Consider the following 121,251-nt stretch of genomic DNA (forward strand, 5'->3'; position numbering starts at 1 on the left):
CCTCAAACAACATGTTTTTGTCAGCCTAAGTCACCAACATCTTGGTTCTGGAAGGGAGTGTCACAGTTATTAGCAAAGTGATAAAGGAGTATAGTGTTCAGATGGGTAATAAATATATAAATGTTTGTAGACTTGAGTTGTGAAATAGTGAGCTGCTTGGCAGTGACCATTTCTCAGGAATGCTCCAGAGATGATTCCTCTATGGGAGTGGGATTTGGATAAGATATCATCCAAGGGGTGGCTAGGTGGCGCAGTGGATAAAGCACCAGCCCTGGAGTCAGGAGGACCTGGGTTCAAATCCGACCTCAGACACTTAATAATTACCTAGCTGTGTGACCTTGGGCAAGCCGCTTAACTCCATTTGCCCTGAAAAAACCTAAAAAAAAAAAAGGATAAAAATCCAAGTGGCAAAAAAGGTGAATCACTTTAATTTTTGCCTGCCTCAGTTTCCCAATCTGTAAAATGGGAATGCTAATAATGGCATCTATTTGCCTGGTTTGCTTTCAGGATAAAATGAAATAAAAATTATAGTGTTTTGTTAAATCTTAAAGTACTATATGAAGGCTAGCTATTATTTTTATTATTGTTATTAATTTGCTGGTATAATCATGGCCAATTACCTAATTGGAAGACTTTGGCTAACCTTGAGCTTAACTTAATAGTTTATGTTTTCCAGTTGAGAAGACATAAAAGGGGAAATCTTGTGAACTTTTTACCTTTTGAATCTCCCTTTCTAGTCTCAGCATCCCTGGAGCTCTGCCACAGCTGCCAAAAGGGTTGTTTAACCTTTGTCAGATCTTTCCTTTCCCCTGACTTAGTTTTTCCCTTTTGTGAAATGAAGATGTATTAAATATTTCCTAAAGCACCTTCCAACTCTAACATCTTGGATTCTGTCTTTTGTTCCAACCCTGATTTTCTCTGTTCCAAAATGCTTTCCCACTGTATTAGTCTAAGGTGCTTTTGGCTTTAATGCTCTCTAGGCTGAGATCTTACCAGTCCTAATATTTCATACTCTTTTTCCTTTTTTTGAGAATTAAAATGATGTTATTATAGGTATGACAATTTAGCAACATATTTGATAAGCTGATCACTGACAGTCATCCTGTGTTCTTCATTTAAGGTTGCTCTCAGGTCTTTCTTTTTTGAAAACATTTTTAAAATTTATTTAAGGCAATAGGGTTAAGTGACTTGCCCAGGGTCACACAGCCAGGCAATTAAGCGTCTGAGCTCAAATTTGAACTCAGATCCTCCTGAATCCAGGGCCAGTGTTCTATCCACTGCACCACCTAGCTGCCTGCCCCCAGGTCTTACCTTCTATGAGATTTCATTTCTAGATCTTTTATCTCCTGATTGGCAACTTCTGATATAATCAGTGCCCAAGTAGTTTCTGTTATGATTAGTATTTTTGTTTTGTCTTACTCTTCATGACCCCAGTTGAGATTTTCTTGACAAAGATACTGAAGCGGTTTGCCATTTCCTTCTCCAGCTCATTTTATAGATGAAGGAAACTGAGGCAGAGTGGAGTGACTTGCCCAGGGACACATAGTTAGAAAGTGTCTGAGGCTGGATTTGAACTCAGGAAGATGAGTCTTGTTGATTCCAAGTCACTTAGTGGTGCTCTTCTGCTATGATTGGAGAACCAAGAAAGAAAGTGAGAAGGGAAGGTGGGATATATACGTGTGTATGTATGTCCATTGATGGATTTTGTCTGGTTTGTTTCTGGCTCTTTCGCACCACCTCGTGACAATGTTAGGAACGGCTTTTAAACATTTTGCAATTAAACCACAAGAGGCAAACTTTTTTATTAGAATCATTGATTTTAAGTCTTAAAAATTACCTAGTCCAATAAAAGAATATTAGGTTTTGGGAGGGTTCTTCATATAGAGAATGGCAAAGTTATAAGGGATCTTAGAGCTGATCTAATCCAACCTCCTTAATTTTCAAAAAAAGAAGAGTTTCAGAATGGGAAAATGATTTATTTCCTCCTCTAGGAAATTGGGATTATATTAATATCTGTATTACCCAATTCACAGGTTGTTGAGAGTTACAAGGTGGGAGGTGTAAGTAAAAGCTTTGTAATGTCAAAAAAAAATCTTACTATTATAATTGGGATCGTTCTCTTTGGTTTTTTTAAGGAAGTGGAGTTAAGTGACTTGCCCAAGGTCACACAGGTAGATAATTATTAAGTGTCTGAAGCCAGTTTTGAACTGAGGTCCTCTTGACTCCAGGGTCGGTGTTCTATCCACTGTGTCATCTACCTGGCCCCATTTAATGGCGTTGTTAATGGATTATAATGATCTCTTGACTTGTTCTGATGCTATTTTAAATGTTTAGTCTAACCCTTATCAGAGAAGCTTCTAATGATTCTTCAATTATTGTCAATCATTTTCTAAATTTTTAAACATTTCCCTTTGAATCCCTTTTGTTTTTATGTCAAGATTTCCTACCTCCCCTCCACTTTCAGACTGAACATTTCCTCTGGCAAAGAAAAGCAATATAACAAAAACATTGATACTTAATCCCTATTGGAATAATTTATATCTTATTATGGTCTAGCGGACCCCACTTCTCTGTCATGAAGGAAGAGAGACATTTTTATTCCTTCTTCTCTAGACCTTCACTGGTTTTTTCCCCTTCACATTACTAAGTTCAATTTCCTTTTGACAAATCCCTTGTTTGTACAGTCTTTGTTATTGTTGTGTGTAGTTTGTTTTTTGGACCATTCTTGGCTTCATTTCTCTCTTACCTAGTCGAGATCACTGAATCTGCATTGCCTCAGGCAAACTGAGGTGTGTTAAAGACCTTAGCTTAAAAAAGTCTTAGTTTAAAAAGGTCACTGCATCCTGGACCACCTCCAGTTGTTCTAATCCCTATCTGGCCAGTAGACTTAAATGGCACCTGAGAAGAAAACGAGGCAGATGATTTAGCACAGCACACCTTCACTCAAATCCAGTTCATGTGCATATTATGGCATCACCTCCCTGATGTCATGGCCTTCTTTGAGGATGAAGGAAAAAGGAACAACAATAAAAACAACATTTCCTTGGTTCTGCTTACTTTACTTTTCATCAGTTCTAAGAAATTACATTTTTTCTTTTTCTTTTCTTTCTCTCTCTCTTTTTTAAAACTGTGCTACACCATTCCATTCTATTAAAGTAAGCATCTTTTTTTTGTCAGCCATTCCCCAGTTAATGACACCCACTCTGTGGTACCACAGTGATTACTGCTATGAATATTTTGGTACATACTAGACTTCTGTGTCTGAATTCCTTAGGATTATATATCTTATAATGGGACTGCATGGTCAAAGGGTATGGACACTTTAGTCCCTTTTCTTGCATAATTCCAAATTGAAATCCAGACAGATGAACTGCTGACCTAGTTACCCCAAGAATATATCAGCATCCAGTCTTTCCATAGTCCCTTCAGCTTTTCTAGTCCCATCCTTTTGCCAATCTGCATAGAATGAAGTGAAACTTTGCAGCTTATTTAATTTGCATTCTTCTCACTATTACTGATTTAGAGCAATTTTTCATATGGCCTTTTATGAGTCACAAAATTTTAAAAACTGTTTATATCCTTTGATCACTTATCGATTGAAGATGATGTAAATTCTTAACTGATGGTTGATTGGCAAGAGAAAGGTTAGTCAGAAGACCTGTGTTCCTGTCCTAGTTCTGATGTGTAAAATTCATTTGTGATATTGAAGAAAATAACTTAGCCTTTAAAAATTCAATTTCCTCATCTGTAACATGGGAATAATAATCATAATAATAATCATAATAATCCCTGTCTAGCTTCTCTCACTTGGAAATGATAAAAAATTTCATGAGGTAATTGAAGGACACAAGAATTTAAGTATCCACAATGAGGTTAGACACTATGTTAAATGCTTACAAATAATAAACATAATCATCTAGATAGTGCCTACTATGTGCTGCTAGAAATCAAAGTTAGCCTTCAGATCCTGGAGAAAACTAGTATCAACCAGGTGGACCCAATTATAATGGTAAAACTGTCATTACCTACCAGGTAGAGCTTGTCTCTATTGCTGGGGCTGCCCTGACTGGGGAGAACAGCAGTGTGCTAATAAACATTTAACAATCAACTCTTGGAGTGGTGGTGGAAGGAAGGTATCCATCCCACACTTTTGAATTTGATTGGTATTATTAACATTTCCTTCATCATTGTCTAGACCGCAAAAAAGACAATAAATCAAATCCTGATCTATAGCATTTGCAAATTTCTGAGTGTAAGAACTCATTTTGAAAATTTAACTCCCAGCTCTCCCAAGTCACTTTTGTGCTGACTCTAGCAGACTCTAGCTCCACATAGGCTATGCTTTGAGAAACTTAGTCCTCTGTGGTTTGGGGTCTGCAGAGTCTTTTGGGGAGAGTGCCTCAGAGTAGGGACACTAAATCCTAGAAGCAAAAGATATATATTTTCAGAACCATCCTTTGATATTTTCCCCCTCTTGTAGGCAATGCTGACTTCTCCCTATGGAACCTTGGAGACCTTATCATTTGACCTCCTGGCAAGCTCTGTTTCATCTCACTGGTAACCCTGGGGGTTGTGGCGGGGGGGGGGTTGGTCTTGGTGAGTTCTGATGTGTTTCCTTGCCTCCAGTATCTTGATTCTACTCACTTCTGTTGACTACCATTGAGTTCCATTGGCCTTTCTTTTGGGAATCAGGGCATTTTGGTGAGCTGAAAAAATCAGGGTTCTGTCTTGTGATGAGGTTGAATGGAGTGACCTTTGGGGTTCATTCTAGCTCAAAATCTCCAGTGGCACTGGGAATATCATCCTTTATACTCCCATTTTTACTGGAATACAAAATTGTTGAGGAACTCAATTTGTGATTTGAGGGGGTCATATTCTCATGATGACATCAGTCAGCCAATTCTGTTTATTAAGCACCTACTATGGGTATGGCTTATTGCTAAGCCCTAGAGACATGAAGAAAGACATAAGACAAACCCTGTACTTGAGGAGCTCCCAGTCTATCGTCGGGACATCACATAAACCATTATGGAAGACAATATGCTAATAGCTAACATTTATATAATGTTTGCTTGTGCTGGTCATTGGCTAAGCACCTTATAACTATAACTATGATCTTGTTTGGTCCTCATAATACCCAGTGTTATTATCTGCCTCTTACAGATGAGGAAACAGAGGCAGACAGAAGTCAAGTGACTTGCTCAGGTTCACAGAGCTAGTGTCTAAGGCTGGATTTGAACTCAGGTCTTCTGACTCCAGGTCCTGTGGGCCGCCTTCCTCCTCCTCCAGTCCTAACTATACAGTGTCTTTGAGCTGGAGTGACTTAAACAGTCACACAGAGCCTGAGATTCCACGTTCAGTCCTCTCTCCATTGCCCCAGGAGTCTCTGCTCTGCTTCTGTGACCTCGGGTGACTCCCCCATCCTTCATCTGTAAAATGGGGTTAACAAGCCTGCCTGGCCTTGTTCCTGGGGCGACTTTGAGTCTCCCATGAGATGATGGAAAGTGCTTTATAATCTTAGGGCAAACACCAGTGGAAACTATGATGATCATTAAGCCCTTCTTATGTATTTAGGCCTCTGGAGGAGTCAGCCTCCAAAGCCAGTTTTCCTTCCTTGTAGGATCACAGGCTTCAGAGAAGACTTGAAAGAGATTCTAGTCCAGTCCTATGTCTGACCTGATTCCCTCCTGCTTCACATGAAGTCCTCTCAGGGACAGCACTTCCCCAGGGTCCTGGGGAAGGGGAAGCCTATGTTCCACATCCTCTCTTTCCCAAGCCTGGGGTGGAGAGAACTAGAGGCATCTGGAAAAGTCCAGAAATGGGGCTGCCCTGGGTGGGAACCAGCTCAACAGAGGTTAGTAAGAGATCTTCAAAGAGAGACTGGGAATGTTCAAATGGGGGTCCTCTTATTGCCTGGCTTAGACTAGAAGGCGCGGAAGTTCCTTCCACCTCTTGCATTCTCTGATGTAATTCTGTTGGGTCTAGGACTCTATCCCTAGAACCACTGTCTTTCAGCTGTAGCTCCTTTACTTATAAAATGGGCACAAGATCAGCAACTCAAATGAGATCATGAATAGGAGATCCAATCATGTATTTGAGTTCTCATTATACTGCCCTTAATCAAGGTAGGGAAGGGAAGAGGCTGAAGAAACTTGAGAGGAAAGTAAGAATAGCTCCTTTAGCAAGTAAAACTTTTATTAAATAAATTTAGGTTCTTTAGACCAGAGAGGAATTTTGGACATTAAGACGATGGTTGTTCTTACCTGTAACATTTGACAGTCACATAGTTCACTCTGGTAGAAGAAACTTGGTCTTTGACACAGAATTCAAATCAGATTAACCGAAAATTTCCCAAAGTCTTTTTTTTGTTCGTTTGTTTGTTTGTTTAAAATTAGATAAGTTCAAACTTCATGAAATTACTTGTAGCAGAAATAAGGTACAAATCACGTACGTAATAGATGTTAGGTATAAAAATGGTATTTACAACCAGTAAACATGGACTATAGAAACACGCGACTTCCACTCCTGCAGCCTCACACGCACGCTCACTCGTGCAGGCCACACGGTCAGTGGCCGGGGAGCCACACCGCCACACCACCACACTCTTGACAAGGAGCATGGAGGAGGCGGCCTGTGGAGGGCAGAGCATGATGTGGCACCTTGAGGTCCAAGAGAAGCCCGGCAACAGCCCCTGTCTTCCCCCTCGAAGAAGCGACTTCTCCCGCCCTCATTTTGCTCTTTTTCTCCCACTGATGCGCTACCTACAAACACTTACACACTTACTCAGTCACACACACACACGCGCACACAGACACACACAGACACACGCACACCAATAGGAATGTTCTTGGTACATTATCAAACTCTGGAATCTCGAAACAAGTTGTTCAGAAGATGGGTGGGTTTTTTCTTTTTTTTTTTCTTTTAGGGTCTTTTGGTAGAAATGTAAGGGGCTGTTTTCAAGTGGTCCAATTGTTATGCATCTTAGCCGGATCATTCCCTAGTTTGGGAATGAGACTAACCAAGCTTTGAACTTGGTTCTGTGCTTAAAGTATGGGAATCTATATGGAGATAGAGACATATCTGGAGAGATACATGGGGACTGCCTTCTGTATCCTTGGGAAAATCTGTTTTGCCCTGTTCTTCCTGGTACCAGCTCAGAGGAGGACCAAATTAGTGATAAAAGACAGTTTGCTTCCCTGCTAAATATCCTTGGAGAAAACATCATCCCAAGGCTGGCTTGGTCAATAAAAGTTTTGACCAAGTGAATGCCAGTGAGGCTAGTTCTCTTCCTTCTTGAGCCTCCTAAGTAAGAGGGAGGGGGGGTTGGTTTCCAGGCTGGTATATTCAGAGGCAGGAGGCAGCATAGCTGCTAGGGGCTGGGAGGTGGGTGGAATGTGGTTCCCTGATTCCCTCCCCACAGAAGAAAGATGGAACCCAAGGACTGAACAGGATAAGGCTATGAATACGAAGATGGTGGGGAAGACAAGGGCATGAGTAGGGGGAGGGAGGGAGTCAAAGGTAATTTTTGTGCCTAAATCCAGGTGCAAGGGGATTCCTATGGGGATGGGACTGAGCCAGAGTCTCAAATCCATGGGCCTGCTGGCCCTCCAAGGACTCAAGCTTGCCTAACCAAGCTGGCCTGAAGGCCATCCAAAGATTCTTCAGTGGTTCATCCAGTTGCCGCCATGGTAACAAGATCCTGGAGGTATATAGTGTTGGAGCACTTTCCATCCTTGCTTCTCCAAAAGCCCGAACCTAATACTGAGCAGAGAGAGAGCGAGAGGGAGCTTTGATTGTTGCCACCCTTCCCTTTTCCTCTCTGATAATGTTCAGGGCTTGTTAAGTTCCTGTTGAGATGACATAATCCTTCTCCCACAGGCAGAAGTCTCTGCAAAGTTTGGTCCTGTGATTTACTTAAAAAAAAATATATACTGTATATATATATATATATATATATATATGTATATATATATGAAAGGGTGAGTTTCAAAGTTCTGAGAGTTGTCATGGTGACCTAAAGACACAACAATGAACTTTCTGGTCCACAATGCTTCACTCTTTCCCTGTGTCCACTCAGGGTGGAGAATCCTTGGTCCCCAAGGGGCCATGTTCTGGTCCCCAGGACATTGCTGGAGCCCCCCATGGGAAGGATCTCCTTGCCGTCGCCTTCCAAAGCTGCGTTCCTCTCCAATGTTTCACATTTTTGGGGGTGGGGTGTTGCAGGGGGATAGGAAGGGGAGGGCTGGTGTCAAAAACAGTTTGTAATTTACTGGAATCTCCTGGATCTATTTGAAGCTGCAAACCATCCTCTGGATTTGCCCCTCACCTGATGGAGAAGGAAGGTAAATTATGAGGCAAGTCAGCCTCAGTGGAGCTTGTGTACCCAAAGAGACCTGTAAGAGCTCCCGGATCTGGAACAGAATCAAGATGTCCTTTAATTCTCTTGTTTTGGCCTCCTTCCCACCCATGGCTCTCATTGTTTTAGCCAGAGTCAACCAGAAGCCCACAGTGAAACCTCCTGTTGGTGTCTTGGATCAAGGGCCATGAAGATGGAAATCTCTAATGGGGGGATTTTTTGCCAGGCTGTTTTGTCAAGTAAAACAACCCAGTTTTGGGTAAACCAAGTCTTCCAAAGGCAATCAACCAGAAAGAGATGACTTGCCCTTCATGATGCTAGTCTCTGCCCTAAGCAAGTCTCACTTCTGAAGAACTTGGATCTCTATTTCCATGGGAGAACAGTAGTACTCTTAAGCTAAGAAGAGATTGGCTCTACCCCAAGAGTTGGTAGCAACTTTTTTTGAGAACTTAAGGAAGGTTCTGAGAGTACTGGAGGAAGCTGGGTATAAGCCCTTGCACCTTCTCCTAGCCTTCCTTGTCAGAGATGGGCATCTGAAATCAAAACCTATGGAAGTCTTTCCCCTCTTCCCCCACCGCCATCTTGTCTTTATAATGGTCATGCCAGGACTAACTGTTGCGTTCTAGGCTGAAACAAGGAAAGCAAAATTGCCCCCATGTGGTCAGAAAAGGGAGATGGCCTCTTTACCTGTGCTGCAGGTCCTGTCAGTAAGGGTGGCTGGCATCCTTGGGCCTCTTCAACTGGACCTTCAATCTCTTCATGCCAATCTGAAAGCCATTCATGGCCTGGATGGCTGTTTGGGCACTGGATGGGTTGTCAAAGCTCACAAAACCTGGAGGCCAGAGCAGAGGGGGAAGGGTTGCTAAGTTAGGGGGGCTTGTCCAGAAGAGGGGAGCTCTTCCTTTGACTGTCTCTTGAGAGCATTTAGTAAGGCCAATAACTTTTGATTGACTTTATTATCTATCCTTTAAACAAACTGATCCAAAAGTTTTGGTCCTCCCTGGGGAAAAAATGGTGTACAACTCTTTGTACTTTTAGAAAAACAAGGCCTAGAAAGGTAAAAGGCTAGAAAACCTGAGGCCAATGGTGATAGCAAGTGGCCTACAAACTCCCAAGAATGCTCTGAACCACACTAAGATGGAATTAGGAAATACTAAACAAAATTTAAAAATATAGTAAGACGTAGAAAATCATCACATTCTAAAATCAAGTCAATACGAGGCCTGCAGACATCCTAAGGTACCGCTTAGCAGTCTCCAGTTCTATTTGAGTTTGATACCACTAATATAGAGAAATATAGACATAGAACTAGAATACCCATGTTCCTATTCCAGCTCAACCCTTAATATAAGATTGATAAAGAAGACTATTACCTCTCTGAGCCTTGGTTTTCTTATTTAGAGAATACTTTGTATAAGCCACCTTACAGGGTAATGCTCAAAAGTCTGCATTGGAGGGAATTTCCTATCATTGGGGGTGTCCAAGAGTCAATTGTAAAGATTTATGCATTGAGTAAGAGGGGAGGTTAGCTGACTTTTGAAAAATCAGTTCTCCTTTTGCTATGAGATCATGTACCTTTTACCTGATGTCCTCCCTCTTTTTCAGTCCTAGACCCATCTTTAGCCCTCACCTTCGTCTCCGTTCAACATCCTTCCTTCCTTGCTCTACCAGCCCGTGCTCTGCCTTCAGTTTCCTCCCTTCTCATTTTTAATCCTGTAGTCGACCAACTCACTTGTAGCCTGTCTCTTGTCCTGCAACCCATAATCCCTTGCCTCCTTGTCCAAATGTTGCACCTGCTTCACTAAATCTCAACCTTGGATCATGTTCTCCTCTCCTGCCTTAGTTTTATTAGTTCCTTTTAATGTACTGCTGGAAAAAAAAGATGCTTTCATTTCCTAAAACCATTCCGACTGCAGCCTTGGCCAGATTTTATCATACAATTTCAACTGGGTCTTTACTGCTGCACTGAAATCTTTTTATTCTTCTCTGACTGATTACACTCTGCACAGTGGCTATTCTCAGGTCCTTTCAATCCTCTATCACCCCCTCTGACCTCTCTAGCAGAGGCCTTTGCTTCTTCTTTGACTGAAAAAATAAAGGTTGGCCCCAGTGGTCTCTGCTTCCCTCTACCATATCTCTTCATTGTTCCCCATTCTCTCCTTGGCTCCAATTTCTCACAAAGAGATGATGTTCTCAGTAAGGTTAACCTTTCTTATATGCCGGATCATTCCCTTTGAGTTTGCTAACATAGATATTTCCTATCTCTTCTCTTAAAGTTCTCCTTATCCACAGACTCTTTCTCTGCTACCTAAACAAATGTTCAAGTCTCCCCACCCATTAAAAATATCTACGTTAACTCTGGCACTTTCTCAGGTTACTATTTTATATCTCTCTCTTCCCTTTAGGCAGTTTATTTGGTGAAACAGAGGCAGAAAGTCCTGTGTTCAGTGCTGTGTGCTCAGACATTTAACTAGTTGTATGACCCTGGACAAGTCACTTTATCTTTTTATGTCTCAACTTCTTCATCTGCAAAATAGGGCTAATATCCCAGGGTTATTTTGAGAGTTAAGTGAGATGTTTGTAAAATGTTTTACAAACCTTAAAGAACTATCTATCTAAAAAATGCTAGTTATTATTCATATCTCACTCTTAGAAAGACTGCACGTGTTGCTTACCTCTCCTTAACTCCCTTTGTTCTACCTTTCAATCCCTACTACTCATTTGGAAATATTATCTTTAGGGTGTCAGTATTAAAGCTGATAGCCCTTCCCCAGTTTTTCTCCTTGACCCTTCTTAACTTTCTGATACAGTTAATAACCCTCTCCTCTTGGATATACTCCTTGCCTGGCTGCCTTCATGATCTCCTGCGTACTCTTCAGGGTCTTTTGCCTAATTCAACTGAACAAACATCTCCTAAGTCACTACCTTGTGTCCCAGAAACTAGAGATATAGATAAAAAAGAAACAGTCCCTTCCCTCAAGGAGTTTACATGCTACTGGGAGATATAACCTCAAGTAAATATAAATGTAATGTCAAAATATTTTGGAGATATCCTGTTTCCCAGAGCCAAGGCCTCACTCTCTGGAAAAATGTATTGCTTGGACCAACACCAGATATTCACTGAGGGATTTAGCTCCCCCTATTTCCCAAGGTCATCCATCAAATGTTTACAGTTCTTGTTCCTTGTGATCACCAAGTACTGTACTCTTGTTCCCCTCACAGAACTCTGGTTCAGTATCCCACAGAGCAATCACTACCCCCGGACTTGAGACAATGACTGTTCCCACAGGAACCAAGATGCCTATATTGTACCAAGAAATTCCATCCATGAGAATTGTCTCAAGACTTAAGAATGATTGTGTTGTGAATCAATCTCCTTTCCTGTATATAAATGGCCCTAGACTCAACAGCATAAGTCCTTCTTCTTAGGAGGTGGGGATTATGCTTTTAGGCATAATTTTTTTTTCACTCTGAAATTAAACTTCCGTTTGTATCTTGACTCTCCTGTTTTTAGCCTGCTCTTTTTTTATTCCAGTCACCCACAAATGAGAGGCCAGTTGACATTAAGTACCAAGTAATAGTAATTTCAAAGATGGAAGTGTACTAGGGAATTCAGAAAAGGTGATGACCCCCAAATTGGTAGGAATTATATAAGGTGGAGGTGAGGAATGAATATATTCTAGATTTGGGGGACTACTCGTACACCAGAATTGAGGTAGAAGATGGAGCAATGTCATATCTAAGACATGTCTAACAAACCAATATGACTGTAGTAGAGCACACAAGGGGAGAAATAGGACAAATTGGACAAGTAAGTGGCCACCATCTAGTGGAGAGCTTTCCATGCCAGAGAGGAGTTTGTATTTTTATCCTAAAGGAAATAAGAAACTACTGATAATTTTTTAAAGAAAGGGGGAGTTCTTTGTTCAGAATAGTATTTTAGGAATGGCAATATTGCAGCTGTTGTGGAGGCTGGGTTGAAGAGAGATGGAAAGTAGGGAAACCAGTTAGGAGACATTGTAATAATCCAGGCCAGATTTGATAAGGGTTCAAACTAGGTTAAGGGATAGGAATGGATAGGAATGCAGGAGATGTTGGAGAGAGAGGTTTCAAAGGACTTCCCAACTGATTGTATTTGAGTGTTGAAAGAACTGGAAGCACTGGATCCAAGGACCTGGGTTCAAATACCACTTCTAATGCTTCCTACCTATGTGATCTTAGACAAGTAAATTAACTTCCCTGGGTCACTGCAAGGTGAAGAAATTGGCCTCGTTGTCTTCAGTCCTTTCCAGTGCTGTAATCTTATGATATAGGTAGAACAAGTGATAACTAAAAAGCTGGGTTTCCCCCGCTAGAATTCACTTAGGAATCACTTGTCAGGAGAGATCTGGAAAGACCTCCCAGGATATCTGTGGAGGATTTGTAGAAGAATATAGACAAAATCCTTCAAAATGATGAAGATGCCACAGGTCATGTCATATTCCTTTCCTGAACCTTCAGAGATTCCCTGTAGCCTAAAGGAAGACGCTGACCACTTTACCTGGCCTTGAATAAAGTCCTTCACAATTTGGCTACCATTTATCTCTCCAGACTGATTTCATCCTGCTCCTATGTCCTCCAGCTCATCTATTAGATGCTTCTGAAAGTCTGTTCCCTGTCTCTGGGCCTCTCCCTCCAGGCCTGAACTGGGACTCTCCTCACTTTTTCTTCTTGGGATCCCCTAGTTTCCTCCAAGGCATCTCTCAGGTACCCCCACCTACAATAAGCCTTCCTTGACCTGCCCCTTGGATAATTATCAATGTTTTTTCCCCTCCTCAAATTATTTTGTACTTACTTGTGTTTGCCCTCATTAAAAATGTTAAGTAATCCATCTGTGACTTGATTGATAAGGATGCCTTCTATGACTGGTTCAACAGTAGGCAGTTGTGTTCAGATCCCCGGACCCCTCTGTGGATCAATTCATTTAATTAGCCCCTCTAACAGTTCTAGTCCATATCTCTCCATCTTGGTTGAAATCTTAGGCCAATATTCACAAACTTTATGACTCAAAATAGCAGAGAATCATAGATTTGAGTTAGAATGAATTCAGAGGCTCAAATGCTCACCCCACCCCAATCCCATTTATTTTATCACTTTCCTATTCTCATGTGATTATTTTTCCCTTTCTCTTAAGTGCTAATAGAAAGTTGTTTGTTTTTTTTTAATTCCTCTTTAGGGGCAGATAGGTGGCACAGTGGATAGAATGCTGGCCCTAGAGTCAGGAGGACCTGAGTTCAAATTTGACTTCAAACACTTAATAATTACCTAGCTGTTGCCCCTAAATTAAGATACAGAGATGCATTAAAACACTCAAAGATTACTCAGCTGCTGTCATGAATTAGTCACAGAGCCAGAATTCAGTCTTTTCAAGGTTGTAAGCAATAGAGAATAACATATTGATCAGGGTGCTAGATTTGGAGTCAGGGTGACTTGGGTTTGATTCTGCTTTCTAGTTGTGGGACCACAAGGAAGTTCCTTAAATTCTATGAATCTCAGATTATTCATTGTTTCCTTGGGAATTAGTTATACCTATTTATTTCCTTTGGATAATGAATGAAAAGCAATTTTTAAGCCTTAAAGTGTTATATAAATAAATGTCTGCTGTTGTAATTTTGGTAAAATAATAATAATGATGATGATGATGATGATGATGATGATGATGATGATGATGATGATGATACTTAGCTGTATGACCTTGGGCAAGTCACTTAACACAATTGCCTTTCAAACAAAAAAAATACTCTTTGGGGTTCAAAGGCATATAAGAAAAATTTATTTTGATTTAGAAATCTGGTGCCCCAGCCCGTTAGGATGTCAGCTATTGTGAAAGACAGATCAGGGGAACAAAATACAGGAAGACCCAGAACCATTTGGGAATTCTGAGCCTGGATTCCTTTCCTGTCCATATTCTGGTTGACCATCACTGCAGGTCCAAGCCTGGGCAATGATTATTTCCACTATCACCATTCTCAAGGGTGTACAAACATGCCTTTTTTTAAGAAAAAAAAATGGAATAAGTTTCTTTGGGACATTCTATTCTTAGGTTAAGATGGATGTAAGTTTCATCATGGTCTGGAATTGGAAATGTTGACCCTGGGGATTGGGAGGCTTAGGAGAGAGTTGTAGAATCCTAGAAGGTCAGAACTGGGAGGGACTCCTGGAGCAGCTAGTTCAATGCTTTCTTCTTGCGTCCATCCCATCCTCTACAGTGAGGATGTTGACCACATTTGTGGAAAGTCAGTCACAAGGAGGTATCATGCCTTGAAGGAGCAACAGCTCATTCCAAGGATAAAGAAGGAGTTAGAAACCATGCCATAGAAGGATCAGTTTGTGGGAACTGGGAATATTTAACCTGGAGCAGACTGGGGGGTATGATGGGAAGAGGGAGAACAATGCTATCTTCCATTATCTGAACAACCATCATGGATCCAACTGAGCCAACTGTGTTGTGTGGGTACTCATTTTTTCCCCTATCACCTGGAATGCCTCTTCATCCTTGTCCTCACCTCCCCCTTTTCTTCTACAATTCCTCCACACTCCTCAAGGCCAAATAATAACCATTTTCTTCTGGTTTCCCAGCTGCATGTGTTCTCTCTCCTAAGATCTCATTACAGCTTGTTCCAGTTCTATTTACATCAAGTGCCCAATGACTTTCAATATTCAGGCAATGAACTCTCTAAGAACAGGGTTTCAGTCTTCCTCAGTAATGAACCCACAAGAGGTGCCATGTTCATTGGCTGAAGGAGTAGAGGTGAAAGTCATCATGGAATTGGACTTGGTCTTCCTCTAGCACTGTGACCAATCGCTTATACCTTCTATTGACCTAGGGATCTGTGCTGGCTTGCTGATGGGTAGGGTGGTCGCTTACCGAAGCACTTGCTCTGGTTAGTGGCTCTGTCCATGAACACCTTGGAGGAGATGATGTTGCCAAAGGGCAGGAACATTTGCATCAGCTCGCTGTCTCCAAACTCCTGGGGGAGGTGGTAGATAAACAGGTTACAGCCTTCGGGACCTGCAGGTAGGGGGAGAGAAAGACATAAAGCCCCCAAGGAGAGGAGATGGGACCCCACTAGGATCCTGAGCACCCGATCATGCAGAGGGTAGTGTAACCACTCAAGACACAAGACCAAGCAATCTTCAGGAAGAAGAAGAACTGAGTCAAGCCCATCCTGCACTAGGGCAGCTTTATAGTCTGGAATTTAGGTTTTGATAGAAATTAAGGCAAAAAAATGCCTCAAGGTAACTCAGTCACTCACATATATGCAAAATATCTTGCATGTGAATAATAAATCCCAACCCTCTCACCTTGAAGTTGCGAATGCTTTAGGGTTTCTCATCCATTCCCCTTCCTCACCAGAACCCAAGGAGAGAGATGGAGCAGGGGTCATCTCCATTTTAGAGCAGAGGCTGAGAGCCACCAAGGACAGAAACCAACAACAAAACCCAGGCTGGTGTTTTCCCTATATTCTTCTGCTATCTAAAAACCTATATGGATTGCTGGTGACTGAGCATAAGGGAGCTTGGGACTTGGGCATAGGAAAAGGGATAGCTTTTTGTGAGGGCTCTAAGCAGGGGCCCTGAAATGCACCCCTTGATACAATATAAATTTTGGTGTCATGGACTGAAGTTAGAAGGTCTGGGTTCCAATCTCCATATTACCTGTGTGATCTTGGGTAAGTATTTCCCCTCTCTGAGCCTTGGTTTCCTTAAAATGAGAGGGTTGGACTATATGGTCACTAAGGTGCTTGGTGGTTCTAAATCTCAGGATTTTATGATGCACTTTGGGATCGTTCAGGCCACTGTTGTCTTCCACTGGACAGATATGTCAGAGGCATTGATATGTTTGCTATTCGTTTTGAGAGGCAGGATGCCTCTTGAGTTGCAAGTTGGATAATTCTAGACAAGTTGTACAACCCCTCTGAGTTTCAGTTCTATGACCTGTAAAATGGAGATAACCATCCCTTCCCCCCACTATTGACCTCTTATAAGGTGATGTGATAACCATCTTGGGGCATCCTTAGATTAAAAGACTCTTGTTCAAAGAACTCTCTTCTTTCGACACAGAACCTGTGTCAGTCACAACCACATAAAATGGCCCCAGCGACATAAACTGAAGGCCTCAATGAAATTAGACATGACCTAAAAGAAATCAGATGGGGACCCAGGAACATATGTACAAAGAAACTCAAAAGGCCTCCATTTCCCAAGGAACCCTGGGGAAAACTGACCCAACATTATAGGTAGGGAAGGTCTGGAAGCTATTCTGCAGGCCAGATGGTTTTTAGCTTATGGCATATTTAAGAGTCATAGTGCATATCCTTCTTGGGGTGTGATTATTCAGGGTTTGGGGGGTAGAGGAGGTGGCAGAGGAACCTTGTCCCTTCCCCTGTTAACAATCTGTTATGGCCAGTTTTATCTCATTTCCCCCTGCCTTTGGTTTGAACTGATCTCACCTTCCTTTGCACCTCATAGACCTTATCATGTTCTTCTCATTACTTTAATTTTGTGTAACTTTACTGATGCAGATGTAAAGGAAGCAGAACCAAAAGAACATTGTACGTGTTAACACCAACATTGTGAGTCATTGGATGGTGCTATCCCCATCCAGAGGGGAAAAAACAAAACAAAACAAAAAACCCTACAGAATCTGAATGAACACTATACTCACTTTTTAAAAATGTCTCCTATGTATCTGTTTCCTATCTCATGGATTTCTTTTTCCCCCCTTAATCCTAATTCCTCATACCAAAAATGACTAATCTGTAAACATGTTAAATATAAATACATATGTTCACTGCTGAGGGGGGTGGGGGATGGGAAGGGAAGGTGGAAGTAAATTATTTAACTTTAAAATGTGCATATAAATATATATATATATATATATATATGGATGAATGTTGAAAAACTTCATAACATGTAATTGGAAAAATAACCTCAACTGAAAAAAAAATTGTGTATCCTTCTGCTTAGCCCCCTTCCCAACTTTGATCTCTTCAGGGATAGATCTGTCTTCTCCACCTCTGTGTCTTTATCAGCTAGCCCAATCCAGAGTCAGTGTATTGAATCTTTGATCTCTTTGATCTCATTCTGTCTTCTGGGATTATTAACTTCATTTTACAGAGGGAGGAAACTGAGTCTCATTAGAGGGAATGAACTTGTCTTGGGTCCCCAGGATGGCATAAACATGAGGGTAGAAATAGGGAGGGACCAGGATAGTCTCACCTTCTCGTTGCTGTTGTTGCTGGATGATGGGTGGAGGCTGTGGGACGCTGTGGGCAATGGGTGTGATGGCCGCAGTTGGATACATTGCTGGGGAAAGGGAAACAGAGGGTGAAGTATGGGATGAAGCTAGGCAAGAGGTGGTTGAGCAACAGGGAGGTAGGCCTACCTGTGTATTGTTGTACTCCTGAGAAGGCTGGGTGGAGGGTCTCAGCCATTGAGGGACTCTGAGCTGGAGAAGAGACCAAGGGCTGAAGATGACCTTGAAGAAGGGGAAGCACCCTCACCATTCTGTGAACTCTTCCCCCCAGCCTCCCTCACCCCTACCACCACCTGCCACACCAGGGACTAGGAACTGGATGAAAAATGAAGAGCTACGTTGGGTGATTCTAGAGGGAAATTTGACCCAAGACAGAGGTCATAGGGTCACAGAAACCAAAGCTAAAAGGGACCCTAGGGATCCATGAATCTAAACTCATATTAAAGGGGAAGAAATAAAAGCCCAATGAATGGAAGGGATTTGCTGGCTGCCACCTTGATAAGCTCTGCTTATTGCCTCCCATTCCCCTTCAGCTTCCCCATGCCCATTTCTTGTCAGCCTCTCTTCATTGCCCTTCATTGTTCCTTTGCCCTCCTTATTCCCAGGCTTCTTTTAAAAGTCTCCCAATCCAAGGCAGCTGGGACATTTGAAACTCTACTCAGCAGAGAACCATCATCCCATTCCTATGTTACCTGGGTAGGGCACAAGGCCATTGGCGTATACAGTTTCTAAGGCTGGATGCCCACCAGGGAAAGGCACCACACCTGCGAAGCCATTGGTGATGGGGGTGACAAGACCTGGCACAGCTGCTGTACCTAGGAGTGGTGGAGAGTGTAGCCCTAGAAGAGGGAGAAGGCCAAGATATTCAATCATCAGGAACATGGGAGGACCCACCTACTCATCCCTCAGCCCTGGGTGCCTTCCCTCTTGGGAATTCTTGGACCGAACTTTAGTTTTGTTATATTGGGCTCACGTAGAGTCCTGAGAGAGGGTTATCCTAGATTATATTCTTTCAGAATCTGAATATTTCATTTAGTCTTCTAGACTTTCCCCATTTTATAGAGGGAAAAAGTGAGATCCAGAGATGGGAAAAGTCTGAGGCCAAACAGCTATGAGTATGAAAGATGAGATTTCTTGACTCTAGTTCCTCCAAACATTGCACACTTTCTAGAGTCTGGCTACCTGGGGCTCATACTGACCACTCACCAGATGCCGGGGCGATGGGTGTAGCAGGAATCCCATTGAGGCTTACAGCGCCAATTTGCTGGATGTGGCAGGGGGAGAAGGCCACACCTGGACTCAGGTAGCTGCCATGAGAGGTGGACAGCACTGTGGTTTGCTGCTGCATAAGCTGAGGCCAGACAGAACAAGCTGATGTGACAATGGTTGAAAAGTTTCCTCCTCCATTTTCCCTTCCTCTTCCTTCCCCTCTCCCTCCTCCATTTCTCCTTCCTCCTTTTCCTCTTCTTCCTCTTTCTCCTCCATTCCCCTTCCTCCTCCTTCTCCTCTTCCTCCTCCATTTCCCCCTCTTCCTCCATTTCCCCTTCTTCCTCCATTTCCCCTTCCTCCTCCATTTCCCCTTCCTCCTCCTCCTCCTCCTCCTCCTCCTCCTCCTCCATTTCCCCTTCCTTCTTCTCCTCCCCCTCTTCTTCCTCCTCCTCTTCCGCCCCCTCCCCTTCTCCTGGGACCCAGGAGAACAGGACCAAGGGATGGAACTGTTGTTTCCAAGGGTCTAACCCTAGTCCCCAATCCAACTGCTCCTCTGTCTGACCACAAGGGGGCATCAGACTCCACTGAGAGCGGCCCGGCAAGGCTGAGGGATGCAGACAGGCACAATCCCACACCTGGGATCTCCCTGGCCCCAGGCCCTCTCAGCCCCCTCCTCCAGGGACAGCTCCCCACAGAGGACCCACCCCAAACCATGCCATTCTTTTTGGGCAGGGAGAGATTGACCTCTCAGGAGCCCTGGACTTTCCCCCCTGTGTCCTCTAACCTGTATCAGAATGGAGGTGGGGAGGGGTCCATGGGGAGGGAACAGAGACCCAGGGCCAAGGCTTAGTGTGATAGAGAGGGATCCCTACTTCCTGTCCCCAGGGAGCAGACCCCCCTCTCTTCCTACTTCTCTCTTTTTCTTTTCCTCCCATCCTCCCCGAAACAAAACCTGATAGAGGAATGTAAACACACTACAGAAAAGAAAGATGGAAATATAGAGATAGACAGATAGATACAACAGAGAGAACTGAGTAGGGAAATAGAGACAGGAAAGGAGAGAGACCTAAGCAGAGAAGAATTGAGTCAGAGAGACACTGGGGGTAGACAAACAGAGATGAGAGGTGAGAAACAGAGGCCGAGCGGAAATAAGATTGGCCTGGAGAAATAGATAGATGGCAGGGATGGAAAGAGACAGACAGACAAACAGATAAAACTGAGGCCAGTAGGGTCAGGGTCAGGTGGAAGGGAAGGGAGAGGAAGAGACGCAAAGATGCAGGAAGACAGAGACATCATTGCTGAGAAATGGGGATAGGGATACTCACAGCCTGAGCATAGGCACTGTAGGGGCTGAAGGGCAGTGTAAGGGATGGTGTGAAGATGCCCAGCTGGCCTACCATCTGCTGCATTCTCCGAAGGGTCCGTTCCTTATCTGTGTCTGCGAACTTCACCACCAGGCTGGAGGAGGCACCCTGGGCAAGGGGCAAGGGCCAGGGAGAGAGAGAAGGGCAGCAAGAAGCCAGGGGCCAGGCAAGGTCTTCCCCTCTCCCCCACTCCCCAAGCTTGACCAGTCCGTGAAAATGACACAAATACATCTGCGCATAAGCACACCCACACGCACCCACACGGCACCCTGTGTCCATCTAGAGCTGAGCCTTAGTGGTCCCAGCCCAACAGAGTCACTCCCACACAGACCCACCAAAATGGCAGGTGACTGGAGAAACGTTCACGTAGGCGAGTGTTGACATGACCACAAGATAGATGGAGAGTCAGGCAGGCAGAGTGACCATCCATCTTCCCTAGCAGGGGACCAGGAGAGAGGAGCAAGGAGACGGGGACACAACCCTGGGCTCCCTTACTCTCTTATCCACACATAGATACATTTTTCATAAAATATCAGAGTTGGAAATGACCTTAGAGACCACCAAGTTTAATCCTGTTTATAAAGGGGGAAACTGAGGCATGGATTAAGGCAAAAGACTTGTCTAAGGTCACACAGTAAGGTGAGGAAGAACTGGGAACAGAACCCAGGCCTTCTGTGGAGTCCATGGCGAGAGAATGACATTATCCCATCATTGCATGCCCACTTACAGCTTCTGAATGGATGTCTGCCTTGACTTCATACTCATCCCCACCTACCACCAGGTCCTCCTCCTGCTTTCCCTGTCTTAAGTAGCCTTTCTGAGTTGGCTGGAACCTCATTTTGTCCACACTCCCTCTCTGTGTAGGACTACACCCAGAACACCCAACTCCAACCAGTCTGGAAGAGCTGATTGTTAAATTTTCAGTGGTAACATTTACACTTCAGAAATCAGCAAAAGCTGCAAATAAGGGCTGGATTTACTACTTTGCTGATTGCCTGTTAATCATATAGGTTAAACTTAAAAACGTGCTGTTGCATATATTATTGTTTGCTTCTTTTCTTTCTTTTTTGGAGAGCTGGTTATTAAACATTTATGAGCACATTACAACCCTAATTGGGGCCTACAGAATCTCAGAATTGAATGAGCCATTCTCAGTCACCATCTAGTCCAATCTGCACCTGAAAAATAACCCTCCAATGCAATATGACCAACAAGAAGTGATTTAACTTTTATTTAAGGAGGAAAAAAGAACCTCTACCTGCTAGGCAATCTATTTCACTAAGCTAATTGTTTAGAAGTTTTTTCTTGCATTAAAACCTAAATTTGCATCTTTACAACTTCCACTCATTACTCCTCCTTCTTCCCTTTGGGTCTACCTTATCTTCTGCATGGAATCCCTTGAAATACTTAAAGACAGTTATGTCATTCCCCGCCCCCCACCGAGTCCTTCCTTTTCCAGGCCAAGCTTCTCTAGCCTGGATTTCAGACCCTTCTCTTTGACTGTCCTCCATCTTTATCAGCAGCTGCCTTAGAATGTGGCTCCAGGTATGGTCAGACCAGTGTCCCCCATTCCTGTTCCATTGTGGGATAATGTGGATGATGAGGAAGTTACTCTTTATTTGGATCTGAAATTGGTCCTCCTAATCCTCTTGGCTTCCTACAGCCTCTAGTTCTGCCCTAGGCTTGGGCTGAGAAGAAAAAGTCTACTCCACAATGGTCCTTCAGTTATTGGAAGATCATGACCTTCATGGCTGTGGAGATTTCTGCACTTTGGAACGAACATTTCCAGTTTCTTCAGGCTCTCCGACAAGGGCTATTAAAGGAGACTCCTGATCAGCTTGCCTGCCTCCAACTTTTCCCTTTTTTCATGATCTTTTTTTTTTTTTGTATAAATAACTAGCGTCATCTTTCTAAAACCCAGACCTTGTAATGCCTCTCCCCTGTTCAAATACCCTTCTTGCATGACTCTTGAGCAGGAAGCCCAGATTCTTTCATCTGACATTCGAGGCCGTCTCTGATCTTCCTGTAGTCTCTCTCCCCAGTCTTGTTCCATCTCCCTGCCAGGTGCCATCAGCTCTAGCCAGTGGGAACTGTTTGATAGTTCCTGAAGACATCTTACGTTTCCCCACCTGTGGATCTTTGCTTACCTTGCTCTCTCTGCTCTCCCCTACTCATCACCTGATAAGATCCTCCCCATTTTTCAAGCCCCCAATTCAAAAATCACCTCCTCTGGGAGGATGTTTTAGATCATCTGTGATGGGTGAGTAAACCTCCTCTTAAAAATAGGAAGATGTCTAGCTACTGAATGTACATGCCAGCATTCAGTACCATCCCCTTCCCAGGGCAAAACTTCAGGATGAGGGGCTGTGGGGATAAGAATAGGGTTCAAGGTGGGGGCTGTCTCTGTTGGGTGCATGTCTTTGGATAGTGCCAATCAATTATAACTGACTATAGCTTCCCTGTACGTGACTGATCCCCAAGATGGGCAATAACCTCTTCCTCCTCAGGGTCCCAAGTCCGTATCTTTCCTGTGGTCTTTGTCCCATCCTATCATGTATCCCAGTTATCCCGTCTTAGTTCTCTGTTGAGAACTCTTTGAGGGCAGGAACTGGGGCCCAGCCCTGTTCTCTCCCATTATGGCATCCAGTATAGAGAGATGTCCACCGACTCATCTTATACATCAACCACTGGATCTGGAAGAGGCCTCAAAGGCCATCAAGCCAGTGGCCTCTAAAAGATAAGCAAATGGAGGTTCAGAGAGAAGGAGCTTTTTCAAGATCTATTGGATTGGCAGCAAAGTCAGGATTAAGGGCCATATCTTCTGGTTCTGGGATTTGCCCAACCTAGGTGCACTGGGAGGGACTGGGCAACCTATAGCCCCAGTGTCCCCCTTCCACTCCTTCTATCTCCCAGAGAAAGGAGGAAATCTCTGGCATCTCATACTCACTGGCATTGTCTGGCTGCCATGGAGGGCATGGATGGCAGCCTGGGCTTCCGTGTGTGACGAGAACTTCACAAAGGCACAGCCTGTAGAGAAACAAGACAGATGGGAGGGTGAGACAGAGTTACCTTCTTCCTCTCCTTCCCCTCTCATGCCTTGGTGGCTAGTGGGAGGGAGAGGACCAGCTTTCAACATCACAAAGAAAAGCTGCGACAGACAGACACAATCATATGGTGAGACATTCAAATGACCAGAGCTGGGCAGCCCTACAGGGACAGGGGCCATCAGTCACATATAGTCAGCCAGGCCGACTGAGATAGTTAGATGTTGACAGAGACCAGTCGGTATAATCAGATGGAGAACCAGGCACAGTTGGATGGACAGGTAGGTAGGCAGACAGATAGATAGATTGATAGGCAGACAGGGAGGAAAACAGACAGACAAGAAGGTAGGCAGACAATCAGACATTGTCAGCCAGACAGGAAGGCAGGCAGACAGGCAGATAGACAGGCAGGTGGGCAGACAGGCAGATGAGCAGACGAGCAGATAGGCAGAAAGATGGAGAGGCAACAGAGCACCATGCCCTAGAGGACCACAAGAGGCTCCCTCCCTCCCTTGTAGGGGCACAAGAGGCACCTTTACTATTCCCATCAGGTCCCCGGAGCACTGTGCACTCGTCGATCACCCCAAAAGGCTGGAAAAGCCGAAGGACATCCTCTTCGGACTGCTGCTTGTTCAGCATGCCCACAAAGAGCTTCCGGTCCCCTGTGGTGGAGAGATGGAGACATCAGCCTCAACAGAGTCAGGCATTCCAGTACCAGAAAAGAGTGCCCCCAAAAGAGATCCTGATTGGGCTTTATCACCTTTTCTTAGACACTAGTACTGGGCCTGTTTCCCCCAAGAAAGAAGGAGGGATGGCAATTGGCTGGGGGTGGGAGTGGAGGATGATGAGGCACAGATTCAAGGACATGGGGGTAGGAAGAGGGGCAGACTTCTGATTCTTCAGAAAGGAGGAAATATCATAGAATCTTAGCATCTCAGAGCTGGCATTCCCACCCAGTCCAAGCTTCCATTCTCATCAACATCTCATTAACCTTCTTGTCTGGAGTCCAGGCTCTCTTTCAGTACTTCCAGTGATAGGGAGTTCATTCTCTCTTGCTTGGCCCATTTAACTGTGGGAAATCCTTAATTATTCACAGAAAGAAACTTGGGGGGGTTTTAGTGGCAATTGGGTTAAGTGACTTGCCTAGGATCACACAGCTAATAAGTGTCTGAGGCTAAATTTGAATTCAAGTCCTCCTGACTCCACATAGAAGGAATCTTATAGATTTTTAGGCCAACTTTCTTCTTTTGCAAGTGAGGAAACTTGAGGCCTGCAAAAGTGAATCACACCAGGAGTGTGAAGCAGAGCTGAGATTTCAATCCAAGCAGATTCCCAAACTAATATTTTCTCACTGTATCTCATAGAACATTCTTTATATCGAACTGAAATCTTATTCCTTCTTCTGTCCTCTGTAGCCAAGTCAACTAACTCTGCCCCCTCTCTATAAGGAGACTAATATTATCTGCCTGACAAACTTTGCTTAGGGTCTGGATTGGCAGATGTGGGCCCTGAGGTGGCTCTGGCACTCTCTCCCTTCCTTGTAGGACATCTTCCCATTTATCTTCTCCTGGGTTCCTCTCTCTAGATCATAGTGTTTCAGGGTTGGAAAGAGACTCAAGGGCATCTGGTTCAACAAGAATCCCCCTTTCACAACACTCTTGGCTAGTGGCTGTCCACCAACCATTGTTTGAAGACCTCCACCTCAAAGGGATTCTGCTCTCTCTGAGGCAGCCCCTTTCATTTTGAGACCCCTCTCATTCTCAGGATCTCATCATCAAGCCTCAATTGATTTCCTTACAACTTCTACCCGCAACCTGTTATTCTACCTTCTAGGGTCTTTTGGTGACAGCCCTCCAAAGACTTGACAAATAGACATCTTCTAGGTGGAAGCTGGTGGTTCAATGGACAGATTGATGGACCTGGGCTCAGGAAAACCTGGCTTCAAATTGGAACTTTCTAGCTGTGTGACCCTGGGCAAGTCACTTAATTTATCTGCCTCGGTTTTTTAGCAGTAAAATGGAGATAAAAAAGGCACCTACTTTACAATGTTGTTAGCAAAGATCAAAAGAGTTAATATTTGAAAAGTACTTAACACAGAGCCCAGCATGTAATAGGCATAATATAAATCACTTCTTTTCTTCCCTTCTCCAGGCTAAATATTCCTCTTTCACAATTCTCATATCCTTCAATGTCCTGGTTGTATTCTTCTATTCCCTCTCCAGTTTATCAACCTTTTCCCTAAATACAGTGATCAGAATTACATCAAATATTCCATATAAGGCATGATCGGGAGAGTGTAGAATAAGACCACTCCTTCTTTATTCTGGAATACTTAGGCCTCTTTTTAAAGTAGATATTTGCTTTTTTTAACCTCAACATCACACTGCTAATTCATTGTGAGGGTCTATTAAAACTCTCATGACCTTTTCTGTTAAATTTCTCGTCTAACTACACCTCTCTGAGGTTCTATCTACCACAGAATCACAGAAGAATAAAACATCAAAGTAGGAGGTGATCTTAGAATTTAGAATGCAGGCTACTGGGCTTAGACAGGATTTTAGAAAATGTAACAGAATGTCAGAGCTGGGAGGGTCCTTAGAACCCAGATGGTCAGAGCTGGAAGGGGCCCTTTGAACTCAGAACATCAGAGTTGGGAGGGTCCTTAGAATATAGGATGTCAGAGCTGGGAAGTAACTTAAAGACCATTTAGTTCAATTATTATTTTATAGGATGGAAAAAAGGTTCCAAAAGAGGAAGGGACTTGTCCCAGGTCAAAGAGAGCCAGGAATAGAATCTGGGGTTCCATAATCTCTCTCCTCCATCACTCCCAGGATGGAGACCTTACCAGAAGCCTCTGCTCTAGGATGCCTGGAGAGGGCCCATCCCCATCTTCTGTCCAGGCTTCCTTCTCTGCCTCCTCCATTACCTAAAATCTGTTTTTCCCTATGAAGTCAACAGGTTGGCCCATTTGCTGCCAAAGCTGGGGGGTGGCATCGGGTCTAAACCCAGGGGAGGTAATGGGCAAGGGCTCCATCTCCTATTGGTTCTCAGAGTCATCTGACCATCTCCCCCCACCCAACCCCCATTTTTTCCCCTTCTTGGCTTTGGCAATTTCCTGCGCTGTCCAACAGTCAGGAACATTTTATCTTCTCCCTCAATGTTGAGTTGCATTGCCATGGAAACCCATTCTTGTCTATCATTGGTGGGGTTGGTGGGGGAAGGAAGTGGAGGGCATGGAGGAGAGGAGAGAAGAGCATCTTGTGTGGTGGAGCCCTGATAGAAAATATTAGAGGGTGAAGGTCTGAACTGTGGGAGGCAGAGACAAAAAAGAGGAACCTGAAAGGAGACAAACACACCAAGAGTCATTCTGGGAACCTGTCTCCCTTCTACCTCTCTCAATGAAGACCAATGTCTTGAGGAGGCAGACAAAACCCCCTCTCCACTGCTCAGAAAACCCCGGGGGCAACCAATTATATTGGTATATGCTTCTCTTTACTATACCCAGGTTGATGTGAGGTACACCTGACCCGAAGCAAATCCTCTTCTTCCCTCTCCTTGAAGATGGGGAACCTCTGATTCCTTAGGGAATCTCTCAATCTTTTTCCTTCCCCATCCTTATTCTTCCCCATGAAGAATGAAAGGATCTTCAATGGCTTAGCTTCTATCTGGGGATTTCTGCCTCTCCCAGTAGCCCCTCAGAGGCTAACAGGGACCTAGTGGAGTTTGGGGAAAAGCTTTAGCTGAGACTATTTTCTGTGCTAGGACCCTGGGAGGTTATGTCCTTTGCCCACTCTTCCAGTTTATAAGTGGCAGAGATGAGAACCTTGCCTCTCTGTGAGGACTCTTAAGCTTGCTACCTGAAAGCCCTGGAAGGGAGAAGTGTCTGGGCTGGGATGGACCTTAGGCACTGCCTAAAAGAAAGGGGGATTCGGGGCCTCTGGAGCCAGTGGGGAGGGACTGACCAGGGTGTGAAGTAGAAGCTAAATAATTCAGGCCAAGGAACACCAGCCACATAGCTCCACTAAGCCAGCAGACCTTGGTCAACCAGGCCCCAGGTTGCTTCTCTTTCCCTGTTCCCTCCCCTAATCTTACCTGCCCTATGAATTGTACTTTCCCTGATGCTAACAAGGCCTCCCTCCCTAGCTAGGAAGGAGCTGCTAGGTCAAAAAGGCCTGGCAGGAGTTGAAGTGTTGTTGGGGCTGCTCCTGCTGTATTTTTCTAGATGAGGTATGTATTTTATTCTATATGAGGTATATTTCTTTATTTTTGACTTATGATTTAATATTTTATTTCCCATCAATTACATGGGATCCATATTTTTCAAACCACACTATCTAGACTCTATCTGACAAAGGCTACTTTTGTAAAGTTTGGTTCAAAGTAACATTTCTTTCATAGGATCTCAGACTTTCAATTTGTGAGGGACTTCTAAGACTATGTTGTCCATCCCTCTCATTTTATAGAGAAAGAAATTGAGGCCTAGGGAGGATTTTCCCAAATTCACCTAGATTGTCAGTGGTGGGGCTAAGATTTGAATCTGTGCCTCCTGACTCTAAATAAAAGTCATTTTCTATATATCCCTGTTTCTTTTTCCTGGCAATCTTGGTAAATCCTCAAGGTATGGTCCATGAGGATGTAGGGCAGAGAACCTTTGGGCCTTGGACAGAATTGTTCTGGCATTACCAAAGCAACCATGAAGAGGGGACTCAAAATTCAATAAATCTAGGAGATTATTAGGAGTGAATTCATTAAACATTCAACCAAATATAATCCAAGAATGCTTTTATAAATGTCCAAATGATCCTTGGCAGAAAACAGTGGGCATTTGGGAGAGAGGAAAAGGGGACCAAGGACTGAGGACTGACAGGTCAAGGGGCTCAGTGAAGGACCATGGAAGTGGGGATCTAAAGAATTAAGAAAACTACTGGGAATTGGAGGATGGAGGTTAGAGGCCTGTAGGAGTTGGGGGGGGTAGAGGGACTTGAGGGGCCAAGAGGACTCTAGGATCTAAAGAGACAAAGTCCACAATGACCATGTCTGAGTGAACCCCTTGTCTAAGGATTGAGAAAATAGGGACCAAGTCCCATGATCCAAACTGAAGTCTGGAGAAAGACCAGAGAGCTGGGTATGTGTACAATAGTAGGTGACCAATAGGGAATAATATTAAACCTTGACTGGGGGTGGGAGCCCCAACATTATTCTTTTTTTTAAATTTCATTTAAGACAATGGGATTAAGTGACTTGCCCAAGGTCACACAGCTAGGCAATCATTAAGTGTCTGAGGCCGGATTTGAATTCAGGTACTCCTGACTCCAAGGCTGGTGCTCTCTCCACTACAACACCTAGCTTCCCCCACCCCCCCAACATTATTCTTTTTTTCAAGAAAGATTTTATTTATTTTGAGTTTTACAAATTTTCCCCCATTCTTGCTTCCCTCCCCCCACCCCCACAGAAGGCATTCTTTTACCAACATTATTCTTTTTGTTTTTAACATTTTAACATTTTATTTGTTTTCCAATTATTTACAATAGTAATATGTACCCATCATTTTTTGCAAGGCTCTGAATTCTACAATTTCCCCCCCCCTCCTCCCTTCCCTCCCCCCCCCCAGAAGGCTGTCTGACAGTCTACATTATTTCCATGCCACACATTGATGTAAACTGAATGTTATAAGAGTAAACATAATCCTCCCAAAAGATAGGAAACCTCAAAAATAGAGAGAGAAAAAACTATACTTCAGTCTGTGTTCAGATTCCAATGGCTCTGTCTCTGGGGTGAGTTGCTTTTTTTTTATCTTAAGTCCACCAGAGAAGTTACTTCAATATTTTTCCCTCAGTTGCTAGTATTAGCTTTATTTCCCTCCACTCTATTTCTCCCCACTCTCGTTTATTCTATTCTCTCTCTCCTTTCAGCCTGGCCCTGTCCAAAAGTGTGTTACCAACATTATTCTTAAATGGAATCTTCATAACCTCCCCCCAGGGTTGGGGAAATTAAGAGAGATGACAAGTACCTCCACGGCTCTCACTGTCCGCAGGCTTCACCTGGATTGGTCGCGCCATCTGCAGAGACAGAGACAGAGAAGGGCGAAAGTTAGGGAGGGTTCTAGTCCTTTTGATAGGAAAATCCATGGTGTCAGGTGGGCCAGTTGGACCAGTTTCCTGAGGAGGAGGGATTTGACTTTCCTTTGGCAAAAGATTCTCTCTTTTTTAATCCCCTCCCCCCCCTTAGGTCCAATAAGACGAACCTGTCAATTTGTGAGGGACTCACCTAGTTCTGAAGGATCAGAGGTATAGGGCAGGGTTGAACTTGGTTGCAATAGTCCCATCCACCTGCCACAGAGGTAGGCAGAGGCGGCTATAGGCTGCTATAGGTGAAGGCATGACCATCTAGATTACCTGGCTTTTGGCTAGTTGCCTTCAGTTGGAAGGGAAAGCATTAGAGATTCTGCCCAAAAAACCCCACACATATAAGGGCAGAATGAGTATGCTAAGTATAAAACCTGAATTCTTCTGACTTAGAAGCTTTGAAATCCTTTCTGGAGAGAAATCCTTGGGTCATAGATCTATGTCAAGTTATTGAAATGGGGGCAGCTAGGTGGTGCAGTGGATAGAGCACCAGCCCCCGAAGTCAAGCCATCACTTCGGACCTCAGTTCAAATCCCAGCTGAGGTACTTCACAAATCACCTAGCTGTGTGACCTTGGGCAAGTCACTTAAACCCATTGCCTACAATGTCAAAAATAAATACAGTTATTGAAATGAATCACAAATGTTTGGGGCCCCATATACAATCTAGAATCAAATAATGTTAGAATGAGAGTACCCATAAAATAGACTTTCAGAGCTAGAAAGAACCATTGACTACTAGAAGAACATCACCAGGGATCTCGATAATAGTGTGGAATCCCTTTCTAAGGCAAAATGGACAAAGGGATTTGAATCCTGTCCTTACACTGACCACCTATTGCTCAAAGAGCCCATCCTTCCTCCTTCTAGATCCCAATCAGTAGATATTTCTATCCATTGACATATAGATACTCCCTAGACTCCCTGGTGGTACCATCCTCTCACCATTGGAGCTTTGTCTGAAGGCATTTCTGCATCTCTGCTCAAGAAGACACACTCCTTAGCTGTGGGGGTCCCGATGGGTGACCACTACATTATGGACAAGGGTCTTTGGAACATCTATCTGTTTATCCTTTAATTTGCTCTGATCCTCTTGGTGGCACTCAGAGGCAGAAGGGGACCTATAGCAGGCTTGGGAGTGGGTGCAAATAGTGGGGAATTGTCTTTGGGAAGTGGTGAGTGTATCCATATTCTCACAAAATTTCAGATTCTTTTAGGTGTCATCTAGTTCAATCCAGACTCTCCCTGAGCAAGAATCTCCTTTTCCAAGTAACTGCCCAACAAGTGACCATTCAGCCTTCTCCAAAAGTTCTTTGAATGAGAGAGAACTCACTGCCTTTCCAGCTAAGCCATCCCAACTCAGAGTATTTTAATTATTAACACGTCTTTCCTTATATCAAACTTAAATCTGCCTTTTTACAACTTTGAGTCACTCAATAAACATTTATTAAGTGCCTAATATGGGCTAGATATTATCTTAAGATCAGAGGATAGAAAAGAGGCAAAAGACAATCCTTGTCCTCAAACAACTCAGTCTAATGAAGGAGATGACAGGCAAACAAGCTATAAAAAGGTACATAATTAAGGGGGGGGGGAATACTAGTGTTCAAAGGGTTTGGAAGAGGCTTCTTATGCAAGATGAGATTTTAGATGGGAAAGTAGCTGGGGAGACCCAGATCTAACAATAAAAACAAGGTTTTTAGTGAAAGTAAAAAAAAAAGTAGCTGGGGAAGTCAGTTGATGGAGTTGAAAAGGGAAATCATTCCAGAAATGGGGGATGGCCAAAAAAAAATACCTGGAATTCTAAAAGGAAGTGTATTATTTATGGAATAGCCAAGAGGCCAGTGTTACTAGATTAAAGAATATATGAAGAGAAAGTGTAAGAAGATCATAAAGGTAGGAAAGGGCCCAGGTAAACACAGACTTTGAATGCCAAACAGAGCATTTCAAATTTGATACTGGTGGTAATAGGGAGCCACTGGAGTTTATTGAGTAGGTGAGTAGCATAAATTGACCCACACTTGAGGAAAATCACTTTGCTTCATGAATTTGTGTGTCATCCTTGCGCAGGGGCCATGCTAATCTTCTCTGTATTGTTCCAATTTTAGGATATGTGCTGCCGAAGCGAGCACGAGGAAAATCACTTTGGCAGCTAAATAGAAGATAGATTCGATTGGGAAGACAAGACACCTGAAGCAGATAGACTCACCAGAAAAGTTATTGATGTTCAGTCATTTCATTTGTGTCTGATTCTTCATTACTCCATTTGGGTGTTTTCTTGGCAAAGAAACTGGAGTGGTTTGCCACTTCCTTCTCTAATTCATTTTACAGATGAGTAAACTGTAGCAAATAGGGTTAAGTGACTTGTTCAGGGTCACACAGCTACTGTGTCTGAGGTCAGATTTGAATTCAGGTTTGACTCCAGGCCTAGCACTCTATTCACTATGCCACATACCTGCCCCCAGACCCACCAGAAGACTATTGCAATAGTCCAATGCATGAGGTCAAAAAGTATAGAAGGGTCAGCCAGGTGGTACAGTGGACAGACACTGACCCTGGAGTCAGGAGGACCTGAGTTCAAATTTGATCTCAGATACTTAATTATTGCCTAGCTGTGTGACCTTGGGCAAGTCACTTAACCCATTACCAAAACCAAAAAAAAGTACAGAACCAGAAGGTAGCAGTGTCAGAGGAGAGAAAGGGGTATTTTTGAGACATACTACAAAGATGAAATCAACAGACTTTGGTAACGACTTGGATATGGGGAGTGAAAGATAGTGAGGAGTCCAGGATGACTCCTAGGTTGGGAGCTGGAGGACTTGGAAAAAGTTGTCCTTGATGGTAATAGGGAAGTTAAAAGGGAAAAGGAGTTTAGGGAGAAAAATGAATTGAATTTTGGGCATGTTGTGCTTCAGATACCTACTGGATATCCCATTAGAAATGTCTGAAAGACAGCTGGAGATGCAAGATAAAGGTCAGCAGAAAGTTTGGGGCAGGAAAAGTGGATTTGAGAATCTTCAGTTTAGAGATAGTAATTAAACCCATAGTTATTGATGAGATCATCAAATGAAGTAGTAAGGAGGGAGAAGAGAAAAGGGTCCAGGACAGAGCCCTGAGGACATCTTTGTAATCTGGAGGAGGATCTATCAAAGGAGGCAGAAGGGGAATTGTCAAAGAGGTAGGAGGAGAACCAAAATAAAAAAAGAGTAGTGTCCTGAAAAACCTAGAGAGAAGGAAGTCTCAAGGAGAAAGTGATCAACAATGTCAAAGGCTGCAGAAAGGACAAACAGAATGACTGAGAAAAAGCTATTGGATTTGATAACAAAGAAATAATTGGTAATTTTGAAGAGAGTTCTGGTGAATGATGAGGTCAGAAGCTAGATTGTAAGGGGTTAAGTAGACAGTGAGAGGAGAAAAAAGGGAGACACCTATTATAGCCTTTTTTAAAGGTTTTTTCCAAGGCAAATGGGGTTAAGTAGCTTGCCCAAGGCCACACAGCTAGGTAATTATTAAGTGTCTGAGACGGAATTTGAACTCAGGTACTCCTGACTCCAGGGTGGGTGCTTTATCCACTGCGCCACCTAGCTGCCCCTATAGATAGCCTTTTCTAGAAACAGTCACAAAGGGCAGACAAGATTATAGAACGATAATTAGCAGGAGCTGGGGGCATCATGTAAGGGTTTTTTCAGCAAGGAGGAGATATTGGCATATTTGTAGGCAGTACCAGATGACCCAGTAAATAGCAAGAAAATGAAAATAAATGAAGGAATGGAGATAAATGATAACTGAGCTTTTCCATATGAATACCCTTCAAATATAGGAGACAATGGTTATGTCTCCTGAAGCCTTCTTTTTTTTTTTTAGAAAGATTTTATTTATTTTGAGTTTTACAATTTTTCCCCCTATTCTTGCTTCCCTCCCCCATCCCCCCACAGAAAGGCATCTATTAGTCTTTACATTGTTTCCATGGTGTACATTGCTCTAAGTTGAATGTGATGAGAGAGAAATCATATCCTTAAGGAAGAAAAATAAAGTATAAGAAATAGCAGAATTACATAAGATAATGGGTTTTTTTCCCTAAATTGAAGGTAATAGTCTTTGGTCTTTGTTCAAACTCCATGATTCTTTCTCTGGATACAGTTGGTATTCTCCACTGCAGATACCCCAAAATTGTCCCTGATTGTTGCACTGATGGAATGAGCAAATCCATCAAGGCTGATCATCACACCCATATTGCCATTAGGGTGTACAATGTTTTTCTGGTTCTGCTCATCTCGCTCAGCATCAGTTCATGCAAATCCTGAAGTCTTCTTTTTTTACTAGCCAAGCAATCCCTTCATCCTTTGCCTGATTTTCATATGGTCTGATCTTGAAGTCATTCCCTATCCCAGTTGTCTTGCTCTCCTTTGGACACTTTCTGGTTTATAAATGTCTTTCCTAATATTTTCAACATGATCTAGCAGGGGAAGAGAACAGAGCAAATAGCACCTCCTTTATCCTGGATAATACTTGTATCTTAATGCAATTTAAAATGGGGCTATCTTTTTTTTTGAGGCTGCCATATCATATCTATCAAATGCCATATTATACTGACAACTCATCTTGAATTTGTAGTCCACATTTTTTTTAAGGCATCTAATCAGGGCTCCTTCATTTTGTACTTGTAAAGTTAAGTTTTTAAATCTAAGTGCAGGACTTTATACATATCCTTATCAGATACTATCTTAGTTGATTTGGCCTGCCATTCTAGTCTGTTGAGATCTTTTTTTGGAACCTGATTCTGTTATACTGCATATTGGCTATCTCTCCTAGATTTGTGTCATCTGTAAATTTGATAAATATATCATTATGCCTGTGTTGTTGTTGGGTCATTTCAGTCAGGCCCATCGCTTTGTGATCCCCATTTGGATTTTCTTGGCAAAGATATTGGAGTGGTTTGCCATTTCCTTTTCCAGCTCATTTTACAGATCAGAAAAATGAGGCAAACAGGGTTTAGTGATTTGTCCAGGGTTACACATCTAGTAAGTGTCTGAATCCAGATTTGAATTCAAGTCTTCCTGACTCCATGTCTGGTACTCAAGCTACTGTGCTACTTAGACAACTATGTTCTAGCCATTGATTTTTTTAAAAAATTAAATAACAATATTAATTTATCTATTTTATTTATTAAGCTACTCATTTATTACAGGGTCAAACACAAATTTCTCTGGCACTCCAATAGTGACTTCCTTTCAAATTAACACTGAAACATCAATGACTACTTTTTGGGTAGTTCCAAATATACCCAAATATTATTGTACAACCTACAACTACATTTTGTTCATCAAATTGTATATCTCCATTGTGATTCAACACATTTGCAGACAACACAAAGTTATTACTATTGTCCTTCATATTGAAGATGACTACACCAACCAACCAAATGATTGGAGGTGTGTTATGCAATCATGCTTCTTATAGGGAGGAGTACGTTGTGCAAGGTATCCTTCTCACTTGCATTTTACTAGAATTGTTCCATCCCAAGACCTGATTTTTAGGAAATGGGACTATTGATGATGGTCTGACTACTGCAGCAGTCTCCTGACCTTAAATGGTTTCAATTCCTCCTGTATCAATGAGGCAACCATGGCACATCATCAATGCTGGGCAAACACTAGTTTGTGCTATGAATAAAGATTTGACAATCAGGGACATTCTAATCTGTCACTCGATGGGTTAATAATCACTGTGGTCTCTCCTCTCAGACCTTCCATGTTTGAGTTGGGAATGTTGGAAATATGATGGTATCTGATTGTCTTTGAACCTTATTCAACCATCTGGTACATCTTAACCTGTCTCTTGATGGTCTAATTGTTAGTCTGTTCTTTCTTCTTAGACCTTCCATCTTTGAGTTGTTATAGTTGGAACTACAATAATATCCAGTCAGCTCAACTGGATGCCGCCAGAACCATGATGCTTCCCAAAGGTTAACTAATGCAATGGATGACAAAGTCAGGATCCAAAGAATTCTTCACATCCTAGAATAGAGACCATCATCTCTCTTGTCAGGAGGTGGGTAACACGTTTATCATGAGTCCTTTGGAACTGTGATTGGTCATTACATTGATGAGAATTTTGTTTTCAAAATTGCTTGCCTTTGCAATCTTATTGTTATTGTACAACTTGGACTCCTGGTTCTCACTTCACTTTCCATCAGTTCATGCAAATCTTCTCAGTTTTCTCTAAAACCATCCTCTTCATTTCTTTTTTTTTAAGGTTTTTTTTTTTTTTGCAAGGCAATGGGGTTAAGTGGCTTGCTCAAGGCCACACAGCTAGGTAATTATTAAGTGTCTGAGGCTGGATTTGAACTCAGGTACTCCTGACTCCAAGGCCAGTGGTCTATCCACTGTGCCACCAAGCCGCCCCCCCCTTCATTTCTTAAAACACTGTAGTACTCCATTATATCAATATACCATAATTTGTTCAGCCATTCTGATTCAGTCAACTGATGAACACCCCCTAAATTTTCAGTTCTGAATCACCATAAAAAGGTCTGCTATAAATATTTTTGTATATATATATGGATCTTTTTCCTTTCTTTGATCTCATTGGAGTAGAACCTTAGCAATGGTATTTTTGGATCAAAGAGTATGCATATTTTAGTAATTTGAGGGTACCATTTCAAATTGCTTTCCAGAAGACTGGACCATTCACAGCTTCACCAACATTTTGGTCAACTAATTTTTGTTGTAATGACAGCAAGAGAAAATCCTATTGTTTTCCTAGGACATGTATCCAGTAGATGAGAAAGAACTTTCCAAAACTTTTCAAACCAGGTAACTATTACCCAGGTTTAATAATTTATGTAGGTACAAATGACACTGCCAGGAAAAATCTAGGGAACCTTGCCCAAAACTATAATACTTGTGGTTTAGTGACACACGTTATATCTTTTTTTTTTAGGTTTTTGCAAGGCAAATGGAGTTAAGTGGCTTGCCCAAGGCCACACAGCTAGGTAATTATTAAGTGTCTGAGGCCAGATTTGAATTTAGGTACTCCTGACTCCAGGGCCAGTACTCTATCCACTGCACCACCTAGCCACCCCTACACCTTATATCTTCATCACTCTTGTCGTTGAAAGCCAAAGGATGATGAAGATGAAGCAGATTTTGGAAGCAAATGACTCCTTAAGAAGGTGATGTCTGAGAATGGGAGCTGGATTTTAGACCAAGACTTAATAGAATAGTGGGATCCTAGACTGAGATGGAGTGGCTCTAACAAGGACTGGTGAGAATGTATTTGCTTGGAGGCTTAGAAAGACTACGTTCCAATCATTATAGAGGAAGCAGATGTAAATTTTAGTGTTTTTCCATATATGGATCAGATGCATCAAATGGAGATTCGTTCAGTAGGACAAGATAAATCGTTACCAGAGTCAATCATTTTAGAATGATTAGTCTTTCAGATGTTGAGGCTTTGGAAAAATGGCAAAATTTAGAATCTTCCTATGAGAATTCCTACAAGGTTTTTAGGACTTATTCACTCAGACAAACTTACAGATGAAAAGAAAAAAAGTCTCAAGTTGATATCCACTTGGAATTCCAAGAAACAGGATTCTCTTTGTCAGTGTGGGAAACATACTTGTATTATATGGCTAGTTCAGAAACAGATTCATTTGTCAACAGATTGTTTAAATTGGACCATGTTTTCCCATTGAATTTATGTTATGACTGATTATCAAGTCCCCAGGTAAACTCACAAAAGCTAATTAATCATTATTTATGATTATAATAATCATATGATATGATGGTAATGATTAATTAATTATAATATTGTACAGTTCCTGATGTTGCCCTAAACAAGACTATTTCACAGCAGTTCTTGCCAATGCAGTACCACCAAGCTCTGATATAACACAAGATGACATGGTTTCATGGCCATGCCTAGTATGAGGGCCAGGTATGTCCTTCCACTTAAGGGAAGAGTTGGTGATAATGCCCATCTGAGAGTGTGACAATACTTCCCAGCATGTATTGTTGATAGACCATTATAAAGTTGCACCTTAGTAACTCACTACCCCTTTGTAACGTTGTTTTACCTAATGTCTTATTTTCTCAGAACCAACTATTGACTTCAGGAAGACTATACTTGGACCTAACAATGATTTCTAACATTTGTTATGAAACTTTACACTGAATTGAAATCATCTAGCACAGTTACTACATCAAAGGAATCACCACCATAACATACCAAATTACGTGGTCATCTAGCCTCTGACTCAAGACCTTCAGGAGGAAGACACCCTTCCCTCCTCTCTTGAGTAGCTCTAATAATATGTTTCCTGCCTCAAAACAAAATGCTTCCTTGTAATTTCTACCCATTGCTCCTGATCCTACCCTCTGGGGACCACATGGAACAAATTTAAGAACTCAAATGCTTGAAAACAGCCATGAAAAAGGGCGGCTAGGTTGCACAGTGGATAGAGCACGGGCCTTGGAGTCAGGAGTACCTGGGTTCAAATCCAACCTCAGACCCTTAATAATTACCTAGCTGTGTGGCCTTGGGCAAGTCACTTAACCCCATTGCCTTGAAAAATCTAAAAAAATACTTCTCATTTTGGGGTGGCTAGGTGGTATAGTGGATAAAGCACCAGCCTTGGAGTCAGGAGTACCTGGATTCAAATCTGGTCTCAGATACTTAATAATTACCTAGCTGTGTGGTCTTGGGCAAGCCACTTAACCCCATTGCCTTGCAAAATCCTAAAAAACAAAACAAAACAAAACAAAAAACAAAAAACAAGCCATGAAGGCCCCCAGGCCTTATTTAGGGTAAACATTCCTAGCTTCCTTTTACTGACACTCACATGATATAGACTCAAGGCCCTTCCCCACCTGGTTGATGGGCATCCTCCAACTTAACCCTTTTGGAATCTAGATGTCCCCAGTGCTTAGTACATAGCAGGGCCTTAATAAATGCTTATTGATTGATGAGCTTATCAATGTCCCCTCTAAATCATGACACTAAGAACTGAACCCAATTCTTCAGATATAGTCGGACCAAGGCAGAGGATCAAAGGGACTATAAAGTCCATTTTCCTGGAAGTCATGCTTCTCTAAATTAACTTTTTGGCTATCACATAGTAGTACATCCCCTCCAGATCAAAGTCACAAGATCTTTTTTTTTAGACAAATTGTTGTCCTCCCTTCTTGCCTCATATTGAAATTGTAAATTTAAACATAGAACTTTACTATTGAATTTCATCTCATTAGGTTTAACCCAGTATTTTAGAGCAGTGGTGTCAAACTCAAGGAGAAATGGGGAGCTCTAATCCATATGTGAGGATCCCAACAGGTTGCATGTTGACTAATTATTTGCTGTTGAATTGTTTCAGGAATGTCTGATATTTTGTGACCCCATTTGGGGTTTTCTTAACAGATATACTGGAGTGGTTTGCTATTTCCTTCTCCAGCTCATTTTACAAATGAGGAAATTGAGGTAAATGAGGTAAAGTGATTTGCCCAGAGTGTGATGTCAGATTTGAGCTCACATCTTCCTGACTCTTGGCACTCTATCCATTGTACCACCAAGCTACCCTAAAATATAATAACATCTATATTTTATTGTATTTTTATTTATTTTCTTAAATACTTCCCAATTACAATTTAATCTGGTTCCCACAGGTTGTCTATATGGCTATAGCCACTGTATCTGACCCCTTTAGTCTGGATTGTGAAAGATTCTGTTGATTCTGATCATGCCATCCATTGTGTTAGTTATTCCTCCCAGCTGTGTTCCATCTATAAATATGCTGAGCATGCCATCTATGTCTTCATCTAAGTCATTAATAGAAATATCACATGGGGACTTCCAGGAGTCAAGATGGCAGAGGAAGCAGCAAGTCTCTGAAACTCTCCCATATTTACCTCCAAAATGTCCCAATCAAGTACAAGAATCATGGCACCCTCTACTGGAGACTTTTTGAGCCGACAAGAAACCTCCTCTTGGGACCTGACCCTTCCTCCAGGCCCTAAAGCATCTAAAACTGTATTCTAATCTAGGCTACTCTCACTCTTTTCCATAAGAAGATCAAGAAAGACTTAATCAGATGCTCTGCTAAAATCTAAGCAGATGATATATGCAGTATTTTCTAACCTATTAGTTTAGTAATCTCAGAAGAGAAAATAATCATAACTACTATTTATAGAATAACATATAGCAGTGTAATGATTGCATAGCACTATACTGATGCCATTTTATCCTCACAACAACCGGTTGTTGTTATGATTATTTCCATTTACCAGATGAGGAAACTGAGACAAACAGAGATTAAATAGCTTGCCTAAAGTCTCATAGGAAGAGTTTACACTCAGGACTTTCTGACTCCAGGTCTAGAATTCTATCATACAACAAGCTACCAAGCTGCCAATGTAAGTTGGAATTTGTAATTTTCCTAAGGGCAGTGTTTTTCTCAGAGTATTATTCAATACTGTGATTTCCTGTTAAAAGGATCATGACAAATAAGTCAAATTAATAACTCTTTATTGATTTACATTTGCTGTATAACAGGGATGCAAAAAAGGGAAAAAAACTATCCTTGCTCTCAAGAAGCTCTCATTCTAATGGGGGATGCAAAATGTAAATAAATGCATCTTCAGGATAAAAAGAGAGCATCTCAGAGGGAAGGCACTAGAAATAAGGAATCCCTACAATAATATAAAAAATATGGGTTCAACTAGTAAGATTTTAGCTGAGACCTGAAGAAAGCCAGAGGTTGGAAGTAATGATGTTTTGTCCTTGAGAGGTGGCACAGTGGATGAGCATTGGTCTTGGAGTCAGGAGGTCTCAAATCCAAAGCCAACCTCGAACACTTGACACTTAACAGCTGTGTGACTTGGGCAAGTCACTTAACTTTGATTACCTGGCCTCCAGGGCCATCTCCAGTCATCCTGATTCATATCTGGTCACTGGATCCAGATGGTTCTGGAGGAGAATGTGAGACTGATGACTTAGCCTGCCCCTGCCCCCATTTAAATCCAATTCTTGTGCTTGTCATGGCACCACCAGAGATCAGAGGTGGAGATAAGGAGAAAGAAAATTCCAGGCATGGGTGAAGGATGGTTTATATGGCATGATTGGTTCTTGTCAGTGGTGGTTTGGAGGCTGTTAGAACCATTGGTTCAGGATGAACATTTGCACCTCTGAAATTAGCAAATAATCAAACTTGCTGATTATCTAGACTTAAGACCATGAAGAAGAAAAATGTTAATAATAAAGATTTAAATTTTTTTTGGAGATAATCAGGGTTAAGTAACTTGCTCAGTTAGTACATGTCTAAGATCGGATTTGAATTTGGGTACTCCTGCAGATTTAAACTTAAAAGTGTGTTCTGTACTTCTTTTTTATTTGGTCAGTTGTTAAAACATTTACTAACACATTCCTGGATGAAATCACGGTGATTCTTTATAATCCTTGTTTCCCACCCCTCCTTCTTAAATGCAGATGTTCTTTAGCCATTTCTTTAATAATCTGTTTCAGAACATTTGCAGAAATCAGAATCAAGGTCACTGGCCCATGATTTTCAGACTTCATCCTCTTTACCTTTTGGAAAATTGGGACATAAGCCTTCCTCTAGTTTTCCAAAGCTAGTTATTATCACTAAAAAAAAAAAAAGGTTAGTTTCCCCTGTTAGTAAGAATAAAATCCAGAATAGAAATTCCTCCTTGGCTCCTCTACCTTAGGAAAGATGAAATTGTCATTAAGGAAAGTCAAGAATTGAGGAATTGCTCCCCTTGGGTCAATCCCTCCATACTACTCCACCAGTCCTCCTGTGGGCAGCCACCCTGCAGCAATGATGGAGGAGGAAAGGGAACCCTTGCAGCTATGCCATGGGAAGAGATGAGTGAATCCTTGTAAGTATTGGTTGCTCTTAAATAAGGACAGTTCACAATTTGCCAGTCCAGTAACTCCTGCTCCTACAATAATGCAAATGAAAAGGATGCTAAAGGAAATAGACCTCAGAGTAATTGTAATGAGAAAACTTAGTTCCAGAGAATATTCTGTACAATAAAATGTGACTCCATTCATCAGACAGAGAGAGAGAGAGAGAGAGGTGGGGAACCATAGGCATGTAAGGTGGTGCTTTTTACCAGCAGGGCTCCAAATGGTTTTGCTTAATTGGAGGGTTTATTGGGAGTATAGGGTTAGGTGATTTATTTGGAAATGTCTGCAATATATATTTTAAAGCATCAATAAAATCTGTTTTTTTTAAAAACTGAATTATTCTATCCATAAGTCAATCCTTATATCTGTGCTTTATTTATTATATTATATTACAAATGTTCCTTTTATGATTTGTGTGATACAGTGAGAGAAATTTTAAAAACCTACAAGATTTGAACTCAAAGAATCTTGGTCCTCATCTTAGCTCTGCCTTGAGAAAGTCACTTTTCTGGGACTCAGTTTCCTCACCCTCAGATGGTAGAGTACTAGGTCTGAGTTCAAATTCAACCTCAATATGATCCTTGTTTGCCTCAATTTTCACAAACAGCAAAATAACAGCAGCTATCTCACATAGTGGTTGTGAGGATCAAGTAAGAGAACATTTATTAAAAGTCCTTAGCACAGTGCCTAGCTCATAATAGGCACTTTATAAATGTTTATTCTCTCCCACCCCTTGTAAAATGAGGGGGCTGGACTAGATGACCTGTCAGGTCTAAATTGATGATACAACAAAATCTACTCAAAGGGGCTTTAAACCAAAAAGGAAGAGGAAAAGTAAAAATTACCTACATTTATCTACCAAACCAGATACACCAGAGCAGTTACAGGAAATTATTACAGGAAATAATAGCAGTAAAGATGTGCCAAAATAAACAAGAGAAAAATACGTGCATGTATATGTATGGATTTGTTTATATGCATGTTTTATCTGTTAAAATATATGACATATACATTCAAATATAATTATATACATATATGAATGTATGTGTGTTTATAGGTTTAGTCCTGTAACAGAAATATATGTGATACACACATGCATCCACACACACATGTTTTTATATGTGTGTGTGCATGCATGCATGCATGCATGCATGTGAGAAAATAGTTGGTAATTATACCATGGTCTCAAGTTGTTGTTGTGGTTCAGTCATTTTCAGTCATGTTCACCCCTCTGTGACTTCATTAGGTATTTTCTTGGCAAAAATACTGGATTAGTTTGCCATTTTCTTTTCCAGCTCATTTTACAGAAGAGGAAATGGAGGCAAGCAGGCGTAAGTGACTTTCCCAGGGTCACTCAGCTAGTGTCAGAAGTCCCATTTACACTCGGGTCCTCCTGACTTATGACCCAGCTCTCTATCCACTGTGCCACCTTGCTGCCCATAGTCTCATATATCTATACACAAATGCATAAAGTATGGGTAACAGTCAAGGAGAACTAGAGATTTTAATGTAAGAAGGCAAATCAGGCACCATAAGATCCCAGATTTCCATCTAGAAGGGACTCTAGAATCTACTTACTCCCCTCAGTTTACAGGTCTAAATGAAAATTGGCGGGATGAGACCAATGAGTGGGATGTAGTTCTGGAAGGGTCTACCTTATTTAAAGGGATAGGAGAGATAAAAAGGGAGTATAGATGTAACAATGAGTGCAATAAAGATAAATTTATATGAGGAAATCCAGGAATCTAAGAGGGAAAGGAAACTTAGAGGAAAACATTTGAGTGAAAATCAATTAATTGAGGCAAAAGACAGATGATAGCACCAATTGAGGCATGCTACAGACCACCAGGACAGGAAGAGGAAAGAGATGAAGAGTTGGGGGATAGATCACAAGTTTGGCTCAGAGGCTTGATGGGGGATGAGGGAATTTCATTACCCAGACATCTGTTGGAACATTCTTTCTCTTCCAAAAGCAGAACAGCTAATAAATTAATTGCTTTAATGATAATTTCAACCTTCAAGAAATGGAAGAACTTCCCTTTGAGCTGATTCTCACTGACAAGGAGAAACAGGTTGCTCGGGGGTGGAAATGATGGGAATCTGGAGAAGAGGGGACCAATGATTCTGAGAATTTATAATACAGAAGAGGAAAGTCTAATGACATGCACTTTTAGGAAGAAGATATTTCAAAGGGTTCAGGAAAAATTTCAAGGTTTCAAATTCTACAAGAGAAATCAACCCAGCCAGGATGGAAAACTCAAAAATTGAATTCCAAAGACATAAAGAGAAATGGATGTGATGAGGAGGAATCCATATCAATGCACAGAAAACTCATGTCAATTTGAGGTTGGGGTTTTTTTTAGGTTTTTTTGCAAGGCAAATGGGGTTAAGTGGCTTGCCCAAGGCCACACAGCTAGGTAATTAGTAAGTGTCTGAGACCAGATTTGAACCCAGGTACTCCTGACTCCAGGGCCAGTGCTTTGTCCACTACACCACCTAGCTGCCCCCTGGGTTTTGTTTTTAAGTGAAATAAAATAGGTAGAATCAAGGGCAAGTAATGGAGAATGAGAACATGGTCATATAAAAACATTGTGATTACTAATACTTGAAATGAACTGAGGCAAAAACTAGGGACACCATATTGAGAAAAAAGATTTAGATCAATGAAGCGAGGGTTAGGTGATGGGGATATGGTAAAGGACAATGGAGAGGAAGCATTGCTACTCAGTTCCTGTTTTGTAGGGCAGATAGAGAGGTTGCCTTAAATTGAGGAAGTCCCATCTCTTGACAAGGACTATATTTTTTTCTCTTTCCTAAGACTAGTCATTAGTGAAGCAGATTAGGTCATTTGAAAGAGTGCCAAATTTGGAGTCTGGAGACCTACCTCTCCCACTACCTGAATGACCTCAGACAAGTCACTTAGCCTCCTTCATCTGTAAAATTAAGGGATTGAGCTAGATGACCTCCAGGATCCCTCCTGTCTCTAAACCTATGATTTTTTGATTTTTTTTGCAAGGTAATGGGGTCACACAGCTAGGCAATTGTTAAGTGTCTGAGGCTGGATTTGAACTCAGGTACTCCTGACTCCAGGGCCAGTGCTCTATCCATGCACCACCTAGCTGCCCCCGATCTTTTGATTTTGATAGGATAGTAGCTATAGAGTAGGAAGAAGGAAGGTAAACATTTATGAATGTGCCAGATGCAAATATCTTATCTGAGTCTCACAACAATCCTAGGAAGTAAGTTCTGTAATAACAGAGGTAAGCAGAGGTTAAGTGACTTGCCCAGGATCACACAGCTAATTTGTGTCTCAGGCTGGATTTGAACTCAGGTCTTTCTTACTGAATCATCTGGCTACCTCAGAGGCCATTTAGCTCTACTTGTGCATTTACAGATAAGGAATTGAGCCCCAATGAGATTAAGTGATTAATCAAGGCCACATAAAAAGTAGATGACACAGATAAGCTATGAACCCAAGTCCTCTGACTAAAAAGCCATGTTCCTTCCCTTATGTCATGCTAGAATGCCACAGTTACTCCGGCTTTGACCTATAGTATTTAATATTTTTATCAATGGGTAGCTAAGTGGTACAGCAGATAAGAGTACCAGGCTTGGAGTCAGGAAGATCTGAATTCAAATCTAGCTTTAAACATTTACTTACTATGTGACCCTGGGCAAGTCACTTCACCCTGTTTGTTCAGTTTCTTCATCTGTAAAATGAGCTGGAGAAGGAGATAGCAAATCACTCCAATATTTTTGCCCAGAAAACTCCAAATGGGGTCACAGAAAATCAGATATGATTAAACAACTACAGCAAAATTTTTACCAATGACTTTGATGAAGGTATAGGTGGTAGGATTATCAAATGTGCAGATGTCACAGAGTAGTCAGTAGAAGTCACACTCCTGGATAATAAATTCTGAGTCCAAAAATATCTTAACAGACTAAATTTGGGCCAAACCTAATAATGAAATTAATGGGAATAAATGTTAATCCATACACTGAGTTTCTTTTATTTATTTATTTATTTATTTTAAGTTTTTGGAATGCAGTGGGGTTAAGTGGCTTGCCCAAGGCCACACAGCTAGGTAATTATTAAGTGTCTGAGGTTAAATTTGAACTCAGGTCCTCCTGACTCCAGGGCTGGTGCTCTATCCACTGCGCCACCTAGCTGCCCCTATACACTGAAGTTTAAAAGATCAATTTCACAAAGTCAAAATGGGGTAGACATGGCTAAATATATACCATTTTTTTATCTGAAAAAAGATGTAGGGGTTTTATATATATATACATATATATATATATATCTCCTATATCTTCACACACATACACACATACACACACACAACATATATGTGTAAAACTTTATCCTGTTCAATAAACTCTAATGACTCCTTGTTGCCTCCAGGGGGCAAATACAAAATGCTTTGGTTGACATTCAAAGTCCTTTATAACCCAGCCCCCTTTTATCTTTCCAGTCTTTTTATACTTGACTCCCCACTACATTACTCTTCAATCAACTGACCCTGGTCTCCTGACTGTTCCACAAACAAAACTATCACTTGGCTCTGGGCATTTTCTTTGGCTGTCCCCCATGCTTCTCCCTCTTCAACTCCTCCAACTGACCTCTCTTTAGAGTTCCTTGAAGACCCAACTAAAATCTCATCTATTCCTGGAAAGCCTTCCCCAATCCCTCTTAGTTCTAGTGCTTAATTATTTCCTATTTATCTATATATAAATTGTATATATCTGTTTGTTTTCTCTTCCCCATTAAATAGGGGGAGACAGAGTCTATCTTTTACCTCATTTTATACTGCCCGTACTCAGGGCAGTGCCTGGCAATATAGTAGGTGGTTAATAAATATTTGATAGCTGTATCAACCAAAATGCTAATGCAATCTCGGGCAGCAATAAGGGAAGCAAAGTTTATAGGACTAGGGATAATGGTAATAATGTTAGTGATATTCCCAGTGTCCTATGCCCTGGTCACACCTAGACAATGGTGGTACTGTTCAATTATGGCAGTCACATATATGAAAGACATTGATAACCTGGATAGCCACCAGAGGAGGAGGAATATGGTGTAGAATTCTGAGTTCATATCCTAAGACTGACAGAAGGAAATGGAGGAGGAACATGCTGTTTAGATGCATTTGAAAGGCTCTTGTAGAAAAAAGGTATTAGGTTTGCTGTTTAGTCCCTAAGGGCAACTCAGATCAATGGTTAGAAGTTGCAAAGAGGAAAGTTTAATGTGATGTTAGAAGACAAAGAAACAATTTCCTAACTATTGGAGATATCGCATAGTGGAATGGACAATCTCAGGAAAGAGTGGGCCTTTCTTCCTTAAAGGTTCCCAAGCAAAGACCAGAGAACCACTTGGATATATTATAGAGCAATTAAGGGATGGGAACCAGAACTTATCAAGCTATTACTATTCACCCCTACACATGTTATCTGGTTCAAGATCCTTATTCAAGTGTGAATTGATGTAGATGGCCACAGAAGTCCGGTACCATCCCAAGATTATATGATTCTGATTCTACTGCCATCCCTTCACTGATCCCAGTGGGTCTCACTCAATCCAAGGCCTTCATGGAATCCACTTGTGGATTCCTATAATGAACGCCGATGGAGCTCGTTGAGCCCAGTCCGTCTTGCTGATTTCACCATAGTTATGGGAAGGTAGAGATGACATCAAAGCAAGGATTCATTTAAGGGGCCAACACCTAGAAGAGCAATTGGACTTGTTCCTCTTGTTTCCAGAGAACAGAACCAGAACCAGTGGTTAAAAACTGCAGGGATTCATTTCGGCTGGTTGTATGGAAACACTTCCTAACCTTCCCAAAGGGAATAGGATGCCCCCCACCCCGAGAGTCTTCACAATGGTGGGTATATGATTATTAGGTAATAATTGAATATATAATATATAAACTAGGGCCATTAGGTGGCACCATAGTGCATAGAATACTGGGCTTGGAGTCAAAAATGCTCATCTTTGTGAGTTCAAATCTTACCTCAAACACTTATTAGCTGGTGACCCTGGGCAAGTCACTTAACTCTACCTTGGTTTCCTCATCTGTAAAATGAGCTGGAGAAGGAAATGGCAAATTGCTCCAGTATCTTTACCAAGAAAACCCCAAATGGGGTCACAAAGGCATTAGACACAATTGAAAAAAAGACAAAAAATAAATATAACTAAACATACATATTAAATAAATAAATAAAATTAGTAAATAAGAAATTATTTTGGCTTATGGGTTAGACTAGATAGTTGCTCTTTCAATTCTCAAATTCTATGATTCTGTGATCCCTTAGTCTTTATCTCCATCACCAAGCCCAATATCCACTCTACTGATAATTACATTCAGAGGTGTGCTGGTTGATGTTTAACAATCAGCTGAGGGAGGGGAGCAGATCCATGATGACACTTTTTAAGTTTGATCAGTAACATTTCTCTATCACTTAAGTCTAGATAATCAACAAAATAATAAATTAAGCCCTGATTGAAGCATCTGCCAATTTCTAAGGTGTAAATGCCCACAATCAAAATTTAACAATCATCTCTCAAGAGCTGATTTGGTTCCCATACACCCTCTCTCTACATTCACTAACTGGACTTCTCTCACCTCACTCTCAATCCAAGCCAATGGAATGATAATTTATTAAATGTTTTCTACATTGGAGGCACTATGTTGGGTGCAAGATAAAAGTGAAAAATAATTCCTACCCTCAAGGTTACAGTTGAATGTGGAGATACAACTTGCAAATGAAAGAAAATACAGGATATTTTGAGAATGCACAGGATATTTAAACCTCTCACTAAATTCAGGCCCCTTCCAGTGTGTCCTCATCTCCACAAAGAACCCTGATCCCTCACTGCTTCTGTCTGTTTCATTCCTTGAGACATCATACATCTCTTAATTCCAATTTATGGGTCCCATCATGTCTTCATGGAGTCCCCATCACTTCTCTGATCCCCAAAACCCATCACTAAGCCCCCATTTTCCTCATTGCCCCCAACTGACTCCTTGAGTCCTGTTGAACCCATTCCCCTGATTGAGTCACCATCCCATTCACTGAACTAATAGTCTACTCCTCAAGTCCCCTCCTCCTTCACGGAGCCTTCATCTTTTCCCGTGATTCCCCCATCCCTTTTCACTGAATTCCCATATCTCAAAAGAGCCCTGCTCTATTCACTGAGTTGCCAATCCCTCACTGAGTCGTTATTCTTCCCAAGCAATTTAGGGCTGGGACAATTTTTAAATGGTTTCAAACCTCTTTCAATGCCCCACCTCACCCATCTCTTCTCCACAAATCCCCTCAACTCAAGGAATTCTCCTCCCTGAGTTATTTCCCTATGACAAACTCTGACAAATTCTGTCTGTTCCCTGATCCAGATGTCGGGCCTGGGGGGACTCAAAAGGGCAGAAAATCTCTTGGAATTATAGGTTTCCTAAGTCATGGGCTCTGGTCTCCCTCCTCCCTAGAGTTTTTCATTCCCCAACCCTTCAGAGTCCAGGGAGCCCTGAGACTATAGAGCCCAGCCAGTGGATGGGTCTAGTACCCCTGAATGAGGGAGAGAACGGGGATTAAAACAAACAGATGGCACTGATGGGGGGTGGAGGGCAGAGTGATGGACCTCAGGGACTATGGAAGGCAGAGGAATGAGTGACTAAAAGGCTAAGGGGACAAGGGCCCCCTGGAAAGCCTTGAAGGCTTATGTGGGGATCCGGATACCTGAAATACAGTACCTGGCCCACCCCCCAGCCTCCCCTCCTCCCCCCTCCCTCAGGGGCAAGGCTGGCCTGTCACTCCCCTCCTCTTCCCTCCCCTCTCTCCCAGCACCTTGGGTAGAGGAGGAGTCGTCATGGCAACCGTTATTCAGCACATGGAAGCTGACATTTGTTGTTGCCGTGGTAACTGGCTCTTAGGGGCATTCCCAGATCCTGCTTTGCACAAAAGAGATATTTAAATATAATCTTCAGGAGATGGATAACCAGGAGGAAGGGAGGGGGTGGAGAAGGGGAGAAGTCCCACCCCTCTCCCTGGGGGCCTGGGTCTCTGCCCTCCTGACTCAACCTACAAGTCCTGGGTACTCTGGGCTGAGGTAGGGAGGGGGCCCAAAGAAAAAGATGCTCTAAACTCAGGGTCTGTGCTGATGGGGAAGGAGGGAGGGGAATGAATTAGGTCCCTGCCTCATTCCTGCCTCCCACATACACACATATGTGCTCTTTTGGACATTTTGCTGCCTTCCAAGCCCAGCAGTCTTAGCCTTAGCCACCAGGGTTAATGAATAGACTCTGGCCCATTTAAACAGCACAACCAGGAGGGGACCTGTTGAGGCCAGGGTCTCTGCCCAGGGACTGGGGGGACCTGGCATGGCTGCCTTCACCTCTTCCCACCCTCTAAGTTCTAAAGGACTCCATGAGTAGTAGCATCCCTCAGGTTCTGGTCCTTACAGAACACAGGGTTGATGGTAGGGATGGGGGGATCATTCCCCTGCCTTTTAGAGCTGGCAGCCACTCAGACTTTACAGGGGCTAGGTCCTGAGGTGAGGTCACTCCATCTCTCACCCTATTTAACTCAGGGCTCAAATTGTTCCTTCTCCCACCCCAGGAAGATGGATCTATGTCTGAGGTCATGGGCTACAAGACACGCTCACACACACACACACACACACACACACACACAAGCATAGGCCAAAGCTCTGGGGACCTCCAGCCACGAGTGGTCACAGCAGGCTGCTGCCCCAGGGTACAAGCAGCCCTTCCCACTTACCCACTCATGCGCACGCAGTCTCTGGGCAATTGGAGAGACGTGCACCAGCCCAGCCAGCCCCCCACACGGCAGGGGAGGGGGGCCCCCAGCTCCTGCTCCCTCTCCAGCTCACAGGCACAGGCAGACACGCACCCTCCGCTCCAGCTCACACACACACACACACACACACACACACACACACACACACACACTCACATGCTCCATCTCAGAACAGACACACGGGCACACACACACACACAGAGGTACATGGCCATTTCATGCTTGCATGTCTTTGAACTTAGGCTGCTGCTGGAGGAGGAGGAGGAGGGGAGGAGGAGGAGGAGGAGGAGGAGGAGGAGGAGGAGGAGGAGGAGGAGGAGGAGGAGGAGGAGGAGGAGGAGGAGGAGGAGGAGGAGAGGTGGAGCTGGCCTCTGAGATAAAGCTGAATTTCTTCTTTCTCCCCTCATTCAATTATTTAGATAAGCATTAAAAATTAACCTATTTGATCCTTCCTGATGACAGTCTTTGCCTGTCCAGTACCAGGCTGCTGTCCCTGGTGCTCGTCCTCTACCACCTTTCTTTACCTTGTGGACACCCTTTCTTTGCCTTATATTTAAGGTTTAATCCTCAGGGCAGGGGCCAGGACAGCAATGAAGCCAGGCAAGTAGCACCCCCTTTCATAAATCTTTCTCTCTCTTCTTTCTCTGTCTATCTCTCTCTCTGTCTCTCCCTTCCCTTGTCTCTCTTTTCTCTCCTCTCATTTTCTCTCTCTCCTGTCTCTCCCTTTTCTTTCTCCTTCTCTCTTATCTTTCTTTCTTCTTTCCTTTTATTCCCTGTCTCTCTCTCTCCCTGTTTCTATCTCTCCCTTCCATGCCATCTGTCTGTCTGTCTATTTGCCTCTGTCCTCCCTTGTTCAGGCACTCATCTCTTCCTTTATTCTTTCATTCTCCCCATCTGCCTCTCCCTGTCCCTTCCCATCACTTCCTTCATGGGCACCTCTCCTGTTAGGTCTCTGCCTCTCTCCCTCCCACATCTCTCCACCACATTCTCTTTCTGCTTTCTCCGTCTTATCCCCGATCCCTGAAAATTCCACTTGAATCCCTGCCAGGGCCCATGAGTTAATCAGGGGTCAGGAAGTTAAGTGGGGGGGGGGCTTCTCAAATAAACTAAGCCCCTTTGAGGTGGGAGAGACTAGGCTTGATCCATGTTCTTCTCTGTCCCTTCCAGTTCAGGAAGGCAGAGTAGGGTCAGGTTTTGGAATATGGGAGCGTGCATGGAGAGAACAGATCTGGTCTGAAGGAGCTGCTCACTCCAGCCCCTAACAGTACTCACAAAGGGGGCCTAAGTGATGACATGGGGTCACTCTGGCTCCTGTGATTATCTTTCTAATGGCAATTGCCTTACTTAGCAGCCAGGAGACCTGGAGTGAGCCCTGGCTCAGCCACTAACTGTGGGACTCTATCTAGGTACCCCTCTTTGGACCTCCATTTTCCCATCTGTCATCCCATCTGAAATTCCTGCCCTATTCTTTGCCTCCCTTCCAGAGCTATGATGAAGATCAATTGAGAGAATGCCTACAAAGGGTTTTATAACTGGAGGCTAGAAATGTGAGTGATTGTTATCCTAGGCACAAAGAGGTGGGAAGAGGTGGGGAGAGGAGGAGGAGAGAGAAAGGGAAAGAGTTGAAATCATGAGAAATCTGGTTTGGGCTCTTGGCTCCAACACTAGCTGTGGGATGCTCACTTTGCCACCTATAGCCTCAGTGACTTCATCTGTAAAATGAGGTTAATGAGACTTAGACTGCATCCCTCAGAGCCTGATGAGAAAAGTCCTTTTGGAAACTTTAAATTGAGTGAATTCCTTGTAGAAACTGTTGCTGCCTATGGAGCCCCTTTCTCTAGACCATATAATGACAAAACTGAGTTTCCACCTGTCATTCAGATCATGAAGCAAAGAGAAAGAGTGACTGAGGATGCTCATGGGAGAGAAAGCCCTTCAGCCTTGAGCTTGGGTCTCTGGTTTGCTATTAATAAAGTATGAATGATGGAATGGTGGTGAGTGGCCTCCAAGGGCCCTTGATGAGTGGCCTGGGGGATGGTGTATGGTCCAGGACTGGGGTGGGGGGCGCTTCAATTACTTGGAGAAAAGGTCCTGAAGGAAAAGACCTAACCTTGAAGATAGTTGGTGGGGGCTCTGGCATCAGGACTGGGGCTCCAGCTAAGGACAGTTGGAGGGAGGGACCAGGCATGTTTGTTCTTTTGTGGGTAGGATCATTGGATGACAGGTCAGGGTAGATGGGTTGGCAGGGGCTACCAATGGGAGAAAAGATTATTGACTTGGTAAGGGATTGTGAGACAGTATAGACAGGAAGGTAAAGACAATACTACAAGTCAGAGCTAGAAGGGGTCTCTGCACATCTGGTTAACCTCCCCTTGATTCAATTCAACAAGCATTTATTTTGACAAATGAGGAAACTGAGGCCAAAACAGAGAAAGTAATTGATTATTCCTGATTTTTCCCTGCCTTCCCCCTCTCCCCACCCCATCTCTGTTACCTTGGTTTCAGATCCTTCAGTGATCTTTCAGTCAGAACACACCCCTGAAGAGGTCATCATGTCCAGCTCCCACCTCTGGGTGGGTCATCAATCTAAGCCTTCCAGAAAAAAATGCCATTGGTTTTCCTCTCTTGTGCTGGTCAGACAAAGCTGGTCCAGGAGGGGGAGGGCTTCTGGGTACTGTCCAGAGCCCAAGGGGACTCCATTAATGTGACGGAGAGCTGAGGGGCCCTTTCTCAAGCTTTCTTAGGTCTCCCCCAAAACGAACGACCTGCCAGCTAAACCATCAGCAAGAAGACCCCCCCACACACACCCTCCCCTCATCTCCTCCTCCAGGGCCAGAATTTAGTAGCACCTGTTACTAGGCCCTGCCCCCTCCCCCCATGGAGACTTAATTATAATGATTTAGTGGAGATGGGTCTCGGCTAATTTAATGTTCTCTTGTTGTTGAGAAACAGGAGGCCGGTGCATCTGAGCTTACCAAGTAGGAAGTGGTGGAGACCTCTCCACCCAGGCCTCTGTGTATAGGCCTTAATTAACTCCCAGTTCCCATGGCAACCTCTGGTTGTGCTGCATTTCCTGACAGCCCGGCTGGTGTGGATGGCTCCCCTTTTGTGATCACGGAGTGGGTATCATGCCTGCCGTGTAATAGAAAGCATAGAGCCTGGTGGGCCCCCCGGGGGGGGCAACTGCAGCATGCTCCCCATTAGCTAGAACAGTCTGTGGGACTCCAAGACCATCCTATGTCCCCTATCCCCCAAAACATCAGAATGGCAGGAAACATACTAGGGCCAGGGTTGATCTCTCTGAGGATTCAGAAGGCACTTCCTGAGCAATCCGATTCTGGGGGCCTCCAGGAATGCCTGATCAATGTATAGAACTGAATCCAGATGCCGCTTAGTCCAAATCCAAAGGGAATGCGATATAGGGACCAGACTTGGGACCAGACTTGTGATTTCATTGATAATAAGGAATTCTCCAGTTAGAAAAATCTCTACCAAATGCAAGTCAACATCATCTCTTAGAAATTGCCAGAGATGCTGATGGTTAAAGATACCTGCCAAAGATCACCCAGAGAGTAAGGGGAATTTTCTAGTCTGGTAACGTGCATGGTAACTGTTTCTCCATCTTTTCATAAATCTCTCCCTCTCCTTCTCTTTTCCCTCTTTTTCTCTTCTTTCTTTCTTTCTCTTTCTTTTTTTTATTTCCTCTTATCCTTTTTCCTTCTCTGTTTCTTCTTTTTCCTGTCTTGCTTTACTTTTCTCAGTCAGAAGACTTCCCTTAATCAACCAAGCAACAAGTCTTTGGTTAGCAAACACTGTTTACTAGACCTCAAGTATACAGACCCCAAAAGGGACAGACAGTCCCTCCCTGAAAGCAGCTGCCTCCTTCCTCTTCTCTTTCTCTCTCTCAACTTTCTCCTTTTCTTCCCTTTCTTTGTATCTTCACTGCTTAGCACAGAAAGACAACAACTGATTAAACATTTAATAAACTGACCAGTTGACCAAGTCATCCATTCCTTGAATGCATGTAGGGCAGTAAGGGTTAGAGAGGGAGATTGTGGAAATCTTTAAATTCTGGACTGAGGCATGGGTGGTTCCATGGAAGAAGTCTGAGTTGCACAGGAAACAAAGATGGACTTTGGGAAGATGATTGGTCAGCCTAGGCAGGAGGCTGGGTTGAGGTTAGAGGCTGGAAGGGAGGCTGTTTAAATGTTCTGGCAAGAGAGGCTGAGGCACAAGAGAGACACTGGGGAGGTTCAATGAGCAGGACTCGGGGATGATTGGCTGTGGGAGCTGAGAGAGAAGGAGGAGTCAGAGAGACAGCTGAGGTTTCAGGCCCGGAGAACTGGAAGGATGCTGGTGCCATCCACAGAAATAGGAATGTGATAGGGAGGGGTAGGTTTGCAGTGGGAGGGGAGAGGAAAGATAATGTGTTCATATTATTTCCCTAAGCTCCATCCCAGCTTGTCTCTAAGATGGAATAAACTAGGGATTGTGCATTGCTAGGATAAACTCTCTTCTCTGTCTCCCTCCCCAACAACTGTCTCTATTTCTATTTCCTCCTCCCTGCGTTTTTGTCTCTATGTCTTTCTCCTTCCCTCCTGTTTCTCTGTACCTCTCTCTGTCTCTGCCTCACATCTCCATCCCTCTTATTTCCTCCCCACCTCCTCTCCTTCTGTCTCTACCTCTCCTTTTCCCTCCCCCTCTTCCTTTCTATCTTTCCCTTTCCTTCTTCTGCTCTTCATCTTTATTATCCTCCTGGAGTAAATTTGTATCTTTTGCAAATTTGCATCTTGTTCTAAATGAAATCAGACACAAGACAATGCTTGGAAAACAGAGGGGAAAGGTGCTGCTACCTTTCATAGCTGCTCCCTGATTTGACTGAAATCTCTGAGGGGGTCTTGGTCTGGTGGTCTGCTGTGCCCTTACGATGCCTTCAGGAGTGCCATGATTCCAAATATTTCCTTCAGCTAGTCTGCCAAGACATAACTCCACTCCTGGTCCCTTCCCATCAAATGCCAGTTACAAGAGAGCTTTTGAATTGGACAATGAATGTGATGATGAGATTTCTAGAAGATCCTTGGTCAAGAGTACTCAGATTAGAAATCGGGGTCCCAGATTCCAGTCTTCTTTCCCCTTTCCTAGGGAGCTTTGGGATAGCCAAAATTGCTCTCTACCCCAATGAAAATGTTACACTAGTCATCTGATATTCCATGCTTTAAAACAAATGATGAAGGCAGAAGCAGCAAGGTAGTAATCCAGGTTTGGAGGAGTCAGGATTCTCAGTTCTAACCTTACTTATGTCAGTGACTTTCTGGGTAACATTGGACAAGTTCTATTCTTCTTCAGTCTCAGGTACCTCACCTGCAAAACCAGGGACTTGGGCTGGATGGTCTCACAGACTCCCTTCTTGTTTGGAAATGGTCTGTAAATAATTGTGGTTTAGATTTATAAAGCGCTTTGAGTTTAATTAAGCTTTGCCTTCCCTATGTAGAGGGAAGGAGGTAGAGAAAACAGCAAGGGGACTTCAGTTTCTCACTGAGTAAATGAGGACTCCTATGAGGAACCAGATAGACAGTTTGTTGAAGTTTAAAAGACTAACAAAAATTGTAGGGAATTGGAAAGGCCCTCTGGATGACGTTAGTTCAGTTCAACTCGATGCCACTGGGGCTCCTTGATTATTTAAGAGGGGAGAACTAGACAGATACGCCCCTTCGGAGGAGAGGGCAAGAGGTAGTGGGCTTCAGGGAGAGCAGAAGGAAGAGCTTTTGTCAAGAGCAGTCATGCAGGAATGGCATGGCGCAGGGAGGCTGTGTAGTCCATCCCTGGAGACCTTCAAGAATAGAACAGACAGCCATCTGTTCTGGGTGGGTTAGACCTTCACCTGCCCGAAGGCAGGGAGCTGGACCAGCCCCATTCAGCTCTGACTCTTTCCCAGAATTCTCTGTTTCCACTGAAGATGGCATTCCAGAATTCTCTGTTTCTATTTAGGATATAATTCCCCAAATTCTGTGATTCATTTTGAGATTGATTTCCAGAATTCTATGGATCCCAAAATCTGATTTAGGATTCTATTCTAGAATTCTCCTTAGGATTTAATTTCCAGAGTTGTATTCTTTTTAGGATTTTTCTGCCAGAATTTCATTTTAGATTCTATTTGAAAATTTAATAGTTCTTTTTACCACACTGATAGCACTTCTCTCACATACTAGATGGGCAAGTTTATGGTATGACCCTGGTTCCCAGATATTAGGATAATGAAGAGACTCCTACATATACAGACTCTCCATCCTTGGATTTCTCACTCAGTTATATTCCTACAGGGTTTGGCATTCCTATCTGGGTCTGGTGGAGATCAGGCTTGATTTGGTTTTCGAGTGTAGTTTGGCTGTTGGTCTGAGTCATGGTGGCTGTGGTGTGTGTGTGTGTGTGTGTGTGTGTGTGTGTGAGAGAGAGAGAGAGAGAGAGAGAGAGAGAGAGAGAGAGAGAAAGAGAGAGGCGGGGAGGAATGGTTTTCTCAGGCAAAAATCAGACCTTATGCCATAGTGTGGAATCAGCTTCTGGCTGAAAATTATTATGGGGAGACAGAAGAGGAAAGAGGAGAGAGATGGGTAATAAATATTAAGGAGCTGTCCAGTGGCAGCCGTATCCAGACCTTTGACCAGAAGGCTGCCTCTGGGGTCACACGTGGTTCTTCATGGCTTGGCCCTGACTATTCCTAACAATGAGGAGAACACTCCTCCACTTCCACCCCACCCCCTCCCTCTGAGGGTTAGCAAGAAATGGAAATGAATACATTTTTGTTTAGAAGGCCCGGATGTGAGTCTTCCAGGGAGTGTTTCTCTGCTGGGGAGTGTATATGGGGGGGGGGGGAAGAAGGAGCCTCCAGATCACAGCAGTCAGTCAATCAACAAGCATTTATTGAGTGACTACTATATACCAGTTATTACCTGTGGGAAAAAAGACAAAAGACAAGTTCTGCCTTTGGGGAGACTACAGTCTAAAAAAACCAAGGAAGAGACCACCAGCTAGGCCTCCAAAGGGAGCTCTTTTGCTGAAGGAATTGTGGGGGTAGTGGTCAGCAGTGTCTATGGTCCAAGAGCTGGGCATCATGCCAGGCAGATGAAGCCAGGCAGGGAGCCTGGTTTTCTCTTGAAGCCTGCAGCTTTGGGGCGGGAGGCTCTCTAAGGATGACTCCCTCTTCCCTGGAATTGGAAGCGGATATTCTTAGCCGATCTGCCTCCCCCAAGGGACAATCACAGAATCATAGACCATCGGAGATGGGAGGGACCATCAAGCTCTTCATCCAAGTCATTGACAAAAATGTTAAACAGCACCGGGCCAAGTACAAAGCCTCGGGCATTCCATAGAGACCTCCCGTGGTCGTGGAGCTGACACGGATCCATTAATAAACGCTCTTTCAGTCGGGGCATTTGACCAGTTCAAAAGCCGCCTACTGAACTACCAGCTAGCTCACATCTCACCATCTTTTCTATAAGAATAACATGACAGACTTTATCAAATGCTGTTGGAGTTTAAGTAGACATACTTTTGTGGTTGTTGTTCAGTTGCTTTTCAGTCTTGTCCAAATCTTTGTGACCCATTTGGGCTTATTTTGGGAGAGATACTAGAGTAGTTTGCCATTTCCTTCTCCAGCTCATTTTATAGATAAGTGAATTGAGGCAAGTGACTTGCCTAGTGTCACAAAGGAGTGTCTGAGGACAGATTTTAGCTCACAAAGAGGAGTCTTTCTGACTCCAGAACCTCCATTCTATCTACTGAGCTACCTAGCTATCCTAGATATACTCTATATCTATGGCATATATCTTCTCTACAAGATATACTTTATTTTCCCTGTTCAAAAAAGAAAACAAAGTCATTCTAACATGATCTCTTCTTGATGAAGCCATATTACCTCATCACCATCATTGGTTCCTTTTCTAGACAACAATAAGCCATTCCTTTAATAATATATTCTAGAATCTTGCCAGAAATTGTTAAACTTAGTGGCCAGCCTCCACCAGAAGACATCCAAAGATAAGGATTACACATCTATTTGGGGAAGAACAAGAAAGACTTCCTCCATCTATCAAACAAGCAACAAAGTCTTTATTAAGCCCCTACTATGGGCCTGGCACCATGCTGGCACTGGGAATACAAAGACAAAAGTAAAGTTTGCCCCAAAGTCTTTGTCCTCAATATGTATATTTGCCAAGTATGTACAATATACACATAGACATACATATATGCAAATTTTATGCATATGAATATATATTTTTTATATATACACACAAAGTAAATGCAAGCTATTTTTTTTGGAGGTGGGCAGGCAGCCGGATTGATCTGGAAAGCCCAATGGAGGACATAGCCTCTGAGCTGAGGCTCCAAGGAAATCAGGATTCAAAAAGGGGAGAGGAGAGAACATTTCCAGACATGGGGGAACAGCCAAGGCAAAGAAACAGAGGTGGGAGATGAATGTCAGCCCATGAGAAATAGCAAGTAAGTCAGGTTGGGTCATAGGTTGCATGAAAAGAAGAAACTTGTCAATGTCTGCAAAGGAAGATTGAGTCTAGGCTATGAAAAGATTCCAAGGCCAAAGAAAGGAGCTTGTATTTGATCCTAGAGAAGATAGGGAACCACAGGAACAGAATGGTTAAGACTGTCACTTTGGGGGACAGCTAGGTGGCATAGTGGATAGAGTACCAGTCCTGGAGTCAGGAAGACCTGAGTTCAAATTTAGCCTCAGACACACAATTGCCTAGCTATGTGACCTTGGTCGAGTCACTTAACCCCATTGCCTAAAATAATAAGTTTAAAAAGACTGTCACTTGGGTGGCTGTATGGAGGATAGGTTGCAGAGGGTTGACACTGGAAGGCACAGAGGCCAACTTGGGAAGATTTGGAGGGAAATTCTGCAAAAGTACAGTTCATAGAGGGTGGTGGCAGTTGAGTCAGATTAGATAGGTGTGTGGAGATAAGGAAAGAAAGACCTTCTAGGAAAAGGTCATATCACAGACTGGATGGAAAGTATAGGCTACATAAGGGAAATTGTAATTGATATAGTTAAGTTGGAGCAAAAAGTTAATTTTGTAGGAGAAAGTTAAAGTTGGAAAGAAAAGTGAGATCTGAATTATGGATGCCAAGCTTAGGTTTAGACTTTCTCCTGCAGGTCATGAGGAGTTATTGAAGTTGGGAAATGGTTAGGAGGCTGTAATGACCAGCTAAGGGAGAAGCGGTCTGTCCTGAATCAAGGTAAGTTCTGTGGGGATAAACAGGTTGGAATGGGAGAGAAATTGAGGAGGAGGCACTCATGGGATTTGAAAAATGACTGATTGTGAGGTCTTGGAGGAATCAAGACTTCAGAGATTTTGAAGCTAACAGATAGTGGAGTGTGATGGTGTTTTCGCAAAAAATTGGGAAACTGGGAAGAGAAACAGGTGTTAAGGGAAGCTCAAAGATTCTTAGATGTAGTACTGGCAGGCACCTCATTTTATAGATAAGAAAACTGAGGCCAGAGCAGATTAAATGATTTATCTGAGGTTCCAAAGAGAGTAAGTGGCAAAGGTAGAGTTTAAACCTAGTCTTTTCCTGCAGAGCCAAAGTACCCTTGGTCTTTGAGTCCAAGGGGGCTGACATTCACCCAGGTGAAGACGACCAACAATCAGTTGAAACTTGGATGGGAGAGACCAGAGCAAGAGATACAGATATAAGAATAACCTGAATCAAGTGTGAAGCTTGGAGCAATGAGATATTTCTCTGAGGGAGACAGTGTAAAAGGGGGTTATTAATTTGTGGTTCCAGACCTAGGGAGGGTTGTCTATGAATGAGAAAAAAATGACATCCTTATTTTCATTACCTCTAATTATAATTAAGCAATTCCCTCAATTATTTGAAAATATTATTCTGAGGAGTCCATGTGTTGTTCAGTCATTTCGATCATCTGTCTCTTAGTGACCCCATTTGGGGTTTTCTTGGCAAAATTACTGGAGTAGTTTTCCATTTCCTTCTCCAGCTCATTTTACAAATGTGGAAATTGAGACAAAGATGATTATGTGACTTGCCCAGGGTAACACAGTTACACTAACACCAAAAAAAGTTAAGAATTCTGAGGTGGAGAAAAGAGGAGGCAGCTTGGGGCAGAACTTTACCACTCTCCTGGGAGTGGGGGAGGGGGCAGGACTTGCTACTTAGTAGAACCCTAAAAGATTCCCATTCAACAATCCTCATGAGAGAACAATTAATAATTTTTTTTTGTTTTTACAAGGCAGTGGGATTAAGTGAATTGCCCAAGGTCACACAGCTAGGTAATTATTAAGTGTCTGAGACTGGATTTGAACTCAGGTTCTCCTGACTCCAGGGCCGGTGCTCTATCCACTGCACTACCTAGCTGCCCCACAGTTAATCATTTTTAATGGACACCAACCTGGGAAAGATATGTTTCACTGGGCAGGTTATCATGATCCCTAGATGCTGAGAAATGCTCTTCAGGACTTGAGAATTGAAGGGGTTAGGGGAAGGGGAGTTCTGGTCACAGTCCTAAGTGACTGCTTCAAGTCAATGATTCCCTGATCTCAAAGTATCTTCTATTCATTACCTTATCCATCCCACAGAGCTCACCCTAGTCCAGGCCTAATTACCTCTTGCTTAGATGGTTATGACAGTCTCCTGACCATCTCCACCTTAACCAGTTCTTCATGACCCACAGAAGAAAGTTCAAAGTCCTTAGCCTAGCATTTAAGACATTCTACAATTTAAGACCTTCTACAGCTTACCATGTCAGAGTAAATAAGGTGCCAGGAATCAGGAAGTCTTGATTCCAATCTCAGCCCAGCTATTTAGTAGTTGTATGATGCTTAGACAACTTCCTTAATCTCACTGTGCCTCAGTTTCTCATATGGTTATTGGACTAGAGATCTTGAAGACCCTCCCAGCTCTTAATGCCATTTCCCTAGCCTCCTCCTTTTCCTTTAAAACACATTTTATGCTCAAATCCAAATGGATAACTCAAGTATCTCAAAAGAAAAATCTACATTTTTCCACTTGGATTCCTGGAAAAGAGACATGACTCTTAGAATACCCTAATTCTGGAATTATATGGGTGAAACATATAGGTTATGTACAGCCTGTTCTGGCCCTGGCAGGACCAGTTCCAGTTACTCACAGAATCAGAACCTCAGAGCCAGAAGGAACTTCAGTTATATCAGAAGTCGGCATCTCCAGTCCTCAACAAGTGGAAGGCTGTCAATTAAATACCTGTCTCACCATTTCATTCCCTTACTCAATAAACGATTACATCTAGGATCAAATACATACTCCTCTGTTTGGAGATCAAAATCCTCCATGATCTCCTCCAGATGACTTTTCCAGCCTGTCTTATATGTAACTGTAAGTTATGTCTTAATTATATAAACACATACATACACATGCATATACACACATCCATGCACACACACACACACACACACACACACACACACACACACATACACACACAAACACACACATATACTACTGTACGAATTTCATGGCCCAGTCTACCTCGTCTTGCTGCTGGTGCTCCTACATTCATCTCTTCTCTTCAAGGCTTTATACAGGCTGTCTCTTATGCCTAACAGACATTACTCTCTCTCTCTCCTCTACCTCTTAAAATAGCTAATTCTGTTCCAAACCCAGCTTATATACCATTTTCTCTATGGAGCCTTTCCTGATTGTCCTAAAACCTAGAGCCTTCTCCATACCAAATCACCTCCAATTGATTTTTCACATATTTGTAAGTGGATACATTTTCTTCCCTTGGAGAATGTAACCTTCTTGAGGGCAGGTCTTGTCTATATTTCCAGTGCCTAGTCTAAAGTAACTACCTAATAAGTGTTTATTGATTATTTTAGCTATAAAATAGAAATAATACTGTGTCAATCAATCCACTTGGATTTATTAAACAGTTAACATACCAGCCCTGGGCTAAGTGCTGGGGGTAAAAAGACAAAAGTGAAATACTTCCTGCTTTCAAGGAGCTTATGATCTAGCTAGAGGATGCAAGCACAGTGATAGATAGACACTAAATAGATAAAAGGTTATTTGTTGAGAAGGAAGGTAGAAGGAAGGAGGGAGGGAGGGAAGGTAGGTGGGAGGAGGGGGGATGGGAAAGAGGAAGGAAGAATGGGAAGAAGGGAAGAAGGAAGGGATGAAGAAAGAAAGAAAGGGATGAAAAAGGAAGGAAGGAAGAGGGAGGGAGGGAGGGAGGAGAGAGAGAGAGAGAGAGAGAGAGAGAGAGAGAGAGAGAGAGAGAGAGAGAGAGAGAGAGAGAGGAAAGAAAAGGGAAGGAAGAAAGAAAGAAGGGAAAAAGGGAGGGAGGAAGAAAAAAGGAAAGAAGGAAGGAAGAAAAGGAGGGGGAGAAAGGAAAAGAGGAAGAAAAAAGGAAGAAAGTTAGGAAAAAAGGAGGAGAGGTGACTAGGTGGCACAGTGGATAGAGCACCATCCCTGGAGTCAAGAGTACCTGAGTTCAAATTCATTCTCAGACACTTAATAATTACCTAGCTGTGTGGTCTTGGGCAAGCCACTTAACCCCATTGCTTTGCAAAAAAAAAAAAAGTGAAAGAAAGAAAGAAAGAAAGAAAGAAAGAAAGAAAGAAAGAAAGAAAGAAAGAAAGAAAGAAAGAAAGAAAGAAAGAAAGAAAGAGAGGAAAGGAGGGAAAGAGAGGAAGGATGGGAGGGAGAAACTCCCTGCCTCACAACATCATTTGGGGCAAAATACTTCTAAAACCTTAAAGAACTATCATTCTTAACCTTCTCAACTTACAAGAGTCTGGAGATGGGGACTGTGGATCTAGCAAAAGAGGAGGGGAGGATAGTGAGCTAGGTAGTAGATAGAGGATGGGAAAATATTCAGCTCTTTAGAGTGTGTTAATTATGTTGAAGCTCTGGGCTCCCTCTGTCCCTCTGGGAGCCTTCTGCCCTGAACACATGGGCTTTTTGCTCCAGGAGAGACAGAAAGCAGGACAGGTCCTTTTGATGATCCAGATTGTCACAGATTTAGCAGGACTGACCCTTGGATGGAGGAATCTCATGGGGCCCCTGATTCTTGACATCACCTGGAAAAATATTCCCCTCTTTTTCCTCCAGGCTAATCTCAGTCAACAAGTTGGGAATGGATGGAATCTTAGAATCTATGATTCTTAGAATCACAGAATTAAAAAATTCTAATCAGTATTAGAAAGGTCCATAAATTGGATGTTGTAAAATTATAATAGTCAAGCTTGACCCCAAAGAAAAGAGAGAAACTTCCCTCTGCTCCTTTGTTGAGGTTGAGGTCCATAGGTATGGAATATTGAATATAGCATTAAAATTTCCTTATGTGTTGATTAGTTTTGCTGATTTTTTCCTCTCTCTCTTTCATTTTTTCATTTTGTCATAAGGAATAGCTCTCTGGGAGGAGGAGGAGAAGGCATATATGGGGAAATAGAGGAAATATAAAAACAAAAGTTAACAATGAAAATAAATTTTTGAACAACAAAATATATGAATGAAAATCTACTTTTAAAATTTGATTGCCATCTTTTGCTTTTTTTAGGTTTTTCTTTTTTGCAAGGCAAATGGGGTTAAGTGGCTTGCCCAAGGCCACACAGCTAGATAATTATTAAGTGACTGAGGCAAGATTTGAACTCAGGTACTCCTGACTCCAGGGATGGTGCTCTATCCACTCCACCACCTAGCTACCCCTATCTTTTGTTTTTCTTAAACTACATTTCCTCCTATAGAAAACAACAAACTTTTTTAAAAGGTAAAAGAAAAAATAAGGGATCAAAGACATCACTTAACCCAGTCCCCACATGGAACACAAATTTCCCATAGTATCCCCAACTAGTGATCACTGAGTCTCTGCTCTTTGGAGTGCCCTACCTTTGAGTTAGGCCATTATACTGTGGGGCATTTCTGATTGTTAGGAATTCTTCCTTTACACTGAAATAAGATCTAACTTCCTATAACTTCTTCCCCATTCATCTTAGGGCTGCCTTCCAAGTTCACCCAGAGAGATCTAGTCCCTATGTCCCAAAATGTCTCTTTAGAGATAAGAAAGCATATGTTATTTCCCCACCCCCAAGTGTTCTCAAGATGGAGAGAGAGCCTTGGGGAAGTGTCTCTTTAAGTTACATACTCAGAAGAAGGTCCTGGGTGATTTAAAAAAAATAATACCAGTCTATATTATTATTATTATTATTATTATTATTATTATTATTATCCTCATTTTACCAATGAGGAAACTGAGTCACAGAAAGGGAGAAAAGTGATTTCCTCAAGATCACAAAGCTGAAATAAGATTCCCACCCTGGACTCTGGATTCTAATTTCAGGGCTGCTTCTTACCTCCAGCCCTCCTTCCTGAATCCAATGTACTTCCTCCTGACCCTTCATGAGATTAAGTCCATGGGACCTCATTTGATGTCTGATTTGCTCCAAACACTCACATTCCTACCCCTGGTTCTCATTTATTGCCAGGCTCCAGCTGCAAAGGAGCATACTAGGTCAAAGCTTGTGACACCAAGAACAATTCCACTAAGGAGCAGGTCTCTGAACCCCCATCCTTTCTGCTCCCAGGACTCCCACTAGCCCTAGGAACCATGAAGATTCTATAATAAGTTATGGGGAGAATAAAGAATTTCAGTACTGGAGGGAGGGAGAGTTTAAATATATAGGGCATGTGGTATCAGTACCAAAAGGGCCCTTAGAACATAGATCATAAACTTTGAGCTGGAAGGAAAGTGGGAGTTATTTTACAGAAGGGGAAACTGAGGCACGGAGTGGTTAAATTAATTGCCCACAGCTAACATGAGGCAAAGAAGAGATATGTACCCAGGTCATTTCATTGTAAATCTGACACTTTTCATCATATTGTGCTATTGTCAGAGATGGAAGAAAACAGAGAATGTCAAAATTGGGTAGGAGGATGGGTAAGGAGAATGAATGTCTGGAGGAATCTTAGAACATAAAATATCAGAGCTGGGAGAGCCTTTGGAACATGGAATATCAGAGCTGGGAGCATGCTTGGAATTTTTGGAGCTGGGAGAAGCCTTAGAATACAGATGGTCAGAGCTGAGAGCCCTCAAATACTATCTAATCATAGCACTGAAACTTATGGCTACGTCCTCCCTGCCCCCCCCCCCACTAGTTTGCTCTAAGGAGAAAGTATTTAAAGTGAGAAAGGATAGGGGATCATTTAATCACTCATTTTCCTGATGCAGAAACTAAGATCCAGAGGGAGGTTAAGTAACATGCTCAAGGTGGCACAGTCTGGTCTAAACAGTGGAAGGTTTTGGCCCAAAGCCACAAGATGAGCTGGAGAAGAATAAGAATTAGAACCAAGATATCCTAATTTCTCCATTGCCCCTCAGCTTCCCCCAGTCCTCCTTGTTTTTCCTCACTCTTACCATCCCTAAACAAATTAAATCTAGTCACCAACCCTGGCGGTTTCCTCTCCCACAATGAGGTGAACAACGAAGTTCTGTAATTAGCTGAGTGTAACCTCCCTACAAATTAATCCACATATGTAAATGCCTGGAGACTGCTCTGCTGAGGACCTAATGCAAGTGAAAGGTTCCCATCAGTGCCAGGGGAGAGCTGGGTCAGCAAACCTCTCTGGTGACTCTATAAGGAAGATCCCATTTCTGCTCTCTTCTTCACCTTCTGGAGACAGATTTAGGAAGAAATTTGGAGATCAGTCCCACTGTCAGAGGGGCTCTAAGATTTTATAGCTGGATAGGACCTTAGAGATTATATCTAATCCATTTCCCTCATTTTACAAATGGGTAAACTGAGACTTAGACAGAGAAAAGGACTTGTTATGGGCACATAATGAATAGATGGTGCAACCTTGGCTATCTTTTCCCATATTGTCTCTTGCTGAGGTCATAACTGTATGGGAGCTGTCCAACATCAGATGATCTTGCCTTCCCAGTTTGATTTTTTTTTTTGGACAAGGGAAAAGTGGTCATTCTTTGCCTCTTTGCCTTTTCTCTTATTTAGCCTTGATCACTGAATAGGCATTGACTCAATCAAACTAAAGGATGTTAAAGACCTTAGATTAAAACAACCAAGGTCTCCCAATGGGTCCAGGGTCATCTCCAGCCATCCTGATTCATATTTTGCCATTGGACTCAAAAATGGCTCCAGGAAAGAAAGTGAGACTGGGTACTTTGCACAACCCTCCCTCACTTAAATCCAATTCATTTGCATGTCATGGCATCAGCTCCCTAATGTCATGGTCCTCTTTGAGAACAATAAATAATATTTATCCTGGAAGGATATTACTCTTGCTCTCTGGCCTTATTACTCCATCACAAATGACCACTAGAAAGCCCCTGTCCCAAGGGGCCCCAGAAAAGTGCTAGTCTCTAAAAGTAAAAGAGCCCCAAGAGATCAACTGTATCAGTGCCAGTATTGAGGCTAGATGACTCTACACCCAATCTCAGTTTTGTCAGATTCCCCAAGGACTATTTCCAGAACTTCCAAAAACCTTTCTCAGACTTCTACATTGACCCAGGATATTTACTGTAACTAAATTATCTGAGTTTACAGGCAGACATCATGTGCCGGAATATAATAAATAAATAGTATAACTACATTGTAATAAGGTAACAAATCCAATTTATTAAGTGCCTACTCTGTATTAAACATTGAAAACTCACAAAAATAAAAATGAAACAAGTCTCTGTCTTCACAGAGCTAATATTCAATTAGAAGATTACTTGTTTGTTTGTATGTTTGGTGTTTGATCGAGTCTTTTCTGGACTCTAGTCAGCCTAGGAAAGTGGAAAGAGAGGACAGAGAGCAAGGAAAGATTCACTAGTCTCACAAGTGACAAAACTACCACCAAAGCAGCCCCTGCTCCCTGAGGTTGCCTCTGCTTGTAATTAACAAAGGAATAAAAAATGGAAAACACTGGAAAACATGAGGATGACATTCTAAGGCTCCTACACTGACCTGCAGTACTCATTTTTGCTAAACCTTCTAGATTTCCTTTTTCTCCCCAATTTTTACATCTTTGCAATTGCCATTGTCAGTAAGGAAGGGAGAAGTTTTATGGGAGAGAGGTCTTCATTTAACCCAAGCTTGTCTGTAACCACATCTCCCTCCTTCAACCTTGGAGACCCTCTAGGGGGGTGAGGGTATCTCAGCTCCTCACACCTTGACCTTCCTCTCTCCCATCCCCAAGTAAGACTCACCCCAGGCAGAGTCTTTTGTTCATGAAGAGCAGTCTGGGCCTTGATGGCAGAATCCCGGGCGCAGTAGGTGAGGAAAGCACACCCTGGGGAGGAAAAAAAGAAATGGAAATCAGGTGTTAGAGAAAAGAGTTGGGTTTTATTTCCTCCTGAGTGTAGTGGATCTCCTTTTAATTATTTACAAAGATGGTCATAATGAGCACTAATTCCCTGGATAGGCAAATCCTATAATAGATCAAGATGATCTATTTTCTTGTTGATTGTCTAAACTTAATAAAACCATGGTGGACATGTTACTAATGAGGATTAAATTTAAAAGTATATTCAGTGTATTTTTTTTCCTGGAGAACTGGTTGTTAAACATTTACCAGCCCACCATCATTCTCTTCAACATTCTCTGTTGCCTACTCCAGAATCTCACTCTTGAGACATGTATTCTCTTGTTTCCCTTCATCAGGCTCAGTTCTTCTGGCAGGGAAAGATGTCCATTCTCCACCCTCATCCTGTCTTTTAGCTGTTTGTTAATGATCTAGAATTGGAGAAGGCTAAGGAGAAACAAGAAAGAGGGTTTGAGATGAGATTTGCCCTGGATGGGGAGGAAGGAGAAGAGAGGCAGGGAGCAGGGGGAGTCATTAGGAGAACAGGCTGTAAGCCTACAGAGAAAGGACCTGTCAAAATGGGGACAGGAGAGGGAGTGTGTATGGGAGATGAGAGTGGAAGGAGAGTAGAGGAAGTGACTACTATAGTGCTTTTGGTCAAGATGATGGGCCCTAAAGCATCCAGTTTCAAGGAGACTATTTGAAAATTCCCAAACATCAGAGAGTGGAAGGACCTTAAAGGAATCCTAGGAAGTATAGATTTAGAGTTGAAAGCAATCCCAGTATCCATCTACTTCTCACTTGACATATAAAGAAACTGAGACCCAAGAAGATGAAATAATTTGTCCAAGTTCACAATTTAAACCCAGCTTCTTTGATTCACCTTCATCTCAATGCTTCACTTAAACACAGACAATCTCAGGGAATCATAGAGACTACTAATCCTACCCCAAAATTTATGTGACCCTAAAGTTGGGTATCTCCAGAGAGTCTCCATTCTCTTGATAATCTCATTAGCCCCACAGTTTCAAATATCATGCCCCTGGATATTACTCCCAAATCTATATCCAACATCTCTCCAGAGCTCCAGGGCCATATCTCCAAACGCCCTAAAGATACCTCCACCTAAATAGTCAACACCCTAAGCTCAATTACTTCAGAGTGAACTTGTCCTCTAATGTTCTCCAATTCTTTTGATGACTTCAAGACAAGATTTCTCCTCATCCCCTTCACTCAAATACAAACCAGTTGCCAAATCCTATTACTTAATTCCAAAGTTATCTCTTAAATTTGTACTCTTAGTTTCACTCTTGTTGCAATTATCTTAATTTAGACCCTCATTACATCTTGACTGGACAACTGAAATAACCTCCTGACCAACCTACTTGTCTTCGGCCTCTCCCTGTTCCCTTCCACCTTTCACTCAGCTGCCAGTGTAAACTGCCCACAGCACCAATCTGATCAGGTCACTACCCTATTTAATAACCTTCATTGGATCCCCAGTGCCTCCTAGATAAAATACAAGTGCCTCAAGCTAGCATCTAAAGTCGGCATTTATCTGACTTTGACTTCTCCTTCTCTGCCTTCATGTACTTTGAACTTGCAATGCAAACTGGGCCACTCAAAATTCCCCAATATAATCCTGTCATTTTTAAACCTTTTCAATGATTTTGTTATATTCTAACTTATTTGGATCTGTGTCTCTCAATCTTTTACAGATGGTAAATCCCTTGAGGGCAGGGACTTTATTGTTTTTCATCTTTGTATCTTCAGCACAAATTCAAGTCATATATATATATATATATAGTAAATATTAATAGATAATTATTGAATCAAAGTCAGAGTAAGAAAACCCTTAGATCACAAAATGGAACTTCTAAGCTGGAAGAGCCATTAGAACATGAAACATATTGTGTGAAACCTAGGGTTAAATGTAAAGGTCATACATTTGGGTTCAAAAAGTCAATTTACAGGGGCAGCTAAGGTGGCACAGTATCTAGAACACTGGCCCTGGAGTTAGGAGTATCTGAGTTCAAATCTGGCCTCAGACACTTAATAGTTACCTAGCTGTATGGCCTTAGGCAAGCCACTTAACCCCATTGCCTTGCAAAAACAAAAACAAAAAAAACTTTAAAAAAAGTCAACTTACAAGTGCAAGATGGCAGACAGAAGTATGGTTACATGGAGGTTTACCTGGGGAAAAGATCCGGGTATCTTCATGGATTGCCCATTCAATATAAGTCAACTCTGTGTCATGTATGTCAGCCACAAAAATTAATTTTGATTTTAGTCACAGTAAGAAGAGCAGAATATCCAGGACTAGACAGGGGACAGCCCTGTTATACTAGCTTCTGATCAGAACATAATAGAGTGCTGTTCATAGTTCTGGGAACCATACCTGGAAAGCATCCAGAGGAAGACAATCAGAGTGGTAGAGTCTCAGGATTATTCCATATGAAGATTTATGGAAAGAACCAATGGGGATGTTTAATCCATAAAAGAAAAGAAAATGGTGGACATAAAAGCCATGCTTAATTATTTGGCTGCAGCTCTCCCCCACTGGAACTCACCCTCCAGCTCTGCAGGTAAGCTCCAGATCGTCGGTGCCACAACCGATGCCTCTGTTCCCTAGTTGGCCCACGCCTGTGGCCAATCAGGCTTAACCTACTTTTAGGCTTTCAGGCTCTAGTCCACCCCACTGATCAGGCAAGTCCAGCTCTCAGACTCTTGCCCACCCTGTGGCCGATCAGGCTAGTTTGCACTTTTAGGGTCTCAGGATCTCACCAGCACCACCCATCAGGCTAGTGGAGTTCTCAGGCTCTGACCCTATCCTGTGCTTCCAGCAGAGTCCACCCTCTGCACCTGACTCACCCATGATCCCAGAGGGCAAACCTTAAGGTAGATCTTCTCCTAGTTTCTCTTTCTGGGTTTTGTCGATCGGATTTCTGTTAAGAGTTTTGTTTCATATCATATATGAGGGGAGACCAGGAGACTTTAGCACTGTGCCTGGCTCCTCTCCGCCATCTTGGCGGGAAGTCCCTATGCTCACTTATTTGAAGAGCTAGTCTATAGAAAAATAATTGGGCTCATGTTAGTTGGTCTTAAGAGTTGGAGTAATCTATGACACTGGTGAATTCAGTTCGATTTTACAAGCATTATTATAGAGATGTAGATTTTGACTCGATAACAGGAAAAAGTTTCACATCTAGGCGACCAGGAATGAGTGGACAGACCTGGGGTTCAGAAGATCTAAGTTTTATTTTTGGTTTTTTTTTTTTTAGATTTTTCAAGGCAATGGAGTTAAGTGGCTTGCCCAAGGCCACACAGCTAGGTAATTATTAAGTGTCTGAGGCCAGATTTGAACCCATACTCCTGACTCCAAGGCCAGTGCTCTATCCACTGCGCCACCTAGCCACCCCCCCAGAAGATCTAAGTTCAAATTGAGCCTTAGTTACTTACTAGATATATGACCCTGGGCAAGTCACTTAGCCTTGGCTTGCCTCAGTTTCCTCAACTGTAACAGCACTTCTCAGAAATGTTGTTCGGATTAAAATGAGATAATAACAGTGCCTGGCCCATATGTACTATGTTAATGTTAACTTTCATTATAAAGAACTTCTAAACAATGACAGCTATTCTAAAATGGACCGGGAAGGTCTGGGAGGCAGGGCTTTACTGGAGGTCTCCAAGCAAAGATTGGAGAACCTTCTGTTGGGGAGTAGTATAGGAACTCTAGATCAAGTATGGAATAGATGTGATGACTTCTGAGTTATGGTCTATCTCTGAGAGACTTTTTTTCTATGGATGTCAGAGCTGAAAGGGCCATTAGAACAGAGGATGTTAGAGCTCAGAGGACCCTTAGAACACAGAATTTCAGAGCTGGAAGGGCCCTTAGAACCCAGGATACCAGAGAGGGTACATAGAATATAAACACAGAATATTGGAGCTGGAGGAGACTTTAGACTGTAGAAGAGCAGACCTTCTATAGGAGCCTTCCATTACCTATCAGAGCCTTGACAGTCCTTAGCTATCATCTGATCCAAATCCCTCCCTTGACAGATGTTAAAACTCAGGGTGGGATGGGAGTGAATGTGGGGTGGAAAGTTAACCACTTCAAGTCTTCATCCTCCACATCACTTCTCAGTGTCTTACTCTGATCAGACTAGTTCTCTACAAAACAAAGCAAAAACCTTTGATAAATTTCGATTGCTTTCCCAATTAAAAAAAAAAAGCTTCCCTACCCACCCCTACTGTACACTGGCATTGCAAGTCTTCCAAAATCTTGATCCAACTTCCCTGTATAATTGCATCTCCTGCCCTTCACATAGACTATGATCCAATCAAACTGGATACCTCTCTAACTTCTCTACCTTGTCCTCTAATCTGGATGCCTATGCCCCAGGCTGATCACCTCCCTATTCCCATACTGAGGTATTACTTTACCACCACAGCCTGAACCCTGACACCCCCTATGAGAAATATGCTGTGGGTCACAAAGAAGAAAGTGAGAAAAATATAGATAATTCAGAGCAGCCCATCCCCACTGCTGGAGATAGCAGGCAGCGCTCCCTTTCCAGAGGGGTTGAGGCAGGGGTATCATCTTTGTACACAAAAGATAACACATGCATTTGTAATAATAATGACAATAGCTGACATTTCTATTATACAGTGTAGTTACAACGTATTCTCCCAGCCATTATTTCATCGGATTCATTCTCTATGTGGTTGCCAAAGCAATTTTCCTAACGGGTCCATCTGACCGTACCACCCCTCTACTCAATAATCTCCAGCCACTTCCTATGTGTGTGTGTGTGTGTGTGTGTGTGTATGGATATAAAATGTATATAGGTTATATATATATATATAGGCTGTCTCTAAATATACATATACACACACATACACATATACAAACCTACAAATTTATTAGGATAAAATAAAAACACTATTGCTTGACTTGAAGTCCCCCCACCAACCTGGTCCCATCCCACCTTCCCAGACTTAATGACATATTACCCTCTTTCACATACCCTGTGGTCCAGACAAACTGACCCTTTTTGCTGCTCAGGTCACTCTCTCTCATCTCTATCTCCAACAATTTCTAGTTCCCTTCAAAATTCAGTTCAAATGTCACATTCTGCATGAGATCCATCTTGGTCCCCCAGCTATTAGACCCTTCCCCTTGGGGTCACTCTTCATATGTATTTTTGTATATCCCTATATATGTGTTTTTATCTATTCCTACATATGTATATGTTATCTCCCTCTATAGAATGGAAGCATTTAGAGGACAAAGTCATTTTGTCTTGGTCTCACAGGACAATCACTGGTCCATATGAGTGATTGTTTGGTTGATTGCATTGATTTTTCTAACACCTCCACAAGAGAGGCAGGGCAGGACTTATTCTTTTCCTGTTACAGATAGAGAAACTGAGGTTTGGAGAAATTGAGTGACTTTTCCTAGGTTAAATTATTAACAAGCAAGATAACTCAGGTGCAAACCCCAAAGTCTCTGAGGCACATCACTACCTTGCCTTTCATTTAGAAATCCAAGCTTTTTCTTCTATTGGCAGGATCTCCAAACTTTACATTCACCAGTGATACTGTTCTAACCAGAGGTGCTTTCAGAGTGTGTGGAAGAATAGATTGGCCTTTGCTGTTGGTCATCCCATAGCTCCTTGTGAGAAGCTAGAGGGTTTCAGATTCTCTAACACTTTGAGACCAAGGAGACTTTAATAGCAACAATGAATAGATCATCTTAAGCCATCTACAATCCAATCTTGGCTCTGATCATCTGATTTGTAGGAAGGGGAGAGGAGTGGAATCTATGCACAACAGGCTTTTGATAATTTAACAAGCTCCAAAAATATGGAAATCCCTCACTGGCAGAGACTAGAGGCCCCTTGCCAAGGGCTAGCAGTGGCCAACTGCATCCAGGGGCCAAATCTCTTCAGTAAATGTTGCTCTTCTCCTCTGCCTGTCACCCCATCACAGCCTCCCCACCCCATGCCAACGGCAGCTCTAGTTCTAGCTATGCTGAAGATAATTGGGAAAAGGAAGAGGGAGAAAGACGGAAAAGACTAGTGACTTGAGCCCGGAGTCTGTCTAGTGGGCTGCCCTCAAGAGCCAGCTCGGCCAGCTTGGCAGAAATTACAACTGGCTCAACATATTCATTTGGGATCCAGATTTCTCTTAGAATCAGAGTTGGAAGGGACCTTGAGGGATAATCTGAACCTTGGTTTCCCCATCTGTAAAATGAGGGCTAGAAAAGAAAACCCCCAAGCTCTCCACTTCTAAATCCTATGATTATCTGTTCTTTGTTCCAAAATCCTTTCTAGTCCTGGCATCCTGGGTTCCATGTTCTCAGGTTCCTCCTGGCTGGGTCAAAAATCAGAATCTCCTTTGTCAGGGGTTGGTCAGAGGATGAAGGGAATATGAACAAATTCCCAAGCTTTTTGGAAGTAACTAAGTCAATGAAACTTGTTATTTGAATAGTCTAAAAGAAATTGACTAAAATTGCTCTTTTTTCTTTATTATTTTTCCTCTGAGCATAAAGTCATACTCTGCTCAGCCATTTGGCCCTAAGGCACCAAAATGAAACTAAAGTATATTAAGAGACATGTTGTCTACATGGGAGAGAGTGTGGCATAATGGAAAGGGACCTGCCCTGGCAGCAGAGGCGATCTGAATTTGAGTCCCTGGCTCTACTCTCTCTGGGTCCATGTGAACCTGGACAAAATATTTCTTCTCACCAGGTCTCAGACTCTTCTTCCTTAGAATGAGGGGGGGACTAGTTATAAAACTAGGGTTTTCATGCTTTCTTTCAGTCCTGATATTTGTGTTCTACTGGTCCTCCCAGCTCTGACATTCTGGGTTCTAGGGGTTCTCCCAGCTCTGACATTCTGTGTTCTAAGGGTCCACCCAGCTATGATATTCTGTGTTCTAAGGGTCCTCCCAGCTCTGATACCCTGGGTTCTAAGGGCCCTCCCAGCTCTGACATCCTGTCTTCTAAGGGCCCTTTCAACTCTAACATTCTGTATTCTAAGGGTCCTTCCAGCTCTGACATCTTGCGTTCTAAGGGTCCTCCCAGCTCTAACAATCTGTGTTCTTAAGGGCTCTCCTAACTCCGACAAATCTGGATCTTAAGGGTCCATCCAGCTCTGACACCCTGTTTTCTAAGGGTCCTCCTAGCTCTGACAACCTGGGTTCTAAAGGTCCTCCTGGCTCTGACATCCTGGGTTCTAAAGCACCCTGTCTTCTAAGGGTCCTCCTACATCTGATAACTTGGGTTCTTAGGGCCCTCCAAGCTCTGATATTCTCTCTTCTAAGGACCATCTCAGCTCTGATTTTTTTTCCATTCTTTGTTCTAAGGTCCCCTTCAGTTCTAATAAGCCAGTGGACTTGGGTAGTCCTAAAGTCTAAACCCAGCCTCAACCTAATCCTTGAACTTGGTCCCACTCCAGACTGAACATTGAACCCAGTACCACACTATATACATGTGTCCTCAAAAGGCTCACAAGAGGAAGCCAGGCAAGAAAGTGTGGATAAAGACAGCTCAAAGCAAGATGGTCCCTGACTGTAATCAGGATGCTTCCTCTGTGAGTCTGAAGAACACCATTTGGATAGACCGCCCACTTAACAGATGGAAACAACTCTTTCACTGCCCCCATGCCTGTCCCACTTGGCTGACTCCCACCAGCAAAGCAGGGTCAGACTAGTCTTGACTCTAGATGGGAAGTCAGATTTCTTCTCTCCCTTGTTTTTCAACCTTCCTCCTTCCCCATCTAGAGGTGAGTGTCAGAGATGGTGAAAAGAGCCAAGTCTAGGAGAAGAAACCAAAACACTTTATTCCAAAAAAGATGGAGAAGAGGTAGTGCTGTCTCAAGTTACACATGCAAAATGTCCCTCAATCATATGCAAATCTAAGCATGTTTCCTGTCTAAGATAGTCACTCCCTGTACTTTGAATGAGGTCTTTGGGGAAGCCCTCAGGGATGTTCCAGTCCTTAGCAAAGGGGGAGAATAGGGCAAGGATGGGGAATCATCTTGTCTTCCATCTTAAAAGGACTTCTCTCCAGGCTACCAAATCAGGTCCCCTGGAGTATTACTTTCAAACTGAATATCCAGACAGATCTATCTTCTGGGAATCCCAGGAAAGGCAACATCTCTGGGATGTCTCAGGGTCACCCTCTATCCCTGGAGACCTCACATCTTGGAATTTTTAGGGCATGTCTGATGCCTCCTTGAGTACCTCACCACAGCTAACCAGTAGCCAAGTCCCTTTCATCCTAGCTCTGATGTATGTTTTGACAGTCCCCTGCTTGCCACTTTGATAGCCACCACCCTCATTCACCTCTTGCCAGGACAATTACAATAGTTCCCCAAATAACCTCTCTGCTCCAGGTAATTCACTCTCTATTCCATTAGGTAGAGAGATAAATGGAAAAAATGATTGAATTTAGAGTTAGATCTAGGTTCAATACCACCCTTCTACTTACATCCTGTGTTTCCGTTGCTTAACCTGTCCATGCCTCAGTATCCTTACATGTAAAATGATGAAGGGAGGCCCCTTCAAGTTTGAAATCTATGCCCCTATAAGCTCTTCTTCTCAGGCTATCAGAACATCTTCCTAAATTCCAGCACTGATTATGGCCCTCACCTAATCTGATACTTTTATGGGTCCCCAGCAGCCACAGGAAAAGGTGTAAATTTTTTAACCTAACATTCAAGATACCCAGCAATCTGACTTTAGTATGCCTTATATAGATCTGTATCTCCTTCCTTTATGCAACACTGCAAACAAACTGGATAAACTACTATCTTTAAATGTGTCCTGTATTTTTGTCCCTCTCTGCCATCTTTTCCTTTGAACTTCTTCCCATTTTACAGGTCTCAGCTTAAGTGTCTCCCTCCTGGAAAACTTTCCTGATCTCACCAGCAGCGAGTTTATTGAGCTTTGGATGTCTTTGTGGACCTCAGCACATTCTGCTTTATTATTTTTGTGTTTGTCTCAACCTCCCCAGAAGCCAGGAGTGTATCTCTTACTCATTTTTCTTCCCCTATAGCAAGCCCATCACAGGGATCTGAAATATGGCAATAAATACTTAATAAATGATTAATCAACAAAATTAATATCAATTAATTGCTTGCATATCACTGTAATAGGCACTTGAAACTGCTGAATGAATGAAAGAAGAATGAAAAAAGAAAAGAAGACACAACCACCTGGAGCTGGAAGAGCCCTTAGAATACAGACTGTCAGAGCTGAGAGGGCCCTTAGAACAATTTATCAGAGCTGGGAGTGACCTTAGAACACAGGATGTCAGAGCTGTGAGGAACCTGAGAGATCATCTAGGCTCATTTCCCTGTGGAAAAAAAACCCAAAAAAACAAACAGGACCAAAGCTACAGAAGGAAGACCAAAGCTCAAAGAGACTGAACCTCCCATTCTAGCAAGTAGAGGGGACCCAGGGCTCACAAAGTACAACCACCTGGACATGCAATTCCCAAGGTCTGTCAGGAAACCCCAGTGGGACAGAAACCTGGATCTCCTGACTCTCGCCTCCTCCCTCTTTGCCTACAACGGCATCATTGACTTTAAAGAGTGAAGCAAAAAAAACTACTGAGTTTTTTTGGGGGGTGGAGGGGTTGCAAGGCAATGGGGTTAAGTGACTTGCCCAAGATTATACAACCAGGTAATTATTAAGTGTCTGAGGCCAGATTTGAACTTAGATGCTCCTGACTCCAGGGCTGGTGCTCTATCCACTTTGTCACCTAGTTACCCCAGCAAAGAACTACTAAATATGACTGTGAGTGAGTAGGGATGTGGTGAGGGGCCATGAGACAAAGAGAGCACTCCCAGACACCAGATTGTCTGGACATCATTGTCTTGGATCAGGCATGTGATAGAATTGATAGAATTCAATTCAATCCCCAGTGACTGGCCACTTTATCCAAGGCTCTTGGAGGGGGAAGACATGGGTTCCAGTCCTCTGAGCCTGAATTTCTTTTTCCCTAAAGGAAGAGACTTGGAGCAGATGGGCTCTAAAGTCTTTCCAGCTCCAAATCCTATAATTATCCTATAAGCTGTAAAATGGGGATCTTAACACTTTCTCAACCTCCTCAAAAGATTGCTATGAAAATCCATGTGGATTGTAGCTGGGACACTCTACAAGTGGAATTACTATATAAATTTCAGGTATGAAATAAATGTTATTGTGATTGAATCACAATAAGAGCAACCAACAAGTATTTATTAAGCCCTGATGTGAGCTGGGCATGTGGGATATGAGCCCCCCCCCCAAAAAAAGTGCCTGACCTTAATGAGCTTACAGTTTATCAAAGAAAGACAACGTAAGATCATTTGGAGTGAACTGGGAAGGGGAGGGGAGAGGAGGAAAGATTAAGAACTACTGTGAGTCAGACACCATGATGAGAAAAGGTGTCATTGTCAAAGGTGAACCTTGGAGGAATTCTGTGAAGGGAATGAGGAGGGAGAGATCTCAGGCATGGAGACAGCTTGTTTAAAGGCAGGGAGACAGGCAATGAAGTATTATATGATAGATCAGCAAAAAGGCCAGTTGAGCTGAGCCATCATGTGCATGGAGAAGAGTAATGTGTTCAATGGGCTTCTAGGTGGCAATAGAGTGCCTAGAGCTTGGGGCCTGCAGTCCTTAGGATCTGAGTTCAAATCTACCCTCAGACACTGCCTAGTTGGGTGACCCTGGGCAACCCTGGTTTGCCTTCATTTTCTCATCTAAAATTGAGCTGGAGAAAGAAATGACAAACTCCTCCAGTGTCTCTACCATGAAAATCCCAAACAGGGACACAGAGTCAGAGATGACTGAAATGACTGAACAACAAAATATGCAAAAAGACTGCCAAGGCAAGATGGGGACAGGTTTGAAGGGCTTTAAATCCTAAACAGTGGAGCTTATACTTGATCCTGCAGGTAATAGACAGCCCCTAGCATTTATTATCATTATTATTCATCATGCCCAGTCACTCCAGCTAGTCTCACTGGGCTGCATTGAGATCTTCATCCAGGACTTTGCTAGATATTAGAATGTTCACTAGGTTAGCCAGTTAGAGCCTGGTTTTTCTTGTCCCTGCCAATAGTTCCTCAATTAAAACTGAACAGGACCCAGGAACCTCCTGGTCCCCACTCTCTGCCAAATACTGTGAGCCTTTCCTCATCTAGGGACAGAGAACTCAGTTCCCTCCAGACTCCACCTGTTGTGACCATCATCTTTATATAAAATTCAACCTAACTTTTCATAATTTACCTTATCCCCACCTGTCTATAGTTTAGAATAGATTTCTGCAACAGGGTCTCTGGCCTGACTCTCAGATTGACCTCTCTCACATATTAACATCCCTCAAGTCTTTGTATGTTCATAAGGAGGTAAGGAAGTGTAGATGGTTTAATGCAGAACCTTCTCGTACCAGAGGAACTACTTATTCCATAAACTCACCCACGCCTACACACACACACACACACACACACACCACCCACCTGCACATGCTGGCCCACACACTCCCATATTCCCACAGCCACACACACACACACACACACACACACACACACAGAAACACACAAACCACAGAGGCAGTGAAGCTGTGCATTTTATCCTCTTGGTGATCCTTAGCTCTCTGGGGACTTATTCCTTTCATACCCCTTTCAAACGCCACCTCCTCTTAAGATTTTCTGATCATCTGAGCTGGAAGTGAGATTTCCATCTTGTCTGAGCATCTTGTCTGAAACTGTCTTATCGAGTTCTTTTCTTGATCACTGTTAATTGGTGCATCTGTCTTCTCTCTCCTACTGGGCTGGAAAGTGGAGAAGGGGGAGCTAGTCTTTATTAATATCACCTACTACGTACCAGGAGCTTTTTACAGATATAATTTCATTTGTCCCTAACAAAAACCCTGGAAAGTAGGTCCATTTCCCCCCATTTTATAGATAGGGAAACTGAGGAAGGCAGAGGTTAAATGACTTACCCAGGACCACACATCTAGTAAGTATCTGCGACAGAATTTGAATTCAGCTCTTCCTGATTCCAGAGTGAACTATTTAGTTGCTACAGTCTTCATCAGGGCCAGATCTAAGTCAGCTAGAAATGATCTTAAAACCCAGAATTTCAGAGCTGTATGAGACCTAAGGATATAAAGTAGCAGAGTTGGAAGGGACCTTAGAATGCAGCACTCAGTTCAACTCAGCAAGCCTATTTAGACTGTTCGGTCACTGTCCAAGGTGCTGAGGATAGGAAGACAAAACAAGACAGTACCTGCCTTCGTTCAGCTTGCAGTCTATTGGAGAGGTACAACTTGTACACAGGTAAGTAAATATAAGATGAAATCCAGAGTAATTTCTGGAGGTGGGGCACTAACAACTCAGTGGAATAGAATCGGGATGATCCTTAAAATAACAAAAGATAACCCAAAAGAGTGTCAGCACAGGGAGTGACCTGAGGACATAGAACACAGAAGATTAGGATTGCTACAGAAGAAGCGAAGAGATCATTTAGTCTAATCTCTTCCTTTTACCAGTCACTTCGGCTGAGCCTCAGTTTTCCCTCGTGTAAAATGGGGATGATCATTCCTGCCCTGTCTATCTCACAGGGGACATTGTGAAAATCAAATGAGGACCTGAATGAAAAGGGACTTTGTGAAATGCATGTGAAAGATGATCTCAGCAGGGGATCAATAAAATTAGATGATTAACTGATATCAAGCCCAGAGCTTCCTGGAGCTTGGACCTCTACTGTTCCCTTCTTGGGAAAGAGTAAACAGACCAGATTTCCTGGGAACCCTGCCCTTATGCTGCCCATGTCTAATCTAATAATCCTGCCCTGAAATGATAGGAATTGATCTTCCCTCTTCGCTTGTTCTGACTACGTCCTCAGCCCCAGGGTTTAAGCTGATCAGTTATCACCTGGCACAATGCCCTGGAAATTTCATTGCCCTCTCCGATCCCTGGCTCACCTCTGCCACCTCCCTTCCCCCTTCTCCCATCTCCAGACTTCCCTCTTTCCTCTGTCATCTCCCTCTGGATTTCACTTCAGGCTCTCTCTGAATCTCATGCTTCAGAGCTCTCTCGCCTTACCTCCCAGTCTTCCTAAAACCCACTGCCCAGACTCCGATAGAAACTGTCACCCCTCCAAATCCTAGGGTTCTGGCCAGTCATCTATCTATCCCCCATCTCTGATCAGCCACTTCCTTCCTTCCCTCCCTTCCTCAAAATAGCCCTTTTAAGACAAATATTACCATTAATATGCAAATGTATATACGATTAACATAAATAGAAAAAACAGCATTGTGAATAATACCAGGGGAACTGGAGTAACACGAGCCACTACAGAGGGTGTTGGAGCATTAATATTCATCTGCTAATATGAATATATAAACCACTTCATAATAATATTGACATTAAGGCATTAACATTCATAGAAAAATTAACGACGCCCACCAGATGCGCCAAATTCACCAGACCCTGGACCCAAAGAGGGAGAAAAGAATAGGGTGCTGGGTCCTGAGAAGCAGAATGGGGGAGGGGAGAAATTTACCAAACATCACTGGATCACCCCAAGGACTAGAGGCCAGAGGGGCAGTCAAATCATAGGAACGATAGGGAATAAATGGAGTGGGGGAGGAATGGAGTGAAATCCACCACCCCCTCCCCAAATCCTATTGCCCTCACAATCATCCTTCCCTGGAAAGAAAATTGATAACCCAAAACAGCAGCCCCACATGCATCTTCTCTGTCTCTTTCTTTCTCTGTCTCTCTTTGTCTCTTTCTGTCTGTCTCTCTATCTCTCTTTCTACAAACACATATCTATACACACACTCTAAAAAAATAAATCAAAAAACCCAACTCAGAGCAGAGATTGGAGACAGGATTTTTTTTGCTATAGAATTCTGTGTTTCTGAATGAGTTTTGTTACACGGAGCCCACCCAGGTAATGCCAACACTTGCCTCCTCATCTCCATACAGGCCAGTGACAGATTTCTGCCTCTGTCTGTAGCTTGACCTCAACCTACAAACGCAGACTATATTTAACGGGCTGTTTGTAATGAAATGAGTGTTTTATTCATGGGTTCCCCTCCCCCTTCCATGCCCTCCTGGCTCCCAGCCCCCACCGTGCCACACCGATCTATTTTCGAGGCCCAGCATTGTCAGATGGTAACAGGTTTGTTCTGAGAGTGGCGGCACACATACACACACACACACACACACACACACACACACACACAGAGCAGTTTTATTCTGAGTGCCCAACTCAGAAAACGATCATATTCATCAACAACCCGTTTCATGGAAGTGGTGCTTAATCCTTCATCCTCTTCAAGGGGGCTCTCCCACCCTCCAAATACATACACATACGCATACACATACACATACACATACACATACACATACACATGCACATGCACATGCACATATACATACACATACATATACACATAAACATACACACTTAATCTCCCCAGCTTTCAGCACCCAACCCTGTCCAAACCTAAACAGTTACAAGTATGACACGTACTGAGTTCCAGGTCCACTTGTGCCACTGAGTCATTGAGTGATCTCCATCGAGTCTTGTCCTTATAGGGGTGGCTAGGTGGCACAGTGAATAAAGCACCAACCTCAGAATCAGGAGTACCTGGGTTCAAATCTGACCTCAGACACTTAGTAATTACCTAGCTGTGTGGCCTTGGGCAAGCTACTTAGCCCCATTGCCTTGAAAAAAATCTAAAAAAAGAGTCTTCTCCTTTACAGGACTTAGTTTCCCCTAGCTATAAAATGAGGAAAATAATCCGTGCTCTTATTGACCAAACAGGGTGATTCTGAGACCCAAATAAGCTACTGGACTTGCAAGGTAGTCAAATGTCCATAACTCCCCTCTTTGGTCATTGTACACCAACAACTACAGAACATTCTTGTCTCCTCGCCTTCAGCTCAGTCTCACTTGAAACACACACAACTCTCCATTCATTTGATGCCTTCCTTCCTAGAATCATATAACATAGAATGTCAATTTGGGAATGGATCTAGAACCTAGAATATCAGAGCAGGGAGGGCCCTTAGAACCTGTGTTCTAATGCCAGAGGTGGAAGGGTCCTTAGACCCTTAGATTGTCTGAGCTGGGAGGACCTTTAAAACATTTTGGAACTGGAAGGGACCTTAGGAGTCATGTATTCTAAATCCTCATTTTTCAGATGGCGAAATTGAAGCCCTAAATGCAAAGTGATTCATCCAAAGTGACAAATTTATCAGTAAATAAACTGAGGCTAGAAACAATTTCTTCTGACTCTTGATCCAGGGTTCTCTCTAGCAGGAACACCACCTTTTCTAGTCCCCATTCTTTTAGTGTTGTCCTGGGTGCCTTCAACCAGCCTTATATAGAAACATAGGGTACAATAATCCAGGACCTACGCTGGTGCAAAGGTAATACCCTCTCTATTGGGCCTCCTCTTACTACCTTCTCCAGCACTGGGGAAAGCCATAGTAACTCAAGTCCACTCCTCATGGAATTTCTGAAACAAAGGTGTAAGACCAAAGTACAAAGAAGAGTTCAAAGGCAGGGAAAATCTGCCTGTGAACTCTGCTATGATGGAAATGGACACTTCATGGCTTCAGTAGCTAGTCATACTCAGAGAAATCTCAAAGAAGGAATCTGGAAGATGTGAGGAAACAATACCTTGGTCTTCTACCCACCCCATGACATGTCATGGGACATGACACTTGTCCAAATAGGGGTACTTAGACCTGCCACCACAAAGATTCTTTGACCCAGAACAACCTAAAATAGAGAGGGGAAGATGGGTAATATCCCTTGTATTGGACGCATACTGAATACTCCGTCTTTAATTTCCATCTCCCTAGGTCCAGGAAGTCATTATTCATGGTAGATGAGCCCATGATTCTACCTCCTCCAGTGTTTGGGCTATCCTGTTCTTACCATGATGTTGAAGACTGATCTTGATAAGAGAGTAACATAGATTTAAGATGTGTTTGTGTGTGTGTGTGTGTGTGTGTGTGTGAGAGAGAGAGAGAGAGAGAGAGAGAGAGAGAGAGAGAGAGAGAGAGAGAGATGGGGGGATGAGGAAGGGAAGGTTAATTAACAAGGAAAAAAATTGCTTCAAGACTCCCATTACCAAGACAACAACCCTCCCTCCCCTATTTTCTTGGATCACACCTCAGGAGTCCAAGACACCAAGAGAACCTTGTGAAGAGAGCTCTAGTCTCCTGTAAATCATGATAGCAGCCCTGTAGGACAGCCTCCAGCCCCACCCGGGGTGGGAATCTTTCTAGATACTGATGATTCATGTTTCACACATGTTGAAAGAGAGGAGGGAGCAAAAAAAGAGAAGGTTGAGGAATTTGGGCCTCGGGGCCTCAAAGAAGTCCAATCTACCCATTTGGTGTCCAGTTCTTGAATATTTTATCAAATTTAGTCATCACCATCACAGGGCTAAGCTGAGGGGAATGAATGGGAGATTTTATTGGACCAATTTATTGGCCTGGGTTGAGAGGGTTCCTCCATTGAGAGAGTATAAGGGCATCAGCCTTCCATCTGAAAGACCTGGCAAAGGCTTTGGAATGAACCAGTCCCTGTAGATTTGTTCTGGACATCTGTCCAACATTGTCTTCACATGCCTGCACCATCAAGAAGGCACTCAGGGAAAAGGGCTCCCCGGTTTATATTTAAGACCCCTAGAAGATGGTATCTAGAGAGGTACACTGAAGGTAGCATGGATTAGGGCCTCCAGCCATGGGTAGAAGGTAGTGGGGCACCAAGAGTTTTCTGGGGCTTTAGTACCTGCCCAGCAACTGGCACAAAGCTCTTCCATGCATATTTCCATCTCCCTAAATATTCTTGATTACTCATAAGGGAATTGGAAATATGGATGCCAACAGCACAAGCTTCCCATATTTACCATGTCAACTCTGTCCATAATTCCTATGCACAGGCATACTCTCACAGAACAATTGACTTAACAAGAACATTCTGAACCCGAGATACAAGTTGAACCATAAACAATTTTCTTTTCCTGTGAACACTGGATTTTCCTTTATTTTCATGAGATTCTATTCTATAGAGATAGGTCATCTGGTTGATGGAAACCCACCTCCTTCTGGGTCTGGGCAATTTCCTATTTCTCTGTCTATCAGAACTAGCCAAATGATTCTCATTTCCACACCAGGATTCTGCCCAGCTCTGCCTTCGAAGGACTCATTGTCTCCAGATACAGGAAACCTTTCACCCCATTCCCCCAACCTGCCTCATCCAGGATTGATTTGGACACGAGGAAATGGCAGGGAGATGGAGAGGAAGGATGGAGGGTTGGATGAAGGAGAGGGATAGATGCTTTCCAAAATGGTAATAGATGGGTGAATGCAAGAGGAAGGGAGAGACAGACTCTTTCTCCCAAAGCTTGGGGGAAGATTGCATTTTCACCAATCTGAATGCTCTTCCCATATCTCCTCTCTCCCCACACATACCCATCCCCTTTTTCTTTGTAGTTACCCACTAGCTGGCCTCCTTGGCATCTGTTTGCACACTGGACAGTTGGACCTTTAGTGTTTCTGATCTGCCCAGTCTCTCGCACAGGCGCGTCCCCTTTGTGAAAATTACCAATGGGATTCTGTCCGGAGGTTAAAACTTCCTGGGTTGCTCCTGTCAAAAGCTGGGATGAATGGAAAAGTAGGGAGGGGGGGCAGCTCTAATGTGCCCACGCCGCCCTTAGAAAGCCAGGGGCAGTGGGAGGAGGAAAAGGGGGAGGGTTGGGGGGGGGGGGGAGTGAAGAAGATGAGACAGAGGGGTCTGGGGGGTGGGGTGGGAAAGGAAAGGTATGGGAGAGATGGGGGATGGGATGGAGAGGGAAGGAGGGGGGAGAGAGAGAGAGAGAGAGAGAGAGAGAGAGAGAGAGAGAGAGAGAGAGGATGCTGAGAAAGAAGGAAGGGAGGAAGGGGGAGGATGGAAGGCAGTAGGAGCATAGGAGTGAAAAGAAAAGAAGGACTGATGGAGGAGAGGGGAAAGAGGAAGGAGAAAGGGAAAAGGAAAAGGAAAGGAAGGAGAGAGAGGAGGAGGAGGAGGAGGATAATGATGATGATGATAATGATGCCAGAAGGTGGAGTGAGGAGGGGGGAGGAATGAGCGCGAGCAGGAGGGCGCTAGGATGTTCGGAGAGGGGGAGCGCCGAGGAGGAGGAGAGGGGGGCAGGAAGGCGTGGGGGCCAGCGGCGGGCCCCAGGGCGGGGTGCAGAGCGGAGGGGAGGGGCGGGGCGGGGGCGCACCTTTGTGCATGCCGGTGTAGCGGTCTTTGAGCACCGTCAGCTCGTAGATCTTGCCGAACTGCTCGAAGAGGGGCTTGAGGTCCTTCTCCTCCAGGTTGCGGGGGATCTGGCCGACGAAGAGCTTGATCGCGTCCAGGTCCTTCATGCTGTCCGGCTGGACGGGGGGCTCGGGGCCGCTGCTCATGGGGGAGGCTCGGGACTGCAGGAGTTGCTGCTGCTGCTGCCGCCTCGCCTCGCTCTCCGTCAGTCTGGCCATGCCCGAGCCCGCACAGGTTGGAGAAGAGCAAATGAACGGAGGGGAAAAGCTCTCAGCTGGAGAGGAAGCTCTGGCTCTCAGAGCCGCGGCAGCATCAGGACCACAAAAGAAGCGCTCCCTAGCGACACCTGCCGGCCCCGGGCGGCCGCTGCCCCCGCCCGGCCAGGCGGGAGGGGGCTGGGGGCGCTCCAGGCAGAGGAGGTCGGCCACCCCCTCCCATCGAGGCCCCGGGGGTGCTCCCCCTCCCCGCTCCAGCCAGGGGGCATCAGGTCACCTCCACCGAGGCCACACTCTCCCAGCCTCCTCACCACTCAGAGCCATGGGTTAGGGGAAAGAGAAGAGAGGGTCTGGGGACATCGTATTTGGGGGAATCTGGGGGATGAGGGGGAACCTTTGCTCTGTTTCCTCCAAATAGAGAGGCCACACTCATCTGCCCTTCCAGCCTCCTCACCACTCAGAACTATGTATGGGAGAGCTCTATGGACATCCTCACTGAGGGAATCTGGGGGATGAGGGAGAATTTTTCCTCTGTTTCCTCCAAATAGAGAGGCCACACTCATCTAACCTTAGCACTCAGAACAGAGGAAGAGAGAACATCCTATCTGAGGGAATCTGGGGGATGAGGGGGAATCTTTGCTCTGTTTCCTCCAACTAGAGAGGCCACCCAATTTTCCAGCCTTCTCACCACTCAGAACTATGCATGGGACATCCTCACTGAGGGAATCTGGGGGCTGAGGGAGAATCTTTGCTCTGTTTCCTCCAAATAGAGAGGCCACACTCACCTAACCTTAGCACTCAGAACAGAGGAAGAGAGAACATCCTATCTGAGGGAATCTGGGGGATGAGGGGGAATCTTTGCTCTGTTTCCTCCAACTAGAGAGGCCACCCAATTTTCCAGCCTTCTCACCACTCAGAACTATGCATGGGACATCCTCACTGAGGGAATCTGGGGGATGAGGGAGAATCTTTGCTCTGTTTCCTCCAAATAGAGAGGCCACACTCACCTAACCTTAGCACTCAGAACAGAGGAAGAGAGAGCATCCTATTTGAGGGAATCTGGGGGATGAGGAGGAACCTTTGCTCTGTTTCCTCCAAATAGAAAGGCCACACTCATCTACCCTTCCAGCCTCCTCACCACTCAGAACTATATATGGGAGAGCTCTATGGACATCCTCATTGAGGGAACCTGGGGGATGAGGAGGGAACCCTTGCTCTGTTTCCTCCAAATAGACAGGGCACCATACTTTCCAGCCTCCTCACCGCTCAGAACTATGGGAGAGGTCTACAGACCTTGTATTTGAGGGAATCTGGAGAATGAGATGAGAATCTTTGCTTTTGCTTCCTCCACAAAGAGCAACTCAGAGTAATGGTGCTGGTCTGGAATTCAGGAGACCCCGATTCTAACCTTACACTCCCTGCATGACCTTAGACAAATCACTTTCCCTTCCTGGGCCTTGATTTCCCCATCTAAAAATGGAAGTATAGCTATGTTCACTGCTGAGGAGAGGAGGTGGGGAAGAGAGGTGGAAGAAAATTGTGTAATTTATAAATATGCAAGTGGATGAATGTTGAAAAATTTTCATAATATGTCATTGGAAAAATTAAATATCAATCAAAAATAATAAAATGAAGGCATTTGGGGCAGCTAGGTGGCATAGTGGATAAAGCACAGGCCCTGGAGTCAGGAGTGCCTGGGTCCAAATTCAGTCTCAGACAATAATTACCCAGCTGTGTGGCCTTGGGCAAGCCACTTAACCCCATTTGCCTTCCCCCCCCAAAAAAACCCTAAAAAAAAATGAAGGCATCGAATTAAAAGAGGTCTGAGATCCCTCCATGGATCCTCTGGCTCTGATATTTTTGTTCTATTGTCCCTTCCAGTCCCAGCATTCACCTATTCTAAGGTTTAATCCAAAAGGGGCCAGGATTAATGGAGAGGATTCATTCTGTGAGGTCTAAAGGAAGCAGAAATACCTCTTCACCAAAGAAATATCTCCACAAGCCCAGGGAGTGGGACAGGTATTCCTCCTGGCCAGGGCACAAATATACAAATTTGTAAAGGAAACTAGAAAGAGGGACACATTATGCCCACATCTCTGAGGCCTTATGGTCTAGAACCAGTTGCTATGGGGCAGCAGGGGGAAGGGAAGGTTTAGCATAAGAGTTTTCAAATCTAGAACCATCTGAGGTTTCGTTCTAGAATTTCTCTGACCTAGGAATAAGGCATTATTAAACACCTTTATTAAATACAATGGGACATTCTAGCCTGATCCAGACAGAAAAGAGGCAGAGGAAGGGAAGGGAGAATATAAAAGGCAGGAAGATGTAAAAGGAACTCAAGTCAGTATCTCATACAACCTATAATTCAGATTGAGAGAAAAGATGCTTGCAATACATAGATAGGATGGAACTGAGCAATGAACTGGGAGTGGATTGGTATAGGAGATGTTTGGAGAGTTCCCTGGTTCTCTAGCCATGAGACCTTTCCCTGTTGCAGGTGGCAGACCACCTGGGAATGCAAAAAATTAGGCTTGAAACCTGCCATAGAAGGAAAAGATTCCTCCCTGCCTTGGAATTAACCGGGGAAAGAAGGGGAAAGCTCCTGCTAAGAACACAGCCTCCCTTCCCAATCTCCCTTTCCCCATTTCCTCCCATCTCATGGTGGACAAGCAGGAATTGGGTTCCAGGAAAACAGAAAGGAAAAAGAAGATGGGGAGGGAAAAATTGTTTTTCTCTATCTCCTGCCTGAAATCTCTCTGCTCCTTGGTTGTGGAATTAATGCTAAGCATTGCTCCAAGCCTGGCCCCTCTCTCTCTCTCAGAGCAGCCCTTCCTCCAATAGTGATTGCTTTTATAGCACCATCATCTGGAGGTGGAGGAGCTGCTGATTTGAGAACATTTATCAAAGCATTACCCGGGCCAGGGAGTAGGTGGAAACACAGGGAAAGACAGCTTTTCATCGCCATGGCAGAAGCCCAGGGAGGGAAAGCGACAGAGGCAGATGGTCCTGCCTGCCACCTCACCACCCCCGTGCTGAGGCATCATGGAGCAAGAAGGAGCAGGCACTGGGGTCCCCGCTTGGGGTATGGAGGGGGGAAAGGAGATCTCTGGGTTTACTAGAGAAACACCTTGATCCCTAATTCAAATCCTTGTGGATGCTCTTGAACAGAACTTGGGAAGCCCATGTCTGGTAGAGGAAATTCCATTAATGAACTGGGGCTGCTGGGGGCAGCTTGGGGGGGGGGATGATTAGAATATGGGAAAACTGGGATAGTAGTGGTATTCATTCTAGAAGATTTGAGAGGCAGTTTAATCATTGTCTTGCATAGGAAAGAGGTGATAGACTTGTTCTCTGAGGTTCCTGAATCAGGAATTGAAGCCTAAATGCTTAGAATCAGAAAGATTTCCAATTTCCATTGCAATATCCATGCTATTGACAAGTGATCCCCTAGCCTGCATTTGAAGGCTCCCCTCTCCCACCCTGGAACTATGGCTACTTGGGCACCAGTTTTGTATGTCAAGAGCCAGAAATTCAGAGCATCCTGTAACTAGACTTGCTGACTTGGAGCCTTGTGTTTTTTCAGCTCCATAAACCAAGAAGGGTCATCTTGTTTATAATAAGTTCATCCATCTAACTTCATCATCCAAATCCACTTCAGCCTTGAATAACAGCTATCACCCTCACCCTCCTTTCTGATTGGAGGACTAGAGGAGAGATTGCCAAATCCCTTCCACTATCTTCCTTTATTTGTGATGCAGTGGATAGAGCACTGGTCTTGGAGTCAGGAGGACTGGAGTGTTCAAATCCAGCCTCAGACATTTGACTTATTTAGCTGTGTGAATTTGGACAAGTCACTTCATCCTGATTGCCTCACATCCAGAGCCATCTCCAGTTGTCCTGATTCCTATCTGGCCACTGGATTCAGATGGTTCTGGAGGACAAAATCTGACTGGTGACTTAGCATAGCACTCCCTCACTCTAATCCAATTCATGTCATGGTCACTTCCCCTGATGTCGTGGTCTTCTCTGACGATAAAGGACAAGCATCATCATCATCATTCTTGGTCCCATATCGGACTCTTTAAGACCCCATTTGGGGTTTTCTTGGCAAAAGATACTGGAGTGAGTTGCCATTTCCTTCTCCCACTCATTTTACAGATGAGAAAACTGAGGCAAACAGGATGAAGTGACTTACCCAGGGTAACCCAGCTAGAAAGTGACTGAGACTGAACTTGAACTCAGGAAGATGAGTCTTCTTGACTCCAAAACCAGCACTCTATCCACTGCACCACCTAGTTGCTCGCCTTCCTTCATAAAGGGAAGGACTTGGATTCTCAAGTCATTCAACTCTGCATCTGCTTCTCTCTCGGGTTTCAACTCCACAAACAGGAACCCCTGTTGGCCCATTCCCTCCACCTCTTTCCTACCTATTTTTGTGTGTGATCTTTTAATTATATGCTCATTGAGGATAGGGACTAGTTTTCTTTTTCCCAGCATTTAGCATAAGGTTTTGCACACAGTAGGCACTTAATAAATGTTTTTTGGATTTGATTGCACTAGATAGCAAAAGGCCAGGTGCAAATGTCATTAATGTGGAGGGTGCAACTGACCCCCCCCCCCAATCACTCATGCTCATGCTTGCAACCTCAAGGTCATCTTTGCATCCTCACTCTCAGTCAAGGAGTCTGTTGCTAATTCTTTTTATTTTTTACCTTTGTGGTGTCTCTCATATACAAACCTTTCTCTTCATTCACACAGATACCACCTTTGTTTAGACTCTCATCTCCTCTTGCCTGTACCGTTGCAGCAGTCTTTTACTGGTCTCTTTCCTGAAACCACTCCTCACTACAATGCACCCTCCCACACATATTAAGGTGATTTTCCTAAGGCACAGGTCTAACCACTTCACACGTTTCCTCTCTAACCCTTTTTGACTCCCTCTTATCTCCAGAATCAAATACATAATCTGTGAGGTTTGAAGCCCTTTATTACTGAACCCCCTTTTTTCAGGTGTATAGTAGGTGCTACAGGGTCGCTGGAAGGTGCATTGGATAGAATGCCTACCCTGAAATCAGGAAGATCTCAATTCAAATCCAACTTCAGACATTTACTAGCTATGTGACCTTGAGTAAATCACTTAACCCCGATTGTCGCACATCCAGAGCTATTTCCAATTGTCCTGATTCATATCTGGTCACCCAACTCAAATGGTTCTGGAAGAGAAAATGAAGCTGGTGACTTAGCACAGTCTCTCCTCCCTCAAATCCAGTTCATGTCTTGTCATCAGCTCCCTAGTATCATGGTCTTCTTCAAGAAAGGACAAACATCATCATCATTAGGCACTACATAAATGTTTATTCCTTTTCTCTCCCCTTTCTTATCTTGTTGGACTTTACTACTTTCATCTTCCAACTCTTACTTTGTAACAGACTGGCCTCCTGCCTTCTAATCTCTCCTCCTCATTTCTTTCTCTTGGCTTCTCTGGCTTCTTTCAGGACTCAGTTAAAATCCCATCTTCTACAAGAAGGCTTTCCCCATCCTCTTTCATGCTAGTGCATTCTAGCCAGGTGGCTAAGTGACTAGAACAAAGGGCCTGGAATCTGGAAGACCTGGATTCAAATCCTGTCTTGGATACTTATTAGTTATGTGATCCTGGGCTTAACCTCATAACCTCCGCTGGTCTCAGTTTCCTCATCTGTATAATAAGGAATAGTTTTGGTCCTCTTCAAGAACAGAGGATAACAACCATACCATTCCATATCATAACATTCCCCAAGATTGCTATGAAGACTGAATGAAATAAGATTTGTAAAATACAGCGCTTACTATACTTTATAAAGATGCTTGTTATTGTGGACTCCCCACCCTCTATATCTCAACATGCTATTTTGCTTGCTGTTCTTCATGCATAACCCTCCCTCTTCCACTCCATGTTTTTCCTTCCCCTTCCTCTCCCCAACCCAGGTCAGAAGACTCTCCCTCCCACCTTCATCTTGCCACTGGACTTCCCTATTTCATTGACTTCCTTTAAGAATCTCATCTTCAGGGGCAGCTAGGTGGCACACTGGATAAAGCACTGGCCCTGGAGTCAGGAGTACCTGGGTTCAAATCTGGTCTCAGACACTTAATAATTACCTGGCCGTGTGGCCTTGGGCAAGCCACTTAACCCCATTGCCTTGCAAAAAACTAAAAAAAAAAAGTTAGAATCTCATCTTCAGACAGCCTTTACAACTCCCTTCCAGGGACTAGTTCTTTCCTCCTAAGACTGCCTTTCATTTTGTCTGGTATCTCATATGTATCTAGTTAGTTAGATGCTATCTTCCTCAACAAAATATACTCTTCCAAGATGTGGGGACTGTCCCCCCCTTCTCTGAATTGCCAAGGGTTGGCACAATGCCAGCATTCAGTAGGCCTTTAATAAATGTTTATTGACTTGGTGTTCTAGTTATATGACCTTAGCCAGAGCTGTTTCTCAATCTCAGTTTCTTTAACTATAAAATGGGGATAATAATTACTACTCAGACATCCTCATGGGTGGGTTAGGGTATTGTTATCAAATGAGCTAATGAGTGGGAAAACAGTCTGTAAACCACGAAGCATCCTGTAATTATAAAGAACTCTCCAGTTATAAAGGATATGGGATTATGCTTTCCAGCTGTCCCTTGGGTGGGGCAGATACCCCCTGGGAAAGAACCTCCTTCTTCTTGTGGATGAGATGTACCTGGTGCCACAGGAAGTGAGGGACCTTTGAATCCAGGTAATGCACAGCATTTGCCAAGTCTTGAGATTGTTCCTGAAACACAGCCCATTGTCAAATAAAACAATTTCTTATACAGATCACCCGAAGAAGTTTTTTCCTCTACCTTCCAGGAACAATGAAGTCTAGGAAGTTTAATCTAAATTTTGCTCCTCTTTGTTTGGGCACTGGTCTCTCTTGCAATAATTTTCCTATTGTAGCAAATAGAATTCATTTCTCTTATTGTTTCTGTAGTAACTCTTTTGGGGTACTCCAACCTACATTGGGTCCCTCTAGAAATTACTGCTACCTCTAGTTCTAGGAGTAATCCTATAGGATACTACTGCTAATACTTTAGATCGTGAGCCACGATGCTTGTGTTTCCCATGAACATTCAACCAGTGAACTCAATTAACTCTTTATTTATTTCTTTGTTTGTTTGTTCATTTATTTATCTATCTATTCATTTATTTATTTCTCTATTCATTCATTCTTTCACTCATTTATTTATTTATTAGGTTTTTGCAAGGCAATGGAGTTAAGTGGCTTGCCCAAGGCCACACGGCTAGGTCATTATTAAGTGTCTGAGGCCGGATTTGAACCCAGGTACTCCTGACTCCAGGGCCAGTGCTCTATCCACTGTGCCACCTAGCCGCCCCTCAATTAATTCTTTATAAAAGACATATAATCAAATATCAAGGTAAGAACAGAAGTTAAGAAAATACTCCTTCCAAGACACTGGGATCTACTGTCCCACAGCTAGGGCCTAGTGGTAGAGATGGTGAGGCATTCAACTGGTTGGTTCTTGTCCTTCATTATGGAAGAAGATCCAAAAGATCAGCCAACTGTGCCTGATCAGACTACATATTTAGGGAACACGTAAAACCAAGATAACTCACCTTTCCAAAACTGCGGGACCACCATGTCATTCCTGTGAAGTATCCTCATGAAATTCATGGGTCTAAGTTATAAAATGTTTCATCTTCTCCCGAGAGGATCTGTCTTAGCTCCCTTTAGACCTTCTTTAGTCTGTTTTAGAACTTTGCTAATGTCTAAAGAAAGCATCACACCCTTATATCTCCTAATCTTTTTTTTTCACTTGCCATTTCACCTAGAGCAAACTGATTTGTAGAAACACTAGATTTGAAATCAGAGGACCAGGATTCAAATCTTGTCTTTGTCAGTAACTACCCATGTGACCTTGATAAGTCACTAGATTCCTTTGGGCTTCATTTTCTTCTTCTGTGAAAAGATACAGTTGGAAGGCCTCTTCAGATCAAAATGGGCTATTCTAATTTAAGTTGCATGTCTGGATCTGTAAAATGGAACCTTCAATGTCCCTAATATAGTATAAAGAAAGCAGGTGGAGCAGGAAAGAGACGGCATAATGTATCATCTTCGATAACTTGCTTTTTTTGCTCCAGGAATCATTTCCCTTTATATAAAATGAGAACTATAAAAGAGAACTAGATCTCTATTTCCTAAATTAATTTCAGTGAATTCAATTCAATAAACCTTCATTGAGTACTTATTATTTGCAAGGCAATGTACTAAATATTAGGATTAAAGAGACAAAAATGAAACAGTTCCTGCCCCCAAGGGGCTTGGTCCTCTTCGAGAATGAAGGGCCAACCAAGTACATAAAAACAAGGAAGTCTAGGGGCAGCTAAGTGGCACAGTGGATAGAGCACTGGCCCTGAAGTCAGGAGAACCTGAGTTCAAATCCAGCCTCAGATATTTAATAATTATCTAGCTGTGTAACCTTGGGCAAGTCACTTAACCCAGTCTTGCAAAAAAAAAGATCCTAAAAAAAAATTAAAAAAAAAAAACAAAAACGTAATTATAAAATGGGATAATTTGAGGAAAGAGGAAATTCTAACAAGTGGGAGATCAGGAAAAGTTTAACAAAGAAAGTGTTCCCGAACCAGAATCTTAAAGAAATCTGAAAGGAAGGAAGAAAAGAAATAAACATCATTACAAAATAAACATCTATTACATGGTCCAGACTATATATACTAAGAGCTTCATTTGATCCTCACAACAATCCTGGGAGGTAGATACTATTATTATCTCCTATTCTACAGCTGTGGAAACTGAGTCAGAGTTTAAGCGACTTGCCCACTGAGGGCAATTTGAACTCCAGTTTTCCTGACTATAGACCCTTTAATCTATCCACTATGTAGGTGCTTCTAAGAACTGGAAATGAGGAAGGAAGAATCTTCTAGATGAAAGATTTCCTGTTCATATTTAAGAGATGAAATATTGAGTTTGGGGACCACTGTGTAGTACAGTTGGGCTAAAGTGTGGAGTAATGTAAAATAAGGCTGTAAAAATTGTGCAGAACAAGATTATAGAGGGCCTTACTTGCCAGATAGAAAAAAATTTATATTTTTCCTAAAGGGAAGAAGCAATCGCAGAATCACAGAATTACAAAGTGGAAAGGAGTTATCTAAGTGGTGCAGTAGGTAAAATATTGGACCTGGAGTCAGGAAGGGCTGAGTTTAAATCTGGCTTCAGAGAATTCCTGGTCATGTGACATCAGGCAAGTCACTTAACTTCAATCTCATTTCCTATAAAATGAGAATAATAATAATTCCCATTCTCTTAACAGGTTGCTGTGAAGATCAAATGAGATAACATTTATAAAGATGAAAAACCCTGGAAAGAGAGAGAAGGAGAGAAAGAGAAGGGGAGAGAGAGAAAGATTGAGAGAGAGACAGAGACAGAGACAGAGACAGAGACAGAGACAGAGAGAGAGAGAAAGCCAGAGAGAGAGAGCCAGAGTGTGTGTGTGTGTGTGTGTGTGTGTGTGTGTGTGTGTGTGTGTGTGTGAGAGAGAGAGAGAGAGAGAGAGAGAGAGAGAGAGAGAGAGAGAATGGAAAAGTCTAATTACTTTTTTCCCCATATCAAGTGCTCTCCAGAATTCACAGAGGACCTCAAACTACCCATGGCTGTCAATCCTGTACTTTTTACAAATGCTAAATGGCCCCCACTCATGATATTACACATTTTGACAGAATAATGGCATCGCTTGCTGCATCCCTTGTTTAAACTGCCTTTCACCCTCTGAAAATGCACACGGTCCAGTCATGACCGGCTTAGCACAGATGCACTCAAACTGTTACAGTTCTTACCCAGAACCTATATTTGGCTCCTTTCTCTAAACAGGCTTAAATAAACCCTTTAAAAAAGAACTTTTTTTGACCCTGATCCTCCTGAAACCCCTTGAGATACTATTCTCTTTCTCTCTCTCTCTCTCTCTCTCTCTCTCTCTCTCTCTCTCTCTCTCTCTCTCTCTCTCTCTCTCTCTCTCCCTCTCTCTCTCACACAATACCTCCAATCTTCTGGAAAGAAGCATCTACAAAGGTTTCCTTCACTTCCTTACTCATACCTTTAATATAAGGTAATCAAGCTTTAGCCTCCTCCAATGGAGAAGTTCCCAGCGGAAAGTGGGATTTTATCTGGGATTTAAAGGAAGTCAGGAGGCCAAATGAGAAGGGGTAAAATTCTTAGCAGGGCAAAGTGAAAATGCCCAGAACCAAGAAATGTTGTCACATCACAACTAGAAAGGATCTTAGAGGTCCAGCCCCCTTCTTGGAGAGATGAGGAAACTGAAGCTCTTTCCTCTCTTTCCTTTGCGCCAAGGTGCCATCCCCAGAGATAAGCAGGTTGGGGAAGTACAATGGCAGAAAAACACTAAGAAGACGTAGTATGTAGAAGTCAGAGAGAATAAAGTCCGGAGGAAAAAAAAAGATTATCCATCTTTAGCTAGAAGGGAACTTGGTGGCTAGCTTGGCCAACTTCCTTATTAGGAAATTGAGGCTCAGGGAAGGCAGATGACGTGTCCAGGGTTGCCAGCTGGGTAGTACAGGGGATAGAGTGTTGGACCTGGATTTAGGAAGACCTGAGTTCAAATAGGGCATTGGACACTTCCTAGCTGTATAGATAAGGCAATTAACCCCCATGTGCCTCAATTTCCTCATCTGTAAAAAAAGAAAATGAAAATATCACTTCATAGAAAGAACTTTGCAAACCTTAATTCTGGCTATTAAGGTTATAAATAATAACATCAATAACGAGAATGATAATAATTGAATCAATTAAAAACCCAGCTCTCCGGACTTCTAGTCCCAGCACTATTTTCACAGGTAAAAGTTCTTCTTAGCTAGATGGTGGCAGTATGGCAGTGAAAGATCATATTGCCAAGGTATCATCTCAATTTTTATCCTGTCTCCTCAGGCCCCTTTCCTTTTTTTTTTTTGCCTTTTCTTTATATTTCTTTATATTCCTTATATTCTGTGTGCTTGGCACACAGTAGGCAGTTAAGAAATATTAGTTGACTGACTCAGTTTCCAAAATAAGCAGTTTCATTTTTCTGTAGTGGGTATCTTCTACCTGCCTCCAACAGGGCTGGGAGAAGAGCACCAGTCCTAGACTCTCCTGCCTTGAAACAATGATCTTTGGCCTTCATTCTAGAAGAAGACCATGACCTCAGGGAAGTGATGCCATGACAAACACATGAATTGAATTCGAGTGAGGGCGGGGCTGTGCTAAGTTACCAGCCTCACTTTCTCCTCCAGAGACATCTGGATTCATTGACCATATATGGATCAGGATGAACGGAGATGGCCCTGGATGCGAGGCAGTCAGGGTTAAGTTGTCACAGCTAGTATGTTGTCAAGTATCTGAAGTCAAATTTGAACTAAATTTGAAGGCCAAGTGCTCTGTCCACTGTGCCAGCTAGCTAGCTGCCCCAAAATATCATTTACAGGATGGGAACTGGAAGAATATTTTACTTTCTTCATTTCCCCCCCCTTAATTTTCTGTTTTCCTTTTCTTTTTTACAGAAGTAGCTTTTAATGCAATGGAAAGAATATAGGGGCCTAGATCTGACCCAGACACTCTGACCTTGTACATGTCTAATATCTCCTGGGTTGTTCTTCAATAGTTCCCAATCTAGAAACAGAAATTTCAGAGCCCAGAACCCCAAGAGATCCTTCCTTTTCCTGAAACCCACCTCTGGTACCAGAAGGGACCTCAGGGGCCATGCAAACTCTTTACTTTTTAGGTGAGGGAACAGAGACCCAAAGAGATATTTTGATCCAGACCACACAAGTGTCATGTCAGATGGGGTCAGTCAGACTTTTTCTTTCTCTTGACAGGAATCATTTCCTTTCTTTCTATCTGTCTTTCATTCCTTTCTGTCTGTCTTTCCTTTCTTTCTTTCTTTCTTTCTTTTTTTCTTTCTTTCTTTCTTTTTCTTTCTTTCTGTCTTTCTTCTTGCCCAGGGTCAAACAGCTAGTAAGTGTCCAAGATCAGATTTGAATTTAGGTCCTCCTGAGTCCAAGACCAGTGCTCTATCCACTGCAACACCTAGCTGCTCCTCAGGCATCATTTCCAAACATGTCCTTCTTTCCTCCCATCAGCAGGAAGACCTCTGCTTCCATCCTCCACACCTCCTCTCCCCTCCCCACCCCACTTACTGCAGGTGACTCATTCTCTTACTTCACTGAGAAGATTGGGGTCATCTGACAGGCCCTCTTCAAGCTCTATTCTTCAGACCTTCTCAGCATCATCACTCTTCCTTCCTTCCCCTCCAGTCATAGAAAAGACATTTTTGCTGCTAAGACCAAATCCCTGCCTCCCAAATCCCCTTGCCTCCTATAGGACTTTGTTCCAGCAGGCACCCTTCTATATCCTTACATTGAGTAATAATGATAATAGTAATAGTAATAATACACCCTCTGACCACTGGTTCCCTCCCATCTGGCCCAAAAATATCCAGATCTTCCCCATGCTCAGAAGACCTTTCCTTGACCTTCTATTACAACCAGCCGCTAATCTATCTCTCTCCATTTTTCTCCTTAATGGCTAAATTTGATGAAAAATTTGTCCATACCCAATGACTCTTTTCCCTCACTATTCATTCTCTCCTGAACCCCTTACCATCAGGTCCCCATTTCCCACCTCCCACTCTATAAAATCTACGTCTCTAAGGTCATTGATGATTACCTAATCATCAAAACCAACCTACTTTTTTCCAATCCTGCTTCTCTTTGAGCTCTTTTTAACTATTAATACTGTTTGACTGTCCCCTTGAAATATAGGGTATTTGACTCAGTCAGAAAGACTTGGGTTCAAATCCCCATTCAGATACTTAGTTGCTGGAGAAACTCAGATAAGACATTTTAGTTCTCTCTACCTCAGGCACTTCATCTGCAAAATGAGAGATTTGGCTTAATGAACTCTAAGATTCCTTCCAGCTACAAATCTATGAGTCTATGACAATTCTATGAATCAGTAAGACCTGGCTTCAAATTCTCCTCAGACACTTAAAAACTACATGAGATCCAGAGCAAATAACTTAGCATCTCTATGCCTCAGTTTCCTTATCTGTAAAATGAAGAGTCAATTTTAATAGCTCCTAAGGTCCCTTAGGTCCCTAAGGTCCTCCTGATTTTTTCCTTACCTCATCCTCTTCATGTCCCCAAACACCTGTCCCTGGCATCCTTCTCTTTTCTCCTTACACTTCCTCTCTAACCAATTTTATTACCTACCTCCTCTGTGTATATCAGTCCTCTTTGTACATCTCTAGTTCTGTCGTCTTTCCTGAGTCCCCTTCCTGCATTACCCACCAATCTCCCACAGGCCATCTGCTTTTTGGCATTCCATTGGTACCTGAAACTGAATTCATTATTTTTCCTGATCCACCTTTTGATATTTTTCATTTCTGTCTTTTGAGCCTCAATATCTAATATGGTACCTGGTCCTGATTGGTTGAGTTCACTTTTCCTTTCTGCAGTACCATCATTTACCCAGTCAAAATATTGGGATGATGTTTGACCGAAAGGTTAGGAACTTTCCTTCTCCAGGTACCTTTCTCCTTCTCTGCATGAATCTGTATATATCAGTTTCTGTACATATTGTCCCTCCCATTAGAAAGTGGCATCCTTGGGGACAGGGCTACTTTACTCTCTTTCTCTTTCTTTGTACCCCCAGCTCTTAGTAAAGTATTTGGCAAATAATAGACACTTAATAAGTTCTTACTAGTTAATTGATTGACTTTATTCTTCCTTCTGCCTTACCTGTCATAGTCAATCAATTACCAGGCCCTGCATATTGCATCTCTGCTATATCCTCTAATCTGACATCAGTTCTATCATTCTCTCAGCACAGGTCCTCATTACTCCCCAAGAGAGCCATGGCTATATTCTCATTGATCTCTCCACTTCCACTCTCTTTCCCCTTCCAGTCCAACCTTCACACCACTACCAAGACAAATTTCCTTAAGCTTAGATCTGATCATCTCATTCCTCTGCCACCAAATTACAGGGACTCCTGGTTGAATTCTGAGAAGCTTTCAGCCTTCTCTGCCTAGGATTCAAGCCACTTTACAACTTAGCTTCCTGCTATGCTACTTTCTTGTGTTATATTAATCACTTCCCTCCTCAAAGAGATTTTTAGAATTGGAAGTATCACAACCATAACCCAAGCTTCAAAGAATCATACCAAAATAAGCCTGACAAGTGGTCACCTATCATCTGCTTAGAGACAACCAATGAGGGGAAGCCCACCACACTCAAAGACAGCTCATTCTCCTTTTGGATGTGGTTAGGAACTTTTCCCTAATATCAAGAATAAATTTGCATCTTTATAATTTTGCCTATCTTTGACCTATGACAGCTAGGTGGTATAGTGGATCAAACTTTAAACTTAAAATCAGAAAGACCTGTATTCAAATCTGACCTCAGACACTTACTGGCTGTATGACACCTAGGCAAGTCATTTGAGCTCTGCTTCAGATTCCTCATCTGTAAATTATGCTAATAATAGCACCTACTTTCCAAGGTTGTTGTGAGGATCAAATGAGCTAATATTTGAAAAGTGTGTTTATTAGTACATAGTAGGTACTTAATGTCTACTAAATCAAAATCCAATACCTAGGGGGCAAATGAAACAAAACTAAGCCTTCTTCCACATGCCTGTCCTACAAATACTTGAATATAGATTTTTTAAATTTAAAGACCTTTATTAACAGGTGTTTGTAGTTTGTAGATTTTTTAAAAATTGGATATACTTTTATACAAAAATTAAAATGAGATCGAACATAGATATTATGACCTCAACCTAAGTCTTTCCTTCCCAGTGGTATCTATGTTCATTTTTTTTTAGGTTTTTGCAAGGCCATGGGGTTAAGTGGCTTGCCCAAGGCCACACAGCTAGGTAATTATTAAGTGTCTGAGACCAGATTTGAACCCAGATACTCCTGACTCCAAGGCCGGTGCTTTATCCACTACACCACCTAGCTGCCCCTATGTTCATTTCTTTTGTCCAATCCTCATATGACATGGATGTAGCCACCTCTTGCCATCTTACCAACTATCCTGCTGATCCACCCTCCAATACTATGAGACTAATAGACCAGTACCTAGGAGATTAATTCACTTGTGAGTCTTACCATGGGAACCAGTTGTCTTGGTTGGTGAATAAGTGAATGCAAACTCACCTAGGATCCTAGATCCAACTGGTCCCAGAACAATTTTCTATGCTTCTAGTCATCAACCCTGTTTCTATTTGTATTCCCACCCATGGCTTCATGCTTTGAGAACTGTAATTAAATCTGAAATGGGAGTTTTAAGCACTGCCAGAAGACTTTCTGGGTCTCTTTCTGTGATCTTCTTGCCATGTGAGTGGAAGTTGCCTCTTTCCATTGGTTATGTGACCAGAACAGGCTGTCACCCTAGAACATAATCTCTCATTCTTTCAGTGTCCAGAGATAATAAAGATCTAAGTTGACATTAGGGAAAGCCATGAACTTAGTTGATGAAGGAAAGACTAGCTTCCCCTATTCCCCATTTTTGCCTAATGGCCCCAAGAAATGGGCTTAGTTTTGTTGTGATTGTGGTGGTGGTTTTGTTTTGTTTTTGTTTGCTTCATTGGTTCTTTTCAATTCTTGGCACAGGTGGTAGAATTCTCAATGGACATGCTCCAAGTCATGTCAACTTTGGAGGAAAAATTCTAGGCCAGATGTTACAGTTGGTCCATGGGGAAGTCCTGAGAATCCAGTTTGAAGATTCAAGCCCAAGGGAAGTTTTGGGCTTGAAACTTAAGACTGGTCTGTAAAGAAACTGAGTTGAATGGTTATGTATAGCGTATATTAGATTCTTTTCCCATCTGGGGAGGCAGGGAGGAAAGAGAGGAAGGGGAAAAATGTAAAACTCAAAACCTTGCAAATAAAGATTGTTGAAAACTAGCGTATGTATTTGGGAAAATAAATAAATACAATAATTAATTTTTTTAAAAAAAGAAACTGAGCTAAATTGTGACCCTAATCCTCTTCCCCTCCCCAGAAAGTGAGTGAAGCAGAGAAAGATTATGCCACCAAGTATTAGGGGGATGTTCATAGGTTTATTCTTGCTATAACTTGAAATAAATATTCCTTTGTAAAAGCTAATCTGACTATTATGTAGTCCTGAGGCTCTTACCCTCACAACAATTTTCTTTTCTCTTCTTCCTTTTGCAAGTGGTCATTTTGGCCTGTTTACCTCATCTCTCTCTTACCTAACCTTAATCACCAAATAAGAGTTGCCTCACTCACAGTGTGATCTGGGAAAGACCTAGTTTTAAAAAGTCAATGTCTCCCACTGCTCCCAGGGTCATCTCCAGTCATCCTGATCATATCTGGGCACTGAACCCAGATGGCTAAAAAGAAAGTGAGGTTGGTGATTTTGCACAGCAACCCCCTCATTTAAATTCAATTCACTTGCATGTCATGGTATCATCTTCCTGATGTTATGGTCTTCTTCCAAAACAAAGGACAAACAACATCAAATAGAACAAAGGTGCAGGGGACCCCCAACAATTAGGGGGAAACCCCAACTGTGGGGGCTGGAACCATTTGCAAAAAGTCTGTGTGCACCGAGTTCCTTTAAAAGTAATAGATTGTACTGAACCATTGAACCCCTCCTTGGGGAGGGGTGAAATGTAACATGCCTAGCCTTGAGACAATGGGGCCTTAAAGAGTGGGCATTGTTACAAATTATTATCGTTTCTTCTGGAAAGGAAAGAACATATTTATGTGTTAAGGGCCTTTACAAATATTATTTCCTTTGATAGATTAAAGGGAGTATTCCTCCTCTATGGCTTGATTCAGTGTCTTTTTGACTTCCCAAAGCATCTCTTCCTGGCTATCACACCCTGAAATGTGTTCTCACTCTTATAAAAATGTACATTCTTAGATGACAAGGCCTTGATTTATTGTGCATTGTTTTATTGCACTTCACAGATATGGTGGTTTTTTTACATTGCATTGAGTAAGTCGATGGGCACAGTTTTTTCCAGTAGCATGTGCTTACATCATGTCTCTGGGTCACCTTTTGGTAATTCTCATAACATTTCAAACTTTTTTGTCATTGCTACTATATGATGATCTGTGATCAGTGATCCTTGATGCTACTATTGTAGTTGTTTTGGAGTGCCATGAACCATATCCATATGACAATGACACTCCGATATATGTTGTGTATGATTAGATTGCTCCACTGAAAAGTCATTTACCCATTTTCTCCCTTTTCTTAGACCTCCCACTCCCTGAGACACAACAATATTGAAATTAGGCCAATGAATAACCTTTACAATGGTCTCCAAATGTTCAAGAGAAAGGAAGGGTCAATCCATGGGGAACACTTCATTTTTGTCTTATTTTAAGATATTGCCACAGCTACCCTGACTTTCAGTAACCATCCCCTCATCAGTCAGTAGCTATCAACATCAAGGCAAGACCCTTCATCAGCTAAAAGAAAAAATTACAACTTGAAGAAGACTCATACAATGGCTAACAATTTCTTTAAATGATAAAGCATTTTAAAATTAAGCTAAGTACATTTGCTTTTTTCCCCACTGACTTTATTTATTTGACAATTATATGAAAAGATAGTTTCCAACTGTACATTGTTTTTCAGGCATAATATTATAGTACATATATATGTATTATATATTACATAACTTTTAAATATACTGGGTAACCAAAAAATTTGTGTGACTCAATTTAATGTGGTATTCACTTTCTTTTTTATTTTATTTAATTCATTTAAGTCAATGGAGTTAAATGACTCACCCAAGGTTACACAGCTAGGCAATTATTAAGTGTCTGAGGCTGGATTTGAACTCAAGTCCTCCTGACTCCAGGGCCAGTGCTCTATCCACTGTGCCACCTAATATTCACTTTTTTTTTTTACTTTTTGCTAGGCAATGGGGTTAAGTGGCTTGCCCAAGGCTACACAGCTAGGTAATTATTAAGAGCCTGAGACCAGATTTGAACCCAGGTACTCCTGACTCCAGGGCCGGTGCTCTATCCACTGCGCCACCTAGCTGCCCCTAATATTCACTTTCTTGTGGTGTTCTGGAATTGAACCAAACCCATTCTATTCACAATAGATGTTAGTATCAGTATGTAACCTCAGGGCTTAGCATTTTATTAGCTTAGCACTTTATTAATACTTTTCACTCTCACATTGGCTTCTACTCGAGGCCGTCTCGGCTAAGCTTTGTTCTTTCTTCAGTGATTACCATAAGACCCTGCACTCAGTAGGTGCTTAATTGATGTTTGTTGCATAGTTTGGGCTGCTGCTTCACATCAAGATCCACTTACACCCTCAAATCATTCCTGGACAACTGCTGTCTGACCATACCTCCCCACTCTGTACCTCGAAGTTGATCTTTTAAATATAAATGTAAGACTTTGCATTTATCCCTATTGGATTTCATCCCATTAGATTCAGGTATGAAGTGATAAGATCTTGCAACAGAGGGGTGGCAATGTCAGAAGAGAGAAGGGTGCATATGAAAGAGATACTGCAAAGCTCCAAATTGACAGGCCTTTGCAAAAGATTGGCTATAGAGATTGAGAAAGAAGGAAGGTTTGAGGATGAGGCCTGAGTCACAAGCTTAGGCGACTGTGAGGATGGTAGTAATAAAAATGTTAGGAAAAAAGGAGGATTTAGAAGGAAAGATAATTCTATTTTGGATATGTTGAGTTTAAGATAGTCAAGAAACATTTATTATGTGCTCACTATGTGTTGGTCCCTGTGCAGTGTGCTAGGAAGCCAATTAATAAGAAAACAGTACTTGCCCTCAATGACCTTACAATCTAATGGGAACAATAAATAAATGTAAATAATAAGCTATACACAGGATAAATAGGAAATAATTTTTTAAAAGAAGAAACTAAGATTGAAGGGTTGGGAAACACTCCTGTAGAAGAGAGGATTTGGGTTGGGATATGAAGGAAGTCAAGGAAGGCAGGTGGCGACAAAGAAGGAGACATGCGGAGATGTGTTGACCCATAGTCAAGAGACAGAAAATCTTGTTCATTGAACATCCAGGGAGTAAGGTATAGGAAGACAGGAAAGGTAGGAGGGAGCCTAATTATAAAGGGCTTTGAATGGAAAGCAGAATATTTTGCTTTATATTCCAGAGGCAATAGGAAGTTGAGTTGGGGGTGGAGATGGGTGACATGGTTGGACTTGTACTTTAGGAAAATCACTTTGGTGGTTGAATGGAACATAAATTGGAGTGGAGTGAGACTTGAGGCAGGTGGATACAGCAGCAGGTTATTGCAGATAAATCAGCTGTGAGATGATGAGGCCTGCACCAAAGGGGCAGAGGTGCTAGAGGAGAGAAGGGAATATTGGAGAGATGTTGCAAAGGCCTTGGCAATACATTGGACTTGAGGGGCAAGAGATAGTGAGGAGTCCAGGACTACACTGTGAGTCAAAGAAGGTAAGGCAGGATAGGTAGATTTGAGAATCATCAGCCTAGAGACAGAAATTAAATCCTTAGGAGCTGATGAGATCACCAAATAAAATGGTATTGAGGAAGAAGAGAAGAGGACCAAGGATTGTGCCCTGAGGTATGCCTATGAATAGAGAGTGTGATCTAGTGGGGGAACCAGCAAAGGAGACAGAAACAGAACAGTCACAAAGGAAGGAGGAAAACCAGGAGAGACCTATATCTGGAAAAACTTGAGAGTAGAGAGCATTAAAGAAAAGAGAGTGATCGACAGGTCAAAGAGGAGGATGAAGAAAAGATCATTGGGTTTGACAACTAGGAGATCATTAGTCACTTTGGAGAGAGCAGTTTTGGTGTAATGATGAGATTGGAGGCTGGATCGGAAAAGGTTAAGAAGAAAATGAAAGAACTGTGCATGTATAACCTATATCAGATTGCCTGCTGTCTGGGGAGAGAGGGAGGGATGAAAAAATTTTACAAAAATGAACACTGAAAACTATCTCTACATGTAATTGGAAAAAATAAACAATGGCTTAAGAAAAAGAAGAGAATGAGGGGAGAGAAAGTGGGACTCTCTATTATAGACAGTCTTTTTGAGGAGTTTAGCTGCAAAGGGAGGAAGAGAAAAAGGATGATAGCAGGGATGGATCAAGGGAGAGGAGATGTGAGTGTGTTTGCAGGTAGTAGTAAAGGAGACTATAAACAAAGTGAAGATAAGTAAGAATGGGGATTATAATCTGCTGGAAGGAATAGAATCAGTATGTAGCAGGCTTTGCCCTGGCAAGAAGAAAGGCCACCTTCTCATGTAAAATAGTTGGAAATAGTGTCACATGGTATCTAATAGCTTGAAAGGACCAGAAGATAAAACTGTTATCCTTTAGAAGTCCCATCTTAACTATGGGTCAACAGGGAGAAACAGGTCACGGGCTTGAAGGGTCAAAAAGAAATACAAAACAGGCAACTGTTTGCTGACCTCTACCCTAAAGAAGTAGTGAGGTGAGAAAACAGAAATCAACCAATAGAAGATGGCAGCATGAAGGCAACATTTCCTGGGAACTCCTTCTCCCCCAAAACTCCAAAAGCTGTCAAATTATGACTCTAGCCAAAATTTAGAGGGGCAGAACCCAGAGAAAGACTGAGTGATATGTTTTCCCAGTCCAAGATAACTTAGAAGTGCCATGGGAAAGGTGTGTTTCATCAGGACTGGGAGTTGGAAAAAAGCCCCGGCCACAATGCAGTGCAGTCCAGCCCAATCCAGTCCAGGGATCACCAGGAACAGCTTGGAGGAGTGGTAAGAGAACTCTGCTACACCAGAATGAGTGTGGAGTGAGGAGCATGGGCCATAGAACCTGCAGTGAGAATTGGGAGAAACCAGCCTGCACCTCCAGAGCACAGCCCAAAGATGGTGAGGGGGTCAGGGGAGACTGCAGAGGTCTCTCTGCTCTCCCTGGGGCAGGACTCAGCTGTTTACCAGATCCAGTTTGCAGTTTGGCCTTCCATACTAAGATATCTAGGGTCCTCCTCACAGCTCCAGGGCAAAGGGGAGCCCCATGGTCATCTACATACCAAAGCACAGGCAAGAGAACATAAGACCTTGGAGGAATAAAGGTCCCAGTGGATTGTCTCCAAAAAAAACCCAAAGCCTTGGAAGTGCTGTAAATTAGTCTTGTTCTGAGGAAATGAGTAAGCAATAGAAAAAGAAGAATCTGACTGCAGAAAATTACTTTAGTCCCATGGAAGATCAAAACACATACTCAGATGATGACAAAATCAAAACTTCTGTATCCAAAACCTCCAAGAAAAATAGAAAATGGATTCAGGCTATGGATGAGCTCAAAAAAGACTTTGAAAAGCAATTAAAGGAAGAGGAGTAAAAATTGGGAGGAGAAATGAGAGTGATGCAAAAAAATCATGAAAACCAAATCAGCAGCTTGGTGAAAGAAATACAGAAAAAATACTGAAGAAAATAATATGTTAAAAAGCAGTAGGCCAAATGGAAAAAGCAAAACAAAAGGCAAATGAGGTAAAGAATGCCTTAAAAAGCAGAACTGGCCAGCTGGTAAAGGAGATTAAAAAAGCTCTCTGAAGAAAATAACTCCTTCAAATGCAGAATGGAACTAAGGGAAGCTGATGACTTTACAAGAAATCAAGAAGAGGGGTGGCTAAGTGGTGCAATGGATAAAAGCACCAGCCCTGCAGTCAGGAGTACCTGGGTTCAAATCCAGTCTCAGACACTTAATAATTACCTAGCTGTGTGGCCTTGGACAAGCCACTTAGCCCCATTTGCCTTGCAAAAACCTAAAAAAAATCAGGAAGAAATAAAACTCTTCCAATAAAGCCAAAAATTAGAAGAAAATGTGAAATATCTCATTGGAAAAACAACCAACCTTGAAAACAGATCCAGAAGAAATAATTTAAATAATTTAAATAATTTAAAAATTATTGGGCTATCTGAAAGCCACAACCAGAATGAGTGTGGAGTGAGGAGCACGGGCCTAGACTTCATTTTTAAAGGAATAATGTAGCAAAATTTCCCTGAGATCCTAGAAGCAGAGGGTAAAATAGAAATTGAGAGAATTCATTGGTCACCCCCTGAAAGAGATCCCAAAAGAAAAACTTTCAGAATATTATAGTCAAATTCCAAAACTCCCAAGTCAAAGAGAAAATTCTAAAAGCTGCCAGAAACAAACAATTCAACTACTATGGCTCCATAGTCTGGAATCTGGCAGCATCTACATTAAGGGCTTGTAGGGATTGAAATATGATATTCTGGAAGGCAAAAGATCTTGATTTTCAACTGAAAACCAACTACCCAGCAAAACTGAACATCCTCTTTCAGGGGAAAAGATAGATTGTCAATGAAACAGGGGACTTTTGAACTTTCCTATTGAAACAACCAGAACTGAACAGAAAATCTGATCTTCAAGTACAGGACTCTGGTGAACCCTAGAGGGGGTAGATGAAAGGACAAACTACGAGGAACTTAATGATGTTGAACTGTTTGTATTCCTGCATGGGAAGAAGATACTGATAACTCATATGAACTTTTAATTTATAAGAGCAGTTAGAAGGAGCATATATAGACAAGACAGAGGAAGGAGCTGAATATAATGGTATAATATAGTAAAAAGATGGAGTCAATGGTGATAAAGGAAAGTACTGGGAGGAAGAGAAAGGAGAGGAAGAAGGGGCTATGATATTTCACATAAGAGTCAAGAAAAAGCTTTTACAATGGAGTGGAATGGGGAGAAAATGAGGGGGAATGAGTGAGTCTTCATTCTCATCAGAAATGGCTCAGAGAAGAAATAACATACACACTTAATAGGGTAAGGAAATCTATCTTACCCTAGAGAAAAATGAGAAGACAGGGATGGGATAAGGGGGAATGGAGAGAGGGAAGGGGGGAATAGGTGATAGAAGAGAGGGAAGATTGTGGGAGAAGGAACTCAGATAATAACACACTTTTGGACAGGGCCAGGATGAAAGGAGAGAGAGAAAATAGAATAAATGAGAGTGGGGAGGAATAGAGTCAAGGGAAATACAGCTTGTAAAAGCAACTGTGGGAAAAATATTGAAGCAACTTCTTTGGTGGACTTATGATAAAGAAAGCAACTCACTCCAGAGACAGAGCTATTGGAATCTGAACACAGACTGAAGTACATTTTTTCTCTCTCTCTCTCACTGTTCTTGAGATTTCTCATCTTCTTGGGGGGGGGGGTTATTTTTACTCTTATAACAAAATTGTTGCAATAACATGAAATAAATAAACCAAAATCATACCTGAAAAAAAGAAATCAACCAATATTTCTTGGAACTGGAGGTAGCATGAATGACAAAGGTCATTCTGGATAAGGAAAGTATAAAAAAGATAACAATATTAATAGGTTACAGAGATTGTACTGGGTGGGATTGCCAGTGATGCAGTGTCTTCTGAGAGAACCATATTTCTATTAACAGAAATAGATGGAAAGAGTATAAAATTAAGAGATACAAGACAGAAATCAGTTTATTCATAATTAACAGTGGTGGGAGTATTTTCAGTTGAAACAGGGCTGAGGAAGATGGGGATTTTGGAAAGATAGGACTGAAGAGGACAGGGGTGAGTGAATAGAGAAAGAGGACAGGAGTGAATTTTTTGTTTCAGCTATACACTGAATGACTCACAGGGATAAAGGGAATTAGGAATTTACTTGCTGTAACATGGAGAACACCTAATGGATAGAATTCACTCACTCTCTGTGGTCCTTTAATGGCCAAGCACAAAAGCAGTAGGGTGATTCATATAGCAGAGGTATTCATTATTCTTTAAATTCTGATAGAATTCTTTAAATTCATCTAAACCAGGATTTTTTTTCCTTTTGTTCAATTTTATTTACTGTGATTAAGTGGTTGAAGATCTCTAATGCCTATTCTGTTACTGGGGGTGTTTTGTGTTTTTTTGCAGGTAAGCTTTTCTTACTTTTACCTACCATAGAGTCAGGAGAACCTGAGTTCAAAACTGACCTCAGACACTTAAAAATTTCCTAGTTGTGTGACCTTGGGCAAGTCACTTAGACCCATTGCCTTGCAAAAAGTAAAAAAAAAAAAAGAAATTAAAGCTATCTATAGTCATATGAAAAATTGTCCTAAATCATTATTAATTAGGGAAATACAAATTAAAATGAAGTACCACCACACACCTATCAGATTGACTAATATGACCAAAAAGGAAAATCATCAATGTTAGAGGAGATATGGGAAAACTAGAATGCTAATACATTGTTGGTGGAATTGTGAACTGATCCAACCTTTCTGGAGAGCAATTTGGAGCTATGCCCAAAGGACAATAAAACCATACGTACCATTTGATCCAGATCAGTATCTCAAAGAGGTCTCAAAAAAAGGGTAAAAAAACTCAGATGCACAAAAAAATATTTATAGCAGCTCTTTTCATGGGGACAAAGAACTGGAAATTGAGGGGATGCCCATAAATTGGGGAATGACTGAACAATAGTGGTATATGAATGTGATGGGTTATTCTATAATTATTTACATATTTCCAGTTTTATTATTATTCTATGAGAAATCATGAGAGACAGGATTTCAGAAAAGTCTGGAAAGACTTTTATGAACTTATGCTGAGTGAAATGAGCAGAATCAGAAGAACATCATGCACACTAACAATAATATTGGATGATAATCAACTATGACAGACTTGATCATTTCTGCAGTACAATAATCAAAGATAATTCTAGGGAGTCAGAGCCAAGATGGCTACAGGAGAAGAGCTTCTCCTAGGTGTTCTCTTCATAATATTTCAAAAATCTTAAAATTATGGCTCTAACTAAATTTTCGAGAGACAGAACCCACAGCAAGACCCAATGAGGCAATTCTTCAGACCAAGGTAACCAAGAAAATAGTGGAAAGGCTCCACTCCACGGGGTTAGAGGGATGGCCTGCCAGAGTGAAGAAATTTCAGCCTCCAGGAGGCAGTCCCGGGGTGCCTTGGAACCCAGCACTCCTAACCTGTACACCCTGGGAGCGCCAGGCACAAATTGGAGCATCAACAGAGGGGATCTCTGCCAGAGTGCACGAAGCCCAGGCCCTCAAGGCAGTTGCAGTGGTCAGTTCAGCAGTGGGGCTGCACCGCAACCCAGATCCAGGAAACCTAAGCAGGCATGGATCCAGTAAGCAAGAACCCCTAGGCAACTGAGCCTTGAGTGCTCAGCCCGCAGGAGGTAGGGGAGTAGAGAGAGACTTCAGAGGTCTGTCCTCTGTCCCTGGAACAGGACTCTGGGGCTCTGACTGCATTCAGATCCTGATCACAGTCTAGCCCCCCCCCCCCAATAGAACAGGCTCCCCCACCTCAGCTCCGTGGCAGAGGGATGTGCTTGTGGTCATTCACAGACCAGGAGGGAAGTCAGAGCTTCACACACTGAGATCCTTGTGGAGGGTCCCAATAATATTCAATAGCTCAAGAAGCACCCCAAAGCCAGGCACAGGCTGGAGAAATAAGTAAACAGAGGAAAAAGAGGAACAATATTGAGAAATACTTTGTCTATGATCCCAAAGAGGCTCAAAATACTCAATCTGAAGGTGAGGAAGTACAAGCTCCTGCATCTAAAGACTACAAGAAAAATGGAAATTGGGCTCAAGTTATGACAGAGCTCAAAAAAGATTTTGAAAATTAAGTAAGGGAGATAGAAGAAAAATTGGGGAAAGAAATGAGAGAGATTCAGGAAAAACATGAAAAAGAAGTCAGCAGCTTAGTCAAGGAAATCGAAAAAAATGCTGAAGAAAATAACATGTTAAAAACCAGCATAGGTAAATGGATAAAACAGTTCAAAAAGTTATTGAGGAGAAGAATGCCTTAAAAAGCAAAATTGGCCAGATGGAAAAAAGAGATAAGAAAGCTCTCTGAGGAAAACAAATCCTTCAGATCTAGAATGGAGCTAAAAGAAACTTTATGAGAAGTCAAGACACAATACTTTAAAACCCAAAGAATGGAAAATTAGAAAATGTGAAACATCTTATTGAAAAAACAACTGATCTGGAAAACAGATTCAGGAAACTTAATTTAAAAATTATTATGATACCTGAAAGTCACGATCAGGAAAAGAGCCTTGACTTCTTTTTTAAAGAATTCCCACAAGAATATTGCCCTGATATCCTAGAAGCAGAGGGCAAAATAGAAATTAAGAGAATCCACTGATCTCCCCAGAAAGAAATCCCCCCCAAAAAAAAAACCCCAGGAATATTATAACAAAGTTCCAGGACTCCCAAATCAAAGAGAAAATATCACAAGCAGCCAGAAGGACACAATTCAAATATCGTGGAGCTGCAGTCAGGATCACACAGGACTTAGCAGCAAATGCATTAAGGGCTTGTAGGGCTTGGAATATAATATTCCGGAAGGCAAAAGAGCTTGGAATGCAAATGAGAATCAACTACCCAGCAAAACTGAATGTCCTCTTCCAGGGGAAAAGATGGACTTTCAATGAACCAGGGGAATTTCAATTGTTCCTGTTGAAACAACCAGAGCTGAACAGAAAGTTTGACCTTCAAATACAGGACTCAGGTGAAGCATAGAGAGTGGAGGAGAAGAGGAAAATATGAAGGACTTAATGATAATGAACTGCATTTATTCCTGCATAGAAAAATGATACTGATGATATTCATATAAAACTTCTCATTTAATAAAGCAAGTAGAAGGAACTTTTATAGATGAAGCACAGGAGAGAGCTGAATCTGAAGATAAAATATAGTATAAAAATGGAGTCATGGGCTAAAAGGGAAATATAATGGGAGTAAAAGAAAGGAGAGGTGGAATAGGCTAAGATATTTCATATAATAAGATTTTTTTATTTCAATGAGCTATTGCAATAATATGGAAGGGGGGAAGGCAAGGAGGAATGAGAGAATCTTTACTTTCATCAAAAATGGCTCGGAGAGGAAACGGCATATACACTCAATAGGGTAAAAATGAGAGAAGGGGGACAGGGAAGGGCGGGTGTGAGTGATGGAGGAAAGGGTGGATCGTGGGGAAGAGTGGTCAGATATAACACATTATCTTTTTTACTTCTTGCAAGGGGCTGGGATTGGGTGGCCTGTCCAGGACCATAGGGTCTGGGGGTTGCTGGACCTTAGGGGTGGTATGTGGGCTCAGGGCCTCTTGGCCCCAGGGCTGGTGATCAGTCCCCCTGTGCCACTCAGCTACCCTACAGCACATTTTAGAAGAGGGACAGAGTGAAAGGAGAGAGAAAATAAATTATATGGTAGTGGGGAGGTATGAATGGAGGGAGCTGCGATCAGCAATGGGAGTGGTGGGAAAATATGGAAGTAGCTTTTGTGATGGACTTATCATGAAGAATGTGACCAACCTGAGGCAGAGTTGATGGTGTTGGAACACAGACTGAAGCACATTTTTTTCTCTTTCTTTGACTTTATTTCTCATGAGGGTCTATATTTTGGGGGGGGAAGGGGGTATTATGTTTACTCTTAAACAAGTATATATTTTTTAAAATTTATTTTTATTAAAGAGATTATTTGAGTTTTACAATTTCCCCCCATCTTACTTCCCTCCCCCCCCACCCCACCCCCACAGAAAGCAATCTGTCAGTCTTTACTTTGTTTCCATGTTGTACCTTGATCCAAATTGGGTGTGATGAGAGAGAAATCATATCCTTAAAGAAGAGACAAGAAGTCTAAGAGGTAACAAGATCAGACAATAAGAAATCTGGTTTTTTTTTTTCTAAATTAAAGGGAATAGTCCTTGAACTCTGTTCAAACTCCACGGCTCTTTATCTGGATACAGATGGCACTCTCCTTTGCAGACAGCCCAAAATTGTTTCCGATTGTTGCACTGATGGAATGAGCAAGTCCTTCAAGGTTGAACATCACCCTCATGTTGCTGTTAGGGTGTACAGTGTTTTTCTGGTTCTGCTCATCTCACTCAGCATCAGTTCCTGCAAATCCCTTCAGGCTTCCCTGAATTCCCATCCCTCCTGGTTTCTAATAGAACAATAGTGTTCCGTGACATACATATACCACAGTTTGCTAAGCCATTCCCCAATTGAAGGACATTTACTTGATTTCCAATTCTTTGCCACCACAAACAGGGCTGCTATAAATATTTTTGTACAAGTGATTAAACAAGTATATTTTAGCAATGTATAAAAAAATCATTTGTACAAAAATAAATGAATGAATGAATGAAAAGAAATACTGAAGAGAAAAAAAAACTAAAAAAATAAAAGATAATTCTAAAAGACTTGTGGTAAAAAAAAAAATAACATCCATAACCAGAGAGAGAATTAAGACCAAAGCTTACTATCTTCATTTTTTTTTTTTAGGTTTTTGCAAGGTAAATGGGGGTAAGTGGCTTGCCCAAGGCCACACAGCTAGGTAATTATTAAGTGTCTGAGACTGAATTTGAACCCAGGTACTCCTGACTCCAGGGCTGGTGCTTTATCCACTGCGCCACCTAGCCACCCCTGATTAAGCTATTTTTAATGGCCAACTAAATCGATTAACCATTTAACCCTCACACACAAAAAATAAATAAATAAATTACTAAAATAAAAAATGAAGATAGAGAATTTATAAAAAGAAATTCTTATATATAAATCTATGCCAACTAACTTGGAAATATATAAAGTGGATGAATATTTCTAAAAGAATAAAAATACCTAAATAAAGCAGGAAATAGAAGTCTTCAAAAGAGAAAATGAACAGTTCATAAATCAAATGCCAGTGAAAAACACTACTGTCTGCCCTTTGACCTAGCAATTCAACTGATAGGAATATGCCCCAAGAAGGTCAGTGACAAAAAGAAAGGTCCCATTTGCACCAAAACATCTAGCATGGCCCTTTCTATAGTAGTAAAGAACTGTAGTCAAAGAAAAGGCTCATCAATTGGGGGGGAATAGTTAAACAAGTTTTATGCTTGAATGTAATGGACTATTACTACACTATAGAAATAATTTATAAGATGAAAAAAGATGCATAGGAAGGTATAACTAATGAAAAGTGAAGTAAGCAGAACCAGAAAAATAATATATACAATGACTAAAACAATATAAGTAGAAAGAACAACAAAATATTCAAAACTGAATTCTTTGAAATTATAATGACCAAATTTGGTCCCAAAGAAGAGATATGAGAAGGCATTTTCCTTTATATATTTCCTGACATGGGAAACAATCATGAGTGTAGAAAAATAATGTTAGAATTTTTCAATATATTATTCTTTCCAAATTATATTTTCTCACTTTTGTTTTTTATTATAAATTTTAGCCTTCTTTAGAAGAAGGCTATATTGGGAAATAAAAGCAATGTAAAACCAAAGGATATAAATAAAAATGTATTTAAAAAAAGAAAACACTTCTGATCCAAATTCTTAGCAAGGTAATTCTAGAAACATTAAAAGATCAAATAATTATATTTCAATATTTTCAAAAATTGAGAACAAGACATCAAATTTCTTCTATGATCTTCCTATCCAAGCTTGAAAAGAGATAAAACAGAGAAAGAAAATTATAGATCAATATCAGTTATATTTGAATATTTGGATAAATATTATATAAAATATTAACAAAAGGTTACATCATTTTTTTAGGAAGTCACCATCATCACCTTGAATTTATACCAGAATTTAGGATTGACTGAACATTAGTAGAATGATAACAAATTTAATCATATTAATGAAAAATCATTTTTCTATCAGTATACATAGAAAAAGCCTCTAACAAAACAAAGTATTTCTTTATACTTAAGGAATAAAAGCATTTTCATATGATCAGAATAGTGCATCTAAAGCCCAAAGCTAGCATTTTGGGAAGAAGAAAGCATCCTCAGGAGGTGAAGCAAAGATCCCTACCATTTCCCCTATCCATTTGATAAGGTTCTAGAAATGCAATCTATAGTAATAAGAGAAAGAAACTAACGCAATAAATATAGGTAAAGAGTCAAAAATTGTCTCTAACCAAATCACATGTATGATGATTATTTAGAGGACCCTGAAGATTCAAACAAAAATAAGACAAAAAAAAAAGAAATGGAAGCAAAAGTTGTGCCATCTGTTGGGAATGACTAGGCAAATGCTGGTAGAGAAGAGAATAGAATATTATAGAGAATATAGAAGAGAATATTATAAGGCTTTAATTTGGCAAAAGGACTAGAGTGAGAAATATTTGGGAAGATTTGTACGAATTGATGCATAATGAGCAGACCCAAACAAATAATTTATGCTATGACTACAATTCTGTTATCCAGTTGTTTCAGTCATATCCATCTCTTGATGAACCCATTTGGGGTTTTCTTAGCAAAGATACTGGAGTTCATTTTTACAGATGAGGAATCTGAGGCAAAGAGTGAAATGCCCAAGGTCACATAGCTAGAAAGTGTCTGAGGTCATATTTGAACTTGGGTCTTCCTGACTTGAGGTCCAATGATCTATCCATTACAACACCCAGGTGCTGCAATGACTCCAATATTGTAAAGGGAAACAATTTTCAAAGTTAAGCACACTGATCAATGCTATGACCAATCATGACTCCAAATGAGTGAAACTTGCTTCGCACAGCTTTAAAAAAGAGGTGGTAGACAAAAGAACTAATCTGGATCAAGTTTCTTTCTTTTTTTTATTTTTTTTTTAATTTAATATTTATTTATTCTCATTTTGTACAAATAATGTTTTTTATACATTAATAAAATTTTCTTGTTTAAGAGTTAAACAAAATACCCCCTCTCTCCAATAAAATATAGACTTGCTTGAGCGATTAAGTAAAGGGGGAGAGAAAAAAATTAAAATTAAAAAGAATAATTGTAATAATTGTAGATATGGCCAGGTGGCACAGTGGACGGAGCACCAGCCCTGGAGCCAGGAGCACCCGAGACCATATATCCAGCCCCATACACCCAACAATCACCCAGCCATGTGACATGCAAGCTACCCCCAACCCCACTGCCCCTGCAAAAAACAAAAAAAAGAAAAAAAAAGACCCAAAATAAAATAAAATAGTAATAATAGTAGGGGTGGTTGGGTGGTGGACAGAGCACTGGCCCTTGAGCCCGGAACACCTGGGTCCAAATCCAGCCCTCAGACACCCAATGGTCACCCTGCTATGCAAGTCCCAGGCAGGCCAATTCAGCCCCATTTGCCCTGCACCCCCCCCAAAAAAATAATAATAAAAAATGTGCTCCATTCTGTGTTCCAACACCACCAACTCTGTTGTGGGTGGGTCACATTCTTTAGTGATAAATCCATCACAAAAGTTACTTCCATATTTTTCCACCTTTGCCATTGCTGATCGCAAACTCCCTCCTTTCGTATTTCTCCACTACCATGTACTATATTTTCTCTCTCCTTTCACTCTGACTTCGCTGTAGGGTAGCCTGAAGTGGCGCAGCAGACAGATCCCTGGCCCTGGGGCCAAGAGGCCCCCGAGCCCCCTACCACCCCTTAGGCCCAGCGTTTACCTGGCCCTAGGTCCCAGACAGGCCATCCAATCCCAGCCCCTTGCAAAGAAGTAAAAAAGGAAATGTGTTTTAACTGACCACTCTCCCACCATGGTCCATCCTCTTCTCCATCACTCACATCCCCCACTTCCCCCTGTCCCCCCCCTTCTTACTCCAGAAGTCTATACCCCATTGAGTATATATGCTGTTTCCTCTCCTAGCCACCTCTGATGAGAGTGAAGATTCCCTCAATCCCCCCTTGCCTCCCCCGCCTTCCATATCATTGCAATAGCTCATTGTAATAAAGAAAAATCTTATTATATGAAATATCTTGGCCTATTCCTCCTCTCCTTTTTCTTTCTCCCCATTACATTTCCCTTTTTTCTATTGACTCCATTTTTACACCACAATCTTCAAATTCAGTTTTCTCCTGTGCTTCATCTATAAAAGCTCCTTCTACCTGCTCTGTTAATTGAGACAGTTCATATGAGTATTATCAGTGTCATTTTTCTATGCAGGAATACATGCAGTTTCATCCTCATTAAGTCCCTCATATTTTCCCTTTCTCCTCCAATCTCTATGCTTCACCTGAGTCCTGTATTTGAAGATCAAATCTTCTGTTCAGCTCTGGCCATTCCAACAGGAACATTTGAAATTTTCCCTGGTTCATTGAAAGTCCATCTTTTTCCCTGCAAGAGGACATTCAGCCTTGCTGGGTAGTTCATTCTTGGCTGCATTCTAAGCTCTTTTGCCTTCCAGTATATTATATTCCAAGCCCTACGAGCTTCCAATGTAGTTGCTGCTAAGTCCTGTGTGAACCTGATTGCAGCTCCACAATATTTGAACTGTGTCCTTCTGTCTGCTTGTAATATTTTCTCTTTGACTTGGGTGTTCTGGGACTTGGCTATAATATTCCTGGGGGTTGGATTTTTGGGAATCTCTTTCTCAGGGAGATTGGTGGATTCTCTCCATTTCTATTTTGCCCTCTGCTTCTAGGATATCAGGGCAATTTTCCTGTAGTAATTCTTTGAAAATGATGTCAAGGCTCTTTTCCTGATCATGACTTTCAGGTATTCCAATAATTTTTAGATTATCTTTCCTAAATCTGTTTTCCATATCAGTTGTTTTTTCAATGAGATGTTACCCATTTTCTTCTAATTTTTCATTCTTTTGGTTTTGAAGTATTGAGTCCTGAATTTCTCATAAATTCATCAATCTCCCTGAATTCTATTCTTTGTCTGAAGGATTTGTTTTCCTCAGAGAGCTTTCTTATCTCTTTTTCCATCTGTCCAATTTTACTTTTTAAAGCATTCTTCTCCTCAATAACTTTTTGAACTGCTTTAATCCATTTGACCTAAGCTGGTTTTTAGCACGACTATTTTCTTCAGCATTTTTTTGGATTTCCTTGACTAAGCTGCTGACTTCATTTTCCATGTTTTTCCTGCATCTCTCTCATTTCTTTTCCCAGTTTTTCTTCTATCTCCCTCATTTGGTTTTCAAAGGTCTTTTTTTGAGCTCTGTCATAGCCTGATCTCAATTTCTGTTTTTCTTGGAGTCTTTAGATGCAGGAGCTTGTGCTTCCTCATCTTCAGAATGAGTGTTTTGATCCTTCTTGGGCTGACAGGCAAAATATTTCTCAATGGTGTTCCTCTTCTTTCTCTGCTTGCTCATTTTCCCCAGCCTGGGCCTGGTTTTGGGGGACTTCCTGAGCTTTTGGGACACTCCCACAAGGGTCTCAGTGTGTGAGGCTCTGTCCTCCCTCCTGGTCTGTGAATGACCATAAGCACCCCCTCTGCCATGGGGCTGAGGTGTCAGGGGGCCCCTGCTGTTCTATTGGGGGCCTAGACTGCAATCAGGATCTGAATGTGGTCAGAGCCCCAGCTCTATCCCTGTTCCAGGATAGAGGACAGAGCTCTGCAGTCTCTCTCTCTTCACTCCCCTCCCTAGGTTCAATGGGCTCATGCCCTGGGGGCTCCTGCTTACCAGCTCTGCCTGCTTAAGTTTCCTGGATCTGGGCTGTTGCAAGACCACATTGCTAGCTGTGTGCCCTGAGGGCTGCGCTTCACTCTGGCAGAGGTCCCCCCATTGTTCCCCCACTTTGTGCCTGGTGCTCCCTGGGGTGTAGCTCAGGAAACTCCCCCGCTGTTGTGAGCCATGGCTCCAAGCGCCCTGGGGCTCCGGGAGGCTGAAGTTCTTTCGCTCTGATGGGCCGCCCCTCCAACCCCGGGGATCAGAGCTTTCTGCTCTTTTCAGGTTACCTTGAATAGAAAAACTGCCTCACTGGGTTCCTCTGTGGGTCTGTCTCTGGAAAATTTAGTCAGAGTCCTTAGTTTATAAGTTTTATGAGAGAACGCCTAAGAGACATTCCTCTCTTGTAGCCATCTTGGCTCTGCCTATCTAGATGAAGTTTCTTTTTTTTTAAGGTTTTTGCTAGGCAATGGGGTTAAGTGGCTTGTCCAAGGCCACACAGCTAGGTAATTATTAAGTGTCTGAGACCAGATTTGAACCCAGATATTCCTGACTCCAGGGCCAGTGCTTTATCCACTGCACCACCTAGCCACCCCATAGACCAAGTTTCAGTAAAGTAGTGGGGGGAGGGGGGAAATCAAAGCCAAAAAATCATTAGCTTTGCCTAATATGTCTAACAAAATCTGAAAGAGGCATTTCATTTAACATAACAGCAGGAATTAAATAAAATTACAAAACAATTTTACTAAAATAAAAGGTAGAAAGAACAGAAAATATATTTTTTTGTTAATTGAAAAAAATTTAATTGAATTAAAAAAACAAGAAGAAAATAAAATGAGGAAATAAAATTGAAAAGAACCATACATCCAACAACTACATCAATGCAAATAAACCCAATATTGCAACATAACAAAACTATGATAATTTAATAATACCTAGCATTTACATATTGCTTTAAAGTTTGCAAAGCACCTTACAAACATTATCTCATTTTATCCTCACAATAACCCTGGGAGGTAGGATATTTTTATCTCCATTTTACAAATGAGGAAACTGAGGCAGATAGAAGTTAAGTGATTTTTTTTCCAGAATCCCACAGATAGTATTTGAGGTCACATTTGAACTCAGATCTTTTTGCATTATGCCCTCTAGCTGTCTCATGATTAGATTCAATGATCCTTTTTCTGTTAAAAATTGATAAATGGGACAATTGCAAGTACCCTTGTCCCTTTCATTCACCATCATTCTATTTTGCAGTGCTTTGTCAAGGGGTTAATCTGGATATTTATTGGAAAATGTTTTTCATGCTGAGCAAAATAATTTGGTATATTTGAAAATATACAAAATAAAATTACTATTGCCTAAAATGTAAAAGTGGGCAGAATAACCTTGACCTTCCTCTCTGCCCAAGACTGTTGGCCTGGGGTTTTGTACTCACAGTGTACCTCACACCCATCAGATCTGCAAAGATGACAAGACAAAAATAGTAAACACCAAAGGGACCATAGGAAGACACACACAGATGTGCTGCCGGTGAAATTATGAATTCATCCATCCATTTTGGAGGTAATTTGGAATCAGATCAAAAAAGTGACTAAATTACATGTATTTGACCTAGAAATATCAATAAGTAAGCTTTTGACCCCAGGGAGATCAAAGATAGAGGTAAAGTTCCGTATATACAAAAATATGAATAGCATCATTTTTTTTGTTATAGCAAAGAACTAGAAGAAAAGTAGGTATTCAGCACTGGGGGGGGATGTCTGATTACATTAGAGAATAAGAGAAGAATGGAATATTATGGTGATCTGAGACACAACTAGTGATTCAGA

General features: G+C 42.3%; 1 protein-coding gene and 1 non-coding gene across 13 annotated transcripts; both read right to left on the minus strand.

The window, feature by feature from the left end:
* Positions 1 to 9,052: 9,052 nt before the first annotated feature.
* Positions 9,053 to 85,992, minus strand: CELF5 (CUGBP Elav-like family member 5). 12 transcript variants are annotated; one of them, XM_074204872.1, is made up of 14 exons: positions 85,737 to 85,881; positions 67,350 to 67,432; positions 29,279 to 29,333; positions 27,117 to 27,127; positions 25,859 to 25,868; positions 23,808 to 23,936; positions 23,178 to 23,257; positions 20,192 to 20,338; positions 18,864 to 19,008; positions 18,350 to 18,496; positions 17,787 to 17,849; positions 17,621 to 17,707; positions 15,327 to 15,410; positions 9,053 to 9,191 (listed from the first exon to the last, which is right to left on the minus strand). In XM_074204872.1, the coding sequence occupies exons 1-14, from the start codon at positions 85,879 to 85,881 to the stop codon at positions 9,064 to 9,066; spliced, it is 1,314 nt and encodes a 437-aa protein (XP_074060973.1). In that variant the 3' UTR covers positions 9,053 to 9,063. The 12 variants fall into 12 exon arrangements, with proteins under 12 accessions (XP_074060973.1, XP_074060970.1, XP_074060975.1 ...); XM_074204869.1 differs by having other exon boundaries at positions 15,267 to 15,410; XM_074204874.1 differs by having other exon boundaries at positions 17,621 to 17,712; positions 17,786 to 17,849.
* On the minus strand, positions 31,424 to 31,530 carry LOC141503593 (U6 spliceosomal RNA). The gene has a single exon (XR_012472939.1). It is a non-coding gene; the product is annotated as a U6 spliceosomal RNA (small nuclear RNA).
* Positions 85,993 to 121,251: the final 35,259 nt, after the last annotated feature.

Source organism: Macrotis lagotis, chromosome X (genome assembly GCF_037893015.1).
Source record: "Macrotis lagotis isolate mMagLag1 chromosome X, bilby.v1.9.chrom.fasta, whole genome shotgun sequence".
Classification (NCBI taxonomy): domain Eukaryota; kingdom Metazoa; phylum Chordata; class Mammalia; order Peramelemorphia; family Peramelidae; genus Macrotis; species Macrotis lagotis.

Coding starts and splice junctions, on each gene's coding strand:
- CELF5 (XM_074204868.1), bottom strand. CDS start 85,992: ATGGCCAGACTGACGGAGAGCGAGGCGAGGCGGCAGCAGCAGCAGCAA. Junction 17,850..18,349: donor TGGCCTTGTGCCCTACCCAG/GTAACATAGGAA, acceptor TCTCTTCTCCAG/CTCAGAGTCCCTCAATGGCT. Junction 17,708..17,786: donor AGGAGTACAACAATACACAG/GTAGGCCTACCT, acceptor CCCTTTCCCCAG/CAATGTATCCAACTGCGGCC.